The sequence below is a fragment of the Choloepus didactylus genome, chromosome 5 (genome assembly GCF_015220235.1).
Source record: "Choloepus didactylus isolate mChoDid1 chromosome 5, mChoDid1.pri, whole genome shotgun sequence".
NCBI classification, from domain to species: Eukaryota; Metazoa; Chordata; class Mammalia; order Pilosa; family Megalonychidae; genus Choloepus; species Choloepus didactylus.
Window position 1 is genome coordinate 162,054,184 of NC_051311.1, and position 144,179 is coordinate 162,198,362.

Here is a 144,179-nt window from a genome sequence, read left to right on the forward strand (position 1 = left end):
TTATAAAAAATAGTCTTATTTTTCCCCAACTGCAGAGACCCATTTTTTAAAAATTAAATTCAGTTTTATTGAAATATATTCACATACCATACAGTCATCCATGGTGTACAATCAACTGTTCACAGTACCATCATATAGTCATGTATTCATCACCCTAATCTATTTTTGAACATTTTCTTTACATCAGAAAGAATCAGAATAAGAATAAAAGATCAAAGTAAAATAGAACACCCAAATCATCCCCCCATCCCATTCTATTTTTCATTTAGTTTTTGTCCCCATTTTTCTAGTCATCCATCCATACATTAGGTAAAGGGAGTGCGAGCCACAAGGTTTTAACAATCACATTGTCACCCTTTGTAAGCTACATTGTTATACAATCATCTTCAAGAGTCCAGACTACTGGTTTGGAGTTTGATAGTTTCAGGTATTTATTTCTAGCTATTCCAGGATGTTAAAACCTAAGAAGTGTTATCTATATAGTGCATAAGAATGTCCACCAGAGTGACCTCTCGACTCCATTTGAAATCTCTCAGTCACTGAAACTTTATTTCATTTCATTTCACATCCCCCTTTTGGTCAAGAAAATGTTCTCAATTCCATGCTGCCGGGTCCAGATTCATCCCTGGAGTCATATCCTGCATTGCCAGGGAGATTTACACCCCTGGGAGTGGGGTCCCACGTAGGGGGGAGGGCAGTGAGTTCACCTGCCAAGGTGGCTCAGTTAGAGAGAGAGAGGGCCACATCTGAGCAACAAAGAGGCACTCAGGGGGAGACTCTTAGGCACAATTATATGCAATTCTAGTCTCTCCCTTGCAGTAACGAGTGTTATAAGGGAAAGTCCCATGATAGAGGGCTCAGGACATCAAACTGCCAGTCCTCAATGTCTGTGACAATGTCAGCATCAGTCCAGGTGAGGCAGTGCAACTCTTCCACATTTTCCCCCAGTTCCTCAGAGGGGCCCTGTAAGTATATTTTTATTCTCTGCCCAAATTACTTTGGGATGTGCAAAGATCCATTTTGAAAAAGTGGAACAAGGTGGTTCTTAGCTTACTCTTTGTTTTCCCAACCCAAAATTTCTAATCAAATTGGTGATCCCTCTAATGATGATGCAAACCTGGTAGCATGTTCTTTCTGTCATAATTTTCCCAAGGCTTCATATTATTTCTGCATGTTTAATTTTTACTTTGTCCTAGTTACATTTTATTTTAAGACCTAATTTTATGTTACACTACAGAACATTATATATTTATATTATATATATATATATATATATATATATATATATATATATATTTTTTTTTTTTTTTTTTTTTTTTCATTCTAAGCCTCCTAATATACGTTACTTTTTGGAATGAGCCAGGGTATATAAATAAAAAGTCACAATCGTTTTCTGGGTTGGGCCATTTTTGTAAATGCTCACAATGGTGGAGCTCCTAGCTATTCTTTATAGACCACCTCTTAAAGAATATTTGACTAATAAAATAAGTGTTATCACCTTTTTGGATGTCTTTATAGCTTTTCAGATGGAGTCAATATAGTTTGTGGGGAAATGGTTTTGAAGAAAATGTAATGCATAAAATAAGCTAACAAAATTTTGGTTACTAATTTTTTTTTTTTTTAATTTTCATCCTTCAAAATCTCTATTTGGGCCATCTTAATGACTTTGAAAATAAATGGACTAAAAATTTAAGCATACATACTAGGTAAAATTATTTATTTTTCAAGGAAATTTAGGGTCCTGAACTTCATTTCTTAATCTTCCAGTACCTTTCAATTTGTATACTGTGGAATTCTAAGATTTTGATTACAAGTCAATTATTTAGGGGAATATCTGCTTGTTATAAGAAATGTTAAATGCCCCCCCCCCCCGCTCCCCCACCCTGGGCACACATACATCTACTACAGTCTGATTAACTGCAAAGAACCATTGTGATACCTTGTGTACCTGATTTAACTGGATTTTGCTCAAATTTTGAATAAAGCGTCTTCTGCCATTTCCTGGCATAACTTTGAACTTGGGAATAAATTTATAAGTTGAGGAAGGTTGGAATACTGCACTGCTTCTATATGTCATCGATCCACAGATACTTATAGGGCACTTATTCCTATTTTATTATTTTAAAATAGCAAGGTAGTGTGCCATATGAGTTTATTGTGAATACTGTGAATACAGATGCCCCAAATTTGGGTTCTGTGTACCACCAGTTAAAACAGGTGGGCGGTAAAGGGGAATCAACTCTTGGGGCAACACCTTTAAAGTGCAGTAGGTTAACATTTGTCCAAACAGAAAAAAAGATCTGGCAATTGAACTTTTAGTAATTTATCTTACAGCTATCTTCACATGTATTTGCCAGGATAGTCATAAAAATGTTGCTTAAATCATTGTTTGCAATAGTAAGGGCTGGAGAGAGAGGAAAATAACAATTGAGATGGGACAGCAGATAAATAGTGAGACATCCACTCAATTCATCACTGGGGCAGAATAAGGTGATATATGCTATGTGGAAACACTTTCTATGCTACATGGTTGGGGGAAATATACAGGAGCCAAACGTTATGTAATGTGTACTTCATTATATATATAAAAAAATAACACACGCACACATACCAATGTACATTCTATACTATAGAAGAAGAAAGAAATTGTATTAGGCATGTGTACCAGTTTGTATATATTATGTCCCCCAGAAAAAGCCATGTTCTTTGTTGCAATCTTGTGGGGGCAGACATATTAGTGGGGATTAAGTTGGAACATTTGGATTAGGTTGTTTCCATGGAAATGTACCCCACCCAACTGTGGGTGATAACTCTTATGAGATAATTTCCATGGAGGTGTGGCCCTGCCTATTCAGCATGGGCCTTGATTACTGGAGTACTATATAAGCTCAGACAGAAGGGGCCAGCTTGCTACAGCCAAGAGGGACACTTGGAGGAAATACAGGAGCTGCAGAGGAGAGACAGTTTGAAGATGATGGTTGAAAGCAGGCTTTTGCTTCAGAGAAGTTAAGAGAGGACAAATACCCCAAGTGCAACCAAGAGTGACATTTCTGAGGAACTGCAGCCTAGAGAGGAACATCTGGGAGAAAGCCATTTTGAAACCAAAACTTTGGAGCAGATGCCAGCCACTTGCCTTCCCAGCTAACAGAGGTTTTCCAGACACCATTGACCATTCTCCAGTGAAGGTACCCTTTGTTGATGGACACTTTATGGCCTTAAGACTGTAACTGTGTAACCAAATAAACCCCCTTTTATAAAAACCGATCCGTCTCTGGTGTTTTACATTCTGGCAGCATTAGCAAAGTAGAACAGCATGCAAGCACTATCTAAATGAGTTAAGGAAAATAAAGTGACATCTGACTAGATAGTCAGGTCCCACCAGATGTCACAGAAGGGATATCAGGAAATGTCACATGCAGTTGCTGCATCAGCAGGCACTGACTGCAGATCAGATACCAGCATCTTGCAAAACAGTATTGGATAAAATTAAACACACTGCAATTACATCAACTTGCATATTCTCAGAAAAATTTATGATGGTGTCAATGATAAGTTATTTGCAATGGTAGAAACAGCATTTTTCATACCCAGGTTTGTTGTTTGCTTTTTTTTTAAAGAAAATGCTCATGCACACACACACACACACACACACACACACACACACGCAATTACTATTTGTTCTGTGTTACTATCTCCAAGTATCTAAATATCTCTAACATGGCCAAATCTGGTTACATCTTTTGCTAGTGTTTTTAATTATCTGAAAAAGGATAATTTGGCAATGCAAGGACATAAATTTCTCTTCCTTTCACCTCTGGGATTGAGTATCAGCAATGATTCTGATCTTTCAGTGATGACACCACATGCAGAACAAAACACTGTTATGTTTTGAAACTGTGTTTAATTATCTGATAGTCATTATGCTGAGAAATCAGGGTACTGAATACTAAACTTGAATTTCTGATCTGTCACAAGATACATGAGAAAAGTATTTTCTTCCAACTTATGCAGGGTAAACTAGCAAAGGAGCCTAGTCACTAAGCGTTTCTAAATTTATCATGTTTGAGATAAGATAAATTTAACATATTAAAAGTTGCTAGACATTTTTAGTAATTCTACTCAAGTGATTTTTGCTATAGTTCTTTCAAGCTCTTAATCTATAGTTAAAGAATAAACCAAGATTTAGAAATAAACATTTATAAAATGTTTTCCATTTGCAACATTTGTATAAAATCAGGATAGTTTTGTTGGCTGGTGTTTCTCCTTCAGAATTTAGTCCTTCTATCAAGAAGATCAGCCCTAGGTGAGAGTGAAATACAGGGTCTTCTCCATCTTTTCGGAGCCTGGGTCTTGTCCTGGGTTCATGCTTTCTCAAGGCCTTAGGGATCTCCCCATTTACAAGAACCCAAGTGCCCCCTCTACCTACTAGGAAATAGACTCACCCCACTCCTGGATGCTCTATTAAATGTCTTAAAGCAGTAATCCTTTGCCCCAGTCAACTTCAATTTAATGGTTTCTTACGTTGCTTTAATCGTCAGCAAGCTGCTTCTCCCTGCAGGACAAGTTTTGGGAGGCTGAGCTGGAGATGAGTTTCCTAGTTCATTCCTTTAGGCTTCCACACAAAGAGACTGGCACTGCCCTTCAGGAATCCTGTTGTGTACATAGGGATTACTCTGCTCCCTCTGGAACAGGACCAAGGACCCAAAATGGGAGTGTAGGCTGGCTCTGCTCCATCAGGGAACCCAGCAAAGATGCCATGAGCTTCTCCTACCATTTTTAAAGCTGAGGTTTTGTTTGTGTATTCAAAACTGGCCCAGTTACTGCAACCCTTTGTTTTCCAGATTTTTGAGAAAGATGGCTCTCCCAGTTTGTGCTAGTTGTTTACATATTTTGTGAGGGAATGACACATTGGAACATCTTACACTGCTTTTTTGGTTGACCAGAACACTCATCTTCCTGTTAATTATATTTTGATTTGTGACCATAATGTATTTTTATAACCTCCATCAATTACACAAGCTTCTTTCTCCTACATCTCTTTGAACAAGCTCCTGTACATTCATAATTATCATATCATTTAGCAGACCAGAAAACAGACTGAAAGCAGTGAGATGAATTGCTTAAAGTCACACAGCTACAAATAAGATTTGAAACACCAATAGTCGCCGAGTGGCAGCTTGCAGAGAATAAAAACACATAAGGTACCAACATTATTTTAAGTGAAAATAGCTACTTTTTATTACTCATCAGATCAAGGAAAATAAAAATATTCACATATTTTCTACCTTGGGCATTTCTAAACTGCTTTAGCAGTCATAGGATTTTATAATCACTTGTTTTAATTTCTTACATGCAGAGGGATAGTTATTCTTGGAACAGCTCTGCAAAGACTTTATCAGCTCTAAAAATGTCCATATAAACATACAGGCCTACCTCATTTATTACGCTTTGCTTTATTGCACTTTGCAGATATTTGGTTTTGCACAATTTGAAGGTTTGTGGTATCCCTGTGTCGGGCAAGTCTTTTGGCACCATTTTCCCAACAGGATGTGTTCACTTCGTGTCTCTGTGTCACACTTCAGTTGTTCTTGCAATATTTCTAATATTTCTAACTTTAGTATTATTATTATCCATGTTAGAGTGATCTGTGGGGAGTGGTGAGGTGTAGGTTTTAGTTACTCCTCCAGGGCAGTAGGTAGAAAGCTAGGAACTGTGTGGACTGGACACTGCAGAGGAACCTGACTTTGGGCATACTTCATACAACACTCATGAAAACGTGGAACAGCTGAGATCAGCGAAATCTGTAAGTTCTCGTGACCAGGGGACCTATACCCCTCCCTGCCAGGCTCTATCCCATGGGAGGAGGGGCCATCTGTGCTGGGAATGAGGAGGGAGAACTTCTCTTGCAGCTCTGATTGAAAACTCAGGCTGCTGATCGAAACTCCAAACATAGCTAGATTAAGACCAGACACGAGAGAATCCAGGAGCAGTCAGCCCAGTGGGGAGGAGATAGGGCTAGCAAAAACAGCGAAAAAAAAAAAACCCCAAAATAAAAACAGAGACTAGAGTAATCTGTGATCAACGATCAAATCAACACAAAACTATTGTAATTGTTTTGGGGCTCCCTGAACCGCATCCATATAAGATAGTGATTTAATTGATAAACATTGTGTGTGTTCTGACTGCTCCACCAACTGGCCATACCCCATCTCTCTCCCTCTCCTCAGGCCTTCCTCTTTCCCGAGACAACACTATTGAAATTAGGCCAATCAAGAACCCTACAGTGGCCTCCAAGTGCTTATGTGAAAGAAAGAGTCTTCATAAAGCGATAACTACCATAGACAGCGATTCCTCTGATGGATCTGGGCAAAGTAAATTAAAAACCCTCTGAAAGGATTCACCATTCTAGATGCCATTAAGAACATCCAAGATTTCTGGGAAGAGGTTAAAATAGCAACATGAACCAGCGTTTGGAAGAAGTTGATTTCAACCCTCATGGATGACTTTGAGGGATTCAAGACTCCAGTGGAGGAAGTTCCTTCAGATTTGGTGGAAACAGCAAGAGAACTAGAATTAGAAGTGGGGTCTGAAGATGGAACTGAATTGCTGTAATCTCTTGATAAATCTTTAATGGATGAGGAGTGAGTTGCTTCTTAAGGATGAGCAAAGGAAGTGGATTTTTGGGATGGAATCTACTCCTGGTGAAGATGTTGTAAACATTGTTGAAAAGAAAACAAAGGATTTAGAATATTACATAAACTGAGTTGATAAAACAGCAGCAAATTTTGAGAGGATTGACTCCGGTTTTGAAAGAAGTTCCACTGTGGGTTAAATGCTTTCAAACAGCATAGCACGCTACATAAAATCCTGCATGAAAGGAAGAGTCAACCAATGCAGCAAACTTCATTGTTGTCTTATTTTAATAAACGCCACATCCACCCCAACCTTCATCAACCACCACCCAGATCAGTCAGCAGCCATCAACATCCAGACAGGGTCCTCCACCAGCAAAAAGATTACAATTTGCTTAAGTTTCAGATGATTGTTAACATTTTTTTGACAAAAGAAGGTGCTTTTTAATTAAGGTATGTACATTTTTTAGACATAATGCAATTGCACACTTAATAGACTACAATATAGTACAAACATATTCACCAGGAAACCAAAAATTCGTGTGACTTGCGATATTTGCTTTATTGCAGTGGTCTGGAACCAAACTTGCAGTTTCCCCAAGGTATACCTATAAACATATCTGGTATTACTTACATTTCATTTAACTAAAATTGTTTATGGTTTTCCACAGAATGCAAAGTCTTCCATTCAGGGTTGGTCTGCTGGATCCACATGTTTCTGCTGTGTTTGAAGAGCTAGGAGTAAGGCTGAACTCCCAGTACCTTTTCTTGCCATGTTCTCTTGCCTCAGAGGTATGCAGTTTATAACACCCTCACAGAAATCAGAAGTTCATATAGCAGTGCTCATTTATCCATTGAAGATCTAATGTGGATAATGCTTTGAAAATATTTAACTCATACATTTTGATATCTCCCGTCCTCTTCCATGGCTGAACTATGAGGGCCCTCACTCTTGGAAAGGAGAGGATGGTGCTACCTAGAGTTTCTTGATCTCTGTGGCAGACACTTTTTTGCCAACCAACAACTCCTCCTCCACCACCTGATCCTTTACTGGAAAAGGCTCCCAGATGAGAGGCTGGCCTTAACTGATGCTTGGTTTCCAAAGCTCACTGGTGAAGTGGTCCCAAAGGGGTATTTGCTTGGGGTGGATCTGGGAAAGGCTTTCCTCTTCCATAGAGAGGGACCCCCTTTGCAGGTTGCTGGGTGAGAATCCAATGGCTAAAGCTATGTGGCTATCTTAATACAAAGAGGGGGTGAGTGGAAGCATGAAACCACCCTCCAAAGGATTAAGTCTGCCGCAATGACACACTTGAGTCAATGAATGAACAGTCACTACAGACATTTGGTCTCCTCATTTCTTCCATAAGACAGAAAAATTTTTTATCATTTGACACTTTTAATTAGATATTCTGTTATTTGCAGACTAGAACAACCTACTTCTATCACTTTTATGATGTAAAGTTTTGAAAACCAAGCATTGTCTTGAGAGAGGGAAAATAATTACCCTCGACTTCTTCAGCCTTCAATGGTATTTCAAGTCTGAGATCTTCCTGAGTTCATTAGTTTTACTACAGGCCAAAGATGGAGAATTAGGAAATGGAATAAAGGGAGAGGAAAGCCCAGGCTTTCTTGCCCAAGAAATGGTGGGGAGAAGAAATGGGAGAGGAAAGGAGAGCAGGAGTGTGGTGCTACGTGAACTGCTGCATATACACTGAGTCACAGAGGGGAGGGCATGATCGAGAGAGAGGCAAAATGGAACGCAGAAAGGATACGGGCCCTGCTTACTGCCTGAGATCTGGGTCTGGGCAAAGAACACTTCCCTGCATTCCCAGGAAAATCCCAGGTGCCTATCCCCAGGCACAGGCTTTGTCTGCAAAGCCAGCAAATCATTTTATCCACATTTTTAATTTCTTTCTGGTCTATTTTTCTACCAGTGACTGAACTTTTTTTTTTTCTTTATCATGACTGAAGACTAAAAGTTTCAAAAGATCTTGTCACAAAGGAGCCCTACCCAAAAGAATCTGTCAATGATGTGCTTTGATAAAATTTAAGCTATTCAAGGAAGAAAGTGTGGTGTAGAGAAGCAGGTCCTTGCGAGGAAGGACTAATATAAGTATCTAAATAACTGCTCATAGTGGAGGCACAAAGCCGAGTGTGCTTTCTTTCTATTCTCAGAACTTGGAGATCTCACCAGAATGTATCTCAGTGTAGTTATTTATTGTTCCAATGTTTTTGTTAACACCTGGAAGGTCACTTCAATTTAACAGCTAAGCCTTTTTCCTGTTCAAGCAGATTTTTATTTTTTTCTTCAAATGATATCCTCTTCAATTTTTCTGCTACATCCTTCTGGAAAGCCTCTTAGGTGACTATTCAATTGTTTGATCTGCTCTTTTTGTCTTTTTTTTTTTTTTTCTTTTTAAAAATAATGCTCCTTTATTTTGCTTGTGAATCAGAAGCTTGACCTGGCTGGGCTAGCCTATCTTTACTTTGTGTCTCTGCATGTGGTTGCCAACCAATGGGGGTGCCTTCACTCCTGTGTCCAGTGCTGGGCTGAGGAGCTCAAATGCTGGGGCCAGTACAGAGGGTGCTTCTAATGCATAGTTCTTTGCTGATTCTTTTCTCTCTCCATGTGACCTCTCCACTTGGTGAGCTCAGGGGAGCTAGCTGTCTCAAACAGCAGCTGTGGGAGACAGAGTATTCCAAGGGCAACTAGCAGGGGCTGGGGGGGTCTTTCCTAGCCTGGCCTCCGAAGTCTTGGAGCATCACTTTTTCTACATGGGGACAGTCACAAAGGCCAGCCAGGTTCAGGGGGATTGCACAGAGACTCCACCTCCTAACGAGGAGAGCATTAAAGAATTTGTACACAGGTATTAAAAGCACCATGATCACATTTCTGTACACTAAGTATTTACATCCCACCCACATGAAAATTACATTCACTCCCTCCCAGTGCCCCTGAAACTCCCATAGCCGATGGTTCTGGATGCAGGTGAAGTGTCTTTGGAGAGATTCCTCAAGCAGAGCCCTCTTCATCTGAAGACCTGACAACTAAAGAGACAGATTTTATCTGCCCCTCATGCACCTAACATCCAACTGTGTGGCAGAAAGAGAAGACCACTTGAGATTCTTATGTTCAAAGGGGACAGATCACAGCATTGTAGTTCATGGCAGTTTGGGAATCTACTCAGACATGGGCTGTGGTTTATTGATGAGGGCCACTCCCGATGCTGGTTCCACCCTCTGGGTGCTGAGTCATCCTTTTTCCATAGGATTGACCCTTTTCTGATGCTGAGTTGTTGCTTCAGCCTGATTCCTGCTACATAACAACACAAAGTCAATGGCTTAAAACAACGCTAATTTATTTTCTCAGGGTTGGCGTGGGTCAGAAGTCTCAGCACAGTGCAGCAGGATTCTCTGGGCAGATCTCCCCAGGCTGAGCTTAAGGTGTCAGCAGGCTGAGGTTCTCATCTCGGATCAGGGTTACCTTAGTTTGCCAGGTACACTTTGAAATACACCCCAGAATGGATTGGCTTAAACAACAGGAATATATTGGCTCATGGTTTTGGAAGCCAGAAGCCCAAAATCAAGGTCTCTACAAGCCATGCTTTCTCTCAGGGTCTGTAGCATTTCTGGGTCTGGCTGTCACAACCCTTGGGGTTACTTGACGTCCTTCTCTTTCTCCATCACATGGTGATCTGCCTCATTCATTGGCTTCTCTTGACTTCTTCTGTCTTCTACTGACCAACTATGTCCAGATTTACTCCACTTCAAAGGCCTCCACTCACAAATATTAAGGTCTGCCTGATTTGATTTGGCTTCATCTAAATAGGATCTTCACAGGCCCTACTTAAAAATGGGTTCATGGCCATGGGACCAGGGGTTGGGACTTGAGCATGTCTTTATGGGGGATATGATTCAGTTGAGCCCACTAGCTCTGACAGAATTCACTTTCTTATGGATGTAGGACCCCATTTTCCTGCTAGCTCTTGGTTGGAGACTGCTCCCAGCTCCTAGAGGCCACCTGAAGTATCTTGCCATGAGGCTCCCAAAGGCAGTTCACAACAGGGAAGTTTGCTTTCTTCCAGCCAGTTAGAGCAAGTCTCCTTGATTTCCTCTTCTGCAACCAACTGGGGAAAACTCTGCTTTTAAAGAGCTCACTTGATTAGGTCAGGCCTATCATAGGGACAGTTGGTTTGGAACTTAATCACATCTGCAAAATCTGTCCACAGAAGCACCTGCATTAGTGTTTGATTGGATCAAACTGGGCAAGGAACCTTGGGGAGCTATCCTAGAATTCTGCCTGTTACAGTAAACTTTCGGGGGTCTAAGGTTTCCTTACACTTTGTACTGTCTCTGATCCTTTTAGTTCAAGCTGGTAATGATTCCATAGAACAATTCTCTTAAAAACTTTGTTGGTTTCTTATGAGATTGGGGTCCATTGCATTAAGCAGATGCCACCACCACAAATCCCATTGAAATAAGCCCTTCTCTACTTTGGGCTTCCTGTAAAATTGTTGTGGGACCATCCCCTTAAACTTCTTAGAAGCTTTATTTTTAAACAAAGAGAATGTGTGAGGCCCACCCTTTAGATTCGTAGAAGGTCTTTTGTCCCCCTAAAAGGATCTATGATGCACCACTGTAGATCTTTCTGCTGTCTAAAAAAGTGATCTTATAAGCCTATCCTGGATTTAATCTTTGGTTTGAGGATCTTTCTTATTTTTAGCATTGTTTGCCATCTGGACATGCTTAAGAATCATACATGAGTTTTATTTTCAAAAGCAGTGAGACATGCCTCCTTTATATTTCCTCTAAATTTTGCTTTAAAATTAACCACTCTCTCTCATTCTCTCTTTAAAATTGAACTCTTTACCTTTATTTTATACATAGCTAAAATAAACCAATTGCCACTTTCAGCAATATGCTTGGAATTCCCCAAATCATTAATTATAGTTACTCTTTCCAAGTTACAGAGTTGTGCTTTCATCACCACAATCAATTTTAGAGCATTTTCATTGCTCAAAAAATAAAAGCTCTATACCCTTTATACTGTCCTATTATTGACACTTTTCATTGATCCGGTACATTTGTTTCAATTTATGGAAGAATATTATAATATTACTGTTAACTATAGTTCCTATAGCAGCCTATTATCAACACCTTGTAATAGTGACATACATTTGTTCTAGTTCATGTAAGAACATTCTTATAGTTTTACTATTAACCACCTTCATTGTCCACAATAGAGTTAGCTTTTCTATAAATAATTAAGTGAACAGTATCTAGAAGATTTCATTTATAGATTATAAATTCAATCTAAAGTTTAATTAATAGAGATTAAGCCATATAATGAAATAAAATTGCATACAGTTTATTAGGTTATTAATTTTAATTCATAGAAAATTATATTATACACCACCATGTTAATGTTGCATTTTAATTCCCTTCTTAGCAGATTGTTGGTTAAAACCCTTGACTAAGAAATTATCTGTGTTCTAGAGTGGTCTGGATTCCTTTTGACCAGTTCTCAGTAGAACTGGTCTGGGTGTCCGTGCTTTTCTTATTTATGGTCTACATTTCTCCTTCACTTTATTTTAAAGTATAAAGTCTCTATTACCCTAGAAGGGAAAGTTGTTTTCCTCTAATACACTGTAAAATAATGGTTACCAGTTACTTGGTAGCAAAGAGGAGTCTCACCATCGGTTCTTTTACGGTCTGGCCAGTGCGTTTTTGCTGACGCATCTTTAAGGAAGAGCGACTTCTCTACAGGGACCCTGAATCAAATTTTCCTACAGTGAATGGCCAGTACCATTAACACTGCCTCTGCCCACCCTGTAAGAAAACACACCCACCTATTGCAGCTGAAGAATATAACTCTTTTTGCTTTTGAATTTTTTTTCAATTTATGTGGACTGCACTACACATATAAGTACATATCAGTACTACCCTAAGGCAGTGTGTTTGAGTGGGGGATGGTATAAGGTGGATGCATTTTAGATTCTGCCCTCCTGGAATTTAACAGGGCAAGGTGTCTTTGTTTCCAAGGGCTGCTGCAGCAAATTGCCCCAAACTGGATCGCTGACAACAACAGAAACTTACTCTCTCACAGCTCTAGGGAAGGATCCCTCTAGCCTCCTTCTAACTTCCAGTGATTGTCAGAAATTTTTGGCATTCCTTGATTTGAAGATGCATCACTCCTATCTCTGCTTCCCTGCTCCTGAGGCATTCCCCCTGTGTGTCTGTATCCAAATTTCTTTGCAGTATTCATATTGTACTGAGAGGCCACCAGGAGGACTTCGTTTTAACTTGACTACATCTGCAAAGACTCTATTTTCAAATAAGGTCACATATATAGGTTCCAAGTGGACATGAATTTGGGGGGACACTACTCAACACAAAACACAAGGCAAATGACAAATGGGAGTTCACTGTAAAGAGAAGTCATATATAGAGGGGTAATGGAACAAGGGAAAGCTCTGTGGATGATGTGCTATTTAAACAGGGCTTTGAATGATGGCTAGGGTTTGGTCATATAGAGATTGAGGAGTAAACAGTTGATAAAGAGGGAACAGATCAAGGAAAAACACAGACGGGTCAGTAGTTCAGCTGCTCTCTCATAGAAAATAAGGTGGAAATTATACAAGTTATTCCATTCTAGACTATACCCAAGAAAATGAGAGAAAACAATATGAGCTTTCCATTAGCATCTTTCCAAATTTCTTTCATCTAGATTTTCTTAGTTATCTTCATAAATTATTTGACCTATTGATATTGTTATTATATATATCAATAATATTTTGGTGTTATTAGTATTGAACTGTAGTCATTTTATTTATTTCTATGTGTAAAGGTCTTGCATTTGTTTCAATACTCTGTCCATTAGATTACAATTCAGAAATAATATCAGTTTAATCCCCCAAACTTTAAAAACAAAATGTTTAACACCTATGAAATTTTTAGATGAGTCCACCTGGGCTATATTTATATGATAAAAACAACCAGTTTGAGTTCTCTTTGCTCTAATTGGTAAGTTGCTGAGTATTGTGTAAGCACAGCAGGGAACTTTTATATTGACTCTTCATATTAATGTAAAAATTATGCTTAATAATACAAAGAAGAATGATTCCAGAGCATTTAGCCCTGTGTTGCAATGGTCTTTGTTTCCTTCCAGTATACTTATCTCCAAAGCAGTCATTCTATTGGCTCCATGGTTATAAATGTTTTCAGGAAATGCTTTCTGGAACAATAAATGCCTCTCTGCCCCATTACCAAAAATTCCCTGTGTTTCATGCCCACATTTAGCTTTGGCGATGCTCAGTAAAAAAAAAGGGCCTTTGTTGAGTAGGTTTATGAACTAAAATCTGAAATTCAGGGATTAAAAAAAGAAGAAGAATTCCATAACTTCATCTCTTTTTTAGTAATAATTACTGGAAGTTTCTGTAAGGATGAAACAATCATCATTTTAAGAAAGAATAACAATATCTTTATCCTTATAGTCTATAGTGTGCTTTCAATGCTTTCTCTTGTGGCCATCATGAAGTAGATGCTCTTATCCTCATTTTATATGGGAGGAAAGAAAGTCTCCAAGGGACTGATGATTTGTACCAAGTTTTGGAACCAGGGAAAAAGGAAGTGACTTAACCCCAGTGACCACTGTCTTCAAACCCAGGAGACTTCCCACTCTCCCCCAAGTGAGACTGCTCTTCAGCTTCAAAACAAAACAAACAAAAAATCAAATAAACAAAAACCCTCTTTTCTACCTCTCCATTTAGATGACAGTCACATTTACACAGGGATATTGAGCAATCAACAATGACATACCCCCCTCCTCCACACAGGAGATGAACCACAAGCTATTATAGCAACACTGGTCATTGCTTTCACCAAACTATTTCATCATCTTCTGGCAACTGTTATATCTTGATAGGCTTATCCAGCGTGACTGATGGCTTGGTTCTTAATAAGGAGGCTAGTTAAGCAAAAAAGTCAATTATGGGAGATTTTTCTTTCGCTCCAGGGCTCAGCATGCAGGGACAGGACTCTGCACGAAACACCCCAGCATGTGACTATAAGATGCTTCTAGTCTGCCAGAATCAAGTAAGTTCATTAATTAAAAACACATTGCATGTTATCACAAAAAACTGATTTTTCTAGGATCAATTATCAGTTGGCATTTATGATGTATATGAAGAGGAACAGATAATAAGATTATAGTCATGACTTTACTCAATTTAGGACAGCAAATTTTTAAGATTAGGATGAAAACTTCAGGAGAGAGAGCCTCAGCGATCATCTGCAAAGAAATGTTTGTGAGTGTTGTTTTTAATTTATTTAGGCTGGCTCTGGAAGGTAAACGTTTGCTCAGACATACTGGGTATCTGTGATTTAGTGGGATATGGTCCTAAACATTAAAGAAAAATTTAGGTTCTTTGCCCTTTTGTGCTTAAATAAAAATAATGCAAAATAAACAATAAATGAAAAGTTTACAAAGCTTCTGAAGGCTTGAAAAAAATCTAGTAAAGTCAAGCTATCCTTTGAAGGAGATTACTGATATTTTCAGCAAGAAGAATAGTGTTCTGAGGGTGTTTAAATTTTAAAGCAACATGGTATTAAGGTGGCCTACTTTATAGCACCAATGTACAAGTTTAACTTTGATAATGTAAGAGAATCTGGTATCTGGGAGCCACACAGTGTAGATATTTCCAATCTCCCTGGTGGGTAGTTATGTAGCCCCTGCTTAAACTCTACCCCAGAGTGCATTATTTTAAACTAGAAGAGTTCCAAATGATAGAAAATCCTCCTTATATTGAACTGATGCTTTTTTTTTTCTTTTACTGCCTGGTATTATGTAGTAAACCATTTCTCTTGAAAGACTTCTATCATACTTAAATATTTAATATCATGTTTAAAATATTTCCCAGATTCCAGCAACATCCTGGTCTCTTCTTATGGCATATAGCAGTTTGCCAATGACTCCAAATAAAGCATAAAAATGTGATAGTAAGTATAATTAGAGAACCCCTCTTAAGGTAAACACTATATACTTATGTTAAAGTAAGCTAAGTTTAATTTAGACTTTTAGCAAAAGTTTCTGAGGGTGTTTCCATTTTGAGACAACAATATGCCCTTGTATGTCTTTCTTTTGACCAATTATTCAAAAGCTACAGACTGCTAAAATTTACCTAATATGAAATAGATAATCTGAGTAGTCATATAGCTACAAAATAAATTGAATTTGTAGATGCTTTCACTGGGGGATTCAATCAAACTTTTAAAGAAAAATAAGACCAATACTGTGCTATATATAATATATAATATATAATATATAATATATAATAGAATAAGAGGGAATACTTCCTGGTGCATTTTATTTTGCCTGAATTACCCCGATAGCAAAACTTAATGTAAAAATGTGCAAACCAAATCCAGCAATATATCAAAAAAATGGTACACCATGACCAATGGAGTTTTTCTCAGAAATTCAAGGCTGGTTCAATATTTTAAAAACAATCAATGCAATACATCTTTTAAACATCTAAAGAAGAAAAAACACACGATCATATCAATAGAGGCAGAAAAAGTTTTTGACAAAAGTCAACATTCATTCATGATAAAAACTTTCAGCAAACTAGGAATAGAAGTCAACTTCTTCAACTTTTAAAGGGCATCTACAAAAAATAAAATGAAAAAGGCAATCAAAAATTTCTAGCTAGCATCATACTTAGTAGTGAAAGGGTGAATGCTATTCCTCTAAGATTGGATGTCCACTTTCACCATTGCTATTCAACGTAATACTGGGTGTCCTGGCCAACTTAAATAGGGTGGGATAAAAGAAAAAAAATCACAGATCAGAAAGGAAGACCTAAAACTGTCTTTACTTGCAGATTATCTACATTAAAAATCTCAAGGAATCTGTAAATTTCTCCTCAGTCTAATGAGTTAGTTCAGCAAGATTGCAAGATACAAGTTTGACATAAAGAAATTAATTATATTTCTATACTCTAGAAATTAGCACATGGAAATGAAAATAAAAATAAAAACACAATGCCATTTCACAACTTGTTCAAAAAAACCTGAAAAATTTAGGTGTAAATCTAACAAAACATGCAAAGATTTGCATGCTGATTACTACAAAACATTGATGAAAGAGATGAGAGAAGATACAAATAAATGGAGGGATATTCTGTGTTTATGGATTGGAAGACTCAACACAGTAAAGATGCTAATTTCTTCAAAATTGGAATGTACTTTGACATCATCCTAGCAAGAATTTTTGTAGATTATAGACATGATTATTCTAAAATTTACTTAGAAAGCCAAAGGAACTATAAGAGCTGGAACAATTTTGAAAAAGAATAAAGTGGGAGGAATCAGTCTATCTGATTTCTAGACTTATTATAGACTGTAATAATCAAGACTGTGTGGCAGAATGATAGACAAATGGATCAATGGAACAGAATAGAGAATCTAGAAATACTTCCACATAAGTATGGTCTACCAATTAAAAAAAAAATTAGAGCAGTTGTAGGTTTACAGAAAAATCAAGCAGAAAGTTTAGAGTTCCTATATAAACCCCTTTAACACACATAGTTTTCCCTATTAACATTTTGTATTACTGTGGTAACATTGTTACAATTAATGAACAGTATTACTATAATTATGCTATTAATTTTAGCCCACTGTTTATATTAGGGTTCACTCCAGGTTTTACAGTTCTATGGATTGTGTGTGTGAATGTGTGTGTGTGTGGGTGGGTGGTAAATTATATACAACATAAAATTTCCCTTTTTATCCCTTTTCAAATATAAATTTCAAAGGTGTTAATTATATATGCAAATGTGTACCTCCATTCCATCATCCATCGCCAAAACCTTTCCATCACCCCAAAAAGGAACTCCATAAAAATTAAAAATTAACTCCCCATTCTCTTCCTCTACCCAGCCCCTGGTAACCTGAATTCTTGTTTCTGACTGTATGAATATGTATGTCCTGCTGATTTCATATAAGTGAGGTCATAGAGCATTTGTCCTTTTGTGTCTGGTTTATTTCATTAACATGATGTAGTCAAGTTTCATCCATGTTGTGTCACACGTCAGAACATTTTCCCTTTTTTTCTTAAAGTTGTAGTTTACAGAAAAATCATGCATAAAATACAATTTCCTTATACTACCTTAATATTAAAACCTTTCATTAGTGTGGTACATTTGTTCCAGTTGATGAAAGAACATTTTTATAATGGTACTATTAGCTGCAGTTCATAGATTACTCTAGGATTCACTGTTTGTGTTGTACTGTCCTATGGATAGTGCTTTAAATTTTATTCTAATAATGTATGTATTCTCATATATATATATATAGTTTGGTGCTATAAATTACATTCACAATTTTGTCCTACCATCACCACCATCCATTACCCAAACTTCTTCATCATCCCAAATAGAAACTCTATACAATTTATTATGTATTAGCTTCACATTCTTTATCCCTACCCTGGCTCCTAGTAATCTGTATTCTGGTTCCTGACTCTATGAAATTGATTATTCTAATTATTTCACATCAGTGAGCTCATGCATTATTTGTCCTTTTGTGTCCTTTTAAGACACTCAACATGTTGTCTTAAAGGTCCATCCACGTTGCCTTTTATGGCTTAATAATAGTCCATTATATATATACACTACATTTTGTTTATCCGTTCATCAGTTGATGGACACTTGGGTTGCTTCCATCTTTTGTCAATTGTGAATAACACTGCTATGAACATTGGTGTGCAAATGTCTGTTTGCCTTGTCAAAAATTAAGTGGCCATTGGTGCGTGGGTCTATTTCTAAACTCCCAGTTAGATTTCATTGGTTGTTTTACCAATCCTTGTGGCAGAACCTTGCTGTTTGTACCACTATAACTTTGTAATATAATTTAAAGTCAGATAGTATAGTCATGCAGTATAATTTAAGGAATAATGTCCTCCAACATCATTCTTCTTTTTCAAGAAATTTTTGTCTATACAGGGCTCTTACCCTTCCAAATAATTTTGATGTTCCAAATAAATTTGATAATTGGGTTTTCTATTTCTTCAAAGTAGGTTATTGGAATTTTGATTGGGATTGCATTCAATCTGTAAATAATTTTGGATAGAATTGAAATCTTAATGATATTTAGTCTTCCAATCCAAGAAAATAGAATGTTCTAACATTTATTTAGGTCTCCATTGGCAATATTTTGTAGTCTTCTCCTTACATCCTTGGCTAGATTTATTCCTAGGTATTTGATTCTTGTAGTTGCTATGGTGAATGGTAATTCCTCTTCTGATTGTTCATTGCTTGTGCACAGAAACATTACTGACTTTTGCATGTTGGTTTTGTACCCCACCACTTTGCTGAATTCATTTATTAGCTCCAGTAGCTTTGTTGTCACTTATTTGGGACTTCCTCTATATAGATCATGTCATCTGCAAATAGTGAAAGTTCTACTTCTTCTCTTCTAATTCATAGGCCTTGTTACTTCTTTTTCTTGCCTAATTGTTCTGACTAGAACTTCTAGAACAAGGTTGAATCAGTGGTGACAGTGGACTTCCTTGTCTTGTTCCAGTTATTAGAGATAAAATTTTCAATCTTTCACCATTGAGTATGATGTTAGTTGTGGATATTTCATATATGCCCTTTATCATATTGAGAAAGTTTCCTTCTGTTCCTATTATTCTAATTGTCTTTATAAGAAATGGTGCTGAATTTTGTCAAATGCTTTTTCTGCATCAATTGAGATGATCATGTGGTTTTATCCCTGCATTTTGTTGATGTGACATATTACATTAATTTATTTTCTTATGTTGAGCTATCCTTGGACACCTGGGATAAAACCCATTTGTTCATGGTATATAATTCTTTGATGCGCTGTTGGATTTGATTTGAAAATATTTTGTTGAAGATTTTTGCAACTATATTCATATGAGATATTGGTCTGTAATTTTCTTTTCTTGTAGTATCTTTATCTGGCTTCAGTGTTAGGGTGAGGTTGGTTTCATAGAATGAGTTAGGTGGTGTTGCCTCTTCTTCAATTTTTTGGAAGATTTTGAGCAAGATTGGCATTAATGCTTCCTAGGAAGTTTGGTACAATTGACATATGAATCCATCTGGTCCTGGGGCTTTTCTTTTTTGGGAGGTTTTTGATGACTGTTTCAATCTCTTTGCTTGTTATTGGTCTGTTGGGGTCTTCTAACTCTTGTAGAATCAGTGTAGGTTGTTCATGTGTTTCTAGGAATTTGTCCATTTCATCTGGGTTTTCTAATTTGTTGGCATACAGTTGAGTCATAGTAGCCTCTTATGGTCCTTTTTATTTTTGTGGTGCCAGTGGTAATGCACACCCTCTCAATTCTGATTTTATTTGTGTCTTCTCGGTCTATTTTTATTTGTCAATTTAGCTAAGGGTTTGTCAACTGTATTGATCTTTCCAAGAACTAACTTTCTGTTTTGTTAATTCTCTCAACTGTTTTTTTTTAAATCCTTGATTTCATTTATTTTGGTTCTAATCTTTGTTATTTCTTGCCTTCCACTTGCTTTAGGTTAACTTGCTGTTCTTTTTTCTAGTTTCTCAATGTTCAGTTAGGTCTCTTATTTTAGCTCATTATTTTCTAATGTAAGCATTTGGGGCTATAAATTCCCTCTCAGCGCAGTTTTAGCTGCATCTCATATATTTCAATATGTTGGGTTCTTGTTTTCATTCATCTCAAGATATTTATTCATTTCCATTGAAGTGTCTTCTTTCACCTACTGATTGTTTAAAAGAGTGCTATTTAACTTTCATATATTTGCGAATTTTCCAGTTCTCCATCTGTTCTTGATTCCCAGCTTCATTCCATTTTGGTCAGAGAAGTTACCTTGTATGATTTCAATATTTGCAAATTTATTGAGACTTGTTTTGTGACTCAGTATGTGGACTTTCCTGGAAAATGATCTATAAGCACTTGAGAAGAATATATATCCTGCTGTTTGAGGTGCAGTTTTCTGTGTATGTCTAAGTCTAGTTCATTTAGGTTATATCCATTGATGAGGATGGTGTACTGAAGTCTCCAACTATTATTTTAGAAGTGTCTATTTCTCCCTTCAGTTTTGCCAGTGTTTGCCTTGTGTATTTTGGGACAACGTGGTTAGGTGCATAAATAACTATGATAGTTATTTCTTCTTGGTGGATTGTTCCTTTTATTAATATGTAGTGTCCTTCTTTGTCTTTATATCAGCTTTTGACTTAATATCTATTTTGTCTGATATTAATATAGCTACCCTAGCTCCTTTTTGATTACTATTTCATGGAATATCTTTTTCCATCCTTTCATTTTCAAACTTGTTTTTGTCCTTGGGTCTAAGGTATGTCTCTTGTATATAACATATAGTTAAATCATGCTTTTTTACCCATTCTTTCAAACTGTGTCTTTTGATTGGGGAGTTTAACCTATTAATTTTCAGTGTAAATGCAGTACTTACTTCAGCCATTTTGTCCATTGGTTTTTATATGTTGTATCTTTTTTCTTTTTTTGCTCTTTTTCTTTACTGCAACCTCTTTGGCTGTTTATTTGATCTTTTATGATGTATCTGACTGATCCCTTTCTCATTTCTCTTTCTGTATATTCTTAAGATAATTTCTTTATTGTTATCCTGGCATTTATATCATTATACTTACATCTATAATCTACCAATTTGAAAAGATACCAACAGAGCTTCAACAGAATACATGATCTCTGCTCCCATATCTCTCTGTTTCCCCTCTTTATATTGTTTTCATCCCACTTCACCACTTTATATTTTGCACATCCATTATCAGGAAATATGCCTTTTTCTTCTTCAATTGTATTCTGATTCATATATGAATTAAAGAATAGAGTTGCATATTGAGGAGATCCAGTACTGTTGGGTTTTGTATTTACCCTTTTAGTTACCCTTACTGATAATCTTATTTTCTTCAAACTACTCCAAGCCACACTCTCCTGTCTTTTCCTTTCATCCTGAAGAGCTACCTTTAGTAATTCTTGTAAAGTAGACATCTTATTGACAAACTTTCTCAGTTTCTGTTTATCTTTAAGTACTTTAAACTCTCCCTCATTTTGAAGGACAATTTTGATGGAGAAAGAGTTTTGGGCTGGCAGTTTTTCTCTTTCAATACCTAAATATATCATACCACAGCCTTCTATCCTCCATGGTTTCTGATGAGAAATCAGGGCTTAGTTTTATAGAGGATCCCTTGTATGCAAATAGTTGTTTTCTTTTGCTGCTTTCAGAATTCTCTTTACCTTTTGCATTTGACAATCTGATTAGTACCTGTCTCAGAGTAGGTCTGTTAGGATTTTTTTTGTTTGGAGTACATTCTGTTTCTTGGATATGTATATTTATGTCTTTCATAAGAGTTAGGGAGTTTTGTGCCATTATATCCTCAAATATTCTTTCTGCCCTCCTTCCCTTCTCTACTCCCTCTGGGACACCCATGACACAAATATTTGCGCACTTTGTGCTGTCATCCAAATCTCCGAGACACTGCTCCATTTTTTCTATTATTTTCTCTATATGTTCTTTTGACTGTACAATTTTGATTGTCTTGTTTTCTAGCTCACTGATTCTTTCTTCTGCCTGTTTAAATCTGCTGTTATATGCTTCTAGTGCAATTTTAGTCTCTACTATTTTGTCTTTCAACACCATAATTTTTCTTATGTTTCTTTTTATACTTTCAAATTCTTCTTTATGCTCACACATTGTCTTCTTAATATTCTTCACCTCTTTATGCATATTTTCTTTCCTCTACTTGAATTATTTAGATCTTTTTGAACCTCTTTGATTAGTTGTTCCAACTTCTGAGTTTCCTCTGAAGTTTTAATTTGTTCCCTTGCTTGAGTCATATCTTCTTATTTCTTAGCATGGCTTGTGATATTTTTTTGATGTCTAGGCATCTGATTACCTTGTCTGGTTGACTCTAAGGTCCTTTTCTCCCTCTTATTTTGGGTTTTTTATTGATTTGATATGTGTTAAGGCTCTTAATGCTTGGTCTAACTTATTCTAGACCTTTAGAATATCTTGTGATTAACCATTCAGATTTTTTCATCTCTTCTTCATTTGATTCTTGCCCTGGATACGTGGTGCAATTTTTAAGACTGCACCTTTTGTGCAATTGTTTTGCCTTCAGGAGAGAGCTTCCTTTTGCCTGTTCTTTCTCTGGAAATTTTGAACTGTTCTGTTTGTTTTTGTGCACACTTTTCTCCCCAGCTCCTTTTATTTGTTTAAATTCTCTCCCTCACTCAGTGCCCCATTTTCCTTACACTTTTCAATTCTTGGACCTGTCCTATCTTACAACAGTTTGGTTAATGCCTCCCCTTTTTATTCTCATGAGGGTTTTCTGCCTCCAATTTCTTCCTTGTTAGTGTATACTGATGGGGATCAATCCAGAAAGACGGGTCACTTCATAAAAGTCTGTTTTGCCTTTAGGTGATCCAGCCGACTGAAACTGTATTGGTCACATTTCTTACCACCCTTTCTATGGCAATCTCTCTTTTTGTTTTTTGCCTGAGGGCTTTTGTGTGCAGCATTCCTCAGTGACTTGTGTTCTGCCCTCAGTCTCTGCTGACTTAGGTCCTTATGCCTGGATATGCATGGAGTTCCAACTCATTCTACAATTTCTGTAGAGGCTGTGCTGCCTCTGTGTGCCTCTCAAGCTGCACTGGACTGACCACAGTGGAGGGGAAATAGAACTGACTTGTGGTCTGGGATGGACTTCTCCTACCTGAGATTTTTCTGTTTCTTTGATTCAGCATTTGTGAAGTCATTCTCCTGTCTCTACCATCCTCCAGAGTTCAAGTAAGTGGAAGTTTTCCTTTTATATGCTAAGTCTCTGAGGAGGCTTTTTCAAGGGATGTTTATGTCACCATGTTGATGATGTCACCTCTGTTGCTTGTGTTTTAGGTAATGTCTAAGAAACTACTGTCTAACACAAGGTCCTGAAGATCTTTATCTATGATTTCTTCTTGAAGTTTTATAGTTTTCATTCTTATATTTACGTCTATGGCCGCTCACCCTTCTATATGAATTTGATGATTGGTTTTTCCATTTTTGCAGATGTCTGTTCAAATTTTGATTGGAATTGCATTGTGCACCACTATGGGTACAATTGACATATTAACTCTATTTAGTCTTCCAATCTATAAACAGAGAATATCATTCCGTTTAGTTAGTTCTTCTTTAATTTCATTTAGCAATATTTTGTAGTTTTCATATACATACTTGGTAAAATAAAAACTATTCCTAAATATTTGAGTATTTTATTTGATAATGTAAATGGAATTTTTTCATGATTTTTCCTTCAATTTGTTCATATCTAGTACATAGATACACCACTGATTTTTCCATATTGGTCTTGTACCTGCCACTTTCCAGAATTTGTTTATTATCTCTAGTAGATTTATTGTGGAGTTTTTTGGATTCTCTGTTTATAGGATCATGTCATCTGCAAAAAGGGAGAGTTTTACTTCTTCCTTTCTTATCTGGACACATCTTATTCCTTTTTCTTGCCTAATTGCTATGGTTAGAACTTCCAGTACAGTGCTGAACAGCAGTGGTGACAGTGGACATCCTTGACTTCTTCCTAATCTTAGGGGGAAAGCTTTCAGTCTTTCACCATTGAGTATTATGTTATCTGTGAGTTTTTCATATTTGTTCATTATCATATTGAGGATGTTTTCTTCCATTACGAGTTTTCTGAGTGTATTTACCTGGAAGGCATGATGAATTTGTCAAATGCCTTGTCTATGTCAATTGAGATGATCATGTGTTTTCTTACTTCTTTCTGTTAATGTGGTGTCTTACATTAATTAATTTTCTTACATTGAATGACTATTGCATACCTGGGAAAATCCCACTTATTATCATGTATAAGTTTTTTAATATGCATGTGCTGTTGAGCTAAGTTTGCTAGAATTTTGTTGAAGTTCCTTGCATCTCTGTTATGAGGAATATTGGTCAGTAATTTTCTTTTTTGTGATATATTTGTCTGGTTTCAGTATTAGTGTGATGCTGATCTCATAGAATGAATTGGTAAATATCACTTCTTCATTTTTTTGTAAGAGTACGAGCTTTATTGCTGTTAATGTTTTTTGGATCTGTATATCAAAATGCTTGGTAAAATTCACCAGTGAAGTTCTCTGGTCCTGGATTTTACTTTGTTGAGAGGATTTTGATTATTTATTCAATCTCTTTACCTCTTATTGGTCTTTTGATATATTATATTTCTTCTGGAATCAGTGTAGATAGTGTTGTCTTTCTAGTAATTTGTCCGTTTCATCTGTTGGCATACAGTTGTTCATAGTATCCTCTTTGATCTTTTTAATTTCTGTGGTATCACTAGTAATGTTTTCCCTTTCATTCTTGATTTTAACTATTTGCATGTTCTCTCTTCTTCTGTCTAGTCAAAGTTTTGTCAATTTTATTGATCTTTTCAAAGACCAATTTTTATTCTGTTGATTCTCTGTATTGTTTTTTTAAATTATCTATTTCCATCCTTCTGCTTGCTTGGGTTTAGTTTGCTGTTTTTTTACTTGTTCTTTCATGTGCGTGGTAAGGTCTCTTATTTGAGCTCTTTCTTCTTTTCTAATGTAAGCCTTTGCTCTATAAATTTCCCTTGTAGCATTGCCTTTGCTATGTCTTAAAAGTTTTGAAAAATTGTATTCTCATTTTCACTTGTCTCAAGATAATTCCCAATTTTCTTTATGATTTATTCTTTTACCCATTCATTGTTTAAGAATGTATTGTTTAATATCCATATATTTGTGGATTTTCCAGTTTCCCCTCTGTTGTTGATTAGTAGCTTCATTCCACTGTGTTCAGAGGAGATGCTTTGATTAGTTTCAATCTTTAATTTTATTAAGATTCATTCTTTGACCTAACATGTGGTCTGTCGTGGAGAATGATACATGTGCACATGAGAACTGCATGTATTCTTCTGTTTGCAGGTGCAGTGTTCTTTATATGTATGTTAGGTCTGGTTCATTTATTGTATTAGTTCTCCATTTCCTTATTGATCTTCTGTCTAGATGTTCTATGCATTGAAGTAAGTGGTGCATAAGTCTCTAACTGCTAATGTAAAGGTGTTCATTTCTCCCTTAAGTTTTTTCAATGTTTGCCTCATGTATTTTGGGGGACTGTGCTTAGGTGTATACATGTTTATGATTGTTATTTCTTCTTGGTGTATTGATCCTTTCATTAATAAGTAGTGTCTTTCTCTGTTTCTTGTAAGTTTTTGATTTATGTCTATTTTGTCCAATATTGGTATAGCTACCCCAGCTTTCTTTGGTTACTATCTGCATGGAAAATTTTTTTAAGTCCTTTCACTTAAATGTGTTTTGGGGTCTAAGGCAAGTTTCTTGTAAACATCATATATTTGGATTGTGCTTTTTTATCTGTTCTGTCAATCTGTAATATTTACCTGGGGAACTTAATCCATTTACACTCAGTGTAAGAGCTGATAAAGTAAGACTTACTTCAACAATTTTTTCCTTTGATTCTTATATGTCATATCTTTTTTTGTTTCTCTTTTAAATTATTTCAACCTCCTTTTCTGTAGAGTTGATCTTTCATAATGTAACTGATCTGTTTCTCGTTTATCTTCCTGCACATACTCTGAATACATTTTGTGGTTATTCTGGGGTTTGTATTAAACAACCAATGTCCACAACCTACTAGCTCATAAAGATAATGTGGTGGTTAAGTTCATATGTCAACTTGACCAGGCGATGTTCAGTTACTTGGTTAAGCAAGCACTGGTCTGATCATTAGTGTGTCCACATTTTGTGGAATTAAATCATCAGTAATTTAGTTACATCTATGGCTGGTTACATCTAAAATCAATGGAGAGATTATCTTTAACAATGACAGACATCTCATCCAGCCAGTTGAATGCTTTAAAAGGAGAAGTGATGATTACAGCAGGCAGAAGAGAGAATTTCCATCTCCACTTCAGATAGCCAGGTTCTCCTGAGGAAATCAACAAAAGCCTTTGGCACAGTTCCCAGCTTGCAGCCTGCCCTATCAAATTTGGACTTTGCCTCCCCACAGTACATTAGGCAATTTTTATAAATCTCATAATATTTACAGATATCTCCAGTCAGTTATATTTCCCTAGAGAACTCTGAATAAGACAGATAAAAATTTAATGTCAGTAGCTTATACAATCTCTACACCTATACTTCCTATTGCCCTCTTTAGGTTATTTTTGCTACACACTTCCTCTTGTATTTTAGCCACAAAATTCCTTTTATATTTTCACTTTATTCCATTACAGGGAAGTGGGATTATTTCTTCTTCAATTGTGTTCTAAATCATATAGGAAATAAAGAGTAGAGAGTTATACACTGAAGACACCTTACTACTAGGTTTTGCATTTACCAACGTAATTATCTTTACTGGAGATCTTCACGTCATACTGCTCAAAGCTACTATCTGCTGTTCTTCCTTTTCAATCCAAAGAACTCCCTTTAGCATTTCTTGTAATATAGATCTCTTGGTGATGAACCCATGCAGTTTCTGAAGAGAAATTGACACCTAGTCTTGTTGAGGATTGCTTGTATGTGACTAATCACACTTCTCTTGCTATTTTCTAGAAATCTCTCTTTATCTTTGTATTTGACATTTTGATTAGTGTGTGTCATGGAGTAGGTCTATTAGGGTTTATTTTCTTTGGAGTTTGTTGCTTTTTGTGGACATGTATATTTATGTCTTTCTTAAGAATTGAGAAATTTGGGACTATTATTTCCTCAAATATTCTTTTTGCCTTCATTTCTTTCTCTTCTTTTTTGGGGACTCTCATACACTTATAGTGGTAATATAATGGTATGTTTCATGTTGTCTTACAGGTCCCTTAGACTCTACTCACTTTAAAAAATTCCTTTCTGTTTTTCTGACTATATGATTTTGATTGTCCTGTCTTCTAGTTCACTGGTTCTTTCTGTGGCCTGTTCAAATCTGCTGTCAAATGCCTCAAATGTCTTATTAATCTAAATTATAGTGTTTTCATTCCCCATAGTTTCTATGTTCTTTTTGAAACTTTATAATTCTTGTTGTTCACACATTGTGTTCTTAATATTCTTTAGCTGTATATGTATGTATGTGTGTGTGTATATATATACATATAAACACACACTCATCTATTTATAATCCAGTTTATTTCTATCCATATTTTACTTTAATTCCTTGAATTGATTTAAGGAATTTGACTATCTTTGATTGGTTGTTTCAGTGTCTTCAGTTCCCCTGAAGTTTTAATATGTCCCCCTAAATTCACCATGTCCTCCTATTTCTTTGTAAATCTTGTGATCTTTTCTTTATGTCTGGACATTTGATTATTGTCATGTGCTAACACTGGAATTCAGTTTCTTCCTTTTGCCTAGGGTTTTATTTTAGATTAGCTTTATGTTAAGCTTCTTCCTCAACACTTAGTCCAGTTTATACTGAACCATTAAAGCACCCCATTTTTAGCAGTTCAAATTTTCTCAAGTCTTTCTGGAGCTACCTCTTGCCTGGGCATGCACAGTGATTTTTCAGATTGACCTATTATGTACAACTGTTTCCCCTCCAGGAGACCATTTCCTTTCCACTGTTCTTCCTCTGGAGTTCCTGGTTGGTCTCTTTGTTTTCATGAAAATATCACATCCTAGCTGCTATTATTTGCTTAATTGCTCTCTCACTTTCTGGGTCAACTTTTCACTACTTTCAGTCCTGGTTCCACCCTGCCTTATAGCAGTTCATTTTCCCCCTATTCTGTTCTTTTATCTGCCTCCAGTAACTTCTGTGTTAGGGACCACACCCCATGGAATGAGAATTTTATTTAGGCACCAGCAATTAGGGAATGGGCTGGGAGTGTTCACATCTTGCCAATAATCCTGTCATGGGTCACTCTTGTTACCAGAGGGTTGCTTTGTTTGTGTGCACTCACGATGCATAAATGGCTTTGGTCTGTGTGCCTAAATGTGCTTGGGATACTAAGCCAATGCTGTGGGTTGCTGTGTGGTCAGCAACCAGAGCAGGAGGTGCCTGGCCAGAGTACTGCTGCTGTGTGCCTTTTCTACTGTACAGAACTGAGCATGATGAAGTGTTCGGACTGGTAAGCCCAAGTATCCTCTCACCTTTTTATCTTTTTTCTGGTGTTTTTTTCCTTTGATTCAGCATTTATGGAGCTATCTCCAGGCTCTGTAATTCTCCACAGTTCCAAGGGAGTTGAATTTACCCTTTTATTCAGTTGTCTCCAAGGAGAAACATTCCTGAGGATGTCTTATGCCACCATCTTGATGATGTCACCTGGTCAACCAATTTTTTACAAAGATTCAGAAATAAATCAATGAAGGAAAGATAGCTTTTTAATCACATGGTGCTGGAGTATCTTGATATTCATAGGCAAAAATATGAACTTCAACCTAAACAGCCCACCATATGCAAAAGTTAACTCAAACTACATCATAGACTTAAATATAATATGTAAAACTAAATAACACTGTTAGAAGATAATATTGCAGAAAAATCTTTGGGACTGAGGACTTGGTAAAGAGTTCATAGACATGACAATAAAAGTATGATCCTTTAGAAGAAATTGACAAATTGCCTTTATCAAACTTTTACTCTGCAGAACACCCTGTGATGAAGATGCAAAGACAAGCTACAGACTGGGAGTAAATATTTGCAAACCACACATCCAGAATATATAAAGAACTTTCATAAATCAACATTAAAAAATCAAACAATCCTATTAGAAGATGAACAAAAGACATTTCACTGAAAAGGATATACAGATGGCAAATAAGCACATGCAAAGATGTGTACCATCAGAAGCCATTAGGACAATTCAAATTTTATCCATAATGAGATAGTATTACACACTAATTAGATAAACTAAAATAAAAAAAAATTAGCCATAGTACTAAGTACTGCGGAGGATGTGGAGAAACTGGATCTCTTGTACATTGCTGTTGGGAAAGTAAAGTGGAGCCGCCCACCAGCCTGTAATAACTTGGATGGATCTGAAGGGCATTATTCTGAGTGAAAACTACTAATCTCAAAAGGTCACCTAATTTATGATTTCAATATAATATATTCAAAAGGACAAATTTATAGAGATGGAAAACAGATTAGTGGTCACCAGGGATTAGGGATGGTGGAGGTGTGAATATAAAGGGGTTTTAGGAAGGAGATCTTCGTGATGTTGGAAGTTCTGTATCTTGATTGGGGTGGTGATTATGAAAATTTTCATACATGATAAAGTGGCATCAAACTATACACATGTTGTGTTAATGTCACCTGGTTTTGATATTATACTATAGTTAGATGGGAAAAACTGGGTGAAGGGTACATGGGAGCTCTCTGTATTACCTTTGCAACTTCCTATGACTCTATAATTATTTATTTCAAAATAAAACAATTTTTTAAAAAGAAGCAGTAGTTGACCATTGGGAAAATCTGTAAAATAGTGTAAATGCAATCACAGAATAATGCAAATAGTGTCTGGATTTTACTGAAAAATTTTACTTATTGGGAGAAAGATAAAAGGGTATCTGAATTAAAGATGGAGATAAAGATGGATAAGGGGCATGAGAACCAAATCTGTATCTACTACAAGTGAAGAGCAATGGCGATTTCTAAAATTCATTGGTCAAGGCAAGGTGGAATTATCACATTATTTTGAATTGTAAAGAAACATACAAAAGCTAAAGGATTTGAAAACCATTTCCTCTGCAGAATGGGACACATGGGTTTCAATAGGTTTGAGAAAGGAACTTTTCCTTTCAGTACTATATACCTTTTAGTACTATGTACAGAATCTGTTTAAATGATAATCTCTAAATAGTGTAATGACATCTTTATTAATTCAAAAGAAGTTATAGACATAACTAGCACAGTACAAAATCTAAAAAGTCATCATGCCCCCCAAACACCTAGAAACATTGGATACAAAATAACAAACATAACATCAAGGTCATAGTTAAACTTGTAAGAAACTAAGGAGATACATAGGGACCAACCATGAGCAGGCATTTGTAAACAATAGCTATGGCTAGGAACTGCAACCATAGTTGTCTTAATGCGCTTGCCAATATCAACACCACTTTTTAACAGCTCGGAGGGAGATAAGCTACAAATCCTTAGGCTTAACAATGCGGAGATTGGCATCTAAAGCTTGGCGTAAAGCTGGAGCCCTCTATTGGCCACAGCCTCAGGAAGAGAATGGAATAGAAATGACTCACCTACCAGCCAGTGAACAAAGGGAGTGAAAGTGTCAAAGATATTTGTCTGTCTTAACCTGTGCTTTCAGTGGGGAAAAACAGTCTCCCTAGGAATTTTTTAATCATAGGCTTCTGATGCCAAAGGATTGGTAATCAAATTTACATTACTTGTATGATACAGAAAATGCCAAACCTAGCAATTCAAATAATGTTTCATGGCAGAAACAAACTTCATTTCAGTCTGTCTTTGTGAAGGGTTGTTCCTTCAACTTACACTTTGCAGGGAAACAAAAGCACCTAATCCAAAATTACTAAGCACATAATGAAACAGTCACCCTGCGGTAGCACCAACAAAAACAGAATGATTGGGTAATGGAAGCATAGAATACAAAATATGAAATAGCTATATTTAAATTGTCTACGGAAATAAAAGACAAACTGAAAAATGAAAAAAAATGTGAAAGGCTACAAACTATACTAAAAAAATGTTGAAAAATTAACCAAATACAACTGCTAAAATGAAAATAATAGTATTAAAATGAAATGCCCCCACACAATGAATGTGTTAAGTGGCAGATAAGGTGTATCTGAAAAAGAATTAGTGAACTGAAAGGTGGACCTGAAGCTTTGACCTGAAATAGAATGCACAAAAAGAAAAGATAAAAATATGAAGGAGAAATTAAGAGACATAAAGAATTCTGAGAATATGCAAATGCATCTAATTGGATTTCCAATAATAAAGAGTGGTTGGGGCAACAATAGAAATGTTCATTGCTGAGAATTATCCAGAATTAATGAAGAACAAAAATTCATGGATTTAAAGAACGAAATGAATTCCAAAGATGATGGATAGAAAGGAAAACAATGAAAAAAGCCCATACCTGGATACATCATGGTAAATATGTGGAATGTTAGAGAGAAAGATCCCAGAGCAGTGAAAGAGAAAATAAGTATTGGCTATAAAGGAAAAACAATTGTACCAACCAAATACTCATCAGTAGCAGTAAAGTAGAAAGGTATCTTTCTTATATCGAGATTCTACCTTATACTTTAAATATTGTTAAGGAACAAAGAGATTGTAACTGACAGTAAAGAATTTCCCCCCATATAGATCATCATTTTAAAACAATGGCACTTTCTCAAATACACTATAACAGTGTTTACCAGCAACAGACCCTCACTAAATCAACTTGTAAAGGATATACTTTCTGAAAAAGGAAATTGAAGCCTGATATGCAGGCAGGAATGTTGTCCTGTGATTTGTGGTTACAATATAAAAAAATAAATATCCCTTTTATGGGTACATTGTGTACTTACAACAACTAATTAACCAGCTTCACTGAAAAACAAACACACTAATGTAAATCTGCAGCCCACAACTCAGAAACCTCCTTGAAAAAAAGAATCGATGACAATATTTTACTAAATGCAACATGAGCACTTGAAGTGATTAGAAATATATTAGACATTTCTACTATTTAATGTGAAAGCAGTAAATCCCTCTTACTTCTTAGGCATGTATACTCTTAAAAGACGAAGTCCATAGGGTGTGAATGATTAAACTTCCAAGAAGGAATAGGAAAAAGCACACTAGGGCTTTAATAGCACTTGTTTTGGATGGTAGGACTTGAATAATAAAAAAAAAAAAATCATAGTTTCAAAATTTCCTATTAATTATTAATATCTTAATAATTAAGGGAAAATGGAATGAATTGTGTTCTACCCCAAAGTGATTTTTTTAAAGATGTCCAAACATCCAAATGTGCTCACAGAACAGATAAATTAATGGTTGAGATTCATGTTTCAAGATTATTTCCACTGTAGATGGGATAATAATAAAAGTCATTATTGGGCATGTTCCCCTAAGGTATTTGAAATATTCAGAAAATAATTCCTTTAGGAAATTTGTATTTAGCATTTCCTAAGCATTAGATGTGTGAGACCACGAGAAAAATAGAGACAATGTCAGGTCCACATCTCCAGGTGCATATGGTCCAGGAAAGAAGACAAATGTGTTGGATGGCAACACCTCTGCAAGGCTGTGAGATACCAGAAGAGGAAGCCGTGAGCCATCCTTGGGAAATGGGGCTGTTCAAAGGCTTCCAAGCAGGTAAGTCTAAACTGTTCTAAATGCTTTTGAGATTTCTCTAGGTGGAGAAGTTTGGGAAGGAATTCCAGGAAAAGGAAACAGCATTCACAAATGACTCTAGTCTTGAATTATCAAAGTCAATGCATTTAATCAAATTATACTTATGCAAGCATGCCAGGTATGATTTTACAAGGTAAATCCAATGAAGTAAAACAAAACAAAACAACAACAACAAACTTGTCTTTTGCTTTCCAAACCACAAGCTGCATAATGAGATAAGGGTGCTGTGGCAGGAAGCACACCTGACTTTGCATCAGCATATGGGGAATGTCACAAAACAATTTGCTCAATTAAAAGTGAGTAGCTACATTTATATGCTAGAACCTTGGCCTGGATGACATCCCTTGCATGATCCAAGACTAATTTTTTTCCATAAGAATAAATTTTAATAGAGGTCTACATTTTCAGATTAAATAAATTATAAACATCACATCTAGTTTTGTTTCAAGGATGCTATTTAATTTTTTCAGCATTATCTCTAATATATGCAGAGGAGTTTTCTCCAAATTAACCACTCATGCAATAATAGGGTTGGCCTTCTTCTTGGCATTTTAGCTCATATAGCTTCCATTCCAAAGTTATTGCTTTGGGCAGGGGTGGGGGGGTGGCGCATTTTTCACTATCGTCAGTGGCAATAGCATGGCAGCTTAATGAACAATGGGATGGCATTGCAATTGCGCAGGGGTTGGCAAACATTTTCTGTAAAAGGGCCAGATAGTAAATATTTTAGATTTTGGAGTCCACATAGTCTACCCAACTTTACTATCATAGTGCAAAAGTGACCATAGATAATACATAAACAAATGGGTGTGGCTGTGTTCCAATTACACTTTAGTACAAAAACATATGGCAAGCTAAATTTGGGTCATGGGCTGCAGACTCCTGTTATAGGACATTGAAAGGTTTCAGATTATAATTGAGGTATATGTTAAATAATCACATTATAATTAATAAAACCATTGAAGCTGTAAAGCTTGGTTCACAGATGCAAGCAAAGAATGGCAGACGTACTCTTCACTAAATTAACTCTGTTATGTGCATATGTGTAAACTCAGTTTGCAGTTCATTTGGGGCACCTGCCTTGAATACATGTGGTTCTTCATGAACGTCAGCAGATACTTTTTGATTTCACATTTTTTTTTTGCAAATGTTGCTCATACAGTGGGGCTCTGAGAATATTTTTCATCACATCATTTCAAGTCACATAATTTAAAATTTTGTAAAATTTGGCCAATGGTTGATTTGAATTAACTTCTCAAATTTAAATGTATTTGTAATAATGATATTATTCCTCACAGTTTGTTTATAGATCAAGTCACATTTTCCTAGTATGTGAGTATTTTGTGACTATATTACTGAGTCCAAACATATGCCCATGTCTTTTATTAAACTTTCTCATTTCCTGTTTTCAGTCATAGTACTCTTCTCTTTCCATGAATATAAGGCACTTGAAGTTTCTAGTTTATAATTATTATTACATTACCTAAGCATTGTGCTATCTCTTTTTCATTCCCTACCTTCATTTTATTTCAAGAAAAAAATACAAGCTAAAAAGGCTTGCCAATAAAATGTTAATAAAATAATTCCCTCTATTTCAAAATAATAATTTTCATTCTCCAGATGTTATCTTTTATTTCACATTGCTATATAGAATCATTTTTATATTTTGTGATATAATTACATGTTGTTGAGAAATTTGAGTATATTTATTTAAGATAGAGATTTAAAATAAGTGAAAAATAGCACAAATCATAAAAAGATGAAGATCACAATAATTCTAATCATATAAAATTGTAAAATGAAATGTGAAAAATTGCTCTGTCTCAACCCTCAGAGTTAACTACTGTTAATAATTTGGGGACACCTTTTGAAATGCACACAGACACATACAGATACACATATACACACAAATATACACACTTTACAGTAAATGTACAATATAGTCAAAGACATACACACACACATATACACGATAAACATAGATTCTTCTCTATGAAATGTTTTAAACCAAAGTGTGAGTGTGGTCATTCGACATATATATGTGTGTGTATATATATGTAAAATGCAAATTGAAGAAATATATATATTGTATTTTTCAAGTAAAATATATATAAGGAAAATCTTTTCATGTAAGTACACACAGAGGTAACACAATTTAATGGCTTCATAGTGTTCTATAACGTATGCATAATTATTTTAATCCAAATTTTTCTAAATATTTTGAACTGCTTTTTTCTGGTAAAAAGATATTGAATTTGTTATTTCTAGGCACCACAATATAATTGAGTGTCTTAGGATTTTGCCACTATATTCAAAATTTATACATGCAAGTGACCAAATAATTTATCTATCCTCTCTCTCTTAATCTCTCTTTTTTCTTTCTTTCCTTCTCTTTTTCTGATATCCTGTTTTGCTATAATAGATATGGTGAATCCAGCCTTTTAAAATGAGTTTGGAGGCACTCCATCATTTTCCAGGTTGTGAATTTTGCGAGTAACACAGGGATGATTGATTACTCAAAGTTAGCTAAGACCCACTAGTAAAATATCTGGGCTTAGACATTTATAGTGACAGATTTTAGTTTATCCTAACTTGCTGCTATTTGTCTATTCAGATTTTATTTTAGTCTATTGTTGATATATTCAAACTTTTTATTTCTTTTTTAGTCAATTTTGTTTATTTATATTTTCAAAATGTATCATTAATTTTATGTAGATTTTCAATTTTGGAATAAAATTACATGTAACATTCCCTTAAAACTATTTACTGCCTCTGAATTTTTTGTTAATTTTCTGTTTTATGATTATTGTGTGTGTATGTGTAGTTGTGTATATATAATACTACTTTTCATGATCAGATTTCACATCACATAGTATATTTTTTGTTATGTATAACCAATTTTTTTTCATTTATAGATCCTTTCCCTAATGTGGTTTTAATTTACCTTAACTGTTTCTTAATATTTTCCCTTCCACTGCTTTAATTGGCCATTTTCTTATTCCATGAGAAAAATGTTTAATTAATCCATTCTCAATATTTCTTATTTAATATAGAATTATTAAAGGCTTCATTTAAGACTTGCAAGTATCCAATGCATTTTGTAGCCCTAATATCCAATGCATTTTGATATAAAACCTTCTGATTGTTTTTTATTTCAAAATAATTTTTAATATCAGATTTGATATTCATTTCCAAGTGTTTTTAGTAAGATGTTTCCCTTTATCACTTCCATGGGCTTAAACTTATTTTTTGCTGGTGATATTTTATTCTGATTTTTATTTCTGTTGATTGCATTATAGACAGAGAACATACCTATAACTTATCAACTTTTTGCTGTTTAGCAAAATACTTTTGAATAAAACACTTAAATTCATTGATGTCTTATCAGAATAAAAGCAGAATGTACACTCTCATTTTCTGAAATATCATAAAATATAACATCATGTTTGAAACTTAGAATTATATCCAAAGTCTCTCATTCACTCATCCAACATATGTTAAGCATTTTCCATATGGAGATTTGGAGGGATTGTGCTAGACACCAGCCATGAGTAGTTGCCAAAATTCCTTGTTTGTTCATGTGTACTGCTTTGTCAGCCAGTAAAATCTAGAACAGCGGCTGGCCCTAACTGACCGAGCCATGAGCGCAATGGAAACACTGTCTTTTGAACAACCCTAATGTGCTGGTTTCTTGTGCCATGCCCTAAGTCAGTCTGAGCATCCGTCCTCCCATCACAAGTGTATTTACAGTATTTATGCAATTAAAAGTTGAATGCAATTTCTTTTCAGTAAGTGGTATAAAATAAGAGATCTTTGGTTTGGAGGATTAATTATCCATTGCAAAGAATTCATTCTTATAAGTGGCTCTAAAGACACCTGGCTGAATGCTAATCTTTATGGAACAAAGGCAGGTGTCAATATATTTTTTTTGTTACATTGGATGATATATTTACTTTGATATATGGCCATATTTGTTAAGAATCACTTAAAACTATAAAAATTAAAAATAATTATATGATCAAGAATACCAGAAGGGCATGAACAGTCAGTCACATGGGGACTGTGCCAGTTTGAATGTATTGCGTCCCCCAAATGCCATTATCTTTGATGTAATCTTGTGTGGGCAGATGTTATCAGTGTTGATTAGATTGTAATTCGTTGAGTGTTTCCATGGAGATGTGCTCCACCCAACTGTGGGTGATGTCTCTGATTGGATAGTTTCCACGGAGGTGTTGGCCCATCCATTGGGTGGGTCTGGATTAAATTACTGGTGCACTATGTAAGACCAGACAGAAGGAGCAAGCTACTACAGCCAAGAGAGACGCTTTGAAGAAAGCACAGGAGCTGCAGATGAGCGACAGTTTGAAGATGGCCGTTGAAAGCTGACTCTTGTTCCAGAGAAGCTAAGAGAGGACAAATACCCTAGTTCAACTAAAAGTGACATTTTTGAGGAACTGCAGCCTAGAGAGGAACATCCTGGGAGAAAGCCATTTTGAAACCAGGATTCCGGAGCAGATGCCAGCCACATGCCTTCCCAGCTAACAGAGGTTTTCTGGACACCACTGGCCATCCTCCAGTGATGGTACCCAATTGCTGATGTGTTACCTTGGACACTTTATTGCCTTAAGACTGTAACTATGTAACCAAATAAACCCCCCTTTATAAAAGCTGATCCATCTCTGGTGTTTTGCATTCCGGCAGCATTAGCAAACTAGGACAGGGACTCTCTAGAGGGTACAGTGGAGTGGATGCAGGAGCAAGAATTCCCACTAGGGACTGTAACAATGTTCCTCAAGAAAGAAGACAGAGGCCTAAAATTGAACTAGTGACAATTTCTGTCTTTCCCAGAGCCTAAACTGTGACAAATGCTTGATTTTAGTGCTGTCATTTTTCACTGTGTCATGAGACTACAAAACTTGGTCAGTTCTACAGGATAAACAGTGATTCATGAGACAAAGTTGCTTTGGTATTTGGACTCTGGATATTGATCTGTTAATCTATTCTAGCACCTGTTACTCAAGAAAGGCAATGGGTCCAACTGCATATTTGAAGGTCAGAAACATTATCTCTGTGTTAGGCTGCATGGAAGGAAATTGGAGCGCTGATGAAGAAATAAATTACTAAAGTCAAAAATAGTACAGGAAGAACAGTTAAAATAAGGTATGTCTTTGCTGATTTCCCAATTGTCTTGAAAGGCCAAGATGAAATCTCTCTTCCTTTCTCTAGCAGTTTCTGATTCTCTAGCATTATTAATGTCTCACTGTCCTGTTTTCTTGTGGAATTTTGTATTAGAATATTTACCAAACCCCATTAGTTTTCTTTACTAGCATATCTCTCCTCCAGCAGACATACACTCTTGGAGGATACTCAGACATATATTTGTATAACTTAGATCCTAGATATATTTATATCCTTTTGTATTATTTTTATAGAATTACAAATATTTTATTCAGTTCTTGTTTCATTCCAGGAAGAATCTGAGATGGCTTTCAGACACATAGCAGCCAGTAGAATGTTACCCAATGACTCAAAGGGAAAATTAAAGATGTTTTTGATAGTCTTCTAAGTTCTCTACCTATTCATGATCATATTCTTCTCTCTTAGGTATTAAATTTACATGGCCTTTCCCAAGTGTCATGAGGGTTATGGAAAGGTATAATAAAGGAGCTGATGGACTTCCAGTTTCAGCCCAGGCAGGTAAAGAACATGGAAATTAATAATCTCATCCTTAACAATAAAAAAAAAAAAGAAAGCAAACAAACAAAAAACAAAAACCAAAGTTGAAGAAACTTTGCAATGACTTTTCAGAGACCTGAGATGACAGGGGAAACCACTGAAATCTGGAGTGATGGGTGAATCCAGAGATTGACAGCTGAGATTAGTTTACATGGAGCAGAAGTCACTGAAATAAAAAACTGTCAGGAACACAAATAGTGAATTTGACCAATTACATGAGGCTGAGTTTGGAGTGTATTGAGAGTGATAAAATCCTGGGAGGCACAATCTTAGGGGTTTTACATATAGGAACCACATCAGATTCTCATAGTAACAATCCAATGAAGATACTGTCATGTCTCTGGTGGGGGAAGAGAAGAATAGCCATTATGAAATACTCCCAAAGCATTTTCCATAAAAAAAGCTGACTCTCCAGGGGAAAAGACTTTCCCAGAGCCTTATCCCACATAGGGGAAGGGCACGTCTCCGTCTCCAGCTGCCTCTAGCCTTCCTATCTCACCTAACAGAGTAGTGGGGTAGGAGAAGCTAATAAATGCTTGAGAAGGTCACAGCTCAGGATCAGAGGGCCATTAAAATTCTGGGATTTAATCTTAACATTGTAGAACATTTCCTCTTCTTACACCTTACCTGCATACCAACATGGCTTGATATAATAACAGTGTATTATAGACAAAAGAGCTGGAAGACATAGATTCTATATGAGGGGGAGTGCTTAGGGAAACCTGAAGGCAAGAGGTAAGGCAAAGAAAAGTTACTAGAAGAACATGAAGCGTTGGCACTATAGACACAGCAAACTTTAAACTCCTAACCAGGTAAACATAACAACCTCACACAAAAGGTCTTTTTACTTCGGTTCTTATTAACGATAAATCATTGCTGGTATTCAACAAAAAAATTAAAAGTCCTGCTAAAAGGCAAGGAAAACACAGTCTGACAAAACAAAGCAACAAAGCAAGCATCAGAACCAGACTCAGATATGACATAGATTTTGGAATTACCAGAGAAATTAAATTAACCATGATTAATTTGCTAAGGGCTCAAGGGGAAAAAGTAGACATATGCAAAAACAGATGAGTAATGCAAGCAGAGAGATGGAAACTCGAAGAAAGGATCAAAAGGAAGTAAAAGAAGTCAACAACACTGTAACAGTAATGAAGAATGTCTTTAATGGACTCTTCAGTAGAGTGGACACTGCCAAGGAAAGAATCAGTGAGCTTAAGATATGTCAATAGAAACGCCTTGAACTGAAATGCAAAGATGAAAAAAAAAAAAAAAAAGAATAAGAAAAAGAAAAAAGAGAACAGAATATCCAAGAAACATGGAGCAATTTGAAAAGGTGTAACACATGTAGAATAGGAATACCAGAAGGAGCAGAAAAAGAAAAGGGAGCAGAAGAAATATTTGAAGTAATAATGGTCAAGAATTACGCAAAATTAATGATGGATACCAAAGCAAAGATCCAGGAAGTTCCAAGAACACTGACCTGTTATAAACACAAAAAAAATGTCACTAGGCATATCATATTCAAACTACAGAAAGCAAAAGAGAAAGACAAAGTCTTCCAAGATGCTGAAGGGTGGGGAAACACTTCGCCAACAGAGGCAAAAGGATAAGGGTTATAGCAGACTTCTCACCAGGGCAGGCAAGCAAAAACAGTGGAGTGAAATATGTAAAGTCTTGAAAGAAATAAAAACAAACAAACAAAACACTAACCTAGAATTCTATCTTCTGTGAAATTATCCTTCAATAGTGAAAGAGAAATAAGTTTCTCAGACAAACAAAACCTGAGAGAATTCACTATCAGCAGGCCTGCCCTGCAAGAAATATTAAAAGTTCTTCAGGTAGAAGGAAAATAATATATCAGAAACTCAGATCAACACAAAGAAAGTAAGAATATCAGAGAAGGAATAAATAAAGTTAAAATAAAATCTTTTTTCTTATTCTTTATTTATCTAAGAGATAAATGCTTGTTTAAAGTCATAATAATAACAATATATTGGGTGATTATAACATATGGATAAGTGAAATGAATGACAGCAATACATAAGGAACAGAAATGAATTGGGAATATTCTGTTATAAGGTAAGCTTACTACAGATGAAGCTATATAGTGTTATTTAAAGTTAGTTAGCTAATTAACTTAGATTAGTTAAAAGTATATATTGCAAACATTATGACAACTACCCAGAAGTTTAAAAGGTAATATAATTGTTACATTAAGAGAAGAAATTGGAATCATCTAAAAAGCTCAGTTAAAACCAGAGAAGACAAATATGTGGGGAAACAGAGAAACAAAGAACAAATGAAATGAATAGATAACAGTTACAAACACTGCAGATATCACTTCAACTAGATAATTTACATTTCAAATGTGAGTAGTCTAAATATACCAATTAACAGAGAATGTCAGAGTGATAAAAAATGAGACAACTTTATGCTGTCTACAGGAAACCCATTTTAATATAAAGCCCCCAATAGATTAAAAGGGAAGGAAGGAATAAAGATGTACCATGTTACCACTAATCAAAAGAAAGCTGGCATGGCTATATTAAATTTGGACTAAGAAGACTTAAGAACAAGGAAAATAATTAGTGTCAAGAACGTGGCATTATATAATGATAAAAGAGGTCAATTTCCCCCCAAAAATATAAAAATCCTAAATTTCTCTTATGTAACAAAAGACTATAATTATATGTGAGGCAAAAACTGATAGAACTGCAAGGAGAAATTGACAAATACACCATTATAGTTAGAGATTTCCACACCACTCTCAATAATTAATTAATCAAGAAGATAGGAAATTATAAGGATATAATTGATCTAAACAGCACTATTAATCAACTTGATTTAATTGACATATAGGCCACTTCATCCAACAAGAGAAGAAGACACATTTTTCTCAAGTGTGCATGGAACGTTTACCAAGTTAGATCACATTTTGGGCCATGAAACACACATTAACTAGTTGAAAAAATAAAATACAAAGTCTGCTCTCAGACTAGAGTGGAGATAAATTGGAAAACAAAAACAGAGACAGCTGGAAAAATGCCAAAATATTTGGAGCTTAAACAAAACATTTCAAAATAATACCTGGTTCAAACAAGTCTCAAGAGAGATTTTAAAATATGTTGAATTAAATGAAGGTGAAATTATAAATTATCAAAAGTTGATGTACACAGTAAAAGCAGTGCTTAGAGGAAAATTGATAGCATTAAATACATACATTAGAAAAGAATAAATATCTAAAATCAGCAATCTAAGCTTCAGCCTTAAGAAAGTAGAGAAAGAAGAGCAATTTCTTCAGAAGCAAACAGAAGAAAGAAAATAAAAAACAGAACAGAAGTCCATGGGATTGAAGACAGAAAAGTTACAAAGAAAATCAATGAAACCAAAACTGATCCCTTGCAAACATAATGACATTGATATACCTCTAGCCAGGTCAACCAAGAAAAATGAAAGATGACAAAATTACTGAGATTAGAAGTGAAAGAGATATTATTACTACTGATCTCATTCACATTAAAATGATAGTACAGGAATGTCAGGAATAACTCTTTGTCCACATATTTGACAACTCTGATGAAATGGACAAATTCCTTGAAAGACACAAACTACCAAAACTCACACAGGAGAAATTGGCAATCTGAATAGGCCTGAAATTGAATCAATAATTAGTAATCTTAAAGGAAAAAAAGAACACTAGACTCAGATAGTTTAAAGTTCAAAATCTCAGCAGTAAGAAAAGAAATGACCCCAGTTTTATAAAGGGGTAAAAGATGTGAATAGACATCTTACCAAAGAAAATATAGAAAAAGGCAAATAAGCATATGAAAAGATGTTCAACATCATTTGTCATTTAGGAATTGACATTAATACAACAATGAGATAGCACTACACACCCATTAAAATGTATATGTAGATACTGACTATACCAAATGATGGTGAGGATGCAGAGCCACAAGAACTCTGATTCATTGCTAGTTGGAATGCAAATATAGTCTCTTTGGACGATAGTTTGGCAGCTTCTTACAAAGCTACTCATAATCTTACCATACAATCCAGTAATTATGCTCCTAGGTATTTACCCAAGTGATGTGAAAACTTATTTCTACACCTATACCTGTATGCAAATATTTACAGTGGATTTATGCATAATAGCCCAAAACTGAAAATAACTGAGATGTCCTTCAATAGGTGAATGGATAAAGAGACTGTAATACATTCATACATGGACTATTATTCAGTGACAAAAAGAAATGACCTATCCAGTCACAAGAAGACAGAATGAATGAATCTTAAGTGCATATTCTTATATGAAAGAAGCCAGTTTGAAAAAGCTACCCTTTTGGATGATACCAAATATATGGCATACTGGAAAATGCAAAACTGTAAAAATGGTAAAATGGCCAGTGCTTCCCAGGGGATGAGGGGGTTGAGGAGTTGAATAGATGAATTACAGTGGATTTTTTTGGGGGGGTGGGGCTGAAGCTATTCTCTGTGATACTGTAACGGTGGATTTCACGATCCCATAGAAATTTACATCATAAATAGTGAACATCAAAGTATGCAAACTAAAAGGAAAAGTCATTTAGGAAATTGAGGGATCCCAGGGTGGAATGCAGAATATGACAAAATAATATGACTGTATTACAAATGTATGTAACAACCTTGCTGAAGAGGGTGGGGGAAATAGATGCTGACAAATAACTTTGGAAATGATTAGGATCTGTAAGACTAAAGGCAAAAGAAAATGTCCATTGGCACATTACTCTAGCAGATAAAGTTGTTTCTCATGGAGGCATGGCTAGCAGTCTCAAAAGGTTATGAACAATTATGTAAATGGATGGTGGCTGGTGGGAGCCAGGTTTCTTATTGTTAGACTGGGAGTTTACAGATAAGCAAAAGAGGAATGTACCATGTGCCTCATGGTGATGGACTAGAATTGGAGACACCCGTATGAATTCATGCTTAACTTAATACAGATACAGATGGTTACATGTAGACATGTTTTCAGTTGTGTGTGGATGTACAGGTCAGTGTACACACATCTGTTTCTTTGCTCTTCCAGTGGAGAAGCAGTGACAGCACAACAATGATGAGCTCACCTAGTGCCAAGGTCTTGGTTTCCAATATCATTCTCCAAACAATGAGCTAGAGCTTCTTGGAGAAATGGCTAATTCTAGGATTAGGGCAGGAAATTCACAAGATGAGTCTGGAGTATGTTACAGTGCCAGAAAGTAAGGAAGTGCTAAATAAACAAAATTGGAAACAAAACAAAATGAACAATAGACAACCCACAATGATGGAGTATGTCAAGGCACATGGAAGTCAACTGAAAAAATTCCCAAAGGCCAAAGCTGAAACACATTGAGCAACAAAATAAATATAACAGTATTGAATTATAAGTCAAGTATAAATATCCATGAGTCCATACTGGTAAATAAGTGATTGAAAAAATAAATCAATAGGAATGAAGAGACAAACCATTTGTGCAGAATAATTCCAAATAATGTATGTATATTTTCTGCCTTCAGGGAGGTAGAGCATGATTCCCCATTTTTGATTATTTCCTAAGCATAGTGACTTTCTTTCAAAGAGCACAGCATGGAAAGGGGGAAAAAGAGAAACTTCAGTGAGGAAATCTGGCAAACACTACTTCAGCCAGGTGACCAAGGCCAACATCAGAAGTGATGTCACATTGATGGCATGTGCCCGTGATATGACGTGATGAAAACTGCACTATACCTCTGTAGTCTTCTTCCCCCGAACATATAACCCCAGTCTAATCATGAGAAAAACATTAGATAAATCCCGATAGAGGGACATTCTGCAAAATATCTGACCAGTCTTCCTCACAACTGTGAAGGTCATCAAAAACCAGGAAAGTCTGAAGTTCTGTCACAGCCAAAAGGAGCCTAAGGGGACATGAAATCTATGTGTGATATGCTGTTCAGATGAGATCCTGAAACAGATAAAGGACATTAGGGAAAAACTAAGGAAATCTGAATAAAGTATAGACTTTGGTTAGGAATAGTCTCAATGTTGGCTCATTAATTGTAGCAAATATACCATATTAATGTAAGATGTTAAGAATAGGGGAAACTGGGGGTGGCATATAAGGGAACTCCCTGCGCTATCTTTGCAATTTTTCTGTAAATCTGAATTTGTTCTAAAAATAAAGAAGTGTAGATAGAAATACACAGCACCCCAGTTGTTGCTGGGTGGCATAATTAAATTTGTCTTTGTGAGAGATTACCCTCAAAGTTTTTCAGAACGTGAAGTCCTCAGTTTCTTCACTTCCTTTCTTTTCTGTTCTTCACCCCCTACCCTCAGGAACCTATTGGAGACGTCTAGTACACCTTCCTTTGGATAGGAGGCAAACTCCAACTCCTTCCTTCGTGACTGAAAATAAGAAACTCATCCCTTAAAAGCCACAGTGGATCTTATATGGAGGTTCAACAGCTTCATTCTTCTCAGATGTATCACTTCTCAGGTGATACCAGGGTGTCTCAAACATGTGCTAAATACCTGGAGGCCTGGAAAATAGACTCCTGCCTTCCCTCCTTCAGAGAGATATTTCAGTAATTAGTAATCAACTACCTCTCTGCCCCTGAGACAAGCTCCATTCCTTTTCCATGACGGTTTTTCCTCACCAAAGCTGCACTGGCAGGCACGTGAGTCACGTCTTTCCCAAGCCTGCCAGAAGCCACACATTACACAAGGGAAGAAACGAGAGAAAATGAAACTATACGCACTGCATAATAGAGAATTAGATAATTATCCCTAGCTGAAAGCACACTTTGGAATTTGCATTCAAAATGAGATTTGGCAAAAAGAATGCTGATGTCAGGTAACGGGTAATTTTATTTCAGACAAGTAGCTCAGCAGGGAGGATTTAGTCATCCTAAAACTGATCCTAGCTCTAACTTCCTGGTATGTCTTCCTTCCCTTAGATTCTTCTATAATCTAGACCCCACACCATTGCCAGAGAGAACATTCCAAAATATTGCCATGCTTTTTTTTTTTTTTTTTTTTTTTTTAAATGTGGGGAAGGAAATCCATTTACTTTCAGGACAAAGGAAAAAGACCTTCCTCTAATCTAGTCTCTTCCTGCATTTTCAGTGTCATCTCCCATTCTCAACAATGAATCCCAGAATCATTGCTATTTCATAAACCATGCTCCATTTCTCTCAGACTCTGTTAAAAACATGATCTTCTACCCTGGTGCTCAGAACAAACATCTAGGGGTCACTCTTTATCAGTCTTAGACATCCCAGGATAAGATGGAGGGGGAATAATGCAATCTCAAGGCATGAAAAAATAAAGGGTAAGGGGGGAGGGATCAAGTTGAAGAGATGGTGGGAAATAAAGGATGGGATTGAGAGAAGGGAGGAAGAAGTAAGGAAAAGAAGAGAGGGAGAGAAGTAAAAGGTGAGGGGATCCTTAAAAGACTCCCTCGTTACCAGCTAGAAAGTTTCACATTTTTTAGCATGACCACCAAGATAAAGGATAGGTTCCAAAACACCCTTTCAATGATCTGTTGTCATTGTCTGGTGTCCATTACTCTCCAGGCACTTTGAATCAAGCTGTCTTCCAGTATCTGGGATCTTTGAATCTCACCTCTGCATGTTTGCAAGTACTGCCCCTTCTCCATTTCTATGCCTCCTTCACCCTCCTGGTCTGATGTTGCTTCTAAAGGCACATTACCAGGGAAATAGTTGATGTCAGTACAGATTTGGATTTGCCAAAGTTTTGTTAAGAATTTTTGCATCTATGTTAATAAGAGTTATTTGTCTGAGATTTTCCTTTCTTTTAATATCTTTGTCCTGTGTTAGCATCAGGGAAATGCTATTCTCATAAAATGAGTTGGAAACTATAACGATTTCAATTCCTTGAAGAGTTTTTGTAGGTTGCTATGATTTCTTCCTTAAATGTTTGTAGAATTAACCAGTGAAGCCATTTGGGCCAGGAGTTTTCTTGGTGAAAAGGATTTTAGCCACAAATATTATTTTTAAAATAGAAATAGCAGTATTCATGGCCAGGCAATAATTGATTGAATGCCAGATATTGTGACTATATCTTTTTGGTTACTGGATAGTTTTGTAAATATATATATATATATATATATTTCTTGAATTTTGTTCTGGAATTCAATTAGATTACACTGAAGCAGTTTTATTACTTTAGGACATGGCTTAAAATTTTGTTCTGTGGGAACCAGTGAAAGTGTTCATACTAGGGCTGGTTATTCCCCACCACAGAGGCCAGATCCATCGAAGTACCCTGCTCCCTGCCCTGTAAGTTATGCAGTTTTCCACTGTGGCTGGTGGAAACTGGCTGTACAACAGCCATCTGTGGGCATCAAGCACTGTTTCCTCTACCCCTTTTAGCTGATTCTTCTCTGGCTTTGGGTATTTTCAACACATGGTTGAGCTGATCAGGACTCTGCTGAATGCTCAAAGCATCCTTCTCCTGATTTCTGGGTTTCTGTCTCTGGGCACACCTCTCCTTCCTGGTACTCTTCCCAGGGAACTCTAGGAACTTCAGTCTCTTTCTCTTGCCACTTACACTTAGCTCCATCTCAACTCTTGCTCTGTTTGGGTTCCACATCCCTGTGCCATGACCAGGAAACCTTGTGTAGGCTATGCATTTGGTAATTATTTGAATTAATAATAATTAATTTCTTTCCTTTCTTTTTTTTCCTTGTCTCTCAGGGATCATCTTCTGATGCCCAGTGTCTAAAAAGCTGTTGTGTTGAATATGCTTTCTGTTTTGTTGTTGTTTTAGCAGGAAGCTAAATACACTTCCTGTTATTAAATCTTGGCCTGAGGTAGGAGTCTTGCTTGCTTCCATTTTAACACTGGTGATTCTACAGAAAGGTTGCTGGGCACGCTATTAGTTCCATTTCCCCTAATTCTCTTTTATGGTTTCAGCAAGTCCAGAGTTCCACCCAGGGTCACCCTCCCTTTAGAATGCATTCTCCTCCTTTATCACTCATTCCCCAAATGTCTCTTTCCTCTTCTGTGCTCCCTTGGCACTGTGTAAGGTGGTGTATTGTGATTTCAACCCTGTTCTATACTTATTTGTGTGTGTCTATCATCTCCATGAACTGCCAGCTCCTTGAGGGCACAGACTGTGTCTTACTCATCTCTGGAACTTCTCTTCCATTCACTAGCACAGAGTTAATTTTTAATAAATATTTTGAATGGATTAAAGATTGAAAAGAAAGGAAGACATGTGCTTTAAGAAATTCTAGCTGTCAGGTATTGGCTGGTGTCAGAGGACATTTTGGAGTGATGGAGAGTCAGTTGGGATGCTTCGAGAACCAGATGCCTTCTCAGGATAGATATGAAAGTGATTTGGGGGAAAAATATCTGTGGCAGATAAAGGAGAAGGGACCATGATGCAACTCTGGCACTTTACAAAGCAAAAAAGACAGGAAGGAGAATTGTGTAGGAAGAGCTTTGGACCAAAATGAAGTTCTGAGGAAGTTTTGGTCGGGTTGATGGGGCATCCCAAGAAAATCTTGCCCATTAAAGAATCCACACCAAATAGGAATGGCCCATTGTGTACAGAAACACCACCACTGTGTACAGGCATTGGCTGGGAGCAGCCCAGGGTGGATGGGGCTGCAACATATGCATCGTGCAGATCCAAAGATTCTGCAGCTGGAGGCTGCAGGAAACATTGCTCGCCACAACAGGTTTTCTAGAAGGAAAATCTGAGTGGTGCAAATCTATGGCCACAATAGGAGGTAATAAGAGGAAGAGCTGTTGGTGATTTGAAATTCCTGCTGTCCACTCCTATGACTCCCTTTGAGACAGTGCTGTCAGCAGCTGGGGCTGGTGTTCATGTACAATCAAGTGCTTTAAGCACACAAGTCCTTGCACTGGTCTACAGCTTGATCCTGCCCAGATTCCAGCCCTCTCCCTTAATCTTTATGAGCCAGGCTAAGGAGTCTCACTGCTTATCCAAGAATTACTTTATGAGTCTCCTGCTTTACGTGCTGGCAGATGTAATTTGTTGCTTTTATTATCTTGTAAAGATCTTAATCTCCCAACCACAGCCAGCAGTTGCTTCTGTGATAGATTTCGCTTCACTCTTGACATGTTGAAGAGCTTGCAGAATCTCTGTGCCAGGTTTGCCAAGGCTCCTTCATTCTTCTTCTGTCATGCAGAAAGTGATGGGGATAAAACCACACAAGCAACACCTTGTCACACTTTAGCCAACAGGCATCCACCATGAGTCATGGTGTAAAAGGTGGGAGAGGAGCCAGACACTATAGCGTCCTGGTTCTGAGCTCTTCTGAAAGGTATGAAATCTGCAGAACTATAATCAAGCTGGTACCACTAAGTTGGGTGTCTCTCCCAATACACCAAGATCGGATCCAGAAGGTCCACGGAAACCACAGAGTGAAATGGATTTGGAGGCTGTCTTCTGAACCTCCCAAAGCCCTTCTTTTCTTGTTCATGTGGCCTCCAGCCAGCTCCGTTGTTCCTACTTGCATGCTCTACTCTCCCAGACCACCCCCCTCCCCGCCCCAGTTTTGCTTATATGCTCCATCCACAATCATGACACACCTCATGAATGTAGCTTTGGGGCCACTCAAAGACATACTAACAAGGAATCTGCTCAGAGATCAAAACATATCTTGTTATGCTTCAATTGGTGTCAGATGCTTCTGCTTGTCTTTTCAAGGTTATAGAGTTTCTGAATGTCCCCTTTCCTTATCCACTCTATTTTTAAAACCCAGAAATAGGTTGAAAAGGTACCCCCACATGTTCTTTAAAACACATAAACACACACGAGTGGACTTTTAGATGTCAGGCTCTGTCTTATGGATGCTTGGTAATGGAAAGGGAGTTGTGAACAAGGAAGAACCATTGCCTGGGGTTAAGGTTAATCTTTTGAGTCTGACTTTGACACCATATCCTTATTCCTATCTCCGTGGTATCATAGGGTGTACTGCATGATATATAGCTGGGAAGACTCCTTAATGGATGAGCACAAAAGAGTGATTTGCCCCAAATTTCTATGACAGCAACCTCCTTAGCCATGGGTCTACTCAGATGCAAGAGCAGTGTCCATAGGGTGTATCAAAGAGCCTCTGGTTTAATTGAGGCAGACAGCAAGGGTGAGAGGGAAGAGGAAAAGATGGGAAGATGATCCCCGGGTCTGCCCTCTATATTGGGCAAGGCAGGTGGCTCCATCAGTGAGAAGCTTGATGCTCATCCCTGGCCCATCCCTTCTCCCCAGTCTTTTCTCTTGACTCCCAGGCAATCATACTTTGTCAATGACTTTGCTGTTTCCCTGGCATCTGGGATCAGGACCACCAATCTTTTTTAGGCTTTTGCTATTTCTTGACCCATAATAAATAATACTCAAATGTGGCCTGCAGCTGTACACACACACACACACACACACACACACACACACACACATACACCTGAGAATCCATGAAACAAATGTGGGCTTTGGAAACAGAATTGGGTAAAATTTTGACTTAATGACCTACAGTGTGATATTGGAGAAGTCACTTAGTTTTGCTGCTTTCAGAGTATATGGGTTTGCTTCTGTACCCCCTGCCAATACACACACCTCAAAAGCACACATGGACTCAAAAGACCCAGTTGCTTTTGCTGCAATCAACCAATCAACCATCACCCGCTGCCAGCTCTCATCACATCTGAATGCTCTGCATCTGAGGGGAAATAATAGCCTGAATCTGTGTCTTAGATTCCTAGGGCTACTATAACAAAGGACCACAAACCGGGTGGCTTAAAACAACAGGCATTTATGGTCTCAAGGTTCTGGAGGCTAGAAGTCCAAACTAAAGGTGGTGGCAGGACTGTGCTTCCTCTGTAGTTTGTAGAGGAGAATCTGTTCCATGCCTCTCGTTTGGCTTCCAGCGGTGGCTTGCTGGCAATCCATAGTGTTCTCTGCTTGGTTAAGTCACATGATGTTTTCTCTTCTGTCTCTCTGTCCATTTCTCTCCTTCTTATGAGAACACCAGTCTTATTGGATTAAGGACCCACCCTGCTTCAGTATTACCTCATTTTAACTTCCCTAATTCCAAACATAATGGCCCTATTTACCAATAAGTCTACCTGCTGAGGTCCTGAGATTAGGGCTTCAACATATCTTTCTGGTGGGGCACAATTCATTTGTTGGAAGAACTAAGACATGAGCACCTGGAGGCAAACATGCTCTGGCATTCTGAGTTTAGTTTAGAGATAGTGCAGTTCTATTTTTGTAAACAGCAGCTGGGACTAGAGGTTTAGATTAAGAAAAAATTTGCTGGTTAGGGTTGGTAATTCAGTGTGCTGAGAAGACTGTAGTATATGAGGGGGCTGACTCAGCTAGGTACAAAGAGACTTTTCTAAGCCCTACCCCTACTTTTGACTTGGCCTGTGCAAGTCACTTAACCTCCCTGAAATTCCTTCACCTTTTCTGTGAAAGTGGGAGAGGTGGTTTTCCGATTTGCTAATGCTGCTGTTATGCAAAAAACCAGAAATGGATTGGCTTTTATAAAGGGGGTTTATTTGGTTACAAAGTTACAGTCTTAAAGCCATAAAGTGTCCAAGGTAAGGCATCAACAGTAGGGTACCTTCACTGAAGGATGGCCAGTGGCATCTGGAAATCTTTGTTAGCTCAGAAGGCATGTGGCTGGCATCTGTTTGCTCCCAGGTTGTGTTTCAAAATGGTGTTCTCCAAATTGTCAACATCAGCTTTCAACAGCCGTCTTCAAAATATCTCTCTAAGTGGCAGCCAATGTCAGAGGTCCATAACTCCAAGCATCTCTGAGCTAAGCCAGCTAGTGTCTGGTTCTGTGCCAGCATTTTTAAAGGACTCCAGTGATTAAATCAAGACCCATACTGAATAGGTGGGGTCACACCTCCATGGAAACAACTTAATCCAAAGATTCCAACCTAATCAACACTGATGTATCTGCCCACACAACTCTGCTTCAAAGAATATGGCATTTCAGGTGACATAATACCTACAAACCAGCACATTCCATCCCCTGGACTCCCAAATGACATGATCTTTCCCTATACAAAATATATTCATCCCACCACAATATCACAAAACCTTAAATCATTTCAGTAACAACAGTTAAGTACAAGATCCCATCAAAATCAGTTAGAGACATGGTCTGTCCTAAGGCAAATTTCTCTTCTAGCTGTGGACCTTGCAAAACTTAGAACAAGTTATCTGATTCCAAAATACAAAGGAGAGGCAGTCATCGGATAAACATTCCCATTGCCATAAGAAGAAACTGAAAGGAAAACAGGGTTAACAGGACTAAAACAATTCCTAAAGCCTGCATGCAGGGCAAACTTCATTAGATTTCAAAGTCTGTGAGTCATTTACAGAACAATGTTTTATCCTTGGGGCATGAGAGAGCAGGAGTCTAACCCTTCCTAAGGGCCTTTGCAGCAGCCCTTTTCTATCCAAATGCTGGGTTGAGTGCTCCAACATATCCACGCCTTGGGGAGACCACCTTCTTCTTGGCCCCACCCGTCCTCAAACATCGGGGTGCCACTTGGACTCTGCCTCTCTGGGACAAAGGCTTTCCCCTCTCCGAGCAGTGGGGTGGCAGCCAAGCTCTCCCCAGTTGCCGGGGAATGTGCTCCACCCTCTCTGGGACCTGGGGTGGCAGCACTCTTTCTGAGCATTGAGGCAGAAAGCCACCCTCTGCCTACAGGGCGAACTCACCCTTTCCATGTGTGTGGGCCACTCTGCTCTCCCTGCCCAAGACCTCTTAACTCCAGACCTCAATCTCCATGGCTCTGTCTTTGAAGAAATTTTTCCTTCAATTTGTTCCTTCTCTGTTCCCTACAGTCCAGACCAGCAGTGGTTCTGTCCATACAGATGTCACAAGAATTCTGTAGGCTTGGCATGCAGTTTACAGGGGCAAAACCAAAAGACAATAGGACTTTCCATAAATCCTTTCTGGATAATTCCATCCCCAACCCTGGCTTGTATTGAAATTGCAGTCAGATTCCATATTTGGTCAAATCCTCATGTGGGGCTGTAGCCTCTGGGGTCTCACTTTCTGGAAGCCCAGAGTTTTCCAGACCATCAATTTCTGGTTTCTTTGTACCCAAGAGTCCTTTGCTTAGCTTATTTCTGTCCTGACGCATTTTACTATAAGCTACAAGAAGAAGCCAGGCTACATCCTCCACATGCAGTCTGGAGATCTCCTCAGCTAAGTATCCCAGCTTCTGGCTTTCAAATTCTGCCTTCCATCTGACACCAGGACACAATTTAGCCAAATTCTCTGCCACTTTAAAACAAGGATCACCTTTCTTCCAGTTTCCAAGGACACATTCAGCATTTCTGTTCAAGGCCTCATCAGAGTTATCTGCAGAGTCCATATTTCTACCAACAGTCTCTTCAAAGCAATCTAGGCCTTTTCTATTAAGCTCCTGACAATTCTTCCAGAATCTTCCCCTTATCCATTTAAAAAGCTGTTCCAACAGCTCAGCAGCACCCTGCTCCTGGTAGTGATGCTTCAAACTTGTGATCTAGTTAGCCTGGTCACTCAAGATCTAATAGCTCGATTTGAAATGGAAAGAGAAGGAACTCAGAGTCGAAAGGGTTGGAGTCTGGTCACTAACCAGATATACATTTCCAGGCATTTCAATTTTTTTTTTAAATCAATTTCCTTACCCAGCAACAATGATGATCTTCCCAGCAAGGCAATGGGGATAAAATGAAACATTTCAGTAAATGAAGCCTCACTGTGGTCCTCAAAGTGCATTGCTTCAGGCTCACAATAAACTCGCAAGGCTGGTATGATACAGATGGGGTCCAAGGTCCTCCAGCTTATGAATGGGAGGCCCATGCAGTACCGCTGTGTGGTGGAACGCTTCTTCTAATCACTTGGTCTCCTGGGATGGTCCTACATAGTTGGGCATGGAGTATAGGTAGCGAAGCCATACTCCTGATAGTTAAAAATAGTAGGATAGAATTAGTTAGTAATGGATACTTAGAAATAAGGAGGCCATTCCAGGTAGTGAAAATGACATAAGGAAAGAAACATTCACTTTCCTTCCTACATTCTTCTTTAAGACAATGGGTCTGCATCATTCAAGACATGCTTTGGAATGCCTAGTTATCACTCAGTTCCATCTCACCTCCTCTGCAAATCACTGGGCTGGAGGCAATAAAAGCTACAGAGCTGTAAAAGCCACAGTCCATGCTTTCCAAGATTTTATTTTCTTAAAAATGGGAGATGCCGATATGTACAAGACTAAAAGACAAAATGAAACAATAGCAACAAAACAGATGTTTGAAATAGAAACTTAGAGCAAATATCTAAGAGTGTATCCATTTCCTCTTTCAGTTGTAAAAAACTTAGCGACTTAGAACCTCACCCATTTATTATTTCACAGTCTGGAAGTCAGAAGTCCCAGGTGCAGTGTGGATTCACTGGATCTTCTGCTGAGAGTCTCACAAGGCCCAAATCTGGATGTCAGCAGGGCTGGATTCCTTTCTGAAGGCTCCAGGTGTAAATTTGCTTCCAGGCTCATTCAGACTGGCAGAACTCATTCCCATGAGGTTCTAGGACTGAGGTCCAGTTTCCTTGCTTGCTGTCTGCCAGGGATTGTCTCAGCTTCCAGAGACCACTTGCAATTTCCTGGCTCGTGGCTCCCTCCACCAGCTTTAAAGCCAACAATGGCAGGTTGAGTCCTTCTCATACACCAAATATCTCTGAGCTCTCCTTCTGCCTTATTTCTCCTGCCTCCTCTACTTCTCCCAGAGAACTGGAGGGGATTTTCTGCTTGTAAGAGCTCATTGGATTAGATTAGACCCATCCAGTTGACCCAGGATAATCTCTCTATTTTCAGGTACATAAACTTAATCATATTCAAAAAGTTTGTTTTGCCATGTAACATAGCATATTCAGAGTTTCCAGGGATAATTAGGGTGTGGTTTGCTTTGGGAAGTCATTATTTTCGCTACCACAAAGAGGATGAGAGAGAGGGGGATGAAAGAACAGACAGTTTTGGAGAATAAAAATAGGTCATTTGCATCAATGGACATTTGCACGTTGGTGTTTATGGAGGCAGTGTTCATGATTTGCAGTGAGTGGACGTGGCCTAAGGGTACAATGACTGAGAAACAGAATGGTGAACTGTGGTGTGTGCATACAATGGAATATTGAGCAATCACATTATGGAGTGAGGCTGTGAGACACGCAACAAGGTGAATGGATCCTGTAGAAAGCATCTTGAGTGAAGTACGCCAGAAAGAAAGGCAAACCCTATAATGCCTCACCAATATGGACTAACTACAATGTGTAAACTCAGAATTGAATCTTAGAGCACAGTCTAAAAAGGGAAATGCTTATAACTGTGCCTAAGAGTCTCCCCCTGAGTGCTTCTTTGTTGCTCAGATGTGGCCCTCTCTCTCCCTCTAACTAAGCCACCTTGGCAGGTGATCTCACTGCCCTCCCTGCTATGTGGGACCTGACTCCCAGGGCTGTAAATCTCCCTGGCAACATGGGATATGACTTCTGTGGATGGATCTGAACCTGGCATCATGGGATTGAGAACATCTTCTTGACCAAAATGTGGATGTGAAATGAAACAAAATAAAACCAGTGGCTGAGAGATTTCAAATGGAGTTGAGAGGTCACTCTGGTGGACATTCTCACACACTATTTAGATAACACTTTTTAAGTTTTAATGTACTGAAATAGCTAGAAGTAAATTCCTGAAACTATCAAACTCCAACCCAGTAGCCTTGATTCTTGAAGATGATTGTTTAACAATGTAGATTATAAGGGGTGACACTGTGATTGTGAAAACCTTGTGGATCACACTCCCTTATCCAGTGTATGGATTGATGAGTAGAAAAATGGGGACAAAAACTAAATGAAAAATAGAATGGGATGGGGGGATAATTTGGATGTTCTTTTTTACTTTTATTTGTTATTATTTTTCTGATTCTTTCTGGTATAAGGAAAATGTTCAAAAATAGATTGGGTGATGAATGCACAACTATAGGATGGTACTGTGAACAGTTGATTGTACACCATGGATGATTGTATGGTATGTGAATACATCTCAATAAAACTGAATTTAAAAAAAAATAGGTCTTATGGAGGAGATAGAAATAAGGAGGTAGTTCCAGGTAGCGAGAATGACCCAACAAAATGATTGGGCACAAGTTTTGGCAACAGGATTTAAACAGGAATATTCATGTCACTCCATTCTACTTTAAAACAATGGGCTTGCATCATTTAAGACATGCTCTGGAATACCTAGAGAATTTGTCCCAACTTCTTTGTCTAATGAACACTTGCACATACATAAGCATTAACTTTTAGATAAGAAAGGATGGATGATTCCAGTAAGTGCTGGCACTGAGATAAATTAGAGGCATTCCAAACAGCTGATGGTCCTGAAGTTTGTTCTAAGATATGTCCACCTGCCTCAAATTGGAAGGGCTTGTATGAAGATAATGATTGACAATAGAGATTGAAGCCAAATGCACACGTACATAGGAGAACTGGGATATTCAGTCGCAGTGATCTCATTTCATACTGCCATTTTCCAATGTTCAACCAATCTGGCCCATTGTCCAAGGAAAGGGCAGGCACAAAAATTGGAGCTGCATGCACCTGGGTCAAATTCAGCCTCTACAGGTTATGATTATGTTATCCTGGGCACATTACTGAGCCTTCTTGAGAATCTGTTCTCTCAGCTACAAAGATCTAGAGGATTATTATAAAATCCCAATAAATGACAGCTGTGCATTTTTTTTAAATTTTTAATTTTTATTGAGATTGTTCACATACCATACAATTATCTAAAGATCCAAAGTGTACAATTAATTGCCCCTGGTACCCTCATACAGCAGTGCATCCATCACCGCACTTAATTTTTGTTCAATTTTTAGAATCTTTTCATTACTCCAGATAAGAAATAAAGTGAAAGATGAGCAAAAAAAAAAAAAAAAAAAAAAAAAGAAAGGAAACTCAAATCCTTCCATATCCCTAACCAATCCTGCTCCATTGTTGACTCATAGTATTGTTATAGTACATCTGTTACTGTTTACAAAAGAACATTGAAATACTACTAACTGTAGTATATAGTTTGCAATAGGTATATGTATTTTGCCCTATATGCCCTTCTATTATTAACTTCTAGTTGTATTGTCATACATTTGTTCTGGTTCATGGAAGTGATTTCTAGTATTTGTACAGTTGATCATGGACATTGCCCACCATTGGATTCAGTTTTATACATTCCCATCTTTTGACCTCCAACTTTCCTTCTGGTGACATATATGACTCTGAGCTTCCCCTTTCCACCTCATTCACGCACCATTCAGCACTGTTAGTTATTCTCACATCTTGCTACCAACACCTCTGTTCATTTCCAAACATTTAAGTTCATCCTAGTTGAACATTCTGCTCATACTAAGCAACCACTCCCCATTCTTAAGCCTTGTCCTATATCTTGGTACCTTATATTTCATGTCTGTGTGTTTACATATTGTAATTAGTTTCTATCAGTGAGACCCTGCAATATTTGTCCTTATGTGTCTGGCTCATTTCACTCAGTATATTGCCCTCAAGTTTTCGTCATCAACCCATTTTTTTTTTAAGATGGTTTTGTTCACACGTCATACATTCCATCCTAAGTAAACAATTGATGGTTCCCTGTATAGTCACATATCTATGTGTTCACCACCCTCACCACTGTCTATATAAGGGCATCTACATTTCTTCCACAAGGCAGGAGGGAGAGTCAAAGAAGGTAGAGAGACAAAAGAAAAAGAAAAAAGAAAGAGGAAAAAAAATGACAGCTAGGAAGCTGCAAAAGGAAAGATAACCTTAAATCAAAGTAGAATAAAGAATCAGACACCACCACCAATGTCAAGTGTCTCACACGCCTCTCCTATCCCCCCCTTTTATCTGCATTTACCTTGGTATATCACCTTTGTTACATTAAAGGAAGCATAATACAATGATTCTGTTAGTTACAGTCTCTAGTTTATGCAGATTGCATCCCTCCCTCAATGCCTCCCCATTTTTAACACCTTGCAAGGTTGACATTCACTTGTTCTCCCTTGTGAAAGAACATATTTGTACATTGCATCACAATTGTTGAACACTCTAGATTTCACCAAGTTACACAGTCCCAGTCTATATTTTTCCTCCTTTCTTCTGGTGTCTCACATGCTCCCAACCTTCCTGTCTCAACCGTATTCATAGTTATCTTTGTTCAGTTTACTTACATTGCTGTGCTACCATCTCCCAAAATTGTGTTCCAAACCTCCCACTCCTGTCTTCTCCTATCACTCTGTAGTGCTCCCTTTAGTATTTCCTGTAGGGCGGGTGTCTTGTTCACAAAGTCTCTTATTGTCTGTTTGTTGGAAAATATTTTGAGCTCTCCCTCATATTTGACGGACAGTTTCACTGGATATAGGATTCCTGGTTGGTGGTTTTTCTCTTTCAGTATCTTAAATATATCACCCCTCTTCCTTCTCACCTGCATGGTTTCTGCTGAGAGATCCGCACATAGTCTTACTAAGCTTCCTTTGTATGTGAAGGATCGCTTTTCTCTTGCTGCTTTCAGGATTCTCTGTTTGTCTTTGACATTTGATAATCTGATTATTAAGTGTCTTGGCGTAGGCCTATTCAGATCTACTCTGTTTGGAATATGCTGCGCTTCTTGAATCAGTAATTTCATGCCTTTCATAAGAGATGGGAAATTTTCATTGATTATTTCCTCTATTATTGATTCTGCCCCTTTTCCCTTCTCTTCTCCTTCTGGGACACCAATGATATATACATTCTTGTATTTTGTTTCATCCTTAAGTTCCTGGAGACACTGATCATATTTTTTCATTCTTTTCTCCTTCTGCTCCTTTGTGTGTGGGCTTTCAGGTGTTTTGTTCTCCAGTTCCTGAGTGTTTTCTTCTGCCTCTTGAGATCTGCTGTTGTATGTTTCCATTGTGTCTTTCATTTCTTGAATTGTGCCTTTCATTTCCATAGATACTGCTAGTTGTTTTTTTTGAACTTTCAATTTCCGCCTTATGCATGCCCAGTGTTTTCTTTATAGCCTTTATCTCTTTTGCCATATCTTCTCTAAACTTTTTGAATTGATTTAGGATTAGTTGTTTAAATTCCTGTATCTCAGTTGAAGTGTATGTTTGCTCCTTTGACTGGGCCATAACTTCGTTTTCCCTAGGGTAGGTTGTAGTTTTCTGTTGTCTAGGCATCTGACCTCCTAGGCCACACTAATCAGGTTTTCCCGGATGAGAACAGGCTCAGGCCACAGAAGGAGGAAATATTCAGTATCTGGTTTCCCTGATGTTTTTTCTTAGAGGATTGACGCACTTTGTGCTTTTCTGCCCAGAGGTGCACCTGTCAGCCTGTCACAGACTGGTGTAAGGGGGTGTGGCCCACGAATCTCCTCCCCCAGGCTCTGGGGTCTGGTTCAGAATGTAAGGCAGGCAGTAGAGCTGGGCCCCTCCCTTTCTTCTTGGGAAGCTATGCCCCCTCCAGAGAGGTCATTTGCATATAAATAAGTTCTTTGTTTCTCTGACTCTGCTGGTCAGAGTGCTGTCATTTTAAAATGGCTGAGACTTTCTCTACTGCAAAGCGGGCAAGCTGAAAACACCTGAGGCTTTCTCCACTGAGCTCCCCAAGTTGACAGAGAGAGAAAGGGACAGAGAGCTCCCAGATCCACCCTTCGGCCAGAGATAGCACCTGATCCCCTGGGCTCCCTGTGCTGAGACAGATATGTCCCTTGACTCTCCCAAGGTCAGTTGTCCCTAAAAGTCTCTGCCTGTTTTTTTGGGATTCACTGTCTGTATTGAGCAGTTAACATTAAAACCCCATTTGGAGCTGGGCTGAGGTATATTTGCTTGTTCAGACAGTGCTGCTCTCTAGCACCGTGAGGCTTCTGTGAGGGAGGGGCTCTCAGTTCTGGGCTCTCGGCTTTTGGCTCTCAGCTCAGGTCTGCAGTTTTTACTTACAGATTTGATGCGGCAATCTCGGGCATTCCTCCCAATTCAGGTTGGTGTGTGATGAGTGGACAGTCGCGTTTGTCTCCCTGCAGTTATTCTAGGTTATTTACTAGCTTTTTGGTTGTTTCTGAGTTGTTCCAGGGGGACTAGCAGTCTTCCACTCCTCTCTACGCTGCCATCTTAGCTCCTCCCCCAGCTGTGCATTTTGTCAATCCATGTCTTTAGCTTCTCATCTTTTCCCAGTTTTTTTTCCCCAAATGGGCAATCAACATTACAGAAAGTAATTCAGCATCCATAATCCATATAATCGGTCCCTTAACAGTCAGTACTTTTTAAAAGATTCCACAGTGAATGGCCTTGAATATGAATTGGATGGTGAAAGCCTGTCACACAAGGAAAGACTGAAGTATCTGGGAAATCTAAGTGAGAAGAGAAGACCCAGGAATTATAGGTTGAACCGTATGAAATGGATGATATTCAACCACTTTTGACCTATATAAATGGCAATTTCGTAGGATTCAGCATAATACCTGAAACCTTTTTCATTTATCTCAAGTTCTGTTGTAGGAAATATAAACCTGATCAGTCTGTTTGGAAACAAAACAAACACCCATCAATTCATGGAGATTTACTTGGAAACACAGGATATAAGAGAGGATGTTAGTACAATCGAGTTATCTAGAGATGAAATGAGCTAAATAAAAAATGCTGAGTTTTCTTTTTTCATTGAGGGTGTCAAGAATAACCTGGACTAGCACAAGGTAATTCACACCTCAGCTATCACCTTTTTGCTATACAAAGTTACTAATTCACTGTAAACAGAGATTCTGGGCCTTAGACTAGAAGAGTCCAAAAATTATTACTTAACATTAAAATTTCAGTGTATAGGATATATATAATTTTAATGGCTATTTATTAATATAATATGGAAGGATAATTAAATATGCTATTTATTTTTATTTTACTTGGTCAATCTTTATTCCTCATCTATTTCTAAAATATCTAACATAGATGATTTGCCTAAACTTAAAAAAAAATAAGGTTGGACACATTAGGAAAAGTATAATTCATAAGTGTATTCATAATGTAATATATAAGAATTATTTATCTCACAATTCTTTAAATTATGAGAATTAGTTAGCTGAATCCTGACACAAAAGCATGCTGAATTTTCTTGGTTGTTAGTTCACAAAAAAAAATCCTTCTTTTAAAAAAATCTTAATAAAATATTCAGAAGAAGCAATTGCTTTCTGAAATTCCTGATGGACTCATATATACTGCCTGATTTACAGTTCATTCTAATTTTATGGAGCATGCTTTAATGGAGCTCATTGTCCCTTTGTTAAACCTAAGAAAGATGAATGACTGTTTCAAAGGATCAAAATGGAGCTATTTTAAACTCTTCTGACAATAAATATGTTTTTATTCTGATTTCTCATTAATTCTTTCAATCATCACTTATTCAATTATTTTTAGTTTCTACTGAATGCCAGACTCTACAGCACATATAGGTAAAGCAATGTTAAATAAAGCATGAGCATTTCATAATTATTTATAAGATATGACATTTATCCCACTGGCAATCTATTCTATTAAAATGTTAGTTCCCAGATTCACTGGGAAACTGTTTGGCAGGGCTATCAGATGCTTAATATTAGACCAGATTATTTGAATACCTTATAAGTATTGAGAAGTATAAATATGCAGCTATATTTTTATTTTTCTTAGATAGTAAAACCTAAATTCAATATGTTATGAATCAGAGCAGAGTTTAAAAGAATAATTACTCACACAAGAACATGAAAACCTACTTTAAACAAAGCAAAATAAACCCCTTGGAAAATCCCTAGATTTCATACCAAAGTATTACAGAAAGAAAGTGAAAATGAAATCGAAACCAGTCTTTAGGACAGATGGATCCCACCAAAAATAGGAAAAGTGAGTGAGTCAACATGTGTTCCCCATTAATATTCTGAAGTGGGTCATGGGGTGGCACTGCAGAAGGGAAAGGAATGAGATCCAACTAGGTTTCCATTAATTCAGCTTTCTTTCCATGAGACAGTGGTGGCTTTTTCACACCTGCTGAGCTGGAGGGTCTGGTCCAACCCCAACAACCAGGATAACATTGCTGTCCGGGGAAAGCTCGGCTGCAGTCCCCCACAGTCCAGCCAGTTTCTTGATAGCACCTTCCCCATCGAGAGTTCAGAGTGGGGCCCAGCAGTGATCCCAGGCCCCCTGCTAAAGTATCAAGCCTCTCTTAGGTGGTGTGGTGGCTTGAACTTACTACTCCAGAAAATCCTATTTTCAATTTAATCCATTTCTGTGGGAGTGGCCCCATTGCAGATAGGACCTTCTGATGAGGTTACTTCAGTTATGGTGTGTCCCAACTCAATCAGGATGGGTCTTAATCCATTACTAGAGGCCTTGTAGAAAAGGCCACAGAGAGAGAAGCCATGGGAGAAAGCAAGAAGCTAGAAGTCAGTGGAGCCCAGAGGGGAAAGGAGAAGACTCTACCATGTGCATTGCCATGTGACAGAAAACCCAAGCACCCCAGGATTAAAAAAAAAAAAAATGCTATTTTTTGGAAAGCAATTAAAGTTTAGTTTTATAAAAGCTACAATAAGCAAGCCCATGGCAAGAAGAGGGTAGGGATGCGAGTCAATTCCAGTGTAGACGCTATTAAAGTACACTTGATACTCAGCCATCTGCACCTCTTAGCAGCTTGTACCACCATGGCTTAGTGCATGAACAGAAAACTGTTCATGGAGGAAAGATTTCACAAACCACCTCTGAGCATGTGGCTTTTTCATATCCCCAACATTGCGTATACAGCTGTAGGTGGCAAGGATGCCAGCAGGACTCCACTGCTCCCAGAGAATGGCTCTAGAGTACCAGGGTTTCAGAGAGCTGGCCTCTACTCCTGGCAGCCGAGCTAATTCCTCCTCCTCCTTGCAGCAGTGTTTGAGCTGACACAGTATCAGAACCTGCTTATCTCAACAAAAAGTTCTACCCTCAAGCATTTAAAACAAAAAAGCAAGATTAATGAACAAACTTGGATAAAGAAAGAAAGACTATTAGAGAGTGTCAGCTGAAGAAAAGAAAGATGGAAGGCAAGAAGAAGGGGAAGAAACTAGGAAGGAAGGAAGGAGGGAAGGAAGGAAGGAAAGGAAACAAGAAGGAAAGATATTTGATTCTACATCCATGTCATTTCCTTCCAGCTTTGGCCCAATTGTCTTTGCAATTTATCCTAGGATTGTGACTAACACTGTGTAGTTTATTTGTGGATTTGAATTTCACCTCTGCCTGTTACTAGTGAGTTATTAATATTAAGGCGTATGTCATTCTGACTCTTGAGAAGGCCTACTCACACAAATGTTTACTATGTTTAGTCATTGTTCCTGTTTGCTAATGCTGCTGTTATGCAAAATACCAGAAATGGATTGGCTTTTATAAAGGGGATTTATTAAGTTACAATTTTACAGTTCTAAAGTCAGAAAAGTGTCCAAGCTAAGGCCTCCACAAGATGATACCTTCACTGAAGGATGGCCGATGGCATCTGGAAAACCTCTGTTAGCTGGGAAGGCACGTGGCTGGCATCTGCTGATCCCAGGTTGTGTTTCAGCTCCTCTCTCAACTCCTGTGCGTTCTTGGTTCTTTCTCCCGGGACATTTCTCTCTAAGCACCTGAGGGTCCTGTCTTAGCATATCCCAGGGCAAACTCTGGGCTTCATCTCTTAGCTAAACGTCCTTATGTCTGCATCTCCAAGCAAGTCTCAGCATCAGCGTCTGTCTGGGTAGGCTACTAGTATCTCTGTCAGCTCCAAAGTGTCTCTTAAAGGACTCCAGTGATACAATTAAGACACACCTGGAATGGGTGGGGCCACACATCCATGGAAATAATTTGATCGGACTTATCACCCACAGTTGATTGAGTCACATCTCCATGGGAACACTCAATCAAAAGTCCCAACCTAATCAAGACTAATAGATTGCTCTCCACAAGACTGCACTAAAGAATACGGCTTTTTGGGGGATATAATATATCCAAACTGTCATAGTCACATTTTGCATTTCAAAGTTAGAGTGTATCTTAGGTCTTCCTTTGTTAAATATTTGTATTTCACTTTCTTTTGCTTTGCATGTTTTAATGTGATGCTATATAGCACCGAGAATCAAGCCATTATAACTTCACTGTGTAACTTCAATAATAATAAAAAAAGCTAGCAGCTTTATCACAGTTAATCATTTCATCTTACATTCCTTTATATCTAAAAATCAATACTCTTATCTTTCTTTTGTTTTTGTTTGAATTAGACCAGTATATCTATGAACATTCATCTCTTTCACTATCTATTAATCATTCTGTTTATTAGATGAGTCTTTTAAAAATATTTAGATTTTTTTGGCCAAATTAAATCATTTTTTAAAAAAGAAACAGTTAATTCTGTCCTATTAGATTTTTTTAAAAGCATAAGCTCTTTTTAATGCCACGTTGAATGCTTGAATCCTAAAGCTTAGTAGACTATTAAAACTTGAAAAATCTTCCTCTCTCCCTCCCTCCCTCTCTCCTTCCTTCCTTCCACAAATGCTCATATGGCACTTACCGTATTCTTGGTTCTGTGTTCTGAGTGCTTTAGAGACATTAAGTCATTTAATCCTAATAGCAAATATGTGACAGAGGCGCTGCTAACATTTCCACAGTACAGATGATGAAACTAAGGTGCAGAGAAGTTAGCAAAGGTTCTCCAGCTCCCAACGCTTTATAAGGCGCTGCTAGAGAACTGGCCCTTCCTGACCTCTCCTCCACGGAAGTATCATCAGCCTTTCAAATCGGATTCACTGAGAGGCTCCTGGGGAGGGAGGTGGGGGATCGGCGTGTCTGATCCGTGAGGGGGCCAGACCCGGAGCCCCAGAGCACAGCCAGGAGACACACTGAGCCCAGCGTAGAGAGCCACGGCCCTTCCCAGGACAGAAAAGGGGTCTGCGAGGCTGCGCGAGCAAGGAGCTGGGCGCGTCCCCTGGGCAGAGCCACGTCAGCCTGCACTGACGGTCCAGAGCAGGAGAGTGCTGGGGTGATTGAGAGGGAAGTCTCTCTATTTACACCTCAAATTCAGGGAGCCATTGGCAGAAGAGAGGACTGTGGGATCCCAGTGAGGACCCGGTGTGCGCGTTTGCTCTTCGTGGCAGAATCACCCACCGCAGCCCAGTCCTTCAGCTGGTGCTCCTGGATGGAGGACACTGCTCCAACAGATGCTATGGTGCTGAAAATAAGACCAGTGTCAGGAGCAGAAAAGCCTTCACCTCTTTGCAGCTGATGTTTCCTTTCCCCCTTCTGAACCTCGGATTCCCCATATAAAGAATGAGAATAAAGTAGCAAGCACAGTGTTATGCACAAGATATTCTAGCTACATTTATTATGTCCCTCCAACCAGACCTGCTTTCTCCTGTGTCTACTTCCCAAACTCCTTTCTCTTCACCCTTCACATCTAACTCAAATCATGCTGACTGTCCCTCCCAAGGGCCAATGCCCCCACCCCTTCCTCTCCTTTCCCATGGCCCCTGCCTTAAATCAGGTGTTCCACCACAATCCCTTGGGCAGTTATTTTCTTCCTCCATCTAGTTTCTCCCTTGTTTAATAAATCTTTCAGGTGATTGAATCATTCCATACTTCTGCTTAAGCACCGTCAGTGCGTCTTTTACCCAATGCCTCGTGCCTCTTAGAATCGTGTAGGTAATTGTTTGATGGCTGGGGTGCATAAAATGGATTCTTGAAATCTGTGTATCCTTCAGTTTTCCAAACCACACTGTGCTTCAGTCTGACTGCTGTCTGCAGAAACACAGAACATCTTATTCTAAGTAAAGCCCCAAACAACAACTTTGCAGTGAATGCACCTGGTGGACTCTCCGTAACAAAATGATCAAACTTAATGTTATCAATAAAAGAAGTAATATTGTGTCTCTGTGTTGGCATGCCATGCACACAGAAAGACATGCCATCACTTCTGGCTCCCTACTGACAACCATGCATATGCCGAGTCGAATCATGATGGGAGCGCCAGATGAACGCAAATCGTTCCATGGACTCATGCTACAAAATACCTGCCCTGCACTCTTCAAAAACATCAAAGCCATGAGAGAGAAAGAATAGCTGAGGAACTGTCTCTTTTTTAAATGAAAAGAAACACAATAACTAAATGCACTGGGTGATCCTGGATTGGATCCAGCAACAGGAAAAAAATGAATAACTATAGATGGCATGATTGGGACAATTGATGAAACTTGAAAACAGACTGTGAATTAGATTTATTATTGTAGCAATGATTTAGTGTTGCATCGATGATTAGTTTAGTTTTGCACTGATGCTAAATTGCCTGGTTTTGATAACTATATTATGGTTATGTAAGAGAATGTCCTTTTTCTTAGTTAATACACACTGAGATATTTAAGAATATAAGGACATGTAAATTAATCTCAAATGGGAGAGACGGCAAGAGAATGAATGCCAAATGGAGCAACATTTAAACAATTGATGCATCTGGATAAAATGTATATGGGAATTCTTTGCATGATTCTTGCACTTGTATCCAAATTTAAAATTAAATCAAAATAAAAAGTTGCAAGAAACAATCCCAAACATATCTGTTCTGCTGCTAAGCCTCTAGGGTAACCTTTTTATATTTTAGCATAATCACCCCACAAGAAAAAAACAGCTGCATAATTCAGTCCTGATTTTGGATGTGGAAGGAGAGAGCTAATTATAATGAGCAAATTACAGTATCAATTTATTTAACAAACATTTATGACAAGCCTAATAGGCACCAGACATTGTGCTGGGTTATTTATCCAATTCTCCATAGAATTCTCTATACAAACCAGATGTGATCCTTGTTCTCAAGCTACTTATAGACTGCTGGGGAAAAGTATTTCAACTAAATTTTTCATTTCTCCTTTCCCTCTTTTCATCCCTTTCTCCCTCCCTCTCATCTTGCTTCCCTCTTTTTATTTATTTCCACATCTTTCTGAGAAGAAATGGATGTAAATGTATAAGGAAAAAAAAATGTCTTGGGGGATTAAATTGCCGTTCACACATCTATTGTCACTCAGCTCCGAGACAGCTTCTATAACCTGTTCTAGAATGCTAGGGCTAGGGTTCTGCCAATTATATTTATTCTTTGTCACCTGGCTTCTTGTAAGACTCTACTGATAGGTAATAATAGAAAGGAGGTTGGAAAGCAGGAAAAGAGAGTATAAACTGCCTCTTCCTGCTTGGTTTTTCCTATCAGTTCTGCCTGGTGATGGGATTTTGCCCCAGTGGTGGCAATTGGCTTCAGCCCCCAGTTGTTTTTGACCCTCCTAGAAACAGCCTCAATGCTCCCCATCAAGAAACTAGCTGCAGTAAGGCCACAGCCCCTCCTTAGAAGTATCATTCCTGTTTATTGGGGCTCCTACTCTGAGCAAGAAGATTCTCTTCTCATTATCCTGGCCCTAGAAGTAGTGCCTGCCTCCTGTAATTAGGATTTCCAGGAAGCCTCAGTGCTTTCCTTTCTACTTATTAAGCTCTCTAACATCAGTGTAACAAATTCTCTGTATTATATCCACTCTGCTTAGTTACTTGCTGCAGTTTTAGATTTTTTTTTTTCCTGGACACTGGCTATTATATAAGTCAACAAATAATGTAGGAAATCAGAAAATGCAGAGTAAAGGATGTAATGCTTGAATGAAGTCTTTTTATGAAAGACAGAAAATGCTTCTACATACAATGATACACTAGGTGTGGGATCTTTTCTGAAGTTTTGAGAATTTCAGGTAAATACAGATACCATTTTGCCCCGTTGCCTCAGATTTGGCTATTAGAACAAGGAGAACTGAAATTCAAATGTGGTATTTTTACTATTGCAAAATAGCACAATTGAGTCAGATATACTAGAAAGAGTAGGAGGAGAGGGGAGGCAGAGGACGAAAGAAGAAAAATATTTAAAACTCTATCTTAGCCCAAGAAATAGATTTCACACAGTGTGACACCAATTATTGTGCATGGCATGCAACAAAAACAGGGACTCTTGTCAATGGTTGAGAAGCCCTCACCTAAATGACAGCAGAGTGAAAGATAAGAAAACTGTCCTCCGTGGGAGACAGAGAAGAGATTCTACTAAGAAGTAAGTACTTGCTATTTTAAAGAATGTAGATAGCTTCCCATGCTGTGCCTCTGCCTTTGTCTTGCAATGTTCAATTTACATCCTGATAACCGAAAAATCATCAAAATGATTCAAGACCACAATCTGACCCAGTCTCAGGGACAGAAAACCCAGATCTCCTGATTGTAGGGAGATGCCCAGATCCATGAAAACTTCATAGCAGAGGTAATAGCAGTCAAAAAAGAAATGATCATCTATGTTTTGCTCTTGTAAACCTTTGAAACGAATGACTCAATACCAATTCAAAGAAAAAGATTATATTTAAATATAATATTTAAAATTTAGCTTAACACTAATATTTGTTTACACTTAATTTTATATGGTAAATATGTGGTCTTCATAGCAATGACTACAGTGGTTGTATTATATTCCATTCTCTAATTTACTAAATTTTCTAAATTTGATGTAACTGAAACATGTTTTTTGCTAATATAAATAACACTATAATGAGTATCTTGAAACTTGTGGCTGTTTGCTTTTATGGAATTACCTATAACCCAAGGAAAAATTAATTACAGAGGAGATTACTGTGTTACAAAGTATTAATCAACATACAACACAATGGCTGGTATGCACTTCGGAATTGACTACAAATGTGAGCTTTAATGCTTTTCAGAAAGTTTGTGCTATTATAATGTTTGCAACTGTTCATAAATTCACCAATTTTACCATGATTTCTTTCATTAAATGGCTACAAAGTTGCCCTTATATTGCTTCAGTGTGCATTTGATTCATTACTATTAAGAATTAACCTTTTTAAAGTGTTACTTATTATAAGGATTTCTTTGTATATGAATTGTGGAGACAGTATATTTATAAAAGCCCACTTAGACTCATTCTATATCAGATTGGCTATGTATGAAAATTTTCTAATCTTGGATATGTCCATGATCAAGAAAAGTATCATTTATATTGGATTAAATCATTAGTCTATGATGTGTGTATACATGTATTTATATACAATATATAATATTTATAGCACTATATATGATATTATATGTAATATAATAATGTGTATATAATATAATATATATTAATATATATAATAGATATATTAAATGATAGTCAAAGTAGAAATCTCCTGCACAATAAAAAGAGTTACAACCAAGAGAGTGGTTTAATTAGCTCATTAATAAACTTGTAAATGAGTTGTCAAAAAGAAACTTGGAATAAAAAAATTTGCTATGGGTAGCAATTTTTGAGAAATTATTGAAATTATATTGGGAGCTGAGAAAACATACCAAGGAAATCAGAAGCAGTGTGATTAAGTCAGTAAAAAAATATTGAAATTAAAAATTGAAATATTAAAGATAAATGTGGAAGAAAAAATCAGGAACAACATATAGATATCTGAAAGAATATATAGATGATGGTAGGGGAAGATTAAGAAAAATTCTAAAATATGACTTATAAATGAGTAAACTTAAGAAGAAAGTTATTTTCTTGTAGCATTCTATTCCACTCTTAGTAAAAGATTGGTAGATCCAAGTAGAGACCTCACACAATAAAAAATGGCTATTGCCATATTTTACAATTATTTCATTTTTGCATGTTTAAATGTAGGTTTATGGATGTCTACGAATATGTGCATTTGGGGTCAATGAGGTTCTATAGTTTTTGTGAATTTCTCAAAGTGACGTGTATCTAAAAAAGAAAGAAAATGAAGAAAAGGAAAAAAAAAACCCACTGATGCAATTCTGGAGCTAAGGGGACAAATGTAAAAATGTAATGTTAGTTCCTTAATATGGCATATAGAGCCTTTCACATTTTAGTCTCATTTTCTCTCCTCCTGCTTTACTTCTACTATGCCCCTCACATATTGTAGATTCATCCATTTTTATTGACTAGTTATGATTTGTCAGAAACTGTTAGACTCCTTGAACATGATGGTGAACAAAACAGTGAAGGGTTGCATTATCATACCATAAGTATGAACAGTATTTATACTGTGTTGAAAGTTGCCAACATTCAACCACTTTTGAATTTCAAATACAGCAAATTTATGTTTAAGCTGACTCAATTTCATTTTGTGACAAATGTTATAAAATGTGCAATTAGAGATGAAGTTCCCAGCTTAGATGGGAATGGGGGTTTAGAGAATATCCCTCTGAAGAAGTTACATTTAAACTGAAGACTGAAAGAAGATAAGTGAATGGGAGCCAAAATAATACAGAAATTGGGAGGTCTATTTTATTCAGGATCTTGCTAAAATATTTTGAAATTAAGTTTTTTATTAAGTTTTCAATTTTATTGAGATACATACATGCACCATATAATCCATCCAAAGTATATACTGAATGGCTCAGAGTATCATCATATAGTTGTGCATTCATGCCACAATCAGCTTTAGAACATTTTCATTATTCCAAAATAAAATAAAAAATAAAAAATAAATAAATAAAAGAAACATCCCATACCCCTAACCACTCCCCTTGTTATTTATGTATTTATCTATTTTATTACACATCTGCCCATACACTGGACAAAGGGAGTGTGAGTTATAAGGTTTTCACAATCAACTTTTCCTGTTCAATTGATCCAGGCTCAGCCAGTCAGGCATTAGGGAAACAAGTGATGGGGGGAGATGGCTAGAAGGGAGAACCTGGCAGAGCAGGTCTTTCTGGGAACAGCAGCCAACTCTGATCACACAGATTCAACTATACAGAGCTTGGGCTCAAACAGAAGTGCAGTCTTCTAGGCTATTCTATGAACCAGGGTGTCTGGCTGAGCCTGTGTTAGTGACCCTGTCCCAACTGCCGGCATGTCTGTGAAGGAGAGAGAGTTCTCACTTTTTATCATTTCAGTAGCAAGTTGACTCTTCCTTCCATTACGAAGCATAAGGAATTTCAAGCACACAGCTGTCAGGCAGCCCAAAAAACCCAAACAAACAAGCAACACACACACACACACACACACACACACACATCTGCTACCCGCTTCTGGCAGCTTCACCCTGAGGGCAAAGGGGTTGGAGATGCCCAACTCTCCAATGCAGATTGTCAGGTCCGTTCAGGAATCATGACCCTGAGCAGACTGCATCACTGTGATACCCAAACATAGAGCTGGGTGGGGGAAAGGGTTGGAATCAAATGGACTGGCTGCTAACATTTCATGACTTCAAATAACTTAAGTTGTAGTGTTATAAAAGAGCACAGACTAATGCCTCATTTTATACATAAAAAACATATTCGTTTATATAAAGTGTAATTTACTCTTGACAATGATGCTTTGAAGTCGTCCCTAATCACTCCCATTTCTAGATGAGCATGCTGCCACGTGGAGTGGAGCCCACAGCGCACAGAGGAGGATGCTGGATCTCCAGCTCGCGTCTTCTGGTTTAAGATATTTTTATGCTCTTCTGTTCCTTGAGCCATGTGGTCCTTGATACATCAAATGAGTATTCCTTAGCATTTTACATGTTCATTTTCTGCATACTTATGTTTCAATTCTAAAAAGAGAAGTCATATTTAACTTCGTGACTAGCAATGACAATTCAGCTGATACAACTTCTAGTTCTGCCTGCTTCCTAGGCCTGTTCCAATACTGGAAGCCTTAGAGCATTACTGGAGATGGCCTAAGGCCTGGTAATTAACCTTTTAAACTTAATTTTTGAATAATCTATAGCAACCAATAAACATAAGAGCCACAACAGGGAAAGGGATCCAAAACCATTCTTGAAAACACAATTCAGGACGTTAGAAGCAGAAAGAGTACAGAGCAATCATTTTAGTTTACTAGGGTAGCAAAAACTAAAGGTACATGCACGCTTGCAAGCAAGACAATTAATTTACAAGTTTGTTCTGGGAAAAGGTTCCATTGGGCTTCCTACTTCCTATTAGTGGCCTGACAATAAAGCTAGACTGTTAGTTCTAGTTTTATCAGATTCATCTACAACACACGGTAGCACTTTAAATAAAGGCAGGGTGTATCTCTGATAATACTAATAAAATGGGGCTGCATTTTCTCAGACTCTGTGGCACCAATTCTCTGCAGCATTAGACCATGTGATATGGATGGGAACTTTTATTGGCGCCTACCAGAACAATCTGGGTTTGAACCAATTTCCTGGCTGTGCATTATAAAGTTTGTGGATTTTTACAAGAGCAGTTTTAGAAAAGTAAGCATTAATTAAATCACTTGACTCAAGAATTTATAAAGGTTCAAAGGGACATAATCCTTGAATCACTGAGAAGCCACCAGCTCTATTGTGACTCTCAGCCTAAGAGTATTTCCTCCTCCTCATTTATTTTGGGGGGGCAGGTGGTATTTGGATAACACACACATACCCTAACAACCTCCCCTGCAACAGAGTTAACATTTTTGGATTATTCTCCATGCTGAGATTTCATTCAAAAATGCTATGTAGGATGGTCACTATAGATATTTGGGAACAAAACAGATCATACCCTACCACTGCATTAATGCATTTTTTTTTTTTTTTTTTTTTTTACATATATTTATTTTTTTTTTTTATTTTACTCTGTTCACTTTTTTTTTTTTGTTTTTTTTTTTGTTTTTTTTTTAATCATCATTTTATTGAGATATATTCACATACCACGCAGTCATACAAAACAAATTGTACTTTCGATTGTTTACAGTACCATTACATAGTTGTACATTCATCACCTAAATCAATCCCTGACACCTTCATTAGCACACACACACAAAAATAACAAGAATAATAATTAGAGTGAAAAAGAGCAATTGAAGTAAAAAAGAACACTGGGTACCTTTGTCTGTCTGTTTCCCTCCCCTACTTTTCTACACATCCATCCATAAACTAGACAAAGTGGTGTTTGGTCCTTATGGCTTTCCCAATCCCATTGTCACCCCTCATAAGCTACATTTTTATACAACTGTCTTCGAGATTCATGGGTTCTGGGTTGTAGTTTGATAGTTTCAGGTATCCACCACCAGCTACCCCAATTCTTTAGAACCTAAAAAGGGTTGTCTAAAGTGTGCATAAGAGTGCCCACCAGAGTGACCTCTCGGCTCCTTTTGGAATCTCTCTGCCACTGAAGCTTATTTCATTTCCTTTCACATCCCCCTTTTGGTCAAGAAGATGTTCTCCGTCCCACGGTGCCAGGTCTACATTCCTCCCTGGGAGTCATATTCCACGTTGCCAGGGAGATTCACTTCCCTGGGTGTCTGATCCCACGTAGCGGGGAGGGCAGTGATTTCACCTTTCAAGTTGGCTTAGCCAGAGAGAGAGGGCCACATCTGAGCAACAAAGAGGCATTCAGGAGGAGACTCTTAGGCACAAATACAGGGAGGCCTAGCCTCTCCTTTACAGCAACCGTCTTCCCAAGGGTAAAACTTATGGTAGAGGGCTCAACCCATCAAACCACCAGTCCCCTATGTCTGTGGTCATGTTAGCAACCATGGAGGTGGGGTAGGCGAATACCCCTGCATTCTCCACAGGCTCCTCAAGGGGGCACTACATCTTTTTTTTTTTTTTTCCTTGTTTGTCTTTTTTCTTTCTTTTTTTTTTTTTTAACTTTCCCTTCTTTTTTAAATCAACTGTATGAAAAAAAAAGTTAAAAAGAAAACAAACATACAATAAAAGAGCATTTCAAAGAGACCATAGCAAGGGAGTAAGAAAAAGACAACTAACCTAAGATAACTGCTTAACTTCCAACATGTTCCTACTTTACCCCAAGAAAGTTACATAATATAGCAACATTTCAGTGAACTTGTTCCTACTACAACCATCAGAAATTAACAGACCATAGTCATTTCTGGGCATCCCCAGAACGTTAAATAGCTTATCTGTTCTTCCTGGATTATTGTTCCCCCTTCCTTAATTGCTCTCTACTGCTAGTTCCCCTACATTCTACATTATAAACCATTTGTTTTACATTTTTCAAAGTTCACATTAGTGGTAGCATATAATATTTCTCTTTTTGTGCCTGGCTTATTTCGCTCAGCATTATGTCTTCAAGGTTCATCCATGTTGTCATATGTTTCACCAGATCGTTCCTTCTTACTGCCGCGTAGTATTCCATCGTGTGTATATACCACATTTTATTTATCCACTCATCTGTTGAAGGACATTTGGGTTGTTTCCATCTCTTGGCAATTGTGAATAATGCTGCTATGAACATTGGCGTGCAGATATCTGTTCGTGTCACTGCTTTCCGATCTTCCGGGTATATACCGAGGAGTGCAATCGCTGGATCGAATGGTAGCTCTATATCTAGTTTTCTAAGGAACTGCCAGACTGACTTCCAGAGTGGCTGAACCATTATACAGTCCCACCAACAATGAATAAGAGTTCCAATTTCTCCACATCCCCTCCAGCATTTGTAGTTTCCTGTTTGTTTAATGGCAGCCATTCTAACCGGTGTTAGGTGGTATCTCATTGTGGTCTTAATTTGCATCTCTCTAATAGCTAGTGAAGCTGAACATTTTTTCATGTGTTTCTTGGCCATTTGTATTTCCTCTTCAGAGAACTGTCTTTTCATATCTTTTGCCCATTTTATAATTGGGCTGTCTGTACTATTGTCATTGAGTTGTAGGATTTCTTTGTATATGCAAGATATCAGTCTTTTGTCAGATACATGGTTTCCAAAAATTTTTTCCCATTGAGTTGGCTGCCTCTTTACCTTTTTGAGAAATTCCTTTGAGGTGCAGAAACTTCTAAGCTTGAGGAGTTCCCATTTATCTATTTTCTCTTTTGTTGCTTGTGCTTTGGGTGTAAAGTCTAGGAAGTGGCCTCCTAATACAAGGTCTTGAAGATGTTTTCCTACATTATCTTCTAGGAGTTTTATGGTACTTTCTTTTATATTGAGATCTTTGGTCCATTTTGAGTTAATTTTTGTGTAGGGGGTGAGGTAGGGGTCCTCTTTCATTCTTTTGGATATGGATATCCAACTCTCCCAGCCCCATTTGTTGAAAAGACCATTATGGCTCAGTTCGGTGACTTTGGGGGCCTTATCAAAGATCAGTCGGCCATAGATCTGAGGGTCTATCTCTGAATTCTCAATTCGATTCCATTGATCTATATGTCTATCTTTGTGCCAGTACCATGCTGTCTTGGCAACTGTGGCTTTATAATAAGCTTCAAAGTCAGGGAGTGTAAGTCCTCCCACTTCGTTTTTCTTTTTTAGAGTGTCTTTAGCAATTCGAGGCATCTTCCCTTTCCAAATAAATTTGATAACTAGCTTTTCCAAGTCTGCAAAGTAGGTTGTTGGAATTTTGATTGGGATTGCATTGAATCTGTAGATGAGTTTGGGTAGAATTGACATCTTAATGACATTTAGCCTTCCTATCCATGAACATGGAATATTTTTCCATCTTTTAAGGTCCCCTTCTATTTCTTTTAGTAGAGTTATGTAGTTTTCTTTGTATAGGTCTTTTACATCTTTGGTTAAGTTGATTCCTAGGTACTTGATTTTTTTAGTTGCTATTGAAAATGGTATCTTTTTCTTGAGTGTCTCTTCAGTTTGTTCATTTCTAGCATATAGAAACATTACTGACTTATGTGCATTAATCTTGTATCCCGCTACTTTGCTAAATTTGTTTATTAGCTCTAGTAGGTGTATCGTTGATTTCTCAGGGTTTTCTAGATATAAGATCATATCATCTGCAAACAATGACAGTTTTACTTCTTCTTTTCCAATTTGGATGCCTTTTATTTCTTTGTCTTGCCGGATTGCCCTGGCTAGCACTTCCAGCACAATGTTGAATAACAGTGGTGACAGCGGGCATCCTTGTCTTGTTCCTGATCTTAGAGGGAAGGCTTTCAGTCTCTCACCATTGAGTACTATGCTGGCTGTGGGTTTTTCATATATGCTCTTTATCATGTTGAGGAAGTTTCCTTCAATTCCTACCTTTTGAAGTGTTTTTATCAAAAAGGGATGTTGGATTTTGTCAAATGCTTTTTCAGCATCTATTGAGATGATCAATTGATTTTTCCCTTTCGAGTTTTTAATGTGTTGTAATACATTGATTGTTTTTCTGATGTTGAACCATCCTTGCATGCCTGGAATGAACCCCACTTGGTCATGGTGTATGATTTTTTTAATGTGTCTTTGGATTCGATTTGCAAGTATTTTGTTGAGGATTTTTGCATCTATATTCATTAGGGAGATTGGCCGGTAGTTTTCCTTTTTTGTAGCATCTTTGCCTGGTTTTGGTATTAGATTGATGTTAGCTTCATAAAATGAGTTAGGTAGTGTTCCATTTTTTTCAATGTTTTGAAAGAGTTTGAGTAAGATTGGTGTCAGTTCTTTCTGGAAAGTTTGGTAGAATTCCCCTGTGAAGCCATCTGGCCCTGGGCATTTATTTGTGGGAAGATTTTTGATGACTGATTGGATCTCTTTGCTTGTGATGGGTTGGTTGAGGTCTTCTATTTCTTCTCTGGTCAGTCTAGGTTGTTCATATGTTTCCAGGAAATTGTCCATTTCTTCTACATTATCCAGTTTGTTGCCATACAGTTGTTCATAATATCCTCTTATAATTTTTTTAATTTCTTCAGGATCTGCAGTTATGTCACCTTTTTCATTCATTATTTTGTTTATATGGGTCTTCTCTCTTTTTGATTTTGTCAGTCTAGCTAGGGGCTTGTCAATCTTGTTGATCTTCTCAAAGAACCAACTTTTGGTGATATTTATCCTTTCTATTGTTTTTTTGTTCTCTATGTCATTTATTTCTGCTTTAATCCTTGTTATTTCTTTTCTTCTACTTGGTTTAGGATTGGTTTGCTGTTCATTTTCTAGCTTCTTCAGTTGATCCATTAGTTCTTTGATTTTGGCTCTTTCTTCCTTTTTAATATATGCGTTTAGTGCTATAAATTTCCCCCTTAGCACTGCTTTTGCTGCATCCCATAGGTTTTGGTATGTTGTGTTCTCATTTTCATTCGTCTCTATATATTTAGCAATTTCTCTTGCTATTTCTTCTTTAACCCACTGATTGTTTAGGAGTGTGTTGTTTAACCTCCAGGTATTTGTGAATTTTCTAAGTCTCTGATGGTTATTGACTTCTAATTGTATTCCATTGTGGTCAGAGAATGTGCTTTGAATGATTTCAATCTTTTTAAATTTATTGAGGCTTGTTTTATGTCCCAGCATATGATCTATTCTGGAGAAAGTTCCGTGAGCACTAGAAAAGTATGTGTATCCTGGTGATTTGGGATGTAATGTCCTGTAGATGTCTGTTAAATCTAATTCATTTATCAGATTGTTTAGGTTTTCAATTTCCTTATTGGTCTTCTGTCTGGTTGATCTATCTATAGGAGAGAGTGATGTGTTGAAGTCTCCCACAATTATTGTGGAAACATCAATTGCTTCCTTTAGTTTTGCCAATGTTTCTCTCATGTATTTTGTGGCACCTTGATTGGGTGCATAGACATTTACGATTGTTATTTCTTCTTGCTGAATTGCCCCTTTTATTAGTATGTAGTGGCCTTCTTTGTCTCTCAAAACATCCCTGCATTTGAAGTCTATTTTATCTGAGATTAATATTGCTACACCTGCTTTCTTTTGGCTGTAGCTTGCATGAAATATTTTTTTCCATCCTTTCACTTTCAATTTCTTTGTGTCCCTGTGTCTAAGATGAGTCTCTTGTATGCAACATATTGATGGTTCATTTTTTTTGATCCATTCTGCGAATCTATATCTTTTAATTGGGGAGTTTAATCCATTTACATTCAACGTTAAAACCGTGAAGGCATTTCTTGAATCGGCCATCTTATCGTTTGGATTATGTTTGCCACATTTTTCCCTCTCTCTATTAATATCCTTTATTGTACCCATACCGAATCTCTTTAGTACTGAACCTTTCTCCAAGTCTCTCTGTCCTGTCTTTGTTTCTCTGTCTGTAGGGCTCCCTTTAGTATCTCCAGTAGGGCAGGTCTCTTGTTAGCAAATTCTCTCAGCATTTCTTTGTCTGTGAAAAATTTAAGCTCTCCCTCAAATTTGAAGGAGAGCTTTGCTGGATAAAGTATTCTTGGCTGGAAATTCCTCTCTCTCAGAATTTTAAATATATCGTGCCATTGCCTTCTCGCCTCCATGGTGGCTGCTGAGTAGTCACTACTTAGTCTTATGCTGTTTCCTTTGTATGTGGTGAATTGCTTTTCTCTTGCTGCTTTCAGAACTTGCTCCTTCTCTTCTATGTTTGACAGTGTGATCAGTATATGTCTCGGAGTGGGTTTTTTTGGATTTATTCTATTTGGAGTTCGCTGAGCATTTATGATTTGTGTATTTATGTTGTTTAGAAGATTTGGGAAGTTTTCCCCAACAATTTCTTTGAATACTCTTCCTAGACCTTTACCCTTTTCTTCCCCTTCTGGGACACCAATGAGTCTTATATTCGGACGCTTCATATTATCTATCATATCCCTGAGGTCCATTTCGAGTTTTTCAATTTTTTTCCCCATTCTTTCTTTTATGCTTTCATTTTCCATTCTGTCATCTTCCAGGTCACTGATTCGTTGTTCAACTTCCTCTAGTCTTGTACTATGAGTGTCCAGAATCTTTTTAATTTGGTCAACAGTTTCTTTAATTTCCATAAGATCATCCATTTTTTTATTTAGTCTTGCAGTGTCTTCTTTATGCTCTTCTAGGGTCTTCTTGATTTCCTTCATATCCCGTACTAGGGTCTCATTGTTCATCTTTAGTTCTTTGAGTAGCTGCTCTAGGTGTGTCTCTTCTGGTCTTTTGATTTGGGTGCTTGGGTTTGGGTTATCCATATCGTCTGGTTTTTTCATATGCTTTATAATTTTCTGTTGTTTTTGGCCTCGTGGCATTTGCTGTCCTTGATAGGGTTCTTTTAGGGTTTGTAGACCAGTTGAAGTCCTTATCTCTAATTTATCAGATCTACAGCTTCGTGGAGTACACTTTCTCTAACTAACCAGCAGGTGGCGTCCACGAGCCACCTGTTCTCCACAAGCCAGATCTCCCCTGCTTAGCCTTTTTGGTGAGTGGGGGAGTGAGACTTGTGGGGCCCAATTGGTGTCCCAAGCTTGCGTGTGTAGTTGGTGTTGCCTGCCCTGTATGTGGGGCGTGTTTCTGGGCAGTCGGGGAGGGGGGGGTGGCCCTAACAATCAAATCTCCCTGATGATCCTAGAGTTTTAAAGCTACTGCAATAGTCTAATCCTTCAGTTCAGTCCTGCCACAGTTTGTCTCTGCCACTGACCCACAAGTCTTTGGTATTGGCGTATGGCTCCTGAGACTTGCAAGTGGGCCCCTCTTCCAGGCTGTGCACCCCGGGTCCTCTGTTGAGGGATGACTGTGCTATGTCAGAGGTGAGTGCCGTCCCCCCAGGGCAGTTCTGGGCTGCTGGGCTGTGTTGGGAGGCTCCCAGTCTGCTCAAATGATGGCTGAATGGGGCTCTGTTAATTCACACTGCTCCCCCTTCCCAGCTCTGGGACATTCAGCTGAGGTTGCAGGGAAGGCTAATGTCCACGCCCAGTTTTGTGGTGTGTGCCTGTTATTTGAAGCACTTCCGTCACACTAGGTTGTCTGGGGCAGCTCTGGGCTATGGGGCTGGCGATGGGCAGGAGTGTTTCCTGTCCACCAGGATGGTGGCTGTGAGCGGACACCCCCCTTTTCTTGGGAAGTTGTGTTGTTTAGTGAATTTTCTCAGCCACTGGATTATTGCCTTTTGTCTCAGAGCTCTCTTATTTCTGCTCTTGACTTGACGTGCCCAAATTTCAATTCTTTGAAGCTTTCTGTATTGAGCTTCTTAGAGTAATTGTTTTAGAAAAAGCAAAAAGGATTTAAAAAAAAAAAAAAAAAACAAAAAAACGGCCCTCCTCAGAGATCTAATGGGTTATTGAAATGCTAATAGACAAAGCAACCAGGGCCATTAAGGAAAGGTGCCCTGGGCAGAGAGATCAGCCTTGCTTCGGGATTTGCATATGCGCCTCAAGGCCTGATCTCCGCCCTTCCCCTTTCTGTGTTCACCAGAACTCCAAAAATCCTCTGCTTTTACTTTGGAGCTTCTCGTGTTGTTTTCCTTCTATGCCCGTCTCCTCTCTGCTGGGCTGGCTGCTCTCAGAGTCTCTGGTGTCTGGCCTCAGTCTATCTATGGTTGGAGTTTGAATCAGTAGAATGAGTTTCCGATGAGAGCAGCCACTGCAATTCTCCCTTCTCCTTCCCGGAGCTGACAGCCCCTCCTCCCCCGGGACTGAGCCTGGCAGGGAGGGGCGCGGGTCCCCTGGCCGCAAAAACTTACAGATTTCGGTGATCTCAGCAGTTCCACGTTTTCATGAGTGTTGTATGAAGTATGCCCAAAGACAGATTGCTCTGTGGTGTCCAGTCCACGCAGTTCCTGGCTTTTTACCTACTTTCCTGGAGGAGTAACTAAAACATACAGCTCACCAGTCTGCCATCTTGCCCCGCCTCCTGCATTTATTTTTATGCTTTTTATAATCTTAGGTAGGTAAAACAGTGTTTTGAAGCTGTATAAGCTTAGATTGGACCTAATTTTATTATTTCACTTACAATAGTATCATTAGCATGTAATGCACGAAGACGACCTTTTCAACTGTCTCATATTTCATTCGGGCATTAACTTAGTTATAAAATACATAAGACTTTCTTTTTCTTTTGTTCTGTTTAGATAGTGCTGAAATCTGCTTTTGCTTTTTGGTATACGATCCTTAAGAAAAACTCCCTGGCATAGGATTACAAAGGCAGAATACCTGGGTATGTAGGAACAGTTGTAAAGGAGAATTTTAATTTCTATTCTATGTCTTACAAAATGTGTTGACCAAATTCAAGTGCCATCGGAAAGATAGATATATATGAATTTCACCACTTCTCATCAGCATTTAAGTATTATCATTAATAATCATACTTTGCAATTAATACTTGAGAAGTTTATAAAATTTTTTAAGAATTAAAATTTATTAATCCAAAATTATTTTTTAGTGGGAATAAATATTTTTAAGCTAGTTTGTCTAATGAAGTCTTCATTGTTTTACACATTCCAGTATTCTTATTTAAATATTATAACCATTAGTAAGTTGTCTGCTAGGTTTGCTATAAATACATCTATATAGTTGTTAATATATTTCTGTTTATTTTTATAGCTGATCTTTAAGCGACAAGTATTCAAACTGAATTTTAAAAGTTGCATTTGAATGTTTCCAATATAGTTTTTTTTAAAAATTCAGTTTTATTGAGATATATTCACATACCATACAATCATCTATGGTGTACGATCAGCTGTTCACAGTACATCATATAGTTATGCATTCATCACCCCAATCTATTTTTGAACATTTTCTTACACCAGAAAGAATCAGAATAAGAATAAAAAATAAAAATAAAAAAGAACACCCAAAACACCCCCCCACCCATCCCACCCCTATTTTTCATTTAGGTTTTGTCCCAATTTTTCTACTCATCCAACCATACACTGGATAAAGGGAGTATGATCAACAAAGCGTTCATAATCACACTGTCACCCCCTTGTAATCTACACTGTTATACAATCATCTTCAAGAGTCAAGGCTATTGGGTTGGAGCTTGGTAGTTTTAGGTATTTACTTCTAGCTATTCCAATACATTAAAACCTAAAAAGGGATATCTATTTAGTGCATAAGAATGTCCACCAGAGTGACCCCTTGACTCCATTTGAAATCTCTCAGCCACTGAAGCTTTATTTCATTTCATTTTTCATCCCCCTTTTGGTTAAGAAGATGTTCTCAGTCCCACGATGCTGGGCCCAGATTCATCCCTGGGAGTCATATTCTGTGTTGCCAGGGAAATTTCCACCCCTGGGAGTCAGATTCCACATAGGGGGGAAGGCAGTGAGATCACCTGCCAAGATGGCTTAGTTAGACAGAGAGGGCCACATCTGAACCAAAAATAAGTCACTCAGGGGGAGACTCTTAGGCACAACTATAAGCAGGGTTAGCCTCTCCTTGCAGCAACCAGCTTCATAGGGGGCAAGCCCCAAGACAGAGGGCTCAGCACATCAAGCCATCAGTCCCCAATGTTTGTGAGAACATCAGCCGAACACTTCCACATCCTCCCCCAGCTCCTGAGGGGGGCCCCGAATATATATTTTTTCCAATATAGTTTTTTAAGGTAGGAATCTTAAGGAAAAATATTTTTTGAAAAGTAGTGAAAAAATTATCTTAACAGTTCTGCTCACATATTCACAGAATAACAGAGTTCTGCAATCGCTCAAATTATTAAATCCCAGAAGCAGTGGCAGAGATGGCTTTTTGCAGCTTTTCCTAGTTTATGACCCTCTTGTTTTTGATTTGTTAGAGATTATTCAAAAAGTAAGTGTGCCATGTGCATTCTGAGATCATTCTATTGTGCAGTTTTGCTGGGTACTGTAAAGCTACTTGTCTGTAACTTTGAGTCAGATGTCTGCAGTCAAAAATATTATATGATTCACAGGACAAAGAAATGCGCTTTGCTTTGATTTTTAAAAAGAAAAAAAAACACTTTCACTCCACAAATTGCTCACGAATAACTGGGAATTAGAAAGTTTTCATTGGATAAACTGTAACAAAGAACATAAAAGTAGAAAAAAAAATCAAACTGTTGTAAAAATGAGTTATTTTGGCTCAGAAAGGGAAACGGAAAATCTTTGAACACAAATCTTATATACTGTGAATGGGATAACAAATTTTCAAAACTTTTTAGCGATGATTTGACTTTTATATAAAAATCTTCAGAAAAAAATATTTAAAAAGTATTTGATTTAGCCACTCAACTCTTAATAACTTATGTTAATTAAATAACCTGAGGGGCACATGATGGAAATTAGAGATTTCCAGTGCAACTTAGTATTAGTATGGCTCACATTAGGAAATGTTCACTAACATTTATTTTGGTATATCCACAGAGGAAATGAAAATCTGTCATTAAAATGATATATTAGAAGAATATTTAATGACAATATTCCACTTGCAGTGTTGCCACAGTCTGAAAACTCCTTATATAACTCATTTTTTGTTATTTCAGATCAATCACTATTTTTTTTCACTGCGGTAACATACATGTAATACAAAATTTCCCATTTTAACCATTTGCATGTGTACGATTCAGCAGCACTAATTGCATTCACAGTGTTGTGCTACCATCTCCATCTATCCATTATAGATATTTTTCATGACCTCAAACAGAAACTACTTATTAGGCAAAAACTCCCCATACTCCCTTTGCCTCATCCCCTGGTAACCTGTAATCTACATTCTGACACTATGAGTTTACTCATTCTAAATATTTCATACATGTGAAATCATGCAATATTTGTCCTTTGATGTCTGGCTTTTTTTCAGTTATCATAAAGTTTTAATGTTTCATCCATGTTGTTGCATGTATCAGATTTTCAGTCTTTTTATGGCTAAAGACTATTCCATTTCATGGATATATCACATTTTGTTTATCCATTCATTCATTTATGAGTATGTGGGTGGTTTCCACCTTTTGACTATTGTGAATAATGCTGCTATGAATTTGGTGTATAAATGTCTGTTCAAGTTCTTGTTTTGGTGCTTTTATGTTTATACCTAGAAGTGGAATTGCTGGAACATCACATTTAACTTTTGGAAGAATTGTCAAATTGTTTTCCGCAGTGGCTGCTCCGTTTTACGTTCCCACCAACAGTGTACAGGGTACCAATTTCTCTGTATCTGCACCAACACTTCTTATTTTCCATTTTGAAAAATAATAACCTTCCTTTGAGGGTGAAGGGGTGCCCCATTGTGGTTTTGATTTGCCTTTCCCTGATGACTAGTGATGCTGAGCATCTTTTCATGTGCTTATTGGTCATTTGTATCTAATTCTATGGAGCAATGTCAATCAAGTCCTTTGCTCATGTTTTTAATTGGGTTGTTTGCCATTTTATTGTTGAGTTGTAGCAGATTCAATCTGCTCTTGATTTACAACAATTCAGACCCTAACCTGTCTCATTACCTCAAGACTGAGAAACCCAGTGTGCCAGTTTGAATGTATTATGTCCCCCAGAAAAAGCCATATTCTTTGATGCAGTCTTATGGGGCAGACATAATAGTGGGGATTAAGTTGGAACGTTTGGATTAGCTTGTTTGCATGGAGATGCGCCCCACCTAACTGTAGATGATAACTGATGGGATATTTCCATAGAGGCATGGCCCCACCCATTCAGGGTGGGACTTGATCAGTGGAGCCATATAAATGAGCTGACTCAAAGAGAAGGAACTCAGTGCAGCTGTGAGTGACGTTTTGAAGAGGAGCAAGCTTGCTAGAGAGGAACGTCCTGGGAGAAAGCCATTTTGAAACCAGAACTTTGGAGCAGACGCCAGCCATGCACCTTCTCAGCTAACAGAGGTTTTCCGGATGCCATTGGCCATCCTCTAGTGAAGGTACCCGATTACTGATGTGTTACCTTGGACACTTTATGGGTTTAAGACTGTAGCTATGTAGTCAAATAAACACCCTTTTTGTAAAAGCCAATCCGTGTCTGGTGTTTTGCATTCCATAGCATTAGCAAACTAGAACACCCAGTGATAGGATAGCATTCTTTCCCTCATTCTTTTCTGTGTGTTGATTATGAGGTTATCCACCCACCTATACTCTGGTTTCCCAGGGTGGGACCCTGCAAACCACATCCTGCTGTGCCCTGTTAGGCTCTGCCAGAACAGGTGCTCTAAGGTAGGGCAAAACTTGGGGAGGGAGAGGGACTCACTGCTTTTCCTGTTTTCTCATTTTTTCCTGTGGCCTTCCCATTTCTGGAGCATCACCTGGTAACACTTGTTCACTCCAGCAGGAGCTGTTTCTTCCCAAAGCAGTAGTTGCATCCAGCTGTCAGTTTTCTCAGCACCAGCCACAGACATCCCACCTCGAGGGGCCCCTTCTCCAAGCTTCTAAGTTTTAATTATTCCAGCCTCTTCCCTGAGGATAGGGGCTGTGACCTCCAGAATGTGTTAATGTTCTTTCCCTGTGTTTTCTGTTACTTATTTAGCACTTCTTATAGAAAATCTTTGTATCAAATTCTCTCTATTAAAATGATCTGCAGAGTTTCTGTTTTCTCATTATACCTGACCAATACTCAGCACTAGTAAACTGTATTTTTTGAAACCTCTCAATCACACTTTTTGGGGTTTGACTTTATGTTATCTTCAACCTATATTTATGTTTTATTCTTCCTCCCTCCCACTGTTGGATAACAAAGCTTATGCATCTTGGTGCCTTCAGCCTAGCTTAAAAGAACCCTGTGGAATGAATAGCTTTCTAGACAAGGAATGCCCTTGCGCAGGCCTTTTCAATAAACACATTATTCACAATTGCCAAAAGATAGAAGCAACTCAAGTGGCCATCAACTGACGAATGGATAAGTAAAATGTGGTATACACATGCAGTGGAATATTATTCAGCTGTAAAAAGGAATGAAGTCCTAATACACGTGACAACACTGATGAACCTTGGAGACATCACTTTGAGTGAAATAAGTCAGACATAAAAGGGCAAATATTGTATGATCTCACTGATATGAAATAATTAGAATAAGCAAACTCATAGAGCCAGAATCCAGAATATAGGTTACCAGGATACAGGGTGGGGATAGAGAATGGGAACTTAAGGCTTAAAATGTACAGGGTTCCTATTTGGAATGATGGAAATATTTTAGTAATGGATGGTGGTGATGGTAGACAACATTGTGAACATAGTAACACTGAAATATGTATCAGAATGTGATTAAAAGGAGAAATGTTAGATTGTATATATGGTAACAGAATAAAAATTAAAAAACAAAAAATTCCATGGAACTACACTACACAGTGGACCCTACGTTCAACCAGGTACTATAATTAATAGTACAACTATTAAAAATGTGCTATCATCAATTATAACAAATATTCCACACCATTACAAGGTATTAATAATAGGAAATACTGTATTTTATGCATGATTATTCTGTAAACCCACAGCTTCTCTAATAAAGAAAAGAAGAAGTACCAGCATAGTTATCTAACAAATATTAGTGAAAAATTTAAAATGGAGTATTAGCAAATAGAGTACTGCAGGGTATACAAATAGCAGCAAAATACCACTCATCCAGGTTTATCTCAGCAATGCAAGGTTTATTTTACATTTAAAACCTACAAATACTCACCTAAGACATATAGATCAATAGAATATAATTGAGAGTCTAGAAATTAGCCCTTACAGTGAGAATAAACTCACTTTTGACAACTCTGCCAAGCCAAGCCAATCGGGCATGAATAGTCTTTTCAATGAATTGTTCCAGGACAACTAGATATCCACATGCATATGAATGAAATTGAAGCCCTTTCACATAACATATGCAAATATTAACTCAAAATAGATCATAGATCCACATGTAAGATTTACAACTATAAAACTCTTAAAAGCAAATATAGTAGTAGCAAGACTTTGTTACCTTGGGTTAGGCAAGGCCTTCTTAGATATGATGCTGATATCAAAAGCACAGCCAAGGAGCAAAACAAAAAGTGGGTGTGCTGGTTTGTATATATATTGTCCCCCAGAAAAAGCCATATTCTTTAATGCATTCTTGTGGGGGCAGAGGTATTAGCGTGGATTGGGATGGAACCTATTGGTTCAGTGTCCAAGGAGATGTGACCCACTCAACTGCAGGTGATGGCTCTGATTGGATAATTTCCTTGGAGGCGTGGCCCTGCCCATTCAGCATGGGCCTTGTTTAGTTTACTGGAGCACTATATAAGCTCAGACAGAAGGAGCTCACAGCTAGCTGGAGCTGAGACAGACATTTTGAAAATGGCTGTTGGAAGCTGATGCAGACATTTTGGAGAATAAGCCCTTTTGAATTGCAACCTGGGAGTGAGCAGACACCAGCCATGTGCCTTCCCAGGTAACAGAGGTTTTCTGGATGCCAGTGGCCTTTCTCCAGTGAAGGTACCCTTTGTTGATGGACACTTTATGGCCTTAAGACTGTAACTGTGTAACCAAATAAATCCCCTTTTATAAAAGCCAATCCATTTCTGGTGTTTTGCATTTTAGCAGCATTAGCAAACCAGAACAGTGGGTAAGTTGAACATCATCAAAATTAAAATTTTTATGCTTCCAAGGGCACTATTAAGAAAGTGAAAAGATAACCTTCAAAATAGGAAGATGTTTCAAATCATTTATCTGTTAAGGCAGAGGGAGAGAGAGAGAGAGAAGAGGGAAAGAGAACGAGAGAAAGATAAAGAGAATACAAAGAACACTTACAACTCAATAATAAAAAGACAACTCAATTTAAAACATGGGAAGGGGATGTGAATAGACATTTCTCTGAAGAAGATACATAAAGGGCCAATGCATGATGAGAGAACATTGAGATGGCTATAATCAAACAACTGTCAAAAACAAGTGTTGACTAGCATGTGGAGAAATTGGAACCTTCCTACATCACTGGCGGGGATATAAAATGATATAGTTGCTCTGGAAAATAGTTTAGCATTTCCTCAAAAAGTTAAACATAGTGTTTAAAAAAGTTAAACATATGACCCAGCAATTCCACCCTAAGTATATACCCAAGAAACATGAAAACATGTCCACACAAAAACATGCACATGAATGTTCATAGCAGCATTATTCCCAATAGCCAAATGATGGAAAAACCTAAGTGTCCGTCAATGGCTGAGTAGATATATAAAATGTGGCATATCCATTTAAAGGGATATTATTCAGCAATAAAAAAGAAATGAAATACTGATACAAGGATAAACCTTGAAAACACTACACTAAGTGAAAGCAGCCAGTCACAAAAAGAAACACATATTGTTGAATCCCATTTATTTAAAATATCCAGAATAGACAAAGTTATAGGGATGAAAAGTTGATCAGTATTTGCCTGGGGCTATAGTGCTTGGGAGGAAATGGGAAGCGGCTGCTAATGGGTATGGGATCCCTTTTTGGGGTGTGGAATTGTTCTCAATTTAATTGTGGTGATGGTTGAACAACTCTGTGAATATAGTAAAAACCACTTAATTGCATACCTAGTGGTTTGTGAATTATATCTCAGTAAAGCTATTAAATAACGCAATAACAGGAAAAATAAAAACAAAGACAATCCAATTACTGCAATTCACCACATAACAATAAAATAGTCACCACATTATTATCCCAATTGATGCAGAAAAGTAAATTAATAAAATTAAATAACTCTTCACATAAAAAGTACAATCTAGAGATAAAAGTGACATTCTTTAATCTAATTAAAAATAACTGAAATACTACAACAAATATTAAATTATGTAATATTAAAAGTTTTGGCTTGAAATTGAGAATAAAACAAGGATATTTGTGATCCCAAGTTCTTTTCCTCATTGTCCTAAACCTCCCAACCAGGTCAATATGTAAAGAAAAGTAAGTACTACATGTAAGCACTTAAAAGGAAGAACTAAACTGTTGTATTCTAAGATGTTTTGATTGTATGTGTAGAAAATGCAAAAGACTCAATAGATTAAGCATTAATTTGTTAATTTAGCTCAGCAATGTTATCAGATATATGAGAAGTAAAATACAATCAATTGTATTTCTATATATCTGTGCCAAAAAATCAGAAAACGAATTTTTAAAATAATTCAATTTACACTTGCATCTAAAATGAATCAAATTCCCAGGAACAAATCAAAAGAAAGAAGTGCAAGGAAGGCCTAAATAAATAGAAGGATACCCATGTTTAGAAGTTAGAACACTCAAATGGTAAGTCTCCCCAAATTGATCTGTAGATTCAGCTCAATGCCACTCAAGTTCCCAGCAAGATGAGTGTGTGTGTGTGTGTGTGTGTGTGTGTGTAGAATTGGACAATTTAATTCTAAAATATCTGTGGAAATGCCAATAATAACCAATAAAAATTTAAAGAAACAAGTTGGAGAATGTATCCAGACTGTAAGACATATTATGAGATAGTGTACTGTTAGCACAAGGAAAGAAATATAGATGAATGGAACAGAATAGCAATCTTAGAAACACACCAAAACCAATTTACTTAAGTTAAAACCATTTTAGGAAACCAGTACATACCTACCAGGATAGCTAAGATTTAAAATAATAATAATTATTATTATTTAGCATGAATTAGCCCACTTTTATTGCCTTTTGGTCATGTCTAGAAAGTGATCCTTCAAACCATGGTTGGATGTCTCTTTGAAGCTCTACAGCTTGAAATTATAGTGACCCTAAACCAGATTTTTGTGAGGGATTAAAACTTTTAAACCTCCTTTCAACTTGCAAAATGCAGAGGTGATTGGTGAGGCTGTTTATGTCTTTGCTAATCAGCAAAGACTCCAGCTTTATTAGTAAAGTACTAAGTAGTATTTTCAACTGAAGAAATCATACTCTTTTATTGAAAGTTTTTAATCTAATCACTTAAATGGGGGATGCCCTTTAATTTGAAATTATACCAGCAATAGTGGAGGGCAACTTACTCTCAACTGCATCAAGGGCCTAATTACCAAAGCTGAAAAGGAGTCACTTACCTGTGGCATTTGACCTTGCGGCCAGTGGTCTGAAGGTCAGTCCAGAAGTCCAGGCTGAGAACTGTGGTGGCTAAAGCTTAGAAAGTCTCTGGAGGCATACAGAATCTAAGCTGCTTGCAGATATAGGGTTGTCATGAAGAGTAGTGCTTACAAGGAGAGAGCATCGTGGGCTTGGACAGCAGTGAATTATAGCCTGAAAATGATCCATGGCTTAAGGTTTTCCTTCAGCATCATTGTCAAATGGGAAGACCCCGCAGGAAGGGCCAAGCTATATGTGGTGGTTGGTTTGGACTACAACCAGAGTCAAGGGCAGTGCATTTGAGCACAGGGGGATGGGAATTATTGAAAGGAAGACCCTCACAGCCCATTCTGGCCCCACCAGACTGAGGCTTGGGTCAGGATAGAATGTGCTGCTTGCAGGAGTGAGGGTGGGAGGGCAGGGCTACCGCCAAGTGAGTTTTAAGGCAGACCCTACACAGGCTTATTCCAAATCCTAACTTCCCATAGCAACAAGATTCCTGATATATGCCCTTCCTTTGCCTGGATGGCTTCAGGACATGGGCAGACTGAGCTTGCACATTGAAGTCATCCACATTTGCAGCTGAGCAAAGCTGAAGGAAGCAGGAGTTGGTGGCACTGACCCTTCAATGAGACATTTCCTGACATATATTCTTGTATCAGCTTTCATCTGCCCCTGAATCATGCTTCTGTAGTGGCTTAGGTAATACTTTACCATGACTTATTTGTGTGCCTGAGTACCTTCTAGAGATGAATGTGTTGAGCACAATAGACATGCCCAATCTGTCTTCTTTTCTCAGGGTCTAGCATGAGGCCTGAAAAAATGATATGAACTCAGTGAATGTCAATGAATAAAGGGAGGACAATTTGAAATCTACAGATCACTTTGGTTTCTAGTTGGCAGTAAAGAGAAGCATGGAGCATTATCATTTATACAAAGTTCTATTTGTCCATAAACTCAGGATGCCTTGGTGTGTGGATGTCTGAACCTTCAGATGGAGCTGGTCCTGGCTTATTGGTGTGTCCAAAGTAGCGTGCAGAGCAGGAACTGGGATCTGGGAGTAAGGGAAGATTGAGCATATTGAAAACCATGGGAAGATGATTGGGAAAGAAGCAGGAAAAATCAGGCAATTTACAGGATTGAAAACAGAGGTGGCTGTACCTTCTGTGGAGGGTGGGGCTGTCTGTGTGAGAGGCAGGGGAGGGTGGAACGAGGAAGAAAAGGAAAGGGTGAGTGTTCAGCTCTGGGACCTACAGGGAGGGAGGGAAAAGAGAACCCAGGAGGCCAGAAGGGGTGGGGGGATTAGGGTGTGTGTGTGTGTGTGTGTCAAGGAAAGGGAGAGGCACTTGAAAGAGTCTGGGAATGTGCATGAGTAACACAGAGATGTGTTGGCTGATTGGAAAGAAAGTGGGTGTCAGAGGAAAGGATGCTCAGTTCCCAGAAGAGAGGGCTGGAGATGGCACTGATGGCTGGGAGGGGAGGGAGGATGGTGGGCAGCTGAGCAAATGAAAGGGCAGGGGTCTGTGGGTAGGGGAAGATGTGGGTGGGGGCTGACGGTGAAAAGAGACATGAGCTCAGGCTTTCTGTCACGGAAGACCTGCTTCCAAAAGGATAAGTAGCCTAAATCCAGCCATGAATGGCTGCCGTTGCAGGTCCAGCAGATAGCATGCTTCTTTGGATTAGATTTCTCATCCATGTGTAATGAGTTGTACCACATGTTTCTGTGTAAAAATTATTTTAATCTTTCCAGTTACGTCCCTTTGGATGGAAATTCCAAACAGAGGAGTTTTTGCCCTCTTTTTTTTTTTTTTCAAAAGAAAAACATCTGATGAGAAATTTTTGCATTTTTCCCAAACCTATGAAGAATATGTAAAATTCATCTGATGGCTTCCTGGGCTGGCCTTTCGAGAGGTCTCCATGTCAGATGGTTTGAAGTGTGTCATTTACTTATAACATCCCACACTCTTTCTTGGGTCTGTGAAATGTTTTATAGGGATATATTGAAACATTTGGGGCTACAGTAAATGAAATAATCCTAATGTGACATATTTTACAAAAACTGAAGTACCTGAAAAGGGGTCAGAGGTAAGATGGGCATGGAAGGTTGTTCTAGAGAGCTTAAAGCTATTTTTCCAAGAGTCCAGCATAAAGCAGAAAGTGCTCATAGAGAATCAGTATGGCTCAAATCTCAAAGGTATTTGGTGTAAAGCTAAGGCTATGGCATCTAATGAGGGATATGCTAACTAGTATGGAACTGAGCCTATGTTTGTTTGAGAATTAAGCAATGTGGAAACCTCTTAATTGCAAGACAACTGCTTCACAGGATGCATGCTTTCATGTGTGCAAATGTGGGACGCTTCACATATCCTCTGCACATTAACTACAGGTGATAAAGTCACCAAAACACTGATACATGCACAGAGGATGCTCTATTCAGAGAAGTGGATGTGGAGTGTGGAGGAAATGGAGAAGGTCAATGACCTTCCTCACTCAAGCTTGGTCAAGGCTAGCCTAAAAGTTTTAGTACATGTCAGCTCTGCAAAAGTGCATAAAGCATCTACTATGTGCTAGGCATGTTTCTAGGTCCTGACGAGATGAGCTAATATGCTCCTTTGCAAAGAATTTATATAGTCTAATAAAAGAGAAAAATAAGTGAAGAGGTAATGGCAGTTGTAGTCCTAAATGCAATGGTGGAGGGAAAGTCGATGCAAATGCAGAGGAGAGGTCCCACCTTCTGACTTGTGAGGGTCAGAAAGCTTCCCAAGGAGGCAGAGTCTATAAAAAGATATTTATTCCCTGGCAAATATAGGCCAGATACCCTTGTTAACCGTTTAAGTTAATCCTTAGACCATCCCTCTAAAATGAATTGTCTCTCCCTTATTGACTTGAAGAGGAAGCTCTGTCTCAAAACAGTTGAGTAGCTTATTGGAGATGACAGGGCTGGTAAATGTCCCATCTGGGATAGGGACCAAAATCAGCCTGGCCCATGCCTATGCTTCTCCCTCTGTATCTTGAGTTGTCTTTGCCGAGATCAGAGCAACTAGATGTTCTTGGCCTACTGGGAATGGCTATGTACATCTTAAGAGAAAGTGCTGAGCCAGGTTGGAATTGAATGTGCTGGTGCTGAGTGCAGGAGGGTTCTCTTGCAGCAAGAGAGTGTGGCTGAGCCCGTGTAGACCTCAGTCACAGTCAGAGAACCCAAATGTGCCAGGGGCATGTTAACAGGTCACCTGGAAAACCCACCCATCATCACTGGCTGCAGAAAGATGGCCTGGTGGGGGTGTGGGGTGTTTCCCCAGGGGTATAACAAGCACAAATAGCTGAGGTCAGTGACCACACCTTTTTTTAAACCAGCCACCACCCCTTTGACCCACAAACTGTTTTGAAAGTGGGGGAACAAATGTTACTAAGCTTTATCTGATTCTTTTAATAAGTCTCAATTTTTTAGTTCTAATTTTTGGCACAATTCTCTATCTAATTGTCTGGTTCTTCCAATGAACCAAGAGCCACTCTGAGGGTAGGAACTATAATTAGTAGAATTTGAACCCGCAACGTCTTGCAGGAGGTCTGCCACTTAGTAGTTGCTCAGTGAATGTTGAATGCAGAGATGAACCACACTGGAGAGAAGGAGAAGTTCACAAGCCATCACAATAATGACCATTGTAACTCTGCCAACCTGCAGTCTCCATTTTTAGAAAGACTGCTTGTCCTCTAAATGGAAATTGGCTTTTCTTAAAGAAGGGATGAACTATTTGGTTGAAGTTACTCTTTGGAAAGATTTTGCAACCGACTTCTGACCTGCGTTCTCTGTGGCCCAGGAGGAAGCTGGAAGCATTTGGTTTCCTGAGGCATCTGCTAATGGAAACACAGGGGCTCAAGGGACCACACATCCAGGGCTGTGTGGAACTTTCAGGAGGCCAAATATCTACCACCTTAGAAAGGACCATGGAAACTGGTTTTCTTTTGCAATTTTGGTATTTTTAGTTCTGTTTTCAAATGAAATGGAGCAGCAACTTTTATGGAAAAAACAGCATTTTCTCTCCGCATTTTTCTTGTGATTTTTTTTTTTCTGTGTCCACTTGGAAATAAAAAAAGAAAGTTTAAACCATTTGGAGTGTTTTAGAATCTGAAAAAAAAATTCCTTTCTAAAAGCTGTATATACTTTGTGAATCTATGAGGTTTTATTTTTTTTTTAATGTGCATTATTTTGATTATATTCCCAATAGTCCTAACCCTTTTTAAAAAAATGCAGAAATTTCAGGAATAGTAATGTGAAGCATTATGTACAAGCAAAACATTTGTAATCCCTAGCCCAATCTCTTCACTTGACAGATGAAAACTGGAGGTTTGGAATGGAGATCGCCTTGCCTGAGACCACATAGCAAGATGGTGATCAGAAACTGCCAGAAACCAGGGTTTCCACCTGGCAGTTAAAGTCTCCCTCTGTCAGGTAGGAACATAAGATTTAGCTTCAGTCTCCAGCAACTCTCTTCCTGTATGGTGAAAATTTGAGAAACAATATAAACATGTTTTTCTAAAATATAGAATTAATGTTATTCATGGTCTCCCTGTTACTGGATTTAAGTTCTGCCCTGACACTGCTATCTGAATTAACTGATAGCCCCATATAAAGAGAAGATCAATGAGAAAGCATGAGCTCAGTGTTTGACCTAATGGATGTTCCATGCGCCTTTCCTCCCCTAGGAATGGAGGTACGTTGTGATTGACTGCGCACTGGCTCTCTCACTGCAGCATGGAGGCAACTATGTCATGGGCCAGTGTTCTGTCGGGAGACTCACCCAATAGTATCCTGAGCTACTGGAGAGAAACTTCTGAGTCACTGGGTTTTGAGAGAGGGAGGGATGGGGGTTGTGTTGGATTCCTAGTAGGAACATGAATGTCCTTCTTTTAGAGCCTTGTACTCACCCAAAATAAATTTCATCAAATCTGGATAAACCAGCCCTACCATTACTCATTCTCTCTAACCCGCAACCAGATACACACTCTTCTCCCATCCACCGTCCCCTCTGCTTCCCAAGAAATCCTTCTTTATTCCCTCCTTCTGGTCACATCTTGCACATTTCTCAGTTCTGGAGCACTTACTGGCCTCCATAAATGATGACTTATAGTGGATTCTTTCTCATCTCGTCTAAATTTCTATATTACTTAATAGATGTCCATACTCATAGCAACTCCTTATTTGTTTCCTAGTTAGGCAACTCTCAGTGATTCCAAACCCTTTACGTATTTTATACTCTCTTGATCCATGTTGGCCCCCCATGTACATAAATCTTATCACTTGCACTAGTTCTTTAGACCTTCAAAAAAATGTATTTGTGATTTGTATGGCTCTATCCAATCCACAAAGTCTTGAGTTTAGGACATTTACATATTTATTGAGTTCTAAGTCTCAGTTATCTCAAGTGTAAAATGGGGACAGTAGAAACAATTAGTTCATAAGGTTATTATGAGTATTAAATGCACAATGCCTGGAACAGCAAAAAATGTTAGCTATTAGTGTTATGCAACTTAATGAATAAATTAGCGTATTATTTATTGTCCCTTATTCTATTGATATGCTGTATGAATATGGAGATGTCAGGTTGGACAATTGTGCCTGGCTTCCCCACAGTAATAGGGAAGAGGAGAACCAAGATGATTATTTAGAGTAAGAATTTCTTTAGACATTAATGCTGATGGCAAACAGATCTCATCTCACCTATTAGATCATTTATCAATTGCAGTCCAAAGAAGAAAATAAAATAACACTAGCTATTTTTAACAGAAAATATATAATAAAGAGAATTGGATAAAGAGGTTTCAGAGGATTGAAAAATCAAAAAAAAAAAAAAAAAAAAGGAACACTGAGGTAACATAGAAATAGTAACTATCAGGATGCAGCTATCACTCCACAGTCAAACACAGAACTACATGTAAAAGCTAAAACTATAAAGCTTGCAGAAGAAAACAAGGGAAAACATTTGTATAACAAAAGCATAAACCATGAAAGGAAAAATGATTCAGAAATTGGACTTCTCCAAAACTAAAAACTTTTGCTCTTCAAAAGGCAGTTATGAAAAAATGGCAAGTCACAGAATAAAAGAAAATATTTTCAATACATGTATCTGAGAAAGGACAGATACCAAGAATTTTTAAACAATTTTTAGAATTCGGTAGTAAGAAGACAGCCAACCCAATAATGAAGGGGCACAACATTTGAAAGCACACTTCTCCAAAGAATGGCCAAAAAGCACATAAAAATTAGCTCAACATTATGAATGATCAGGGAAATGCAAATTAAAACCACAAGAGTTATCATTATGCACACTTTAGAATGCTCAGATTGAGAAGACTGATGAATGCAATTATTGACAAGGATTGGTGCACCTGGAACTTTCTGGTTGCTGTGTAAAATAGCATCAGCACTTTGGAAAACTGTTTCTGAAAAGTTTATGCATATGCTTAATATAGGATAGAAATATACGGGATATTTACCCAAGAGAAATGAGGACAAAGGCTGATTGTAAAGATTGTGTTTAGTGTTAGGAAAACCTTTTTAGCATGCTCTCTCCTTCTGTACAAGCCTGGAACGTGGACACAATGACTAGAGCTATGTTCAAAGATTTGTACACAAATGTTCACAAGAGCAGAACCCGCAATGGTAAGGAACTGAAAATAATCCAAATGTCCATTAAGAGGCAAATGGGTAAACAAATTTTGGTATCTCCATAGAATGGAAAACTCTCAACAGTAAAAATAAAAAACGGTGCAAACTACTGATAAATGTGACAGCAAAATCATTGTGCTAGACCCCAAGAATACATACTGTATGATTTCAATTAAAATTATACAAATGGCAAACTAAGTTTTAGTGATAAAAAAATAATAGATCAGTGATTGTCTGGGGCCAGGGGCAGAGGGAGGGATGGACTGCAGAGGGGAATGAAGAATTTTGGGGGACATGATGGAAATGTTTGGTATCTTGATTGTGGCAGTGGTTTTACTGGCATATACATCTGCTCAAACTCATTAGATTGTACACCTTAGATTAATGCATATATTTAAATGATGAAAATATAAATTATACCTTAAAAAGTTATCTGAATAGCAGGGAAAGAGGCTTGAACATAAAACAAGTTAATTTCTTTCACATAAAAGAGGTAGTCCCAGGCTCCCATGGTGGCCCCAGGTAGCCTCGAGGATCTGGGAGCCTAACTTTCTCTCCTGCCGCTTGCACTGAATGACTTGGGCAGAAGGAAGGAGCATGCTCAAAAGGTTTTTCTTGCACTAAACATTCTTTATGATCAGTCTTCCCCAATATTCACATAACACTTCCTTACATCTCACTGGTCAGCTTTTATGCATATGGAAAATCTAGCTGCAACAGAGATGTGTTCTGGGTAGTAAACTCAGCTAAAACTAGCATGCTTTATAAAGGAAGGGGAGGGTGAATTCATGGGGTAAAGCAGCAGCCTCTGGCCATAGTTGATTTGTGTTGGGAAGTTTACTGGCCCTGAGGATGGTTTATCAGGAGCTGAGTTATCACCTGTCAGTAACACTGTAGAGGTAAGCCCGATTCTAGGGGAAAGGACCCACCTGAAAAGCTGTCAACTCTTCCACCTCTGTTTCTAGTGGACCACAGAAATAGAGGTACAGACCCTGTGCCTTCAGCCCCAGATTGCTTTTTCCCTCTGTGCTGGATTGCCAGCTTGGGTTGCCAAGGGAGGGAGTGAAAAGACCATCTGGATTTTACTACCACCATGTATTTTTTTTTTTTTTTTTTAATTAAGAGATTTATTATAGGAATTGGCTCATGCAACTGTGTGGATGGGCAAGTCCAAATTCCATGGGGCATGCTGTAAGCTGGGAATCCAGTGAAGTTCTTTGATAAATTCCCCAGGAGAAGCTGGTTGGCTGAAGAAGAGATGGAAATTCTTGCTTCTGACTGCTGAAATCATCAGTTCTCCTTTTAAGACCTTCAACTGATTGGATAAGAGTTCTCTCATTGTTGAAGGTAATCTCCTTAGTTGCTAGTTGCCATAGATGCAATCAACCTTACTGATGATTTAAATCTATGAAATATTCTCACAGTAACAGTCAGTCCAGTGCTTGCTTGACCAAACAATGGGACACAAAACCCTAGCCAAGTTGACACATGAACTTAACCATCACACAGAGCCAACCCATCCATGAACTAGACTTGTCCTTTTCATTTTATACCACATGGTCAAAGGGACTTCTGTGCGGCCATGGTTGTGAGCTGACAGAGAGGTACCAGTGTAACAGTGGTCGATGGCATGCAGCTCTGTAAGACCTGCCAAATCCTTGTGCCCTCTGGCTCTGCTCATTCCCAATCCCATAGATCACTTCTGTCTTACAAAGAATGGCTATTAGATCAGCTTGACCTTCTGACATCATGGGTCTGAAAGACTCCAGCTCATGATGGGCAGTTCAGGCTGCATGGTCAATTAATGTCTCATGTCAGCAACCCACTCCCTGGCTGTGTGTTACCTCATCCATGCAAATAGAGGGGTTTTCCCAGGTCATCTAAGTTTCTCCTGCTCTAATATCCTAACTATCCTAAGCCTGCATTTCCTAGCATGGGCTTTAAAGCACAAAAGTCTGCAGATGAGTCATATCAAATACAATTTTTCTATATGTAGGGGCATATTTTGTTTTCCAGAGATGGCCACAATTATAGCTTCTATCCCACATGCCTTTCTGAGGCATGGACGTCACACTCCTCTGATTGAACAATAGGATTGATGTCACCTTCCCTGAATCTAGGTGGGAGTGTGACACGTTTGTAAGTAATAGAATGTGGAGGAAGTGGTGCCACGTGGCTTCTGAAGTCAAGTCAGAAAAGCCAAAGTAGCTTTTGCCTTGTTTACTAGTGGACTCCAGCTTAGAATCCTGAGATGCCACGTAAGAAGTCCAACTACCCAGAGGCCACCAAGCTGTGAGAAAGCCAAACCACCTGGAAAGGCCATGTGCTCCTGTTGACTGTCCTGGGATTTGACTCCTTCCAGCCCAGACACATGAATAAAGGAGGCTTCAGATGATTCCAGCTCCCAGCTGTTGAAGCTCCTATAACTTTTGAGACCTCCCAGTTAAGGCCTCATCCATACTGGAACAGAGACAAGCTATTCCCACTCTGTTGTGTCTGAATTCTAACCTACAAAGTACATAAGCAAGATCAAATAGTTTTTGTTTATGGCACTAAGTTTGAGATTGCTTATTTTGCAGCAATAGTAACTAGAACATACATATACCCAGGGGTAAAAAAAAAAAATAAATTCTTGAGTCTTGGAGGAATGAAATCTGTTTAACTTTGACCATGCATATCTGTGGTAGGTTGAATTATGTACCCCAGAAAAAAACATATTCTTAATCTTAATTCACTTTCCTGTAGGTATGAAACCATTGTAAATAGGATCTTTTGAAGTTGTAACTTTTAGTGGTGTGGAACAAATGAAGCAGGGTGGGCCTCAATCTAGATTATTGGAGTCCTTATAAAAAGAACCAGGAAGTCACAGCAGTGAGAAAAGAGTGGACATCACCATGCAACAAGGTCAAAACTACAAACTAAGGAACCCCAAGTGTTGCCGGCAACCAGCACCAGAACATAACAGACTCTGAGAGGAAGAAAGCTTTGCTGATATCTTGATTTTGAGCTTCCTGTAACCTCAAAATGGTGAGCTAATAAACGCTCATTCTTTAAGCCAGCCCATCGTGTGGTATTTGTGATAGCAGATCTGGCAAACTAAGATGATATTCATTTACCACAGAATACCCCCCACCCTTTTTTTATGTAGCACTTACCAATTTCCCATGAAACTAATATTCTGTAAAACACATTTTAGAAATTGCTACCTTATCCTACATGAAAGAGGAAATGTCTTTTAAATGCCCAATGGGAACCTGAATTTTATATTAATTGCAAAGTTTGTGCATGACTCAAGGCAGCCACATGATTTGATTACCTGAAAAAATAATCAACCTACTTTAAAACAACAAATCACATCAAGCCAACTCCTTAAATTCAGTTGAAGCTGTAGATCTAGGGGTCTGGATAGGTAAAATTAAGAATTATTCCTGCAGAGTATTGTGAAAACAATTAACACACTGAATTTTATATTTGAATGTGGTTAAAAGAGAAAATTTTAGGTTGCATATATGTTACTGGAAAAAAATTTTTAAAAAAATCCATAGGACTGCACACACAAACAGCATACGTTAATGTAAATGATGGACTATAGTTAATAGTACAATTATAATAATTTCTTTTCATGGATTATAACCAAGTTACCATGCTAACACAAACTACTAATAATAAGGAAAGCTGTGCATCTGGGGGAGGGTGGTAGATGGGAACTCTGTATTTTCTGCATGATCTTTCTGTAAACCTACAACTTCTCTAAAATATTAATCAATTACAAAAGGAAAAAAAAAGACTAATTATTCCTGCAAAATTATTAGAGTTACATTTTGATGCTTACATTTTCACTTCTATTTAATAAAATGGTTGGTAGACCATAAAGGATCACTGATTCTCCATTCTCTTTCACTTTTCTGCCACTTAGAGAGTGGCTGCCTTCAATATATTATGCAGTGCCTTAGTTTCCACCTCTGTTAATTTGGGCTTAATATGGTTTCTAATTCACAGAATTCTCATGAGAATTGAATGAAAAATGAACCCAAGTACCCAAACACTTTCCACAATGTCTGGCCCATTGTAATCCCTGAATATGATGCCATATAATATAATATAATATAATATAATATAATATAATATAATACAATATTATAATATAATATAATATAATACAATATTGTAATATAATATAATATAATATAATATATATAGAAATTATGTTATATTTACATTATTTATATTATAATATATTTATAATATATACATATATATTTTAATATAAAGATCAATTAAGTGAAAATAATTATTAATGTCTACTTATTAGTATAATTGTATTGGATAAACTGCTTAACATCTCCCCATCAGTCATCTCACAGAACAGAAACCAGATTGAAGACAGAAAAGGAAAAAGAATATTAAAAATGGGGAATAGAAAAGAATGAAACTATGGCATTACAATTGAAACAATCCAAGTTCATCATTTTAGATGGAATGTGGAGTATAATGCATTTATCAAGCTTTAGTATTCTCAAACTATGACTGTAAAGCATGTGGGCATCTTTCAAATTAATTTTATAATTGCTTTCTAGATAAAGAAAATGCTATCTGGATGTCACTGTAATTAGACAACTTCTAGAAATGCAGTTTTCTCTTCAGTTCAAACCAAGACCTCTATGATTTTGCTTTTACTAAGTAAGACCCTGAATAAAAGGAAAGTTTATAATTTCCCTCCGAGAGGTTATAAACTTTCTTAAGATAAATACAGAAACGGACGGTGTCAGTCTAACTGCAGGATGTTGCAGGCAAAAGTCACAGTGAGAAGGCAGTTTTCCTTGTGACATAGTGTGGAAAACCCCACATTTTTTGGGCAATTGTTCACTAACTTCAATTTGAAGCTTATTAATATCTTTAAAGATTAATGGTACTAACAAGCAAGTAGTGTTGTATTCAGGGGCACATCTGTTTTTAATTATCTTTAACTTGGCCCATAATTTGGAGGGCGCCAAATGGTCCCAGCAGAGCTTCAAACATTTATCACTTTGAGACTTCTTCATCTCCTCTCATATATTGGCTTATAATACCCAGAGAGTGGGGCCCAGTCATAGGAAATACTTCTTGTATCAGTAGGTGTGATGGTTTGGAGGTTTTAGGGACCCCAGAAAAGACCACCTTCTTAAAGCTAATCCATTCCTGTGGGTGAAGACATTGGAGGGAACTTTTGATTAGGTTATATCAGTTGAAGCCTGCCCTTAATACTCTAATTGGAGTCCTTTATAAAAAGATGAAAAACAGAGAAAAAAGCCCACAGAAGTTGAGAGAGAACACAGAAGCCCAGAAAGAAAGCCACAGAAGCAAGAAGCTGAAAGCGACGGAGCCCAGAATAGAAGGGAAAGACCAACAGACACTTCCATGTGCTTTGGCATCTGACAGAGGAGTCCAGGTATCATCTAATGATGCCTTGATTTGGACATTTTCATGGCCTCAGAACTGTAAGCTTGTAAAGCAATAAATTGCCGTTGTTAAAAACCAGCCCGTTTTTGGTATATTGCATTTCGGCAGCTTTAGAAACTAAATAAATAAAATACAAAATGTCCAGTCAAATATAAATTTCAGATCAACAATGAATAACTTTTAGTGTAAGTATATCCCCTGCACTATTTGGGACATACTTATACTAAAAAATGTTTCATTGATCTGAAATTCAAATTTAATTGGGCCTCCCATAGTTTGATTGGCAGCCCTACTTTATAAGTGAGATGGAACAATGACCAGCCAAGCCCAGAGTCAGTCACTGAGTCTCAGCCTGAATACCCAGGGATCACAGAAGATTATAGCAAAATCTGCAGGATTCTTAAATGCCATCCATGAATGCAGCAGTTCATGTAACAAATGAACTGCTGTTCTCTCTGTGTGTATGTGTATGTTTGTGTTTTAGTGGTGGTGTGTCCCTGTTCTTGTGTGTATAAGATAGCATAAGGTGCAGCAAACCAAGAGCTGAATAGGTGCAGTGTTCTTTCAGAGATGCTGCTTTCCGTCTGGCTGGGTCCAACCTCCAGTGGGCACTGCCTGTGTCTAAAGCAGTTCTGTATGTGCAACTCTGGGCCAACAACAGAAGTATTTGGTGACAGTGACTGAATCTGCCCTTTGGATCCCATAGTTTATGCATTTTGCCACATGCAGCTAATATAAACATACGTCTTTACAAGATATCAAGGATATATATATATATATATATATATATATATATATATATATATATAGATATAGATATATGGTAATCTGAGAAGCTTCCATTTTTCCTTCTCCATGGAAGCTGGTAAACGCTTAGCCAGGGGAGATTCTTTCTCCAGTTGCAAACCTTGTTTTCCTTTAGATTTGGCTGATCTTTGGAGCCCCATACAGCTCATATCCCCATGCCCTTTCTGTCAAGAATCTCATAATTCAGATTGCTTCTGTACCTGGAGAACATCAAAATACTAAGTGCTCAGTGCATTCAAAGTAGTGTCTTCTGCTGAGTGAGACTCTGGGTCCCTGCTGACCGTACTCAGTCCCTGCTCTACCACCTGCAAATTGGGTGACCTGGAGTGTAATCTGACTTACTGGTTGTCTCCATTGCAAAATGGAGATATGACCCACCTCATGAGGCTGTTGTGGGCATTAGATAGTTTAACAGTTAGTTCTTAGAGCAAGGGCTGATGAACAGGAGGTGATTTTTAGTAATGCACTGTGCCATCTGCAGTCCTGTGTGCCTTTCCATGTCACTCTGTGGTGACTGGGCAATGGTCTCAACCAGCTCTGGTCTGTCCCTGATCTGAGTTCTCCTTACCCTAAACAGTTTTGTAGACCAATGTTTCTGAGTGCTCCAAGAGCACTCAAACAATTTTGATGAAATATTCTAGGCTGGGGCTCAGGCAACAGCATGTTTTAATAGCTCTGCTGGTGAGAGACAGTGGTGTAAAAATCTCTTTGCTTGGGAACGAGATCTACCTGACTCATGCTAACATTTAAGTCATCCCTTCACACTTAACATGCACTCATATATGAACTCCCCCAACACTTGCTTGTTCTCGGCCCTAAACAGAACCATTTTATGCCCACTGTCATAGAAGGCTACTCAAGCACCCTGTAGATAAGATTGTTTTAACTGAAAACAATTTTGAGGAATTATCTCGAGTTACTCCTCAGACAGCCCTTTAAGCCTCCCCAGAAGAGTTTGGCTCTAGTCATAGGAAGTGGACCTACTGCATGTTCTGGCTTGATCTTTTGGTGTAGCCACTCCTTCCCTCCCCTGTTCACTGATGAGCATCTAACTTGTAGATTTTTAAGTCTTAAGTGGGCAGACCTGTTGATGTGGAATTTTGTGTACTGCTCTTTTTTTTTTATTTTCCATGAAACAGCAGGAAAGATTATGTTCTTTTAATCCATTCCTGTGGGTATAGACCTATTGTTGGTAGGACCTTTTGATCAGGCTATTTCAATTGAGATGTGACCCATCTCATTCAACGTGGGTTTTAATCATCTTACTGGTGTCCTTTGTAAGAGGATAAAAGACAGACACAAGCCCCAGAGAAGCTCAGAGAGAAAAAGCCACAGAAGCTAAGAGAGACAGAAGCTAAACTCATAAAGAAAGCCACAGACAGAGCAGCCAGAAGCAGAAAGCAATGAAACCCATGAGAAGGACCAGCAAACATTGCCATGCACTTTCCCATGTGACAGAGGAGTCCAAGCTTGCCAGCAGCCTTTCTTCAGGAAGAAGGTATCATCCTGTTGATGCCTTGAGTTGGACGTTTTTTCACAGCCTTAGAACTGTCAACTTGTAAGCTAATAAATCCCCTTTGTTAAAAGCCAGTCCATTTCTGGTACATTGAATTTGGTCGCCTTTACCAAATGAAAACACTATCCAATAAGATACACTCATCTTCTAATTTACCACTACTGGAGACCCAAGCTCAAAGAATTGGGTGGGTTCAGGATGAAACATGGAGGCAGGATCCTTGGTATGGGGTTCAATTGTAGACTGGCTTGGAAGCATTCAGTAACAAAAGGTTATCTCTAGAGACTGGTACTCCTATGTCTTTTCATATCTGTCCAAATTTTGGTTAGGGAAAAGAGCACTTTTGGAGAGATGTTTAGGTATGAGCCACTGCCTTATAACAAATAACAGATATTTTCCATAGAGGCATCACAGAAGGGGTCAACCACTTTTAACTATTTCAAATACACACATTTATAGTCAATACACATCATGTGTTTTAAAAAGTTTAAGTTACACCCATCTGAGCAGTTTAAACAGAAAATTTATGGACCAGACAACACAAAACAAGAATTTATTATGGCTTATGAAAGGAAACTCTTAAAAACAATTAAACTTAATTATACTTGACTACTTTTAGACCAATCCCACCAACCCAGTATTCAAACCATCAATTTGAAACAGTTTGTTTACACACTATGATGTATGCTGGTGGCCTCTAATATCCTGGGGAAGAGGGTGGGGGCAAGGGAAATATTTCAGAGTTATGATGAGACTGGAGATGGAGGAAACCCCATGGGCTTGAGGAGGTTTCCGATACTGCCCCAGGACAATATCCAATATAGATCACACCATGATGGAACTAAATATTTTAAAATGCACAGCCACATTTGATCTGCAGGGAATCATGTGTCTTTTGTAGGAAAATTAGATTCTTAATCCTTATTCCCATTTAAAAGTTGAGAAAACAACAAGCAGCAGAAGCCCATTTCTCACTTCTTGTTAACTCAGCTCGATTTCATTCAGATACTGCCCCTTCCTATCCTATCTCAGGGCAAGACAATATGAGGTAAATCCTGATTAGTCTAAGCCAGTGGTTCTCAAGCCTGATGCCAACAGAATTATTTGCAGCATGTCCTGCCCCATCTAGACCAGGATGGTTCAGAATCCCAGGCAACGTGGCTCCATGGTTTGTAGTGCCCACTGCAAAATGAAAATGCAGCATACCTTGTTCAAAAAGCAGGATAAAACATGCCATTTGCAGAGCCAAAATATACAGCTTTTTGCTTTAGAATATTTTATTTTTTATAAAATGTATTAGGGGTAATAGTGATACAAGAGTAATATCATGAACTTACTCCAAAAAAATTGAAAAATAAATCTGTAGTGTAATAATTTTATATAGTGCAATAAGTAATAGTTTGTCAATGTGATATCTTGATTGATCATAGGATTTTTCTGGCTTTCTTTTTCATTTTTGCAAATTTATTTATAAGTCATCAAAATTTATGCCCCTATACAATTTTATATTAAATAATACAATTGAAAAGGATGCCAGCCACTCTTGGCAAATGCAAGATTGCAAATAATTTTTGTTAATTTCTAATTTTATGAAGGATCTTCTGATGCAACTGTTACTGGAGTTTTTAAGAATATTTTACAGACTGTGACAATATTGTAATAAATTTCTGAAAAGTTACTTCAAAATATAAACTTTCATATTCCTAGAGCTTATGACTCTCTTGGAACAATTTTTCTAAAAAAAATTAACTCATAAAATCAGTGTTGGATCATTCTGAATTTAATCTTAAATGCAAAGTTTAAACAATGACATTTTAGTCTTTCCTGTGATATTTCTTTTTTTAATTTAATTTTATTGAGATATATTTACATACCATGCAATTGTTCACAGTACCATTATATAGTTGTGTGTTCATCACCAAAATTAATTTTTGAACATTTTCATTACCACACACACAAAAATAATAAGAATAAAAATTAAAGTGAAAAAGAACAATTAAAGTGAAAAAGAGAACACTGGGTGCTTTTTTTTTTTTTTTGCCCCCATTTTTCTACTCACCCATCCATACACTGGACAAAGGGGAGTGTGGTCCTTATGGCTTTCCCAATCACATTGTCACCCCCATAGGCTACATTTTTATACAATCATCTTCAGGATTCATGGGTTCTGGGTTGTAGTTTGATAGTTGCAGGTATCCACTGCTAGCTATTCCAATTCATTAGAACCTAAAAAGGGTTGTCTATACTGTGCATAGGAGTGCCCACCAGAGTGACCTCTCAGCTCCTTTTGGAATCTCTGCCACTGAAGCTTATTTCATTTCCTTTCACATCCCCTTTTGGTCAGGAAGATGTTCTCCAACCCATGATGCCTGGTCTAGATTCCTCTCTGGGAGTCATATTCCACATTGCCAGGGAGATTTACTCCCCTGGGTGTCAGGTCCAATGTAGGGAGGGAGGGCAGTGATTTCACCTTTCAAGTTGGCTTAGCTAGAGAGAGAGGGCCACATCTGAGCAACAAGGAGACATTCAGCAGGAGGCTCTTAGACACAATTATAGGGAGGCCTAGCCTCTCCTTTGCAGCAACAGTCTTCCCAAGGGCAAATTCCATGGTAGAGGGCTCAACCCATCAAACCACCAGTCCCCTATGTCTGTGAGCCCATTAGCAACCATCGAGGTGGGGAAGCCCAACACCCCTGCATTCTCCACCAGCTCCTCAGAGGGACTCTGCATATTTTATTTTCATTGTTTTTTTTTTGTTTGTTTGTATTTTTAAATGAACTTTTAAAAAATTAACTATTAACTATATCAAAAATTTTAAAAAGCATACAATAAAATAATGTCAAACAAACCATAACAAGGGAGTAAGAAAAAGACAACTAACCTAAAATAACTGCTTTACTTCCAACATGTTCCTACTCTACTCCAAGAAAATAACCTAATATAGCGACATTTCTGTGAACTTGGTCCTACCATACCCATCAGAAATTAACAAACCATAGTCATTTCTGGGCATTCCCAGAACATTAAATTTACCCATGATAGCTTATCTGTTTTTATTGGGTTATCATTCCCTCTTCATTAATTGTTCTTTATTGCTAGTTCCCCTACATTCTACATTATAAACCATTTATTTTACATTTTTCAGTGTTCACAGTAGTGGTAGATATAATATTTCTCTTTTTGTGCCTGCCTTGTTTCGCTCAGCATTATGTCTTCAAGGTTCATCCATGTTGTCATATGTTTCACGACATCATTCCTTCTTACTGCCACATAGTATTCCATTGTGTGTATACACATTTTATTTATCCACTCATCTGCTGAAGGACATTTGGGTTGTTTCCATCTCTTAGCAATTGTGAATAATGCTGCTTTGAACATTGGAGGGCAGATATCTGTTTGAGTCACTGCTTTCAGATCATCTGGGTATATACCGAGAAGTGTAATTGCTGGACCAAAGAGTAACTCTGTATGTAGTTTTCTAAGGAACTGCCAGACTGACTTCTAGAGTGGCTGAACCATTATACAGTCCCACCAACAATGAATAAGAGTTCCAATTTCTCCACATCACCTCCAGCATTTGTAGTTTCCTATTTGTTTAATGGCAGCCATTCTAATTGGTGTGAGATGGTATCTCATTGTAGTCTTAATTTGCATCTCTCTAATAGCTAGTGAAGCTGAATGTTTTTTCATGTGTTTCTTGGCCATTTGTATTTCCTCTTCAGAGAACTGTCTTTTCATATCTTTTGCCCATTTTATAATTGGGCTGTCTGTACTATTGACATTGATTTGCAGGATTACTTTAAATATGCAAGATAACAGTCTTTTGACAGATATATGGTTTCCAAAAATTTTTTCCCATTGAGTTGGCTGCCTCTTCACCTTTTTGAGAAATTCCTTTGAGGTACAGAAACTTCTAAGCTTGAGGAGTTCACATTTATCTATTTTTTCTTTTGTTGCTTGTGTTTTGGGTGTAAGGTCTAGGAAGTGGCCGCCTAATACAAGGTCTTGAAGATGTTTCCCTACATTATCTTCTAGGAGGTTTATGGTATTTTCTTTTATATTGAGCTCTTTGATCCACGTTGAGTTAATTTTTGTGTAGGGTGTGAGGTAGGGGTTCTCTTTCATTCTTTTGGATATGGATATCCAACTCTCCCAGCCCCATTTGTTGAAAAGACTATTATGTCCCAGTTTAGTGGCTTTGGGGGCCTTATCAAAGATCAGTCAGCCATAGATCTGGGGGCCTATCTCTCAATTCTCAATTCAATTCCATTGATCAATATGTTTATCTTTGTGCCAGTACCATGCTGTTTTGACAACTGTGGCTTTATAATAAGCTTCAAAGTCAGGGAGTGTAAGTCCTCCCACTTTGTTTTTCTTTTTCAGAGTGTTTTTAGCAATTTGAGCTAAATTTGATAACTAGCTATTCCAAGTGTGCAAAGTAGGTTGTTGGAACTTTGATTGAGATTGCATTGAATCTGTAGATGAGTTTGGGTAGAATTGACATCTTAATGACATTTAGCCTTCCTATCCATGAACATGGGATATTTTTCCATCTTTTAAGGTCCCTTCTGTTTCTTTTAGTAGAGTTATGCAGTTTTCTTTGTATAGGTCTTTTACATCTTTGGTTAAGTACTTGATTTTTTTAGTTGCTGTTGAAAATGGTATCTTTTTCTTGAGTGTCACTTCAGTTTGCTCATTTCTAGCATACAGAAACATCGCTGACTTATGTGCATTAATCTTGTATCCTGCTACTTTCCTAAATTTGTTTATTAGCTCTAGTAGCTGTATCATTCATTTCTCAGGGTTTTCAGGATATAAGATCGTATCACCTGCAAATAATAATACTTTTACTTCTTCCTTTCCAATTTGGATGACTTCCATTTCTTTGTCTTGCTGGATTGCCCTGGCTAGCACTTCTAACACAATGTTGAATAACAGTGGTGACAGCAGGCATCCTTGTCTCTTCCTCATCTTAGAGGGAAGGCTTTCAGTCTCTCAATTGAGTATTATGCTGGCTGTGAGTTTGTCAGATATACTCTTTATCATATTGAGGAAGTTTCCTTCAATTACTACCTTTTGAAGTGTTTTTATCAAAAAGGGATGTTGGATTTTGTTGAAAGCTTTTTCAGCATCTATTGAGATGATTATTTGATATTTCTTTTTTGATTTGTTAATGTGTTGTAATACATTGATTGATTTTCTTATGTTGAACCATCCTTGCATGCCTGGAATGAACCCCAGTTGGTCATAGTGTATGATGTTTTTAATGTGTCTTTGAATTCGATTTGCAAGTATTTTGTTGAGAATTTTTGCATCTATATTCATTAGGGAGATTGGCCTATAGTTTTCCTTTTTTGCATCATCTTTGCCTGGTTTGGGTATTAGATTGATGTTAGCTTCATAAAATGTGTTAGGTAGTATTCCATTTTTTTTGATGTTTTGAAAGAGTTTAAGTAAGATTGGTGTCAGTTCTTTTTGGAAAGTTTGGTAGAATTCACCTGTGAAGCCATCTGGCCCTGGGCATTTATTTGTGGGAAGTTTTTTGATGACTGATTGGATCTCTTTGCTTGTGATTTGTTGGTTGAGGTCTTCTATTTCTTCTCTGGTTGGTCTAAGTTGTTCATATATTTCCAGGAAATTGTCCACTTCCTCTACATTATCCAGTTTGTTTGCATACAGTTGTTCATAGTATCCTTTTATAATTTTTTAAATTTCTTTTGGATTCACAGTGATGTTACCTTTCTCATTCATCATTTTGTATATATGGGTCATCTCTCTTTTTGCTGTTGTCAGTCTAGCTAGGGACTTGTCAATCTTGTTGATCTTCTCAAAGAACAAACTTTTGGTGTTATTTATTCTCTCTACTGTTTTTTTGTTCTCTATGTCATTTATTTCTGCTTTAATCCTTGTTATTTCTTTTTTTATGCTTGGTCTAGGATTAGTTTGCTGTTCATTTTCTAGCTTTTTCAGTTGCTCCATTAGTTCTTTGATTTCAGCTCTTTCTTTCTTTATGATGTATGTGTTTAGTGCTATAATTTCCTCCTCAGTACCGTTTTTGCTGCATCCCATAGGTTTTGATATGCTGTGTTCTCATTTTCATTCATCTATATATATTTAGCAATTTATCTTGTTATTTCTTCTTTAACTCACTCATTGTTTAGGAGTGTGTCCAGGTATTTGTGAATTTTCTAAGACTCTGATGTTTATTGACTTCTAATTGTACTCCATTGTGGTCAGAGAATGTGCTTTGAATGATTTCAATATTTTTAAAATTTTTTGAGGCTTGTTTTATGTCCCAGCAGATGATCTATTTTGAAGAAAGTTCTGTGAGCACTAGAGATGAAAGTGTATCCTGGTGTTTTGGGATGTAATGTTCTATGTATGTCTGTTAAATCAAATTCATTTATCGGATTGTTCACGTTTTCAGTTTCCTTATTGGTCTTCTATCTGGTTGATCTATCTATAGGAGAGAGTGATGTGTTGAAATCTCCCACAATTATTGTGGAAACATCAATTGCTTCCTTTAGTTTTGCCAGTGTCTGTCTCATGTATTTTGTGGCACCTTGATTGGGTGCATAAACATTTATGATTGTTATTTCTCCTTATTGAATTGCCCCTTTTATTAGTATGTAGTGGCCTTCTTTGCCTCTCATAATATCCTTGCATTTAAAGTCTATTTTATCTGACATTAATATTGCTACTCCTGCTTTCTGTTGGCTGTAGCTTGCATGAAATATTTTTTCCATCCTTTCACTTTCAATTTCTTTGTGTCCTCATGTCTAAGATGAGTCTCTTGTGTGCAACATATTGATGGTTCATATTTTTTGATCCATTCTGCCAATCTATATCTTTTAATTGAGGAGTTTAATCTATTTACATTCAATGTTATTACTGTGAAGGCATTCCTTGAATCAGCCATCTTATCCTTTAGTTTATGTTTGTCAGATATATTTTTTCCCTCTCTCTCATAATGTCCTTTAATGTACCCATATTGAATCTCTTTAGTACTGAACCTTTCTCCATATCTCTCTCTCTCCTTTCTTTGTTCCTCTGTTGGCAGGTGTCCTAGTTTGCTAATGCTGCAGAATGCAAAACACCAGAGATGGATTGGCTTTTATAAAAAGGGGGTTTATTTAGCTACACAGTTACAGTCTTAAGGCCATAAAGTGTCCAAGATAACACATCAGTAATCGGGTACCTTCACTGGAGGATGGCCAATGGCGTCCGGAAAACCTCTGTTAGCTGGGAAGGCACGTGGCTGGTGTCTGCTCCAAAGTTCTGGTTTCAAAATGGCTTTCTCCCAGGACACTCCTCTCTAGCAAGCTTGCTCCTCTTCAAAACGTCACTCACAGCTGCACTCCGTTCCATCTCTGAGTCAGCATATTTATATGGCTCCACTGATCAAGGCCCACCCTGAATGGGTGGGGCCACACCTCCATGGGAGTATCCCACCAGAGTCACCACCCACAGCTGGGTGGGGCACATCTCCATGCAAACAACCTAATTCAAATGTTCCAACTTAATCCCCATTATTCTGTCTGCCCCACAAGATTGCATCAAAGAATATGGCTTTTTCTGGGGGACATAATACATTCAAACTGGCACAGCAGGCCTCCCTTTAGTATCTCAAGTAGGGCAGGTCTCTTGTTAGCAAATTCTCTCAGCATTTGTTTGTGAAAAAATTAAGCTCTCCCTCAAATTTGAAGGAGAGCGTTGCTGGATAAAGAATTCTTGGTTGGCAATTTTTCTCTCTCAGAATTTTAAATATGTCATGCCACTGCCTTCTTGCCTCCATGGTGGCTGCTGAGTAGTCACTACTTAGTCTCATGTTGTTTCCTTTGTAAGTGGTGAATTCCTTTTCTCTTCCTGCTTTCAAAACTTGCTCCTTCTCTTCAGCATTTGACAGTCTGATCAGAATATGTCTCAGAGTGGCTTTATTTGGATTTATTCTGTTTGGAGTTCACTGGGCATTTATGATTTGTGTATTTATGGTGTTTAGAAGAATTGGGAAGTTTGGATACTCCTCCCAAACAATTTCTTTGAATACTCTTCCTAACCTTCTCTTCCCCTTCTGGAATACCAATTACTCTTATATTTGGACATTTTATATTGTCTATCATATCCCTGAGGTCCATTTTGATTTTTTTTTATTTTTCCCCATTCTTCCTTGTGTTCTTTCATTTTCCATTCTGTCATCCTAATGGTCACCGATTCACTGTTCAGTTTCCTCTAGTCTTGCACTATGAGTATCCAGAATCTTTTAAATTTGGTCAACAGTTTCTTTTATTTCCATAAGATCATCTGTTTTTTTATTTACTCTTGCAATTTCTTCTTTATGTTCTTCTAGGGTCTTCTTCATGTCCTTTATATCCTGTGCCATGCTGTCATTGTTTGTCTTTAGTTCTTTGATTAATTGCTTCAAGTACTTTGTCTCCTCTGATCTTTGGATTTGGGCGTTTGGGTTTGGGTTATCCATATCGTCTGGTTTTATCATATGCTTTAAAATTTTCTGTTGTTTTTGGCCTCTTGGCATTTTCTTAACTTGATAGGGTTCTTTTAGGATATGTAGACTGATTTAAACACTTATCTCTAATTTGTCAGATCTACAGCTTGGCAGAGCACACTTTCTCTAACTAACCAGCAGGTGGCATCTGCGAGCCACCTATTCCCCTCAAGCCAGTTCTCCTCAACTTTGTCTTTGTGATGAGTGGGGGTCTGAGTCTTGTGGGGGCCCAATTGGTGCATCAAGTTTGTGTTTGTAGTTGGGGCTGCCTGCCCTGAATGTGGGGAATGTGTCTGCACAGTTTGGGGGGGAGGGAGGCTTTAATAATCAAATCTCCCAGGTGTTCCTGGAGATTTAAAGCTGTTCCAATAGTCTAATCCTTCAGTTCAGTCTCACTACAGTTTGTCTCTGCCTCTGACTGACAAGTCCTTGGTATTGGTATATGGTCTGTGGGACTTGCGAGTAGGTCCCTCTTCCAATCTGTGCCTTCCTAGGGTCTCTGCTGAGGGAAGACTGTGCTACATCACAGGTGAGTGCTGTCCCTCAAGGGAAGTTCTGGGCCACAGGGCCGTGTAGGGGCATTCCCAGTCTGCTGAAAGGATGGCTGAATGGGGCATGTTAATTTCCCCCTTTTCACACAGCTCCACCTTCCCAACTCCAGGACAATTAGCTGCAGGTGCATGAAAGGCTATTGTCCATGCCAGATATTGTGGCATGTGTGCATATTGCTGGGAACACTTTCCATCACACTGGGTTGCTTGGGGCATCTCTGGGCTGTGATGCTGGCAGTGGGCAGGAGCATTCCCAGACCACTAGGAAGATAGCTGTAAGGGGATGCCCCCTTTTCTTGGGAAGTTGTGGTGTTTAGTGAATTTTCTCAGCTGCTAGACTTATTGCTTTGTCCCTCAGAGCTATCTTAGCTCTGCTCTTGCCTGGGCCCAAATTGTAAGTCTTTGAGGCTTTCTGTAATGGGCTTCTTAGAGTAACTGTTTTAGAAAAAGAGGAAAAGATAAGAAAAAAAAAAGAAAAAGAAAAAGAAGGGCCCTGCTTGCAGATCTAATGGACTATTGAAATGCTAAGAAACAAGGAGATTAGGGCCATTAAGGAGCAATCAAGAAAGCAGAGAAACCAGCTCTTCAGACAAGGGTCCTCGCCCTCTGGATTAGCATATGCACCTGATTCTGTTTGAGCCCTGCCCTTCTCTGTTTTATGTTCATGGGAACTCCAAAAAGTCTCTGTTTTTATTTTTGGTTTTTTTTTTTTTTTTTTGCTGTTTTTGCTAGCTCTATCTCCTCTCCACTGGGCTGACTCCTCCCAGATTCTCCGGTGTCTGGTCTCAGTCTATCTATGTCTGGAGTTTTTGATCAGTAGTCTGAGTTTTTAATCAGAGCTGCAACTGTGCCACTTTGAGGTCAGTATCTAAACACCCTCCTGGTTCCCAGCACTGATGGCCCCTCCTCCCACAGGACTGTGCCTGGCAGGGAGGGGCGTGGGTCCCCCGGCCGTGAGAACTTACAGATTTTGCCGAACTCAGCTGTTCCACGCATTCATGAGTGATATATGAAGTATGCCCAAAGTAAAATTGCTCTGCAGTGTCCAGTCTACACAGTTCCTGGCTTTCTACCTACTGCCTTGGAGGAGTAACTAAAACCCACACCTCACCACTCTGCCATCTTGCCCCACCTCCTCTCCCCTGTGATATTTCTTATAACTTGTGAAGAAATTGAAAGTGTTCATGATTTGCATATAATCCAAGACATTTATTTATGGCACTGTATTGCTATATCTTCCACAATAAGAAAAAGATAATTATAAAATTCTCTTCTTTGTTAATCATTTGCTCATCCATAGCTTTGTATGAAAATTTCCTTCTTATCTGTTACAGGCCCCCATCTTTAGGTTTAATAATTTCTAAGCCTGTGAATATTTGCTTTGCAATCTTGCAGCAATTTTCAAACCAGAGATTCTACACTATTTAAAGAATTCTGACTCACTGATATGTGTATCAAAAGGTCCATGTATATCCATTTATTTTGTAATAATTTCCTGAGAATTTTTTACTGCCTAGATAATGGCAGTTCTTGTCAGGGGCTCATAGAGTTAATACTTGTTCAAATGTTGCTGGGATGAGCTCCTGGGTCTGATGGACAGGTGTCTCCTTTCTCTTGGGACCACTGCCGCTACTGCCACTACATCACCATCCCCAGTCTGTGCTCAGGTCCCAACCCAGCTGCTCCATTAGGCTGCCTGGCACCCCAGATTGCCCCAGGCAGCCAGCCCAATCGTTGACCCACTTACTACCCACTGTGCCTATAAGTCATCTGATCCTGCACATGTGAACACTGCTGCCTAGCATATTTCCTTGGCTTACCCAATCCCACCAACCCAGTATTCAAACCATCAACTTGTTTGAACATCCAAGATGGTGACAGTAAGTCATTAAACTGGGCACAGGGCCCCTCTGAGAGTGGCTCAGTGTAACTGCAGAGGTTGCATAATTAAGGTGCTGAGATCCCAGGTGGGGAACTAAAGCTCTAAACCAATCATGTAGAACTCATTTCCCTCACCAGGTAATGATGCAGCTTTGGACCTACTTATGGATATTGACCAATGATGAGAAGTGGGATTTCTGGTGTGAAGTATGCTTTCCTTAATGGTTGAATCTGTTTTTCTGTTACTGCCTAAATCATCCTGTTCTATAAATCATCCTACTCAATAAAACGAAGCTTAGAAACTGCCTGCGGTCTGACTTGAATGACTATGATTTTCTATCATCACAAGCTGTGTCTAAAAGGGCACCTCCCAGGGGAATGAGAAATTGTAGAACACGTCACCGTTTTTCTCTGACTTTTTTATTTTTTTATTTTTTTGCTACTCAAGAGTTCATTGAAGCAGCAGATGTGTTATGTTCATTCGTGAAGGTGGCTACATTTGAGCAACTGGAGAGAAAGAGGTCAGGCACCAAGAACTAGAAAGTAGTTAAGGTCCGATGCCTGAAAACCAAAGAGTAAGAACTGATAGACTCTGAAACAGAATAAGGAAGAGAAGGAGGAAAGCATCCCACAGCCGGAGGACCTCCAGGATTTTCTGGAGCAGGTGTTGGAGCCAAGGAGTCAACTGGGTTGAATCAGCCATTCTTGGTGGGGAGGGGTGATGAAGAGTAGGTAAGTAGAAAAGTTTAGCTGGCAACCAGGCTGTGGCCAGTCTTGGAGAAGGAATTGACTAGGGCAGTAGATCTCAAATTTTGTTGTACATTTTAGAATCACACAAATACTTTAAATGTGCTGTTGCCCAGGTTGCACCACATACTTATTAAATCAGAAGAACTGGGGAGGTATCAGTTTTTCTGGCAGATAATGTATAATTCCAATGTGCAGCGGAGATTCACAACTGGGAAAAGGTTTGAGGGGTATCCATTAGGCAAATATCATTGAGTCAATTGCCAAGAGCAACTTTACTCATGGTTTCTGTTTAAATTTTCATAGAGTAAAATTCACTTTTTTTGGTGTACAGTTCTATTAGTTTTAGCTCATGCATAGATTCATGTTTCCTCTACCATAAACAAGACACAGAACAAGTCCATCAGCCCCCAAACTTCCCTTGTGCTACCTGTTTTTTATCAAATCTTCCCCAGTAGCCATAGCCTCTGGCAACCACTGTTTTCTGCTCCATTTGTTTAATTTTGCCTTTTCTGGAATGTCATGTAAATGGAATCATAGAGTATGTAAACTTTTGAAACTGTCTCCTTTCTTAGCTAATGCATTTGAGCTTCATCCTTGTGGTTGCACGTGTCAGTGGTTTGTTCCTTTTTATTCCATTAAATATAGGTGCGTGAGTGACCTCAGATGACCCCATTTGGAGCAGAATAACTGTCCGGTTGAGCCAGGTCAACCCACAAAATCAGGTATGAAAATTCCTCATTGTTGGTGGTTTAAGTCACCCATATTGGGGACGTTTGTTACGCAGGGAGACACTAGAAACAAAGGGGATTCAAACGTGGTCTTTCAATTGCAACACTGCACCCCAGCACCACTTCTGAACAACAATGCAGTGTGACCTTTGAGAATTTGTCCTGGTGCCACTTTGAGGTCAGTTTCTAAACACCTATGGCCATTTAATGTGAGTAGTCTTCTGGATTTGGACAACTGGCTGGGTTTCTGGCCAGGGCTCCGGTCAACACAGAAATAGCTTCCAGCCAAGGCCCAAAGTTCATGACTTGGGTTTGAGATTTGCTCACCAGTCCTGCCTCATGGTCGCCTGGCCACACCTCCACAGAAGGTGAACAGGCAGTTCAGCCCAGAGATATTTCACAGTGTAAAGGATGGTACAGCACTCATTTCCAGACATAAAGAAAGCCATGGGTGTAATTGGAGTCGCTGATGTTTTGTTTGGGTTGGAAGACAGATGGGGTTTCTTCTCTCTTTTGTCACCAACTCTCTGAGCCTGCCATCTGCGCCCCTGGGGACCAGGGTAGAGCAGACCCAGGGTTCCTACTTCCATTGCTGTGCTGCCAGGGCCCCTACAGCCCAGCTGGCAGGTGACGCTTAGGTGAGATGCTTAAGGAGATGCCATCCCCATCTGCTCCTCAGGGCGCTGCCTTCTTGCATAATTTAAGCACAGAGAAGCTACATATGGGAGCCTTATGAACTCAGCTCTCTCTGTTGGCCCACTGGATTGTGAAGTCCAGGTCTGTTTTCAAGAATCCTTTCATATACATTTGAAAATTGCATTTCTACTTGTTACAAAACTAATGTCCTTGTACAAGGTCTCTGGTGATTACTTCCCTTTAGGATTAAATGCCAGAAAAAAATGGTTTTTCTTAAGGAAGCCCTGTATTACTTTTCATCACATGGGAGAGTAAACCTGAACGGTTTTTTCCCCAATGTTGCTTATAGGAAACTCACAGCCAAAGTTAAACTTCGTCTACAAAGTATCCATATTAGAGGTTTTATACTTCTCCACCATTGCGTGACTTTTGCATGTCTTTCTAATTGAAAAGTCTTAAAATAGCCATGGGATTTATTCAAAAGTGCCACAAGTATAATACTTATGCATTATTAATAGTGTATTACTGATCCAAGATGTTCTTGGACTATTTAGAAAACCTTTCTATCTTTTTCATTCTGTTAAATTTTACTAAATGATTCAGGGCTCATAGAACTACTGTGGCAACTGTTCAAAATTAATTTTCTTAATAATGCACTTGTCCAGAGGTAGCTCTCATTAATGTTCTTTCTGATCTCAGAAGTTATTCCCTTGTCCTTTATTTTTTGTAAATGGAAAACAACCTGTGAATAAAATGACATATATCTCCTCAGTTTCTTTCTTTTTTCTTTTTTTCCCTCCCTCCTTTCTTCTTTCTCTATCTCTCTCTATGATATCCACGTGTTTTGATACCATGGGAGAAACATATGGAAACTTGTGGAATTTAGGGATAGAGGAGGAAAGCTGGAAGTCCTTTATTAAAAGCACATTTCTGAGGGGAGTCGAGAAAGGGATGGGTTTTATCTACCAAACAAATTCTGGAAATCTTTCCTTTCAAGCATGGGGGCTGGATTGCTTGCTGAAGGTCTGCATCTGTGAGGAAAATGTTTGCATTTCTCCAAATCAATGTTATTAGACCTTTAGTTTGATAAAGGCCTAACGTGATGTTTTCAAGTCTTGCCTTTCCTCAGTTTTCATTAACTGTGACCTTCGCGTGGATTTCGTACACGATGAATAGATGAGAGCGCTGACAGTATTATTTGGCCTACCTGGACAAATGACTTCCTAGCTCAGGTGCAGTTTCCAAGTGTGGATGTCATAAGCATTGAATAAAATGCTGTATCTATTGACTCTTGTGCAATCCCTGGTATCAGATTCATTCCCCTTCCACCTCCTCTTTGGGGCACAACCAGATCTCCTGGTCTCACAAAGGAGTAATAAAAAAGGCCAGCTTGCACAGTTGGGTGCCACATCTTCACTCGCAGAGGGACTGCAATGGTGGAAGCCTCTGGAAGGAAGTCTGTGTTTCCTCTTTTGTTTGTGATATGAGTGGTGCACAGGTCCCCTACCTATCTAGTCCATGGGTTCAGCCACAGTGATAACTCAAATCCCATTCAACCCTGCTCCTGATTGCAGATTCAGGTAATGGAATTCTGTAAAATATTCCCTAATCCTCTTTTGCAGATCACCTCTGAAGTTACACCTTTATCACAAAATCAACTGTTTCATGGATCATTAAATAAGGCCATCTCCCTTCTCTTCCTCCTGCCTGAAGGAATGAGCTCCCATCACCCCTGGAAATCTGGCCCATTGTTGCGGTCTTCAATTCTAATTGTTCCTTCTGCACAGATGTCCCTTCTCATTCATGTGCAAATTGTCCTTTCCTACAAATAAAGCAGAATAACTCTATTCTCAACCCTCTTAAGCCCTTGCATGACCCTCCATGTCTTTCTTCTCATAAGCAATCTATACACACAGTCCCTGCTTACTCAGTCAGTACCTCTTTTTGGTCTGGAGTCAACTCTGCATCTCTCAGTAGAAACCCCTAATATCAGCAGGGCTGGAAGGATGAGCAAGCAAACCACCACATCCAGGGATCTTCTCTGAGTTTACAGCCTCCTTGATATTCTGGTTCGTTGATACTGCTGACTGTCTACACATCATTGGAATTGTGTCCTCACTGGGCTCACTCTCTACAAATATTATCCCCATCTTCTGACTTGTATATGTCGAACATGGAAGTAGGTTCAGACCTCTTTCATTTACTTCCTTGGAAACCTTATCTTCTTTTACATAAAAATGAGCCATGCTTTGTTCCAGCCAGAGTATTCATTTATATTATGTTTATCACCATGGCAGTTGAGTAATATACAGAATTCCTACTGGTATTTGCAGGATGATCAGGGTATCATATATTTGATCACACATATATTTCTGAAGGATGTACTGTGTGATAATGTTGTCGAGATATATGTCCTAGTGTCTGTTGCATATTAGGGACCCAATAAATGAGTATTGGATCAACTGCAATCTCTTGATTGTTTGAGAAAGTAGCACAACTTTATTTAAAAATAAAAAAAACAACAACTAGGGTCTCAAATTGTGCAGCTATTTGATTCTGAAAATTCATATTTTATCTGAGCTTTGGTCAACATTCAACAAATGTTGGAACCAATTCAATTTATTACTTGTTTTCTTATACCATGCCTATCTCAGTTTTTTAGGGATGCTGACAAATAACACAGGATGGGTTGGCTTAAACAACAGGGATTTATTGTCTCACAGTGTGGGAGGCTGGAATTGCAATGTCAAGTTATCTCCAGGCCATGTTTTATCTCTGACATTCTCATAGCGGCTCAAGTTCTGTCTCTGTCACATGGTGATCTGTCTCTTTCTATCTCTTCTTCTGGTTTCTACTTCTGCTTCCAATTTTCTTTGCTTATGAGGACTTCAGCCACACTGGATTAAGACCCACCCTCTTTCAGTTTAGCCATGCCTTAACTGATAACATCTCTGTGGGTCCTATTTACAAAGGGGATTGCACCCAAAAGACCAGGTGTTATGACTTAAACGTGTCTTTTGTGAAGGGGATGATTCAATCTCCAACATGTGTTTTAAACCTGGTGATAGAAATAAAAATATTGATCTGGAGTTTAAGATTGCGGTTTATGGCAATTTCCTTTCAAATAGTAGTTTTTATTCCATTAGTAGGAGTGTTTTAGTAAGGTTCCCTTGCCCTATCATATGTTGGGGAACAGGAAGAGAACTCACAAATTATCTAGTCTAACCACTCCATTTCACTCTTGAGGAAACTGAGATCTAAGAGAACAAATATTTTGCCCATCTGGTTTACTTAGATATAAGGATCTTTTCCAGATTATTCTTATTCCCTGGAGATAGAATTTGCTTCTGCTTGTATTTACTCTTAATATTTCTAGTCTGTAGATATTGAGAGCATTTTAAAAAAATCAGCCACATGTATATTTTTTTGTTGGAATAATCTACTCTTCACAGGGATCACATCCTATTTTAAAACACAACATATTCACCAAGAAATCCTTGACAGTTGTGGTTTTAAATCACTCTGCATGCTTGTTGTGAAGTTCTGCAGTGAATGAGACATGGGTGATCTCACATACCAAGCCTGGAGAGGCCGTGTAGTTTGTCCTCCTGGTGATCATCTCTAAATAAGTGGAGAAATGGTATTTCTAAAATGCATGTTTTCTCTTTTCACTAAAAGTTGTTTATCTTATACCAAAAGCTCAAGAGTAATCTTTCACTAACCTGTCTTTTATTGAATCAATGTACATTATTTTATAACTTATTATATTTGAAGTTATTATAGTATCTTGGGTCATCTGCAATGGTCACTTTATTTACAGATGTATTGGTAAATGTTAGATCATGTAGGACACAAAGCAAACTTCACTCCTCCCTTTCTCTTTGGGAAGACTCAGAGACAGATTTTAAAAGAGGAAGCAAATAGACAATTGCAATTCCACTTGAAAAAAGAAGAGATAGAAAGGATAATAAAAATGACCACAACTAATTCAACCTGGGGAAATCAAAAAAGGCTTCATGGAGAGGGTGATACATAAGCTTGGTCATGAAAAAGAGGCAAAATTTTGCCAAGCAGTAAATAAGGAAAGTTAGAAGAAGTGCAAGACTATGTTAAAATGTAGTAAGAAAATAATAACACCCATTATCCTTTTGGCAGTATTTTGAGATTTACATTGTGCCAAGCAGTGAGTTAAGTGTATGAGATATTCCCTTATTTAATTCTCAAAAGCCATAATCATTACTTCCATGTTAAAGATTATAACGTGGCTTAGAAAAGTTAAAAAATGTGCCTAAGATCAGTTGGCAGGGCTTGGAGTTGACTCCTGGTTAGTTCTGTTTCAGGAGATCAAACAGTATGTTAATAAAGAGCAGCAAATGAGTTCATATTATGAAAGGTCCACTCTGCCATGCTAAGGAATTTGGGCATTATGTTCAAGGAATTAGGAGCCAGCAGAGGCCTGGAGAGAGGTAGGAGATTGAGGTCATCTAAATAACACTCAGTGACCATTGTGTTACTTTCACTGTGAAGGGCAGGTCAACCAGATGTCAGAAGTGAGATAGGACCCATCACCGAGTTTAGTCAATCCAGGAAAAGATGATGAAGACTCCACTGGTGGCAGAAGAGGATTAGGGTACAGAGGCAACCCTATGCGTTTTGGTTTGCTAAAGCTGACGAAATGCAATATACCAGAAATGGACTGGCTTTTAATAATGGGGATTTATTAACTTAAAAATTTATAGTTCTAAGCCTGTGAATATGTCCCAATTAAGGCATCAACAGGACGATGCCTTTTCTGAAGACTGGCTACCAGTAAGCCTGGGTTCCTCTGTCAGATAACAAGGCCCTTGGGTGATGTCTGCTGGTCCTTCTCTCCCAGGTTTTGTTGCTTCTAGCTTCTGGCTTCAGTGGCTTCCTCTCTCAGCTTCTGTGGGGATTTTTCTGTGAGCTTCTCCTAATTTCATGTCTGTGTTTTATCCTCTTATGAAGGACTCCAGTAAGAGGATGAAGACCTACCTTGAACGAGATGGGTCACATCTCAACTGAAATAATCTCATCAAGGGGTTCCACCTACAATAATGGGTGTACCTACAGGAATGGGTTAAAAGAACCTGATCTTTTCTGGAGTACATATAGCTTCAGACTACCACAAGATGATATGATATTTTCAGTTTTTGAAGAGATTCAAATTTACTTCCCAATAATCTGAACTTTTTCGGGAATCTAATGTGGTAGCAGTACTCTTACAATTTTCTAATTAACTACATGCAGGGCTGTATTATCTGGATAGACCAAAAGATGCTACTCAAAAGTGATGCCTTCTTCCCCTTCTCCTCTCTTTCTGTCTTTATAAAGGCATCAGCACTTTTCGAGTGAGCTGAGATGCTGGCAGTGACAAGGCCAAGCAGATGCTCCTTACATTTTACCACCTGCAGGTTTCTGGAACCCGAGAACACCTGAGAACACATCTGAAACTCTTAACTCTTTGTGAGTGCTCACTGTCATCAGTGCTCCATGGAAGGTGCAACCCAACAAGACATGTCTGCCATCCCCAGAATGCACCCACGGTTCCCACCCTCCTCCGACCAAATGTGATGGAGGAGGGGGCGTCTCCATGGACAGCACTGGAAATCTTTTCCAGGGAACTTTGCTGTCAACAAGCCTTAGACAACAGTTGCCTTATGACTTTTAATTAGAGTGAAATTGAATGCAGACCTAATCCCAGACCTCCCCCTCGAAAACAGACAGACGAAAAGCAGGACTGCTCACTCACTTTATACCAACATTTTCCCAAGCTGCTCTCAGGGACCACCAGCCACTGGGAACATGCAGTTTCCCCACCCCTCTCTGCTTTTGTCTCAGCAATATCGTCCTGTGGTCGCCTGCTCAGAGCTGGGCTGAATGCTATTATTGGCATGTCTAAATGCAAGGCCAACTCTGCTTGTAATGTTTGCCTTATTCTGTCATGAATAGGCTTAACTGCTCACACCCATTCAGTGGGCTTTCTGAATAAACATCTTTATTATCTCCAAGCTCTGGCGCTAGTTGTCTTGAGCAAGAAATGAGGGCAGAGGTTGTGGGGAGCCCCCCTGTCTCTCTCCTCAGAAGAGGCAGCAGATGCAGGTTCAAGAACAAGGGTGAGGAGGGGAGATCTTTCCCTCTGGGCAAGGTTTGTTGGGGTTCCTGAGCTTCCCAAGGCTGAAAGAAGTCCTCCTGAACTCACAGGCAATTAGGCCAGACTTGGCTTCCCCGAGAGTTACAGTTTACCCAAAGAGTGGGGCTATTAAGGCTGGGTTGGGGCTTGCCAGCAAGGTGAGAAGGGTCAAAGGGCAGTTTCCTTCCTCTGCCAGATTTTACTTAATGTGCCACTTCACGTCTCATCACACTCCAATATGTTTTCTCTCCATGCAGCCGATGGCTGAGATTACGTTTTAATGAGAAACTTAATAGACATTCTCTGGTTTCTGTGGATACATAACCAGGAACAGATCCCTCTTATCTCATCTTTCTTTGCTCAACCTTCCAAAAAGGCAGATGAGTCTTCTGGGCAACTTCTTGGTATCAGGCTTGTAAGAGCCTATATTTAAAAGGCTATATTTAAAAGTCATTATCCAGTGATCCTTGGAAAAAGGGTGCATTGGGCTTCTGCTTTGAAACTCTACAAAGAAGACTGTAAAATGTTCTTTAATGACATGAATTTGTGCCGAGCTGATCCTTATTGGGTGGCTGGTGCGGGGTCTGCTGAGGCGTGGGAAACATGAAGTGGATCTGGTTATAGGAGAGGAGATAGCACAACTCCAAAAAGTTTTCAGCACAGGAGCAACCTATTGTAATTGGAGAAAGCTTTTTCCTCAGCAAAAGAATCTTGAGAAAGCTTCTTTCTTTAAGTGTGTCAAATACATCTTCCTGGTGCAATACAGATGCCATTTAATTTATATACCTTCAATTGTCATGGCTTAGGAGAGGGCCTAGGAATAGTGACAGGCAAAGAGTACAGTTGTTTGGGGCAGGGGATGTTGGCACTTGAACACAGCAGCTGGGTGTCTTACCCTGTGCTTACGATTCTTAGGATTCAATGGATAAATGTAAGAAAGCAGAATAGATAAAAGCAGCCCATAAAGTTTCTAAGTCAGCTATTATTAGTTCATAATCCTGTGTTTATACTGTCTCATCTTTCTGGACCAAACACTTGAAAGGTAAAATGTTTCCACATATTTGGAGAAAAAAGGATAAAAGAGAGAGAGAGGGACACACAAGAGTAGAGAGGGAATAAAAAAGGGGACTGGGAAGGGGATAGAGGCAGAGGAGAAAGAGAAACCAAGAGACTGGAGAATTTCCCTCAAACTACTGCTTGGGAGGATGGAAATATTTACTGGTTGTACCAGTTTGTATATATTATGTCCCCCAGAAAAAGTTATATTCTTTAATGAAATCTTGTGGAGGCAGATGTGTTAGTGTGGATTAGATTGTAATTCTTTGATTGAGTGTTTCCATGGAGGTGTGGCCATGCCCATTCAGCATGGGCCTTATATAAGCTCAGACATAAGGAACTCACTGCTGTAGCTGAGACAGACATTCTGAAGATGGCTGTTGGAAGCTGATGCAGACATTTTGGAGAACACCATTTTGAAACGCAACCTGGGAGCAACAGACACCAGCCATGTGCCTTCCCAGCTAACAGAGGTTTCCGGAGGCCATTGGCCATACTCCAGTGAAGGTACCTGATTGTTGATGCATTATCTTGGACACTTTATAGCCTTAAGACTATAACCGTGTAACCAAATAAACCCCCTTTTATAAAAGCCAATCCATTTCTGGTGTTTTGCATTGAGGCAGCATTAGCAAACTAGAACACGGGTATAAATCCATAACTACAGCTGGGAAAAGGTAGAGAGCCTTAGTATCTTTAGTATCTTCATCTTCCATAACTCTTTCCTTCCACTTAGAATGCCTTACCTTTCCTTATACATGCTATGGCATTTACAGTTGGTCCTTGTGGCAAAGGATGTTACCCATCCTACTAGCTGTGCTTTGCCCACTTCTTTTCATCTGCACCTGGAAAACTGATGCTTATGCTCTAAGAGCCAACCAGCATTATCTGAGAAGTTTCCCAGCCCTTTGGATCCATCATGTTTTCTTGTCTCTCCCATTTTCCATACTTCCAGTCCATCTGAGTTCCAGGGCTACAGATTGCCTTTTTTTTTTTCAAAAAAAAAAAAATCTTTTTAAACATCAGTATATAGAATAAGATACACTGCACAAGGAAGATGCTCAAAAATCTTTAAAAGTTCCATGTAGGACACTTGTCACATTGCACTGGGTCTATTGCTTTTCTTGTCTCCACTTCCCTGAGAAAAATCTGAGAGCAGGGATTATGTCGTGTTGCTGACTTAAACCTGCCCGGTTCTTATCACAGTTCCTGACAGTCAGGAAATAATATGTCTGAGTGTGATATTTTTCCTTGATTCTACAGTGCACATTTTGCTTGCATTTCAATATTCAATATGACAATGCTGAACTTTACCCAAGCTCTATCATACTGGAAAACAGAGAAGGTTAAGGAAGCCCCCATCCTTTGTGCTATGGAAAACAGCTTATTGCAAAGAACCACTCTGAGAACTTGTGGATGCCATGCTTATTGAGCTATGACAAAGCCAAACACAGACCCTCCAAATCTCATACTTTGCCCCAAAATTGATTAGCTGAATAATTTGTTTCCATTGATTGGGGAACAAAATGCTTGCCAACCGAATTTTGCACAAACTTCTCTCCTTCCCCCAGGCCCCTGAATGTTGGCCCATCTTCTCCTGAGCCGGCAAATAGTCCCTCCTTCAGGCCCTTTCTGAGAATAGGCTGACTTCAGGGTAAAGCATTCTCTTATCTACTATCTTATCAAGCCACCCTTTCATCCCACATCTCCACAGCCAGTTCTTTCTAGGCTTGTTTGCTCCTCTCTATGAAAACAACAATGACAACAACCAAACCCATTTTGCATAATCAGAGTGTTATCCCTATTGCAATAATCCCCCTCTCCATTTTGTAATAATCCTTTAGAATAAAGTCTTTCTTTACCAAGCCTGGCTTATACATTACATGCATATAAAGACAGGGTTACCAGAAAAATTCTGAGCATCTCATATGCTTTGATAATGTCCCAAAAAATACACTCTCTTTTGAGTGCACAATAAACTTACATTCATGGCAATGGAATTGTTACCTATTCTGACTTTCTAGAAAAGTATCAGGACTCACTTCTACCTAGGGCAAAATTCTATAATAATTTGTTATTTATTTGAAAAAGTGATTGTTTTTTCTCATTGATATAATTAACATAATGAATACCATCATCAATGATCCATTCCCTTGTTGTTATTGCTTAAGTGAATAAAGAGGATTTCTGACTGTTTGCATACAAGTAGGAACACTAACTTGCCAGAGACTTTCAGACTTTCAGTTCTAATTGCCCCTAGGTACTTAGTCTTAGGGGGTTTGGCATCTGGAAATGATGATAAGGAAATTGGGGGTAATGGTTGGCTGCGAATTGGGAGGCAGATTGCATTGGGAAAAGGAGAGAAACCAAGCTGAAAGGGTTTTCTGCCAAACAGTGAGGATCTCTCCAGGGAGACAAAGGATAAATGTTCTGGGTTGGGTTGGAATTGTTGGAGGGGTGTGCAATTGGAAGGCGGGTCATTGGATAAACCAGAGGAAAATATGTAATGTGAAAATATTAAAAAAAACTGGAAGAGGAAGGGAAACAATAGCAGCTATAACTGCATGAGTAGAACTTGAAAGTGTGTCAAATACCCATTAAAAAATAAATGATGGGGTAAGTCAGTGCTTCGTTGGGAAAAACAAGCAGAAGAGAACAGCACCATGAGCTATGTTTCCCAGAGGTTTCATGGGATGTGGGGTAGGGCACTAATGCACTAAAATTCATAATTGGAGAAAAACAAAATGACAGCTAACCTAGGTCCATTGGAAAGCCTAAGCCATTGGCCTTGGTTGCCAGCACCTATTACTTACAAAGAACAGAAGGCACAACACTGATAAATTGGAGGATCGCTGGTGACGCAAATCCAGGCGAGAGGACAAGTCCATTAGAAGGTCAAGTGAAGATCCCCAAAGGTTCAAGGGAGCTGAAATAGTAAGCCAGACCTTAGCAAAGGAAATGTGAGCAAAGATTTAGAAAGTGAGAAGCATCAGGCTTTGGAAGCAGAACACCCTTGGAGGAGTCACCCACTGCTAGCTCCTAACTTTTTGATTGTCAACAGTTACTCAGCCTCAACCTGTTGCAGTCTCTACATAAGCAAAATGAGCTGCATAGCTCTTCTCTAGAGATTGTTTGAGAATTAACTGATCTAACACATGGGAGGTCTCTGTGGAGTTCTGACAGATGTTTGGTACAGGGGAGCTATTAATATTATTAATAAATCAGCAAGAACAAATATGTAGCAGAGTCAAAAATTTCAACTCCACTAAAACTCAGAAGTAGTGAGAAAACATGACTTCTTTTTTTAGACTAGAACTCTTCCAGTACATGTTGGCATCTCCACTCACTGTCTACCAGGAGAATAAAATTAAATGTTCGATCCAATTTGACTCGATCCAAACCAGGATTTAAGAAATGCATTTAAAGTTATCCAGCCTGTCATTTGGATTAAAAATGTTCGATTTCCTCCAAGCACACCCACCATCCTTGCCTGCTAATTTCTCTCTGAGGAAGAAGACAGAGTTAACAAATCTTAAAAGTAGCTGAGAAGATGTGAGATCCTTAATAAAAAAATTGTCTACCTACTCTGGGACTTTGAGCAAGGTCTTGCTTGTACTTGGGCCTGCATGACCACTTGGCCATCACGGTGAAAGTCTTTAGTGGCTAAACTACAGAACTGCTTTTCTGTCTTTGGTCATTGTTTGGTCCCCACACTTCTGATGTAGCTTCCCATCTGCTCCTGCTGGCTGCAGAAACTTGGGTACTCACCATGAATTTGTTAGCCTGTTGGCCTGGTGGTGCATCTCCAGCCAATTCTAAGAGGTCACTGCACTTCACCATGGAGGGCTCCAGAGGTGCACCCACATCATCCATTCACTAATTCATTCTTTGAACAAATATTCATTGAAGGCCTTCTGAATTTAGAGGCAGAAATGTAAATTCCAGACCCTCATTTCTCCAATCTTTACTTTCCCCCAGATTAAACCTGGAAATGTAATGTCATAAATATGGATTCATATATTATTGCTTCATTCCCCTCCCTCTGTCTCTTCTTCTTCCCATGATACTCAAAGTTGGAAAAGGAGTGGGCTTTCAATTTTTCTTTTAATGTCATATTCTCTATCATGGAGGTGTCATAGTTTTATGCAACATCCTCTCCATACTTTGGAAAATTGTGGAAAACCTGCACATAATATGGTAAGATAAGAGGGGAAGAAATGGAGTTCCAAAAAATCCTCTCAACAGACAGCAACCTGATTATCTAGTTGTGGTAGATTGAATTACGTACCCCCTCAAAGACATGTTCTTATCCTTAATCTGAATTCCTGTGCATGTGAATTTATTTGTAAGTAGGACATTTTGAAGATGTTATCATTAATTGAATTGTGGCCAATTGAATCAGTCAGTCTTAATCCGTATTATTGGAGGCTTTATGAAGTAAGAAACTGGAAGCCAAAAGACACAGAAGGCCACACATGAATAAAGCCAGAAGTCAGTGGAAACTGGAAGAGTAGACACAGGGAGAGAGGCATCACCAAGTCATGGGAGGCAGATATGCAAGCCAAAGAGCTCCAAGGATTGTGGCAAGCCAGCATCAGAACGCTACAGACTTCAGGGAGAATGTATGAACTTGTCAGTTCCTTTATTTTGGACCTCTTGTCTCCAAAACCATGAGCTAATAAATTCTTGCAGTTTAAGCCAAACCAGTGTATGCTATTTATCACAGCAACCTGGCAAATGAAGACACCAAAATATTATCCTCTGTATAATCCTATTTTGACACTTATGGTAGTGGACAAGCTGTTCAGTGTTCCAAACAAAAAGAGAGAAGCTTCGTAGACCACCATAACACGCCATGGATTTCTACACCAAATTTCTAGCACACTAAACTTCTCAGGAATCAGCACATACCTCCATGGGAAAACCAGACCCAGACACCTCTTTGAGCCTTTGATTTTATCTATAGTTTGATTTGATACTGTTTTACTACCTTGTTAGCCGTTGAATGCCTTTAAACAGATTTTTAAAGCTACTTTTCCAACTTCTTTGCAGTGGGAGGGTTTTTAAGAATTAGCTTGTCATCCATTACTAGAAGAGAAATTTCCACTCATCTATTTAATATTTATTGACTGCCTTCTAGGTCCCAAGCACTCTTCTAGTAATGAAGAAAACACTAAAAGATAAAATCTCATCTTCAAGGAAGTTACATTCTGAAGGGGAGCAGAGGCTAAAGAATAAAAGCGAAATGCATGATATGGGAGTGGGACTTCAAGGATGGTGGTGTAGGATGCTCAGGGAAACCTGTCCCCCAGAAAGGTATCTTTTAAGCTGGTCAGAATTAACAAGCCCAGTCATTCAAAGTCTCTGGAGATTGATCATAAAACTGCATCAAATTGAGAAGGATTCATTCAACAAAGTCTATAGAAACTTGCTAAGAACATGGTAGATGGTGGCATTCAAGCTTGGGGATGCTCCCTGTCTGAACATGGCTCAAAGCCATCAACTCCCAGAAAAGTGAGAGGAGTCTCCAAGCCACACACTGTTCCAACAGGGAAAAGTGAAAATCTCACTGGTTCAGGGGGCTTTGGCAAAACTTATGACCAATCATTGGCTGGTCACAAAACCATTTAGATCCACAGGCAACCCCTTCAGGGTTATTCTTTAAAATTAAAAAAAAAAAAGTTGAGAGGGACATCAGAGACTTCGTACTGCAGGGGGAAATAGGCTTCACTGAGTTAATGCACCAAACCATTAAATAAATAAATAAGTGAGCAAACAAACAATAATATGCCTCAGAGTGGAGAGTATATCAGTATCCAGGGTTGCTACAATATTTTATTAAAATGTCCAATTTTCAAAAAAAAAAAACAAAATTATGGCTTTGAAGGGGCCTAGATGGCAGATTTAGCAGAAAAGGACTCCAAAAGCAGGCATTATAAATATGCTCAGATAATTAAAGGAAATTGTGTTTGGACAATTAAGAAAAGTATGATGACAATATCTCATTAAGTAGAGTATATCAACAATGAGATATAAATTATAAACAAGAACCAAATGGAAATTCTGAAGTTGGAAAGTAAAATACCCAAATGAAATATTCAAATAGAGGGGCTCAAAAATAGATATAAATTTGTAGAAGAAAGAATCAGTGAACTTCAAGATAAATTAATAGAGATTATGCAATCTGAATAACATAGAGAAAGAAAAATTTGTTAAAATGAACACATCAATTATATGACGTACTGGGAAAAGCAACACTATTGTGAAAGTGAAAAGGTCAGTGATCTCCAGGGATTGATTAGGTAAAGCACAGGGCATTTTTAAGGGTGGTATATCTATTCTGCACCATAATGTAATGGTGGATACATGATGCTATGTATTTGTCAATACTCACAGAATTTACAGCTCAAAAATGGATCTTAATATATGATATTAAAATAATTTATAAGTTCAGTGGACCCCAGAATGTAATGCATAATGTGACAAAACAGTCTAACTGTATTTCAAATGTGTGAAATAACTTCACTGAAAGGTTGGATGAAAGGTGTTGACTTAGGTAACTTTGCAAATGAGTAGAGTCTGTAAGATTGAAGGCAAAAGAAAACTGTACATAGCACCATACTCTACCTGATAAAGTTGTATTCTGCAGGGGTTTTGATCAACAACTCTGATGTTGCCATGCATTTATACTGAAATCAAACAATTAAGTAAATGGATGGTAGATCATGAGAGCCAGATTTATCACTGTTGGAGTGGGAGTTTACAGATGAACAAGTGGAGGAGGCTGGAATGAACCAAGTGGTAAAGGTTTAGAGTTGTTGACAACAGCAAGAACTCATGTTTAACTTAATACATTTACAGGTTGTTACATATAGAAATATTTTTATATGTGAATATAGAGAGGGGTTCATATACTCAATTCTATTTTTTTTCTATGCCAACTTGGGGAACATAGAAACAGTGACACCCCCTCCCCAGTTGCAATATGTGCAACCAGTGCCTAACTCTTGGTTTCTAATACTCTCCTCCTATATAAATCTCAATACTGCCTTCAAAAAAATCATAGCTCCTTGGGAAAATGCTTGATTCTAAGACTGGAGCAGGAAATACACAAGATGATCTTGGAGCATCTTCCAGTGCCAGAAAGCAAGGACATACTAAAAAACAAACAAACAAACAAACAAAAAAGATAGGGCATCACAGAAGACAAGTGAAAGAATGCCCATTGGTCCAAGCTGGAAGAATTTGAACAAGAAAATAAATAAATTAGTGTTGGATTATAACCCAAAGTACAAAATAAATATCCATGAGTCCATACTCCTATAAATAAATTATTAAATAAATAAGCAAATAAATAGCAAAGGGACAGATCTCCCATGCAGAAGAATTCCAGACAGTTTATGTAGGTACACAAGGAGGGGTACCATACCCACCCTGTAACTTTGGGCTGTGTATTTTGGGTTCTTCCTCAAAATACAGTATGGAATGAGAAAAACAGTTACTTTACAGTGGCAATACCTCAGCCAGGTGACCAAGTCCAACATCAGCAGTGAGCAATCATGTTGATGGCATGAACTGTTGATATGATCTGATGAAAATGACCTTTAACCTCTTTGGTTTTCCTCCCATAAACTCACACCCTCAGTAAGTGTTCCAGTTTGCTAATGCTGCCACTGTGCACAACACTAGAAATAGATTGGCTTTTATACAGGGATTTATTCTGTTACAAATTTAAAGTTCTAAGGCCAAAAAGTGTCCAAACTGAGTTTTCAGTAAGAGGATACCTTCCACATTCAACCCCCTGGACCCCAAATGCAAAAATACATTCATTCCATCACAATATAGATAAGTACAAAGTCTTATCAAAATCAGTTATAAGCGTGGATTGTCTTAAGGCAACATTCTCCTCTGTCTGTGCAACTTAGAACAAGTTATCTGCTTCCAATATACAAAGGAGGGACAGTCATAGGATAAATATTCCCATTGGCATTGGGAGAAACTGAAAGGAAAACAGGGATTATGGGACCAAAACAGTTCTTAAAACCCGCAGGGCAAACACCATTAGATTTCGAAGTCTGAGTGTCATTTACTGAATAACGTTTTATCCTTGGGCTTGAGAGAACAGGATTCCAACCCTTTCCAAGGGCCTTCATGGCAGCCTATTTCTCTCCTTATTCTGGGGTGAGTGTTCCAACAAATCCACATACCAGGGAGACCACCTTCTTCTCAGCCTCGAGCATCGGGTGCCACCCAAGCTTTGCATCTCCAGGGCAAAGACTCTCCATTCTCTGAACAGTGAGGTGGTGGCCAAACTCTCCCCAATCCCCAGGGAATGTGCCCCATCCTCTCTGAGGCCTACAGTGGCAGCACTCTTCCTGAGCATTGAGGCGGAAGGCCCACCCTCTGCCTCTGGGGCAAACTCACTCTTTGCACATGCATGGGTAGGTTGCTCTGCTTTCCTTGCCTGAGAACTTTTGGCTTCAGATCTTGGTTTCCATGGTTCTTCCTTCTCTGAAGTAAGTTTTCCCTCAATCTGTCCCTTTTCTGTCCCTTTTAGTCCAGACTGACAGTGGTTCCATTTATACAGGTCTTGCAAGAAATTTGTTGGCTTGGCATGCAGCATACAGGGGTCAAAACTGTCAGACAATAGGACTTCCCACAAATCCTTTCTGCATAACTCCATCTCCAATCCTGGCTTGTACTGAAATGGTTGGCTGATTCCAAGTTTTATTAAATCTTTGCTTTGGGCTGTAGCCTATGGGGTTTCACTTTCTAGAAGCCCAGAGTTTTTCAGACCATCAATTTTTTTGTTTCTTTGTACCCAGGATTTCAATTCTTAGCTTATCTCTTTCCTGTCACATTTTACTATAAGTTGCAAGGAGAAGCCAGGCTGCATTTTCCACTCTTAGTTTGCAGATCTCTTCAGCTAAGTATCCCAGCTCATTGCTTTCAAATTCTGCCTTCCATCTGACACCAGGACTCAATCTTGTCTAATTCCCTGCCACTTTAAAAGAAGGATTGCCTTTCTTCCAGTTGGCAATGACACATTCATCATTTCTGTCTAAGGCCTTGTTGGAAGCTCTAGGCCTTTTTTATCAAGTTCCTCACAATTCTTCCAGAATCTTCCCCTTACCCATCTAAAAAGCCATTCCTACATATTTGGTATTTGCAAACTCAGCAGCACCTCATTCTTGGTACCAATATCTGTTCCAGTTTGCTAACGCTGCCATTATGCAAAACACCAGAAATGGATTGACTTTTATAAAGGGGATTTATTTTATTAGGTTACAAATTTAAAGTTTTAAGACCATAAAAGTGTCCAAACTAAGAAACCAACAAGAGGATAACTTCACTGAGGAATGGTCGATGGATTCCAGAGCACCTCTGTCACCTGGGAAGGCACATGGCCAGTGTCTGCTGGTCCTTTGCACCTGGTTTGCATTTCAGAATGGCTTTCTCCAAAACATCTCTGGGCTTCTGTCTTCACGCCTCTCTCTTGGCTCCTGTATATCCTTTCTTCTTTCTCCCAGTGTGTTTCTCTCTAAGCATCAGGATATCCTCTCTTAGCTTCTTTGGGGCAAACTCTAGGCTTTGTGTCTTAGCTTAACATCTCCAAACATCCTTCTGTCTGCCTCTGCAAGCATCTCCAAGTGTCAGCAAGCAACTGTGTCAACCCTTGAGATCCCTTAAGTACTCCAATAAACTGATCAAGACCCACCCTGAATGGGCAGAGTCCACAGCTCCATGGAAATAACTCAATCAAAGTTCTCACAGTTGGGTGAGTCACATCTCCATGGAAACAGTCAATCAAAATTTTCCACACTAATCAAAAGATTTATACTTCTTCCCCCACAAGATTGCATTAAAGAATATGGCTTTTCTGGGAGACATAATATATCCAAACTGGCACAGTAATCATGTGGAAAACATAAGGAGCCATATTTTACCAAATACCTGTCAAATATTCCTCAAAACTTGGAAAGTCATAAGAAAAAGGAGTATCTGTAAAACTGTCACCACCAAGAAAAGTGTAAGGAAATTTGATGATTAAATGTAGTGTGGTATCCTGGGTGAGATTCCAGAACAGAAAAAAAGCTATTAGCTAAAAGCTAAGGATATCTGAATAAAACATGAACCTTAGTTCATAATAATACATCAATATTAGTTCATTAATTGTAGCAGATGTTCCCAGCTAATAAGATAAGATAGAAGAAACTAAGTGCAGGGTATATGAGAAAGAAAACTATCTTTGCAGTTTTTCTTTAAATTTAAAGCTATTGTTAAAAATAAAGTTCATTCTTTAAAAATTGATATGCTACCTAAAGCAGAGGGAGAGAGAGAGAGAAAAGAGAGAGTCAGAGAGAAAAAGACAGAGAGAGATGACAAAATAAAGGCACTTCCAGACAAACCAAAACTGAGAAAATTCATTGCTAGCAAACTGATTTTGTAAAAACACTGGAGGAATTTCTTCAGGTTGAAAACAAGTGACACCAGTAATTTGAATCCACATGAATAAACAAAGAATACCAGAAAAATGTAATTATATAGGTGATTATAAAAGGCAGTCTCACTACATGTATTTCCCCTTTTTGTCTTAACTGATTTGAAAAATAATTGTATACAATAATATGTATGTATTTGTATTATTATGGCCATAATATATAGAAATATATTATATTTGACAATTACAGCACACAAGGCAGGTGGGAACAAAGTTATATTAGACCAGGGAAACAATACCATATGTTAACTCAATTTCCATGGAAGTAATGAAGTGAGCCAGAAATGATAAATGAGAAGATTCATATTTCAATCTATATAAATATATGCTTTTTATCCTTTTACCTTTCAGTTCTTTGAAAAGGCATAAAGTTATATAAAATAAAAAATTAATGTATTGGTGAATTTATAAAATGTATGGACTTAATATGTGTAACAGTTATAGCCAAAATGAGGTGGGAGAACAATAGAACTATATAGGATAAAGTTTCTGTGTCATACTGGAATTAATTTTGTATCAACCTGGAGTAAAGTTTGATAAGTTAAAATGTATATTGTAAACCCTACACAAACCACTAAGAAAATATTTTTTAAAAGTTAGAAAATTATTTTAAAAATTGAGACACAATTGTGAGGGATGTGCAATATCCAGAGTGTCTTGACATGTGAGCATATACATCTCAGCCAAATGACTTTTGGAAAGCTTGACCAAGAAAAAAAAAAGAGAAGATTCAAATTATTAAAGACATAAGTTAGACAGGGGACATTACTACTAACCTTACAGAAATAAAAAGGATTATAAGGGAACAAGATGAACAATTGTTTGCCAACAAATTAGATAGCATAGATGAAATGGAAAATTCCTAGAAAGATACAACTTGCTGAAACTGACTCAAGAAGAAATAGAAAATATAAATAGACCTGTAAAAAGAGGCTAAATTAGTAATTTAAAAATTTCTGCAAAGAAAACCTCAGGTCCAGATGCTTCATTGATGAACTCTACCCAGCATTTAAAGAAAAATTAGTAGAAATTGTTCACAAACTCTTCCATTCTATTCTAACACATGAACCCAAGAGAAATACAAGCATACATATCCTCACAAAAACTTGTACATAAATGTACATGACAACACCATTTTTAACAGACAAAAAGTCAAAAGAACCCAAATGCCCATCAACTGATGAACAGATAAATATATTTACATTATATTTGTTTATCCATATATAATGTAATATATTTGGCCATGTAAAGGAATGAAGTACAGATACAGGCTACTACATAGTTAAAATATTATACTTGAAAGAAGTCAGCCATAAAAGACCACATACTGTATAATTCAATTTATATGAAATATCTAGTATGGCAAATCTATTTATAGAAAAAGTAGTTTTGTGGTTTACTAGGGTTTGGGTTTGAGGTTAGAGTGAATGGGATGGGACAGCAAAATAGTCTCAAATTAGAATTTGGTGATATTGCATTGCTCTGTGAATATACTAAAAACTCATTGAATTGTACATTTTAAATGTAGAAATTTTATTGCAGGTAAATATATGTAAATAAAACTGTTAAAGTATATGATATGTTATTATAGTGGTAAGTGCTAGCAAAAAAATAAAGTAGGTAAGAGGATATTGAATGCAGGGTATGGGCTTTCAACTTCAAATAATGTGTTCAGGAAGGTTACTTAAAAATGTGATATTTGGGCAAAAATCTGCAAAAAAAGGTGAGGAACAAAGCCATATAGTTTGACATTGACCACTGAGGATATTGTTTTGCCAACACTGAGGATATTGGCGCTTCAACAATAATAATTTTGAAGGAGAGATATAGTAAAATCTGGCTCCATTTGGTTTGGAAGATACTGGAAGAAGGATTTAACAAAACCTAATTTCTAAATGTTCCAATAAATTTTGCTCAAAATAGCAGCATAGAAATGTATATTAAAGGAAGGAAGTGAAGTCAGGAAGGTATTTTTTTAAGATGGTAAAAGCAAGTTTGTATTATTTTTGGCATGTTCGTGTAGAAAGAGAAATATTAGTTACAGAAGTAAGAGGGTACAAACGATAGAGCGGTGTTGTAGAGTTTGTGAGAGGGCATGGATCTAGTTTACAAGAAGAGAAGTCAGCTTTAGGATATTTACATAGGCTCTCAGAAGAGAAGGCAGTGTGTCCTGGCCCACAGAATTGGGTAAATGTGGAAATGGAGTTTAGGAGTTCAGTGAGAAAATGGCTCCTATTTTCTCACTGAAATGGAGAAAGTTCATCAGATGAGAGGGAGGTAAGAGGAGTTCGTTTAGAGTTTGGGGAAGAGAAGTGAAAGGTTGAGAATCATCTATGAATGTGGAGAATGAATGAAGTGAAGAGTTGAAGTCCCATTTGCATCCATAATCAAGGATTTAAATTCAAACTGCTTAGCATGTTCATCAGTCATTCACCAGACACTTCAGCTGCATGATCGCAATAGTGAAGTAAGAAAAATTTGGATTTAACCACAATGTTTGTGTAGCCGAATAAGTATTATGAAGCAGGAGGGGCAAAGTTATTGAGAGTGTGTGCATGGGGAGAATTCTAGTTATAGCTCATGGATTTTAGGCTGGGTGAGGAGGAATGTGAGAATGTGAAGGGAAAAGAATGAGTGAAGAAGTGGTAGGATCAACAGATTGTTGATAACTGTACTGTTGGAGTCATGGTGTTGGAGAGTGGGGGCTGGAAATCTCAAAGGGGATGGTCAGTTTCTGTGGAAGCTTGAAATTGAGATTTTGGAGAGGATGCAGATGCTGGGAATAACAAAATCTAAGGTGTAACCTTGAGGACATATACTTGAGCTAGTGTGTAGGACAAATAATTTGAGAGGTAGTCAGGGCACTGAGAAATCAAGGTTGTATAAGGATGTTGGCTATGGATATGAAAATATGAAGGATTATGAGATTGGCGAAAACTATGACAGGAATGATATTGAAAAGAATGATGTTGAACAAACAGCTCAAACTTTCAAAGATGATAGAATGCACTGGGGTTCAATAGACGACTGTCATTCAGCTGTGATTCTGCAGATCATGGTATGAAAACTCTCCCCGAGGCCAACCGTTTAACGATGCTTATGGAACATTATGGGGATTCCTTCCATGTGCAACAGGGATTGTATTTTAAAACAAAAAGAATAGCAAGATAGGCAGGGTTGGTTTCAGACTTTACAGATAGATGCTTGCCATTCAATACAGGCAGCCTGGAGCTAAAATGTAACTCTTTTTTCCTTTATTAGAGAAGTTGTGGGTTTACAGAACAATCAATACAGGATTCCTATATACCCTTCTATTATTAACACCTTGCATTGGTGTGGAATATTTTTTACAACCGATAATAGCGCATTTTTAGAACTGGACTATTAACTATAGTCCATAGTTTAACCTAGGGTTCATTGTTTGTGTAGTAGGGTACCATGGATTTTTTTAAAAAAATTATTCTGTTACCATATATACAACCAAACAATTCCCCTTTTAATCACATTCCAATACATATTTCAGTGCTATTAATTATGTTCACAATGTTGTGCTATAATATCCACCATTCATTACCAAAACTTTTCCATCCTTCCAAATAGGAACCTTGTACATTTTAAGCCTGGACTTCCCATTGCCTATCCCCACCCTATCCCTGGGTAACTTATGTTCTAGATTCTGACTCATGTTGAATGAAATAAAACAGACACAAAAGGACAGACATGGATTTGAAATAATATAACTGTTTTTTTATGTTAAATTTTAACATAAAAATGTGGTCTCAAATCTTTATATTATTACTGCTTGGTGTTTCTGAAGGGCACTAAAAAAACTTCTGAATCTTTTCTCTCAGTTTCCTAATTCCAGGTCCCACCTGGATATAGTTCATACCATGGAATTGCCCTAAATTTAGTTTCAGTATATTTTCCAGTGTCTTTTCATGATGTATGCATGGCTTTACATACTTTATGAAAGGCTTTTCTGTGTAAGGAAAAACTCTTTGTTGTCTTTGCACATGAAAAATGCCTTGGAAAGGCAGCAAAATCTTGCACGAAATCATTTCCCTGTGAAAATTCAGTAGATATTGTTGAATTTAATCTGATATTTTAACTAGTCCCAATTTTTTTTCTTTCATATAGCATGCCTTTAAAAAAAAATTGGTTGCCAGTGGAATATTCTTCAAATTTAAAGCAAGCCTGATATGTTAGGTATTAATTATTTTCCTAATGCTGTTAGAATATGGTGAAGGTTTTATTTATTTATTTATTTATTTATTTATTTATTTATTTATTTATTTATTACTGCAGAAAAATAGTCTGCTATTTTATCTTTTTTAAGTTTTTTCCAATTATCTTTAACTTGCATATGTTTTCTCTTTGACATTCCCATCATTTCCATATCTTTGACTTTTCTTTTTTATTCTATGAGAGATCTATATTATATTACAAAGAATAGAGAAGATTTGTTGTGGTTATTGAGAAGTTGTGATATGTCAGATACCAAGCTATGCACTTTAAGTATTTATTTACTCCTTTACCATTACCTCATGGAGACAAGAAGTACTTCATCTTATTTTGCAGATAAGGAAGCTGACTCAAAACATGGATAAATATCCTTTGGCAGATCACCCCATTAAAGAGAGGGGGGATTTGAGCCCAGCCCTTTGCCTTTAGAATCTGCACACTCACTGAATATACTGTTACTACTCTGTCCGGACCACCAAGAAACTGGTATTGATCAGAGTATTGCTCTTTCTGCCCACTAATATTTTCATTTTAGTTTACTTGCATTCCTGTCTTATCTTTACCAGCATCTTTTATATTTCAGCCTTCTTCTTAGCTCTGTGATACCTCGTCTTCCACCTTTTAGTATGTTGATGTTGGTTAAGTAAGTATATTTAGTATAGGTTAAGTTGATAAAAGCAATTTTTTTCTGTCTGTGTAATAAAGAATTCTTGGCTTTTCATTTTTCCATTTCTTCAGAGCAATCTTTTTAATTAATTCTATCTTAAGTCCTCACCCTGGTGGGACTCAAACTACATCACCCAAGGAACCATGGCAAGGAGGCTACCCAGGAAGGCTAGAGGCTTTAAGGAAACAGACACACTGAGGATACTTGAATGGCTTTGAAAAGTATCCTGTCTGACCTGAGCTTTCTATTTGCTGATTTTTTCTATTTTCTGTCCCCTGTTTTCACAAATAAACAATTAATACAAACATAAAATACAAAAAAAGACCCAAAACACTTAGTAGGTTTTAATTCCCTTTGGAATGCTGCTGCTTGTGGGACTGAAATGCTGCAGCGTAAAGCCATCTTTAATGATTTGTGCTCTGTGTAATTTGAACAAATTTGAACCCGCTTTCACCACCCAAGCAGGTTTGCTTTCCACTGTCATCTCTCTGACAGGGAAAAGCATTGCTGAGACCTATGAACATCAGAATTGTTTTAATTTGCCTAGGGATGTTGGAAAGTGGGGTACTGGGTTACTATTTGCAGATTAATGCATAGCATGCAACTACTTATTTCATAGCCTCAGGTTGTCCAAGGTCTACTGTTAACCACAGAATTCAGTCAAGTATGTTCTTTCCTGGTGTTACCTTCTTGTAAATCTCCTGATTCTGCATAGCTAAGGAGATGGTTTACAAAGGCAAACATGCCCGGCCAAATGGCTGTTTTATCTCTCAGAGCCAGTAAGAATTAAACTTGCGTTTGCAGCCAACCTCTGGCGAATCATTTACTCTTTCTGTCCTTCAGTTTCTTCATCTGCAATCCTCAGAAAATAATAGTGTGCTGTATATGGTTGTGGGGATAAAATGAGGAACTATTTCACAAGTGCCTGGCCTGGTGCTTAGCTTATGGAAATTCCAAGTAAGGGGAAGTGTTAGATTCCTTATCAAAAATTACAAATGTACTTGGCCATCTCTCTTTGGAGAGTCCACTGAAATAACTCAAAAGAAACTAAAAGAGAACCTAGTAGTGTGGGGCTCTGAGTTGCTTATCCAGTGAATCCAACATAAATAAAACAACCAAATTGCCAATAAAATTAATTTAAGATCATTCAGTCCTAAAACATAGATACATACCAATTAAACAAACTTGTTCTGTGGAGTCCTGTATACTTATTTGAATTTCATCTTTTCTAAGTATATGCATGCTAATTAGGTAAAGTTGCTTTAAAAATTTAATAATTCTTTCAAAATCATTGTGTGTCTGTTTTGGAGCTCCCTAGAGTGACTACGAAATTCGAGATATGACACAGTTGCTTCCTAATCCTGGAATTCTCTCTATTTAGCTACCACTGAATAATGACCAATATTTTCACACTGTGCTTTATAATTTACTAGGTAATTTTTAATTTAATTTTTGCAACATCCCTATAAGGTGCATATATGTATCCCTATTTTTCACATGAGAAAAAGTGAGACTTGGAGAATTCACGAGCTTTGCCAAGACTGTACAGTGGAGAGCCACAATTTAAGTTCAGTTCTGGTTCACTCCAAAAGCTATTCTCTTAAGCATATCATATTTCCTTTCATAAGTCAGTTAATTACACGTGTCAAATTTTTCTAAACACCTGCTTTTTATGTCATGTACTAGAATCAGCATACAAAATTTATCCATGGCAATTGGAAAAACATAAATATGTGGGACAGCTGGCTCCACGTGCTGGGAAGTGACCATAAATCTGGACTTCAGATGTTGAAGTTCAGGAAATCAAATTCTAAGCTAATTTACAGGTAACCAGTCTCTGGGTGGGTGGATCACGTAACAGAGTTGACAGCATCTGATTCACATACCTCATTGCCAATTCAAGAATGTGCAATGGAAATTTTTGTCTTTCTGTGGGCACCAACCCCCTTTCTTTACATGGGACACTTCTTTGTACTTAAGTCCACATGGGATACCAAGACTGCTATGCAAAGGTAGTTTGATGAGTTTGGTATCTGAACAAAGAGTTCTGCCTTCCCTCAAAACATATTTCTGCAAATCTGTCCCAGCAAACTTTTTCTAATATTTCGGGAAAGAATTAGAGTTGATTGTTTACAGTCCCTGTTGTTTAAATACTGACTAATTAAAAGTTTGGGAAATGTGGGTATAAACAAAATTAACTAGGATTATTTCATTGAAAAATTTATAGAGGCAATTAGAAAAACAAAGACAAATAATGTCTAATGTTTACCAAGTGGTCCAGGCATAATTCTAAACATTAGTATGACTTACCTACCTCATTTCATCCTTATTACAACCCTGGATTATATTCATTTTATTAGCAAAAAAACTGAGGTTGAATGACATTAAATGATTTTCTCACATCACACACTTACCAGGAGACAAAAATTTGAAACCTGGCAGTAAATACAAGAGTTCTTAATCTTAATTTCTACATGGTTTCTTTCCAAGGATGGAGTTAACAATAGGAAAATAAAGACTGTTCAGGGAGGAAACCCTTTCTCTCTCTTTGCCTTTGTGTCTCTAGATTTATCTATCTGTCAGTGTTTCTGTTATCATAAAGGCAAGCAGGTGTTTCTGTCTACCATTTTCCATGATGGACTTTAGTTAAGTAATAGAAGACAACAGGCTATAAAGATGGTTTTCAAGGAAGTGTGAAAGCCTGCAAAGAGATAAAAACATGAAGGAGAACTTTGAAGGGAAGGCAAATGTTGGAGCTTTGGTATCTCTGTAGAAGTTGGCACACTGGGAGATGTTAGTCAAAAAGAAGTGTTAGTAGAGATAAAGCTCATGGCTTACCCCTGGACACACATCAGAATCTTGAAGTAATTTTGGCTCAGGAAATATGTTCACTTAGTTGATCTGGATGTCATGGATGAATAGAATGGAAGTAATTTTTGCATGGCAGAAAGGAATTATGGTAAACTCTGTGACCAGTTGAGAGCAGGAGTGAGACCCTCATCTCCTGGTCTGCATGGAGCTGTGGGGACACTGTGTGGTTGGCATGTATAGGTGGGAAAGTCTTGTTGGAGCATTCAGCTTGGTTCTCCTCAGGAAGAAACATCTCTAGAGGCAAATGAAACTTTCCTCTTGGATATAGTAAGTGGAATAAGCCATTTTTTCCCTCAATAATTTTCCTATTCAATATACACAAGTTCTATACTCTTTTGAGTCAGAACTACACTAGGGTAAGGCATCATAGGGTGAGGAGGGTAAATATAGTGCTGTGGTGGATTGAAACGTGTACCCCAGTTTGGACGTGTTCTTGGTCTTTGTCCCCATTCTGAAGGTGTGACCCATTGTAAATGAGATCTCTTCAAGATGTGACTTCAGTTAAGCTGTGGCCCCACTGAATCAGGTTGGGCTTTAATCGGATGACTGGAGTCCTTGATAAAGAGTGAAAGTCAGATGGAGATCAAGCCATGGGAGAATCAAGAAGCCAGAAGTCAACAATACCCAGAAGAGAAAGGAGAAGATGCCACCATGAGTATTGGCATGTGATGGAAAAGCCACAGAACTCCAAAGACTGCCAACCAGGCAGAAGATACAGACCCTGGGAGGAAGTGAACCTTCCAGCCTCTGAAACTGTGAGCCAGTAAATTCCTGTTGCTAAGCAACTTATCATATGGTATTTGTTTAAGCCATCAGGAAATTGAAACAGGTGTGTCCTAGAGAAAGTGGGAGTGAAATTGGTTAAGAGGGAGAGGGAAGGGAAAAAGGGAAGAGAGAGAGGAAAGGAGGCAGTAAGGGAAAGACTATTTAGTTCATTAACATTTTGGCAGATGTTTAGAATATCACATTTCACACTATTCAATTTTTAAACAAGCTTATTTATTTAACCCCCTCCCCATTTTTCTATATATTAAATATTTAGGAAATATTTAGAAATAAGGAATTTAGAAATCCTTTAAAAAGGGGATATTATTACTATTGACTATTTTTACCCCTGGATAATGGGTTTGATAGGTTTTTGTAAGGTGGGGTTGAAGTGTCTTTTCAGTTTTTACTTTATACACTTTTCTGTGTTTGCAACACTTTTACAACTAGCTTATATCATCTTAAAGTGTAGAAGAAATAAAAAGAACACAGACTTCTCAGTCTTCTTGTGGAATACTAAACATAATGTAACTTTCTGTTAATGACTCAAAAGCATACTTTTGAGCAGGATCCCTGAGCACAGCTGAAATGCACAAATACCTTTCCAGGTTGGCAGTATGTGCAAAATAGCCCAGGCCACTAAGCTAGTGTAATTCTCATAGCATCTTTACAAATGCCATATGTTTTTCACTGTAATGGAATAAGACTGTTTAAAGTATTTACAAAAAATGTGCTTATAAAAGTTGTGCTTAATGCTTATCTAAACAACACCTAATTTTTTAAAAATAAAATATGAAATGCCTCAGAGATTCCATAAGGTATTTTATAGCTTAATATTGACTGAAGAAGAATCCTGTTTCACATTGTGTATTCTTATTTACACTATTTGGAGATTTCATTATAGTAATACATTTCCTTTTGCAAATGTCAGGAGGTAAATGGTTGGTTTTCTTTCCATTGGTAAAAGTCGATGGAAAGTCAACGTCCCCATGTATGGATTTAACATTCTGTACAAAATGGGGGCGAGTTCTTTAAATAAAATTCTACAACCATGCAAGGGAAATAATAAAGATATAAACA

At 38.1% G+C, this 144,179-nt stretch overlaps 1 long non-coding RNA gene across 1 annotated transcript; it reads left to right on the forward strand.

Moving 5' to 3' along the window:
- The first annotated feature begins 14,665 nt into the window (after nucleotides 1-14,665).
- LOC119535045 lies at nucleotides 14,666-94,313 on the forward strand. The gene is made up of 3 exons (XR_005217152.1): nucleotides 14,666-14,726; nucleotides 93,701-93,818; nucleotides 94,073-94,313. It is a non-coding gene; the product is annotated as an uncharacterized LOC119535045 (long non-coding RNA).
- The last annotated feature ends 49,866 nt before the right edge of the window (nucleotides 94,314-144,179 follow it).